Below are 144,179 nucleotides of genomic sequence, written 5' to 3' on the forward strand. Positions count from 1 at the left end.
ATCGGGCTGAAGTCTTGATCCAAGCGGGCGCTGAAGAAGTCCATCATCGTGATGAAGTCTCCTATGAAGCGGCATCTTCAATCTTCTTTCTTCCGGAGTCATCATCTTCCAGCCGACGCGGATCCATCCTCTTCTACCGAGGCCTGATCGGAACAGCCAATAGAATGCGAGCTCAATCTGATTGGCTGATTGGATCAGCCAATCGGATTGAACTTGAATCTGATTGGCTGATTCCATCAGCCAATCAGAATTTTCCTACCTTAATTCCGATTGGCTGATAGAATCCTATCAGCCAATCGGAATTCGACGGACGCCATCTTGGATGACGTCATTTAAAGGAACCGTCATTCGGCGAGTAGGCGTCAGTAGAAGAGGATGGATCCGATCGGTGATACCCGGCTGGGTGAATACAAGGTAGGGAGATCTTCAGGGGCTTAGTGTTAGGTTTTTTAAGAGGGGTTTGGGTGGGTTAGAGTAGGGGTATGTGGGTGGTGGGTTGTAATGTTGGGGGGAGTATTGTATGGTTTTTTTACAGGCAAAAGAACTGATTTCTTTGGGGCATGCCCCGCAAAAAGCCCTTTTAAGGGCTGGTAAGGTAATAGAGCTGTTAACTTTTTATTTTAGAATAGGGTAGGGCATTTTTTTATTTTGGGGGGCTTTGTTATTTTTTTAGGGGCTTAGAGTAGGTGTAATTAGTTTAAAATTCTTGTAATCTTTTTTTTTTGTAATTTAGTGTTTGTTTTTTTTGTAATTTAGTTTAGTTGATTTAATTGTAGGTAATTGTAGTTAATTTATTTAATTTATTTATTGATAGTGTAGTGTTAGGTTTAATTGTAACTTAGGTTAGGATTTATTTTACATGTAATTTTGTAATTATTTTAACTAGGTAGCTATTAAATAGTTATTAACTATTTAATAGCTATTGTACCTAGTTAAAATAAATACAAAGTTGCCTGTAAAATAAATATAAATCCTAAAATAGCTACAATATAATTATTCATTATATTGTAGCTATATTAGGGTTTATTGTACAGGTAAGTATTTAGCTTTAAATAGGATTAATTTATTTAATAAGAAATAATTTATTTCGTTAGATTAAAAAACTCTAAATCTGGCCGTAAGTTTGTTAAGTGGGTAGAATGCTGGCTTAAAGATAAACGACAAAGGGTTTAAATTAATGTAGTACATTCAAATGAGGTGTCAGTTACTAGTGCTGTTCCTCAAGGGTCAGTTCTTGGGCCTGTTTTGTTTAACATGTTTATAAGTGATATTGGAAGTGGGCTAAAGGGGAAGGTTTGCTTGTTTGATGATGATACAAAATTTTGTAACAGAGTTGATGTTCCAGGAGGGGTTGTTGATTAAATGAACAGTGATATTAAAAAACTAGAGGGCTGGTCAAATAAATGAGATCTGGAATTTAATATTAGCAAGAGCAAAATTTTGTATATAGGATCCAAAACCCAAAGGCCAATTATTGTCTCAATGGTACATTATTGACTGCAACTAAAGAAGAAAGGGACTTGGGAATTATTATTTCAGATGATTTAAAATTTGGTACAAAGTGCAGTAGTGCAGCCAATAAGGCCAGTCAAATACTTGGTTGCATTGGGAGAGGTATTAGTAGCAGAAATAGCAAGGTTCTTATGCCACTTTACAGAACATTAGTTAGGCCAAATCTGGAATAATGTGTACAGTTCTGGAGACCATATCTTCAACTGAAAGCATTTTCTACAACAAATAAATGCCAAAACAATCTAAAGTTAGAGGGTAGCAGATTCAGGAGAAATTTGAGGGAGCATTTTTTTACAGAAAGGGTGGTGGATTCATGGAATAAACTTCCATTTGAGGTGGTAAACACAAAGACTGTAAAGGAATTAAAAAAATGCCTGGGACATGCATAAGGCTATCCTTAGAAAAAAGTAATGTAATATGGGTACACTTGATGGGCCTTTTTAGTTCTTATCTACCGTCAAATGTTATGTTTCTCTGTTTCTATCACACAGTCTTTGGTTCTACTTTTGTACAAACCTGGGGCCACCCCCCACCAATTGATTGGGTTGGATTTAAGGCTTTTTCTTAATTGTGTTAGTGCAAGGTAGTTTGTTAATTGTTTTATGCTCTTGCTTTGCTTTTATCTTGTGAGTAGCCATCATACGGATAGGGACTACAATAAATTGTACATTTTTTCTGCACTTACATACGCTTTTGCGCTTTTCAGTTCTTTGATTTTTTCATCCATTCATTGCTATTAAATAACAGGTTTGTTCTTTAGATCATATTATGAATAAGTAAAAAAAATCATATTATGCAAATCACTTTCTTATGATCGCCCAGGCTCTGAAATGGATCAAAACATTACATCTTACAAAAGCTTAATTTCAATTTCTTTATACAGATCTACTTTAAAATCAAATAACTGGAAAAGTTAAATTTCATATTACTGATCAAAAGTAATATATATGAATATTAACTTTTAATAATACAATTTGTTTACATTTTCACGAGAGGTTGCAATGTTTGCAATCTAGATTTGAAATACTCCTTGTTCGTCTTCTCAAACAAAGGCCACATTCCAAAAACATATTAATTATTACACAAAAAATTGTAAAGCATATTTTTTTTATCAAAGTTAATTTATTCAATAAATAGCGCCTCGAATTGTGTCAGAAAAGTAGGATACTAGGTGGTTTAGTTGGACATTATTGTTTAACAATTAGCCAGAAATCAGGAATATTTGCTTGTAGTAGGCGTGCATTTCAGTAAGTATGGACTATAAGTGTATATTCAGGTATAGTGTCGACATTAGGTCTGATTGTTTGCCAATCTTCTAAATTGGCAAATGCTTCCCAAATGACTTCAGCATTTGAACAGTTTACTCTCTGCTCAATAGCTAGCTATGCTGTTCCTTTCTCACATTGTCAGACTGAATGACTTACCTGAAAATATGATGATATTTGATAGAGATTCCCAATTTGTCTCTCAGTTTTGAATTCATCACATTATTCCTAGCATACTATATACAGACCAATTGCTAAACCAGGTGAGAACCTTACCAGGACCTTTCTGCTGGTCATATCATGCTAATGGGTACCAGGAATCTGAAACAGTGGGCACTCCTAATAATGTCTAGTCACTAGGGGAAATTTGCAAATCACAAACAGCGGGAACCCTCAGGAAAATCAACTGTAATATGAGTTGGCTTTGGCCTCCTTAATGAGGATACACCCTATCTTTCATGTCATTTGCCTCTGGTCATTGATGAAAACATGATGAAGTGTCTCATATACGGGTCTTAAAGTGTCTCAAAGTGTTGTGGCCAGGTTCTGTTCTATCTGGTAGATTAGTCGGGTTATCAATGCTCTTGGGTATCAGCACAGGATCTTCATGGTCTCTGCCTATCATCGTGCTCACCCTGATAAGCATTGTTTGCTCACTTTCAGGCTGCTGCTATGTAATTTTTTGGCACCATGTTGTTTATTGTATTTATTTGTTGCTGCATCTCATACATATGATGTTGCTTTTTCCAACCATTTTTACTAATTCACGCATACTGCTGCCATCTTTGTCTATTCGTTATACTGTGTTTGTGTATGCATTTGGATCCTGACCTGACTGGCGCTTTTACAGTAATTAAATTTATTATGCTGAATAGCATTCAAATTCTTAAATAATCACGCAGGAGAAACTAACCTGTATTTCCTGCTATTTCTGGTTAAAAGGAGATGGCTCTCAGAACACACTGTGTCACTGCAGAATATGTGAAAACAGGGTATCTGTTCCTAGGGGTTGGTGCCCACCTAGTTTCTATTAGCCTAATTTTCTTTTCACAGGACTGTCCAGCCCTAAAATAACAGACAGATTACCCCTGAGAAGGGGTTAAATGAAAAAAAATATGAAAATTAATCATTTTATTTTAGTCCTTATCTCAAACCATCACATTCATTTTTTACTTTATGCATTTCCATAATTAATTTTGTTGATGGGGCAAGGAGTGTCTGGTACCACTGCTGCTGAAGAGGTTGCTTTTCTCAAACATATTTACATATAATACGCTCCAGTGCCAACTCTAACTCATCCATCATGTCAAGATACACTTAATAAATCCTGCTGTCAACCTTAAGTGAATAATTATCCTGGATAATTTTCCCATTTATCTCTACCTTGTTACATTGTTCTTCTCTACCCACTCCTAGAAACGTTATATTTTAGAAAGTGGCTTGCTATAGAATGCTAGACCAGAAATTCTGCTGCCTACACCTACTCTGATATTATACCTTCCAAGAACTGCTTAGACAACTTGAGATTTATTTTTCTTCCTCAATCTAACATCTTACAAGTCTCATGATATAGAACTACATGAAAATGAATAGGTGTCATACAGATTGCTTGGAAAAACCTCTCTCAAAAGGATTTCGTAGTCTGGGGAAGTTGATTGCCAGATATCCATGGTTGTTTATAGCTATACCGATTGTGCTATCTGTTGCGTTTGGAATGGGGTTTCGCTATCTGGAACAAAGGCAGAGCAATGACTTAGAATATCAGTTTACACCAACTGGTGGTCCTGCCAAAGAAGAGAGGGACTTTATTAGACTGCATTTTCCAATGAATGGCTTTGGCCATTTCTCCACAGAGAGGTTGTATACAGATGGCAACTTTGCATCTCTCATTATTGTAAACTCATTACAAAATATCTTGACATGGGAAGCTCTTGAGGAGCTACAGAAACTGGATACAGCTGTGAAAAGCTTAAAATCAGAGTCAAACATCAGCTTTCAACATGTGTGTGCCCAAGTCAATGTTTCCACTTGTTTCCCAGCCAATCCCTTGTTGGATGTATTGTTGAGGAACACATATCACGTCAAATTAAGTTATCCTATGTTCCAGAACAGAACCTTTTTGGGAATGTACCTTGGAGGTGTAAAACTAGGCCCATCAGACACTGTGACAGAAGCAAAAGCCATCAAGCTAATATATTATCTAAGAGAGGACACAGCACAGAGCAAAAATAAAAGCCTACAGTGGCTCAAACACTTTATCAAAACTATCCCACAACAAATAGATGAATTACAGCTGAAGTGTGTGCAGGTAAACTGAAGCATAACACTCTTAGACTTAGGAAGATATATTTTCTCTGTAGGTTATAAATAAAATCAGTAATCCGTTAACTTTATTTAACTTTATTTAAGAATTAAATATTTTTGCCAAATATGTAACTAAATTCTTAACATGAACAAAATAGTATTCGTGACTAAATATGAAGTAATGAATTTGCTGAAAATGTATTTGTATTTGCTTTTAGCAGTTTTATCACATTTAATCTTCTTTAATTGATATAATATTTTTGTTCAAATAACAACCTTGGGGAAAACAATATATACAATAGAACTCCCTTTTAGGTTTACAGCTTTTAATTATGTTATCCATAATATCTCTAAGGAAAATGAAATGAGATGGCCAACGGCAAAGTGGTTATTGCACAATAGCAGTCTATTCATTTCTAGGATAATGCACAGCATGTTAGAAAGTGGGACAGAAAAATATAGTTCACTTGGGTTGTAAATGCTTTGAATAGTCACTGTAAGAAACTGAAATACATTGTTGTTGGAAATAGTTGAAGATTGTTGAACATCCACATAAAATACAAACTGATTTGACATTGTGGGGTAAACTAATAGTGGTTCTATCCATCCTGCATTTTGTGGAACTGACATCAGTTAAGATCATGGCAGTGTGGCAAAGAGTAGAATTGGTGCAATCAGAGTGTTTAATCAGTCAGCTAAGGGGCATACTTTGAGTGTTCTGTGGACATGGCAAGGTGGTTCAGGGCAACTTGGCTTGATCTTTGGTCATAGTTGGGCATTTTCAGTCAGGCTATTAGTTTGTCCCTGGATTTACTTTGTCAGGGGATTCTATAGTACAAAATCTACACATATATATATAATTATTATTATTATTTATAAAGCATCTACAGATTTTGCAGCGCTGTCCATGGGTAGAAAGATAAAAACTACAGTACAATACAATATAAGACACTGAACAAAATTAAACAAACGAATATAGGGGGAATTGAGGGCCATGTTCCCATGGGAACTTACAATCTAGATGGGTAGGTGAGAAACAGGAGGTGGGGACTGCAAAGGTGAGAATGATGTTAGTGTGAAGTTAGAAGAGGGCAACTATTAGGCAAGTGGAATTCATTTGTTATTGATTTGGTGATAGGCTTTGTTATTATTTATTTGGTGAATGGTCTTTAGGGAGCGTTTAAAGGAGGAGAGGTTAGGGGAATGTCTGACAGCTCGAGGAAGTGTGTTCCAGAGGGTATTACATCTTCTCCAAGCGGCATCTTCTCCAAGCGGCATCTTCGATCTTCTTCCATCCGGTGCGGAGCGGGTCCATCTTGAAGCAGATGGACCGATCAGCCAATAGAATGCGAGCTCAATCTGATTGGCTGATTGGATCAGCCAATAGGATTGAACTTGATTCTGATTGGCTGATTCCATCAGCCAATCAGAAAATTCCTACCTTAATTCCGATTGGCTGATAGAATCCTATCAGCCAATCGGAATTCGAGGGACGCCATCTTGGATGACGTCCCTTAAAGGAACCGTCATTAGTCGGGAGACAACGGAAGAAGAGGATGGATCCGCGTCGCCTGCTTCAAGATGGACCCGCTCCGCACCGGATGGAAGAAGATCGAAGATGCCGCTTGGAGAAGATGTTTGCCGGTCCGGATGTCCTCTTCTTGCCGGATAGGAGGAAGACTTTGGAGCCTCTTCTGGACCTCTTCAGCCACCGGATGATGGATCGCCAACCCCCGCTTGGGTTGGATGAAGATGTTGGAGCCAGGACGGATCGGTGATACCTGGATGGTGAAGACAAGGTAGGAAGATCTTCAGGGGCTTAGTGTTAGGTTTCTTTAAGGGGGGTTTGGGTTAGATTAGGGGTATGTGGGTGGTGGGTTGTAATGTTGGGGGGGGTATTGTATGTTTTTTTTTACAGGCAAAAGAGCTGAAATTCTTGGGGCATGCCCCGCAAAGGGCCCTGTTCAGGGCTGGTAAGGTAAAAGAGCTTGTAACTTTTTTAATTTAGAATAGGGTAGGGAATTTTTTATTTTGGGGGGCTTTGTTATTTTATTAGGGGGCTTAGAGTAGGTGTAATTAGTTTAAAATTGTTGTAATATTTTTCTTATGTTTGTAAATATTTTTTTATTTTTTGTAACTTAGTTCTTTTTTATTTTTTGTACTTTAGCTAGTTTATTTAATTGTATTTATTTGTAGGAATTGTGTTTAATTAATTTATTGATAGTGTAGTGTTAGGTAAATTGTAGGTAATTGTAGGTAGTTTATTTAATTAATTTATTGATAGGGTAGTGTTAGGTTTAATTATATCTTAGGTTAGGATTTATTTTACAGGTAAATTTGTTATTATTTTAACTAGGTAACTATTAAATAGTTCTTAACTATTTAATAGCTATTGTACCTGGTTAAAATAATTACAAAGTTGCCTGTAAAATAAATATTAATCCTAAAATAGCTATAATATAATTATAATTTATATTGTAGCTATATTAGGATTTATTTTACAGGTAAGTATTTAGCTTTAAATAGGAATAAGTTATTTAATAAGAGTTAATTTATTTCGTTAGATGTAAATTATATTTAAGTTAGGGGGGTGTTAGTGTTAGGGTTAGACTTAGCTTTAGGGGTTAATCCATTTATTATAGTAGCGATGAGCTCCGGTTGTCAGATTAGGGGTTAATAATTGAAGGTAGGTGTCGGCGATGTTAGGGAGGGCAGATTAGGGGTTAATACTATTTATGATAGGGTTAGTGAGGCGGATTAGGGGTTAATAACTTTATTATAGTAGCGGTGCGGTCCGCTCGGCAGATTAGGGGTTAATAAGTGTAGGCAGGTGGAGGCGACGTTGTGGGGGGCAGATTAGGGGTTAATAAATATAATATAGGGGTCGGCGATGTTAGGGCAGCAGATTAGGGGTACATAGGTATAACGTAGGTTGCGGCGGTTTACGGAGCGGCAGATTAGGGGTTAAAAAAAATATGCAGGGGTCAGCGATAGCGGGGGCGGCAGAATAGGGGTTAATAAGTGTAAGGTTAGGGGTGTTTAGACTCGGGGTACATGTTAGGGTGTTAGGTGCAGACGTAGGAAGTGTTTCCCCATAGGAAACAATGGGGCTGCGTTAGGAGCTGAACGCTGCTTTTTTGCAGGTGTTAGGTTTTTTTTCAGCTCAAACAGTCCCATTGTTTCCTATGGGAGAATCGTGCACGAGCACGTTTTTGAGGCTGGCCGCGTCCGTAAGCAACTCTGGTATCGAGAGTTGCATTTGCGGTAAAAATGCTCTACGCTCCTTTTTTGGAGCCTAACGCAGCATTTGTTTGAACTCTCGATACCAGAGTTAAATTTATGGTGCGGCCAGAAAAAAACCCGCGGAGCGTTAACAGCCCTTCTACCGCCAAACTCCAAATCTAGGCCTATGACTGCTCATTACAGAAGAGCTTGGTATATCTAGAGTACTATGATATATGTGTTTATCCTAAACTGCTAAGGTGCCATTACATGTAATCTGCTTCATTAGATCATTATCATTATACATTTATGAAATTGGGGCATAAATAGGTTAGAGAGACCAATATTGGCCAATATATTGCCCATATTTCTATAATGTCCCCACCAGCCACATTCATAAAAATACTGACTGTCCTGGCCAGGTGGCAACCATATTCCTGGTTCTCAGGGTTTGTCAATGTTAATGGGACAATATTTACAGTATTCAGATAGAGCATACAATTTTAAACAACTTCCCAATTTATTTCTATTATCAAATGTGTATCATTCTCTTTGTATCCATTTTTGAAGAAGAAGCCAGAGTTAGCTGAAAAAATCCAGTGAGCTAATGACAAGAGGCATATTTTTGCAGCCACCAATCAGCATTTAGTGCCCGTACATTGCTGCTACTGAGCCTACCTTGGTATGCTTATAAAAAAAATATTCCAAGAGAATTAGGCAAATTAGATAATACTAGAAAGATGTTAAAAATTGCATGCTCTGTCTCAATCATGAAAGTTTCATTTTGACTTTACTGTATCCTTTAAGCTTTATATAAATTATTGTTTATTAATAGGCTAAAAAGTATTTAATTAAACAAATGTATAAATATTAATTTGTTATTTTGTAGGTTTATTACTCCACATCTATTTCTCTGCAAAATGAGTTTGAAGAAAACACAAGGACAGTTATTCCCTACTTCACCATCAGCTTCTTTGTGACTGTGATATTTTCTATTGTGTCCTGCATGAGGTAAGATCAGTTTATACTTAATCATATCAATAAGCTGATTTGTATCTATGTTTAGTGCTTCTTGGTTGCATTAAATGTGATATTTTTAACCTTACGTGGATATTCTTGAAAAAAAGCACCAAAAGTATATAATGATCTCGTCAGATTTAAAATTTTAAAATTGCTATTTTCAATCATTTTCTCTTGAAAACTGCCTTTGTGTGCCACACGGAATTGCTATAGATATATAGGAACAGATATGTATTTTACATGAACAGTATCATATATTTATAGAAATAAATATTTAATAATCAAAAACACATTATTTTCTATGGGAAGAACATAGGAATGTAAAATAGGTGTTTTGTGCACCGTGTTTCCTGATCTTAACGCGGTCGGGTTAGCGCACGACAAATTAGAATTCTTAAAGGGATACTAAATCCACTTTTTTTTTCTTTCATGATTCAGATAGAGCATGCAATTTTAAGCAACTTTCTAAATTACTCCTATTATCAATTTTTCTTTGTTCTCTTGCTATCTTTATTTAAAAAGCAGGAATTTAAAGCTTAGGAGCCGTCTCATTTTAGGTTAAAAATTCTTAAAATTGCATGCTAACATACTGTAAAATATATAGATATATTCTATTGATTATTTAGAATATTTTACATGTGTTTAATTAATCTAAATAGATTGTATTGTTGTTTTTTAATATTTTAAATATAATATTTCAAGCTATAACATTAGTTATTTGGATTGATCTTTTTGTACGTTTTATAATGTAAACAATAATTAACATGTTTAAAATGTACCTCTTATGTTCCGAAACGATCATGATATTTGTTAAGCAATATGAATGTGATTTAAATATGGACAGAATGGATATACTGACCATGTCTGCTCAATGGATTTTTAAAATTATTACTGTAAAAAAATGTTTGTTTTTTAAACATTGATTGAGAAGAAAGTGGTACAACTGTCATTATAAATCAAGAAGAACATTGTAGTAACATATTTTCTAGAGTAAGAAAGTGGCCAAGATTTATCTCAACATTATAACGGGATTTGAACAATTCACACACTGTAAATAGTGAAAACACAAAGTTATAAGGTTTGTTCCAATGAAGAATATAGCAGCTACAATCTCGCCAAAATGTTATATTTTCACTGTACAGAAAGGGTTTTTTCTTTGCTGAATTAAAGCGTAAACAAATCTTTATTTTATTTTAGTTTTTCATTAAAAATCTCTTTAAAAAAATCTACTATGACAAGCCTTTTAGTTAAAAAAAAATACGAAAACAAATTAACAATCTTGTAATATTTCTATTACTGTTACTATAATATAGAAAAAAAAAAACACCAACCAAAGATCTCTAACACCAACAAACAAGAAGGAACTCTAAAGTGTAATATCTTGCTCACAAAGATTACAAAAAGATATGTTTAAAACACAAAAGTACTGTAACTTAATATCAGAGAAATGTAAGTATAAAATAAACAAAAATATAAGAACACAATTGCTAAAGTTTTCTCTAGATTTTGTGGTCATGATTTCTGTTTTCTCATGTTTCCTGCAAATCTTATTTGCTGTTGTCAATATCACGTATATAACTATTACATACGTTTACATCCTTCAGGAACACCCACCCAATAGACTATACAAGAGAGATGGAGAGAGGCTTAATGAATTTAGACCATACATTTATATGTTCACACACAATGGCTTTGTTGGCTATTTTCAGAATGTATTATCCATGTGCAAAATAAATTCCATTATAAAAAGTCTTAAAATTACTATTTCATCAAGTGCTTTAAGTTATCAAACTAAATAAGTAAAAAATGATGCCAAAAATCTGTTGAAACGTATCAAGAAATTGGATTGTGATCACCGAGTACAGGACTGTACTGTTATATATAGGACCTATTTTCTGCAAGCTCATATGTGTTTGTGGGTCCATTACACCTATGGAAAATTAATTATTGTAATCGGCTCAAATTTGAGAGGTGCTTCTTGGTGGCCAAGAAAGGTTTGACAGTAAATTGTGATCAACCTCATATAAATCCCTTTTTTCCATATAAAATGACTGATCACAATTGCATAATTAGAAAGTACATAAAAAAAGACAATGCAATAGTGCTTACTCTGAATTTTAAATGAGCAGTAGATTTTTTTTTTTAAAGAAATTGCAATATTTTTCTTTAACTGCCTGCCTCCTATATCATATGACAACCATCAGCGATACAGGCTTCTAATCAGCATGCCTCCATTTCCCTATACTGTCCATTGTAATTGTTCAATAAAGTTGTGTGGTGACGTCATCGCGCGGGATGTGACTGCGCAAAATGTGAAGCCCCGGCGATGCCTGTCACTATACAGGTCCAATTGACAGGGTGGGAGTCAATGGGAGCCCCCAGATTGCCCTCAAGGTGGGTGAGTGCTAGCAACAGCTCTGATCCATCATCAGCATCTGACTGGGACAATTTGGGACGGCTCAGAGCCATCGTTAGCACTCAAAGGGTTAAAGCAGATGCCAATCCTATGAGACCTGAAAAATGTTAAAAGGACATTGTGCAAAATAAATGTCATCCTTAAAATAAATGTAGACAAATGTATCTTCAGTAATGAAAAGAAACATTTATCTGATTGATAAATTACTATCACATTATTTAGAAACTGATAATAAAACTTATTATATATAAAAATGTTTTCTTTGCTTTTTTTTCAGATTGGATAATGTGCGAAACAAAGTTTGGGTAGCGCTGTTTGGAGTAATTTCACCGGGATTAGCTATTATAACCAGTTTTGGCTTACTATTATTTTGTGGGGTTCCATTTTCCGTAATGTCTGTAAATGCACCATTTCTTATTTTAGGTAAGTAACTGTGTTTTTACATATTCCGAATAAAATTGTATGGCTTTTGGGTAATAGGAGAGCTTCAATTATGTTGATAACTTCAGAAAGAAAAGGGAAAACAGACGGTACAAAATTGTAGGGGGGACCTCAATAATATTAGCCTTCAGATGGAATATTATTCACATGAATTAGACGTGATACAAGCTTTATCGTGTAACAGCTTGTAGTATGATTTATTGGTTCACACAACCACAATAGAATCTTCTACAAATATTCTTTTAACCTCAAAATAGAAGTAATCACAATAGTGCCACAATGTGAACAGCGTGACCCTTCATAGGAAAATTATTCATGTGGGATAGAACTTTCAGAATCTTTACCGTATAAGCAATTTCAGTATGATTCAAAGGTTCATACTTAACCCCACCATAGATGATAAAAATTAATCTTAAATAATAATAATTCTTAAAAATGAACTAAAAGAACTACAGGTAAAATGGACTAAAATTCGACCAGTTTCTAATAGTTAAATACAATTACACCTAGATTACAAGTTGTGCGCTAAACCGGGTGCGTAAAGAACGCAAAAAAAATAGCATTATCGCACTTTCCATAGCGCTGCCTTTACAAGTTACTGAAAAACCTCCTTGTGCTTGCGTTATGGTGCGATTATCTCCATACCGCACAAAAGCCAAGGGCTAAGTTTACATCAATGGAAAGAGACAGTGTTAGAAAAAAACTAACACCTGTGATCGCGGAATGGCGATCGCTGTAACGCAATCCCCATTGATGTCTATGGGGAAAAGAAATGTACGTTTAAAACCTTACATAAACCCCTAGTCTAAACACCCTTAATCCGCCGCCCCTGACATCGCCGACACTAAATAAAATGATTAACCCCTAAAACGCTGCCCCCAACATCGTGAACACTAAATAAAATGAATAACCCCTAAACCGCTGGCCCCCCAGATCGATACTAATAAACTAAACCTATTAATCTTTGATACCTGCCGGCCCCCCACATCAGTACTAATAAACTTAACCTATTAACCTCTAAACAGTCACCCCCCTACATCGGTACTAATAAACTAAACCTATTTACCCCTAAACCGCCGGCCTGCCACATTGGTACTAATAAACTAAACCAACTGCCAGCCCCCCACATCGGTACTAATAAACTAAACCTATTAACCCCTAAACCGCCGGCCCCCCACATCGCTGACACTAAATAAAATTTAAACAGCCAAGAGGATTTCAGTAGCTCTCATCCTATTGGCTGATTTGAAAATGTCCCCCAATAGGAATGCAAGGTACCCCATAAGCAAACGGGTACCTTGCAATCAAGCTTCAGTGTACGGTGGTGATTGTATGAAGAGGATCCTCCACGCTGGATGTTTGCGTCGCTGGCAAAGATGCTCCACGCCTCCACAGCTCCGTGCCACCGGGATAAAGATGAAAACTACTCGCTGCCTGAATGAAGATGGATGTCCGGACTTCAGGACCCGTGAGTAAATTTCCTGGGGTTAGTGTTAGGTTTTTGGGTGAGTTTTTTTAAGATTAGAATGATGCAGAGGGATGGCAGTAAAAGAGCTGAATGCCCTTTTAAGGGCAATGCCCATACAAATGCCCCTTTAGGGGCAATGGGTAGCTTCATTTTTTTTTTTAGACTTCAGTGTTTTTATTTTGGAGGTTGATTGGGTGGTGGGTTTTACTGTTGGGGGGACTTTGTAATTTTTTTGTAGGTAAAAGAGCTGTTTAACTTAGGGCAATGCCCTAAAAAACATAATTTATGTAAGAACTTACCTGATAAATTCATTTCTTTCATATTAACAAGAGTCCATGAGCTAGTGACGTATGGGATATACATTCCTACCAGGAGGGGCAAAGTTTCCCAAACCTTAAAATGCCTATAAATACACCCCTCACCACACCCACAAATCAGTTTAACGAATAGCCAAGAAGTGGGGTGACAAGAAAAAAAGTGCGAAGCATATAAAATAAGGAATTGGAATAATTGTGCTTTATACAAAAAAATCATAACCACCACAAAAAAGGGTGGGCCTCATGGACTCTTGTTAATATGAAAGAAATGAATTTATCAGGTAAGTTCTTACATAAATTATGTTTTCTTTCATGTAATTAACAAGAGTCCATGAGCTAGTGACGTATGGGATAATGACTACCCAAGATGTGGATCTTTCCACACAAGAGTCACTAGAGAGGGAGGGATAAAATAAAGACAGCCAATTCCTGCTGAAAATAATCCACACCCAAAATAAAGTTTAACAAAAAACATAAGCAGAAGATTCAAACTGAAACCGCTGCCTGAAGAACTTTTCTACCAAAAACTGCTTCAGAAGAAGAAAATACATCAAAATGGTAGAATTTAGTAAAAGTATGCAAAGAGGACCAAGTTGCTGCTTTGCAGATCTGGTCAACCGAAGCTTCATTCCTAAACGCCCAGGAAGTAGAAACTGACCTAGTAGAATGAGCTGTAATTCTTTGAGGCGGAATTTTACCCGACTCAGCATAGGCAAGATGAATTAAAGATTTCAACCAAGATGCCAAAGAAATGGCAGAAGCTTTCTGGCCTTTCCTAGAACCGGAAAAGATAACAAATAGACTAGAAGTCTTACGGAAAGATTTCGTAGCTTCAACATAATATTTCAAAGCTCTAACAACATCCAAAGAATGCAATGATTTCTCCTTAGAATTCTTAGGATTAGGACAAAATGAAGGAACCACAATTTCTCTACTAATGTTGTTGGAATTCACAACCTTAGGTAAAAATTCAAAAGAAGTTCGCAACACCGCCTTATCCTGATGAAAAATCAGAAAAGGAGACTCACACGAAAGAGCAGATAATTCAGAAACTCTTCTAGCAGAAGAGATGGCCAAAAGGAACAAAACTTTCCAAGAAAGTAATTTAATGTCCAATGAATGCATAGGTTCAAACGGAGGAGCTTGAAGAGCACCCAGAACCAAATTCAAACTCCATGGAGGAGAAATTGACTTAATGACAGGTTTTATACGAACCAAAGCTTGTACAAAACAATGAATATCAGGAAGAATAGCAATCTTTCTGTGAAAAAGAACAGAAAGAGCGGAGATTTGTCCTTTCAAAGAACTCGCGGACAAACCCTTATCTAAACCATCCTGAAGAAACTGTAAAATTCTCGGTATTCTAAAAGAATGCCAAGAAAAATGATGAGAAAGACACCAAGAAATATAAGTCTTCCAGACTCTATAATATATCTCTCGAGATACAGATTTACGAGCCTGTAACATAGTATTAATCACGGAGTCAGAGAAACCTCTATGACCAAGAATCAAGCGTTCAATCTCCATACCTTTAAATTTAAGGATTTCAGATCCGGATGGAAAAAGGACCTTGTGACAGAAGGTCTGGTCTTAACGGAAGAGTCCATGGTTGGCAAGATGCCATCCGGACAAGATCCGCATACCAAAACCTGTGAGGCCATGCCGGAGCTATTAGCAGAACAAACGAGCATTCCCTTAGAATCTTGGAGATTACTCTTGGAAGAAGAACTAGAGGCGGAAAGATATAGGCAGGATGATACTTCCAAGGAAGTGATAATGCATCCACTGCCTCCGCCTGAGGATCCCGGGATCTGGACAGATACCTGGGAAGTTTCTTGTTTAGATGAGAGGCCATCAGATCTATCTCTGGGAGCCCCCACATTTGAACAATCTGAAGAAATACCTCTGGGTGAAGAGACCATTCGCCCGGATGCAACGTTTGGCGACTGAGATAATCCGCTTCCCAATTGTCTACACCTGGGATATGAACCGCAGAGATTAGACAGGAGCTGGATTCCGCCCAAACCAGAATTCGAGATACTTCTTTCATAGCCAGAGGACTGTGAGTCCCTCCTTGATGATTGATGTATGCCACAGTTGTGACATTGTCTGTCTGAAAACAAATGAACGATTCTCTCTTCAGAAGAGGCCAAAACTGAAGAGCTCTGAAAATTGCACGGAGTTCCAAGATATTGATCGGTAATCTCACCTCCTGAGATTCCCAAACTCCTTGTGCTGTCAGAGATCCCCACACAGCTCCCCAACCTGTGAGACTTGCATCTGTTGAAATTACAGTCCAGGTCGGAAGAACAAAAGAAGCCCCCTGAATTAAACGATGGTGATCTGTCCACCACGTTAGAGAGTGCCGAACAATCGGTTTTAAAGATATTAATTGATATATCTTCGTGTAATCCCTGCACCATTGGTTCAGCATACAGAGCTGAAGAGGTCGCATGTGAAAACGAGCAAAGGGGATCGCGTCCGATGCAGCAGTCATAAGACCTAGAATTTCCATGCATAAGGCTACCGAAGGGAATGATTGAGACTGAAGGTTTCGACAGGCTGTAATCAATTTTAGACGTCTCTTGTCTGTTAAAGACAAAGTCATGGACACTGAATCTATCTGGAAACCCAAAAAGGTTACCCTTGTTTGAGGAATCAAAGAACTTTTTGGTAAATTGATCCTCCAACCATGATCTTGAAGAAACAACACAAGTCGATTCGTATGAGACTCTGCTAAATGTAAAGACGGAGCAAGTACCAAGATATCGTCCAAATAAGGAAATACCACAATACCCTGTTCTCTGATTACAGACAGAAGGGCACCGAGAATCTTTGTGAAAATTCTTGGAGCTGTAGCAAGGCCAAACGGTAGAGCCACAAATTGGTAATGCTTGTCTAGAAAAGAGAATCTCAGGAACTGATAATGATCTGGATGAATCGGAATATGCAGATATGCATCCTGTAAATCTATTGTGGACATATAATTCCCTTGCTGAACAAAAGGCAATATAGTCCTTACAGTTACCATCTTGAACGTTGGTATCCTCACATAACGATTCAATAATTTTAGATCCAGAACTGGTCTGAAGGAATTCTCCTTCTTTGGTACAATGAAGAGATTTGAATAAAACCCCATCCCCTGTTCCGGAACTGGAACTGGCATAATTACTCCAGCCAACTCTAGATCTGAAACACAATTCAGAAATGCTTGAGCTTTCACTGGATTTACTGGGACATGGGAAAGAAAAAATCTCTTTGCAGGAGGTCTCATCTTGAAACCAATTCTGTACCCTTCTGAAACAATGTTCTGAATCCAAAGATTGTGAACAGAATTGATCCAAATTTCTTTGAAAAAACGTAACCTGCCCCCTACCAGCTGAACTGGAATGAGGGCCGTACCTTCATGTGAACTTAGAAGCAGGCTTTGCCTTTCTAGCAGGCTTGGATTTATTCCAGACTGGAGATGGTTTCCAAACTGAAACTGCTCCTGAGGACGAAGGATCAGGCTTTTGTTCTTTGTTGAAACGAAAGGAACGAAAACGATTGTTAGCCCTGTTTTTACCTTTAGACTTTTTATCCTGTGGTAAAAAAGTTCCTTTCCCACCAGTAACAGTTGAAATAATAGAATCCAACTGAGAACCAAATAATTTGTTTCCCTGGAAAGAAATGGAAAGTAGAGTTGATTTAGAAGCCATATCAGCATTCCAAGTCTTAAGCCATAAAGCTCTTCTGGCTAAGATAGCCAGAGACATAAATCTAACATCAACTCTAATAATATCAAAAATGGCATCACAGATGAAATTATTAGCATGCTGGAGAAGAATAATAATATCATGAGAATCACGATTTGTTACTTGTTGCGCTAGAGTTTCCAACCAAAAAGTTGAAGCTGCAGCAACATCAGCCAATGATATAGCAGGTCTAAGAAGATTACCTGAACAAAGATAAGCTTTTCTTAGAAAAAGATTCAATTTTTCTATCTAAAGGATCCTTAAACGAGGTACCATCTGACGTAGGAATGGTAGTACGTTTAGCAAGGGTAGAAATAGCCCCATCAACTTTAGGGATTTTGTCCCAAAATTCTAACCTGTCAGTCGGAACAGGATATAATTGCTTAAAACGTTTAGAAGGAGTAAATGAATTACCCAATTTATCCCATTCCTTAGCAATTACTGCAGAAATAGCATTAGGAACAGGAAAGACTTCTGGAATAACCGCAGGAGCTTTAAAAACCTTATCCAAACGTATAGAATTAGTATCAAGAGGACTAGAATCCTCTATTTCTAACGCAATTAGTACTTCTTTAAGTAAAGAGCGAATAAATTCCATCTTAAATAAATATGAAGATTTATCAGCATCAATCTCTGAGACAGAATCCTCTGAACCAGAAGAGTCCAAAGAATCAGAATGATGGTGTTCATTTAAAAATTCATCTGTAGAGAGAGAAGATTTAAAAGACTTTTTACGTTTACTAGAAGGAGAAATAACAGACAAAGCCTTCTTTATGGATTCAGAAACAAAATCTCTTATGTTATCAGGAACATTCTGCACCTTAGATGTTGAGGGAACTGCAACAGGCAATGGTACATCACTAAAGGAAATATTATCTGCTTTAACAAGTTTGTCATGACAATTATTACAAACAACAGCTGGAGGAATAGCTACCAAAAATTTACAGCAGATACACTTAGCTTTGGTAGATCCAGCAGGCAGAGGTTTTCCTGTAGTATCTTCTGGCTCAGATGCAACGTGAGACATCTTGCAATATGTAAGAGAAAAAACAACATATAAAGCAAAATAGATCAAATTCCTTATAAGACAGTTTCAGGAATGGGAAAAAAATGCCAAACATCAAGCTTCTAGCAACCAGAAGCAAATGAAAAATGAGACTGAAATAATGTGGAGACAAAAGCGACGCCCATATTTTTTGGCGCCAAATAAGACGCCCACATTATTTGGCGCCTAAATGCTTTTGGCGCCAAAAATGACGCCACATCCGGAACGCCGAAATTTTTGGCGCAAAATAACGTCAAAAATGACGCAACTTCCGGCAACACGTATGACGCCGGAAACGGAAAAGAATTTTTTGCGCCAAAAAAGTCCGCGCCAAGAATGACGCAATAAAATGAAGCATTTTCAGCCCCCGCGAGCCTAACAGCCCACAGAGAAAAAAGTCAAATTTTTGAGGTAAGAAAAAATATGATAATTTAAAGCATAATCCCAAATATGAAACTGACTGTCTGGAAATAAGGAAAGTTGAACATTCTGAGTCAAGGCAAATAAATGTTTGAATACATATATTTAGAACTTTATAAATAAAGTGCCCAACCATAGCTTAGAGTGTCACAGAAAATAAGACTTACTTACCCCAGGACACTCATCTACATGTTTGTAGAAAGCCAAACCAGTACTGAAACGAGAATCAGTAGAGGAAATGGTAAATATAAGAGTATATCGTCGATCTGAAAAGGGAGGTAAGAGATGAATCTCTACGACCGATAACAGAGAACCTTATGAAATAGACCCCGTAGAAGGAGATCACTGCATTCAATAGGCAATACTCTCCTCACATCCCTCTGACATTCACTGCACGCTGAGAGGAAAACCGGGCTCCAACTTGCTGCGGAGCGCATATCAACGTAGAATCTAGCACAAACTTACTTCACCACCTCCCTTGGAGGCAAAGTTTGTAAAACTGATTTGTGGGTGTGGTGAGGGGTGTATTTATAGGCATTTTAAGGTTTGGGAAACTTTGCCCCTCCTGGTAGGAATGTATATCCCATACGTCACTAGCTCATGGACTCTTGTTAATTACATGAAAGAAATGCCATTTTAAGGGCTATTTGTAGCTTTTTGTTAGTTTAGGGGGTGTTTTAGGTGTATTTTTTATTATTTTGGATAATTTTGTTTATTATTTTTTTAAATCTTTTTTTTTTCGCAATGTTAGTGTTTATTTTTATTTTTTTTATTTGTAGTGTTAGAATTTTATAATATTGTAATGTTAGGGTTTTTTTTATTTTTAATCCTAGTGTTAAGATTTTATAATTTTGTAATGTTAGGTTTTTTATTTTTCGTTTCTTTCATTTATCTAAAATAGTAATGTTAGTTTAAACTTAGTTCTTTTTAATTCACAGATAAGTTTTAATTTTTTTAACCCCTTCGCGCCCGAGGATGTGCCAGGAACGTTCTACAAAAATATATCTTAACGACTAAGGACGTTCCTGGCACGTCCTGTGGGATTTCAAGCGGTGGAAGCGATCGTGATCACTTCCAGCCACTTTCAAGGTATTGCAGTGATGCCTCGATATTGAAGCATCACTGCAATACCTTTTTTTTGCACACCGATGCAGAGAGGGCCACTCTGTGATGGTGCCGATCGTTGGTGCGTGGGAGCAGCTGCAGGGAGGTAGGTGGGCATCCCATCGCTGGCTAACTTCCGGCCAGCAGTGCCGGATCAGTCCCCAGTGCGTGTGGCAGCGTGCACGGGGGGGGCGTGTGCATGTGTGCGCCCGCGTGCCCGCAATCTGCACTTATGTGCATTAAAGTCTTGGTGGGAGCGGGTGTTGGGAGAGGGAGGGGGAAATTATGTTTTAAAAAAGGGATCTGGGAAGGGGTGGAGGGTAGCTACACAACAGAAAAATAAATATTTATATAAGTAATAGCACATTATTTTGAAAAGTGGGTACTGGCAGACAGCTGCCAGTACCGAAAATGGCACTAAATAGTGAGAGGGGGGAGGGTTAGAGAGCTGTTTAGGTGGGCTCAGGGAGGTTGGGTGGTAAGGGGGAATCCTACACTGCAGAAAATATATAATTTGAAGAAAGAAAAAAAAAGACGCAAACTTTTTTGTTTTATACTGGCAGACTATCTGCCAGTACTTAAGATGGCGGAGACTATTGTGGGGTGAGGGAGGGAAGAGAGCTGTTTGGGAGGGATCAGGGGGTGGGATGTGTCAGGTGGGAAGATGATCTCTACACTAAAACTAAAATTAACCCTTCAAGCTTCCTACAAGCTACCTAATTAACCCTGTCACTGCTTGGCATAATACAAGTGTGGTGCGCAGCGGCATTTAGCGGCCTTCTAATTACCAAAAAGCAAAGCTAAAGCTATATATGTCTGCTATTTCTGAACAAAGGGGATCCCAGAAAAGCATTTACAACCACTTGTGCCATAATTGACAAGCAGTTTGTAAATAATTTCAGTGAGAAACCTAAAGTTTGTGAAAAAGTTAGTAAAAAAGTGAACGATTTTTTTTATTTGATCGCTTTTGGTGGTGAAATGGTGGCATGAAATATACCAAAATGGGCCTATATCAATACTTTGGGGTGTCTACTAATATATATATATATATATATAGGTGTCTACTAATATATATATATATATATATATATATATATATATATATATATATATATATATATATACACATACACAAATGTGAAGGGTTATTCAGGGATTCCTGATATCAGTTTTAAAATGTAACTTATGCTAATGTTGAAAGAAAATGGTTTGGAAATAGCAAAGTGCTATTTGTACTTTTTGCCCTATAACTTGCAAAGAACATGTAAACATTAGGTATTTCTAAACTCAGGACAAAATGTAGAAACTATTTAGCATGGTTGTTTTTTGGTGGTTATTGATGTGTAACAGATTTTGGGGGGTCAAATTAGAAAAAGTGTGTTTTTTTCATCATATTTTATAAAAATATTTATAGTAAATTATATGATATGATAAAAATAATGGTATTTTTAGAAAGTCCATTTAATGGCGAGAAAAACGGTATCTAATATGTGTGGGTACAGTAAATGATTAAGAGTAAAAATACAGCTAAACACACAAAAAACACAGCAGAAATGTAAAAATAGCCCTGGTCCCAAACGGTCAGAAAATGGAAAAGTGGTCTGGTCACGAAGGGGTTAAAGATAGTCATTTTGTAAGTTTCATTTAAAATTAGGGGGGTGTTAGGTTTAGGGGTTAATAGTTTAATTTAGTGAGTTGTGATGTGGGGGTCCGGCGGTTTAGGGGTTAATAATTTTAGTATAGTGTTGGCGATGTGGGGGGCTGGCAGTTTAGGAGTTAATAGGTTTATTTAGTGTTAGCGATGTGGGGGGGGTCGGTGGTTTAGGGGTTACTAGATTTATTTAGTGTTGGCAATGTGGGTGGGAGGCGGTTTAAGGGTTAATAAGTTTAATATAGTATTTGCCATGCAGGAGGGTGGCGGTTTAGGGGTTAATATGTAGTCTATGGGTGTTAGTGTAATTTGTAATATTTTAGTTATGGTACTGGTCTCAGATCCCGGAATGGATCGCAGCGGTATAAGCTATAACGCTAGCGTTATAGCCTGCCTGAACAACTTGTAATACAGCGCTATGGAAAATCCTGCACTCAAATGTCATTTTTTGAGTGTGGAATGGATCGTTGTGTTACAGGCTTAAACACATTCAGAATAGCTATACCACCGTGACTTGTAATACAGGAGACATGCCATTCCACAGCAATAGCCAATTTTTCAGCGGTATAGCCATACTGCACCATAACGCAAAACTTGTAATCTAGCTGTTAGTTATTACCCCTGCAAATACACCATAGAGTTGTGTTTAGCTTGAGAACTAGGTACATTGCATATATAGACATATTATAAGTCCAAAGTCCTTAATGTATGAAATAAACCCATATCCAACGTGTGGTTTTTTTTTTTATAAAAAATGGCTTTTTAAAGAATCTTGCCAGCCCCTTTTCAGAATTTTTGGCGGCTGTATACAAATAAATGAGAATAATAAATTATACTAATCATAATCTTTATCCATATTAGATATGTTTCGCTTGATAAATAATAGCTTTTTCAGGGATATTGAAGATCTTTGAAAAAAGTAAATAAAAGAGCCATTATTATTATAACTGCAGGAACTGGGGTTGATTATGTTTTCATTATCATTAAGTTATTTTTATTATTTTTTTGGCAACAAAATAAAGATCTTCTTTGTCCTTCTTATATGTTTATATGTATGGAAAAAATGTATTTTTAATCTAAAAAAGTATCTGCTTTTCTTCTTACAGAAGTTGGCAACAACAAAAAATGAAGCATTTGATTTTTATTTTAAAAAAAAATGATGTATTTTTCTTCCCGCAGGAGCTGGTGTTGATGATGTTTTCATTATCATTTCTTGTTGGCAACAAACCAAAGTGAAAAGTCCAGTAGAAGAACGAATGGCTGACACGTACCAAGAGGCAGCCGTGTCTATAACAATTACTACTCTTACAGATGTTTTAGCTTTTTACTTAGGAATAATGACCCATTTCCCATCCGTGCAATCCTTTTGTACCTACACGGGTACTGCTCTTGTGTTTTGCTACATTTACTGCATTACTTTCTTTGGTGCCGTATTGGCCCTAAATGGGAAACATGAAAATGAAAATAGACATTGGCTGATCTGCATGAAAGTAAAAGACACAGAAGAAGAAGATAACAGCATGGTCTATAATAAGTGTTGTGTTGGAGGATCATTTGACACATTACAAGGGACGGAAAAGGAACATCCTATGTCAGTTTTCTCTTACAGGTTTTATGGTCCATTTCTGACCAATTCTTGGACAAAGTTACTTGTGTTTGTTATATATATTGTGTACTTGGCCACCAGTATCTATGGCTGCATTCACATACAAGAGGGTAAAGCGTTCCATAATTTAGCCAATTATAATTCTCCCTTATATCAGTTCTATGTTATAGAATCATTATATTTTTCAAAATATGGTCCTAGAATTATGGTTGTAGTCACCAATGAAGTTAAATATTGGGATTGGACTACCCATGAAGAAATCAAGATCTGCATGAAAAAGTTAGAAAATAACTATTATGTTGAAAAAAAATATTCGGATTCTTGGCTGACAAAATATGGCATACTTTCAAAAACACTAAATCTTAATATAACAAGTCAAGATCATTTCTTGAGAAATTTAAACATTTTATACAACAATTATTCAGACTACAAACATGATATTGATAGAGATGAAAATAAAATATTTTCTTCTCGTTTCTTTATTCAGACAGTTAATATAGCTACTGTCAATGATGAGAAAAATATGTTGAAGCAGTTACGGGAAATTGCTGCTAACTGCAATATTCCCTTAATGGTGTATCACCCAGTGTTTATTTATTTAGATCAATATGAGGTTATAATTCAAAATACAATTCAGAATGTTATCGTCGCTGCTGCAGTTATGTTAGTAATCTCATTACTATTCATTCCAGATCCACTGTGTTCTTTGTGGGTGACTTTTGCAATTGCTTCCATCATTGTAGGTGTCACAGGTTTTATGGCTTATTGGAAAGTTAATTTGGATTCAATATCAATGATCAACCTTGTTATTTGCATTGGGTTCTCGGTTGACTTTTCTGCTCATATAGCATATGCTTGTGTTTCCAACAAGAAAAGTAATGGGAATGAGATGGTGATAGATGCTTTACATTCTCTTGGGTATCCAATTGTACAGGGAGCCTTATCAACAATATTGGGTATTGTGGTTCTTTATCCTGCATCATCTTATATATTTAAAACATTTTTTCAGATCATGATCCTAGTCATTACATTTGGAGCTGTCCATGGTCTGGTATTTGTTCCTGTGTTCTTAACCATGTTTCGGACATGGGAGCTGCCATGCAAAAATAAGATAAATTCACCAAAAATGAAAAATGGAAAAACAAATACACTGAGTGAGACAGTGTTAGCTAAGGAAAATCCAATATGCCACAAAAATCAGAGAAGTGTAAGAGATGAAATAGCTCTGCCGGGATATGTTGATCCAGTACTGCATGTCATAAACACAGATATTACATGTAGCATTTGCTATAGCAGGCACTGGCAAAAAAGTACTGCCCACCAAACAAATGATAAAGTCAAGCAGAAGGATAACCACAAATACATTGATTACCAGAGGAGAATTGTAAAGATTAACTTTGAAGGTAAAATTGATTCAGGTTGTTCTTAATGATGTTATTTTTAACCTAGAAATATACAAACATTTCCAGCTATAAAAGTTTCAATAAAATATAAATTAAATAAATTAAATAATAAATACTTTTGTGTTGTAATTTAAAGGCAAGAATTCTGTTACAATGTATTGAATATTGAAGAGTCATATTACATTAAATAATTCTGATTAAACTACTTGATATTTTAAATAATGTAAATAGAAACCACTAATATATATATATATATATATATATATATATATATATATATATATATATATCCGGAAAAGAGCACTCTCACCTTAGTCTTCAACTGCCAGGGTGCCAGTGGTTCAATATATAGGGAATAGAAGGCACTCTATGGTCTTCTTAGCAAAGGTTGTTTATTCAATCAAGCGTGACGTTTTGAGGACACACTCACTCCCCTTCCTCAGACAAGCAAACAAAAATCACAAGTGAGAGGAATTGCGCCAAAGCCATAGTCATGGCATTCCTCAGATATATATATATGAGAGAGATTTGGAAAAAGTGTGAATTTATTAGAGTTTAATGTGTTTGTATATCACTGTTTACAAAAACTAAGAAATTATTAATCATTTAATAGATGTGGAAATATTTGACAAAAAACACAATAAACAATGGCATTTAGGCAATCCCCACTATAATAAAATTGTTAGTGTATATATGCTCAAGAGATATTGAGCTATGTATAGATCTACTGGAGCGGGGTGGTGCTTTGCACTAGTCAATTTGCAAAACAAAGTGTGGAGCAAGGGAGTTCCACTGAAAGGGTGCAATCCCTGCACTCTATGCCCAGACTAAATGGCGAGATGATCCAGTTAAATTAAAATATAACTTTTATTCACTTTACTAAAAATAATGTACATAAACAAAACACATACAAAGTTAAAAATCGCAATGTGAGATGTACTCCTGATTAAGAGTGGTGTGGGGACTATAATTCTGACTGTAATACTGCCTTATATATCTGATATCTTAGTAGTCACCACAGATCATAGGAATACTAAAAAATTAGGTGCTCTGACAAAATGCAGAAGGACATTTGGCAGAAGGACATTTGTCAGACGGACATTTGGCTGACAGACAGAAAGCTAAAGAATGTTCCGATTTCGGCCGAGGGCAGATACGTTCCAGAGTGCTCTGTTCTAATCAGAGCCTCGGGCGCCGCAACTGCCTCTGGGAACCTTACCATGGGTCACAGGCCGCACGTTTTGTAATTCTCTGTCTGGGAAATTATCTATCTATCTATTTATCTATCAAATCTATCTATCTATCGTATCTATCAAATGTATCTATTGCATCTATTGATCTATCTATCTAATCTATGTATCTATCTATCTATCTATCAAATCTATCTATCTCGTGCCGGACTGTTATCTGACAGCCACTTGTGTTTCGGCCAAATGTCCATCAGCCAAGTGTCCGTCGGCCAAGTGTCCGTCGGCCAAGTGTCCGTCGGCTAAAAGTCCGGCCACGAAAAATTATTACCCTAAGAGATTTTTGTAACGTTGAGTGATCTGTACACACTGGGGTCTATTATTTATACAATGCACAATGTGCTAGTATATTATGGTATAAGGAAATAGTAGCGCTCCAATACATATTGTACATCTAGATACATTATATACTTTTGTGTTCATAAGTGGCTCGTCATATTTGCTAGTAATACTGGGATATGTAAATATAATTAGCCTCATTTGAGGTTATTTTTGTGTTGTGCTTGTGCACGTTTGATTATCCAGTCGAAAACACTCAGTTTCTGATGAAAGTTGTTACATTTGTATTGCTCAATGAAGCAGGTATAAGCTCTATAGTAGAAGGATGTTTGTATCAAAATGTAACCAGGACGTCTTGTTCTAGCTACTGATTTGTACTAATATTTGTATAGAGATTAGAAACAGACAAGTAATTTTGTGATACAAGAGCGGTAGCAATAAACTCACCATTCCATGGCAGTCTGTTGCTAAATAATATATCCTAACTCTATTTGTTTCTAATCTCTACAGTTAGATATACAAGTATTAGTACAAATCAGCAGCTAGAACAAGACGTCCTGGTTACATTTTGATACAAACAAAATGGCAGCATCTCACTGTACAATTTTATTATTATCAGTTATTTGTAAAGCGCCAACAAATTCTGCATCGCTATGTTAATTAGATGTAGATCAACATTTCTGAATGACGACAAAAAAAGAAAACTAGTGAGGGTGCTTCAACAGCGTATTAAATAACATAAAATAGTAACACAATCAATGGAAAATGGTATACTCACACACATGAAGCACCACCGGGTACTATTAACATGGAACAACTGTCTGTTGCCTTGCTCACTGGCTATCTAGTAAAATATTAGCTCATGAATGGTCTTTCTATGTAAACATATCAAACAGTAGAACCTAAAAACACTCAACTTCCTATCAAGGAACAAAGGGAACTATTTACTTTCTAAACTATACTGTAAAAACTGAAACGTGTTTCTCAGAAAAAAATCAACTGGCTGTCTCAACAGATCTAACACATTACATATATGGCACTGGGAGCTGTGGAACATGTGGGGATTCAGTCCATGACTAAGTGGACCCCAAGTAAGCACTCTGTATGTAGATTTCTTTGCAACCCCAAGTGTGTGTACATTATATTAGCATGGGGGGCATGCAGATAAATTGAAAGCGCTAAAGCTTAGGGACATATTTATCAAGCTCCGTATGGAGCTTGAAGCCCCGCCAGAAAAACAAGTTATGAAGCAGCGGTCTAAAGACTGCTGCTCCATAACCTGTCTGTCTGCTCTGAGGCGGCGGACAGACATCCCCGGATATAAACCCGATCGAACACAATCGGGTTGGTTGACACTCCCTGCTAGCGGCCAATTGGCCGCAAATTTGCAGGAGGCAGTATTGCACCAGCAGTTCACAAATACTACTGGTGCAATGATCAATACAGAGAGAGTATGCTGTCGGCATTTATCGATGTGCAGCGGACATGATCAGCAATATCAGCTCATGTCCGCTCGCACCTTCTTAAAAAGGCCCCTTAGAGTTTTACAGGGGTGTAGATATGATGATTTTGAACAAAAAAAAATATTTTAAAATTTTTGTCACAAATTATCACAACAATTTATGCATATTGTCATGCCAACCACATTGTTCTGCTGCAAATCCTGGCATACAGTTTAATAATGGCATGTATGTAATTACAAATTAGCCATCTCAGAGGCAGGACAACAGGCTCAATACCCAACAAGCACCTCACGATAATTAAAATGTTAAAACACACATTACACATCTATAAAAACATACTATCAACAGGTGATTCCTCACCATATGGTGACAACATAAAAAAGCATTTATCAGCTTCACATATCAAGCTCCCCTAAAGAGCAACAGTGGATACTCAGTGATCACTCTCCAGTTAACACTGCTCCCTGAAAATCTGCCCCTTTAATTCAATTTCTGTCAGCTCATTGGTGGGGTGACCAGTGACGTGCAGTGAGGTCAGAGGCTGGTGAGGCACTAGATATGATACGACTGAGAAACACATGTACAGAGGGCCGCAAGTACCCCCAACAGGGCAGGTTTAAATGATAGCTGAACCAGTACACAGGTGACATAATCAGGTGATGGGTGAGAGCAAGTTAGTAACCACTGAGTTACTGATCAGCTGATTACTTCACCTGTGCACTGATTCAGCTATAATGAAAACCTGGCCTGTTGGGGGTACTTGAGGACCATTGTTGAGAAACACTGCACTAAAGCACCAGCTCATCGGAAATGTATTGATTACCTGGAGAATAAAGCACACATACTCTGCTCACTGACACCCACACACACACACTCTGCTCACATACACACTCACACAATTCTGTGGCACAGTGCCAGTTACTAAGCAATTAGAACGATACACAATCTTTTCTCTACTCACTACTGTATTGTAAAAATAGAAATAATTTACCATACAAATTTTATATAAAGGACAAGTTATCAATACTGCCAACACAGCTGCTGCTGCAATATGGTGTTCAAGAAACGCACATGCATATCCCACTTAGGTATGCTCTTCAACAAAGGAAACCAAAGGATACCAAAATAATTAATACATAATAAAAGTAAAATAGAAAGTTTATTTATTTTTTGTGTGCAATTTCTATCTGAATGATGGAAATGTAATTATGACTTCCATGTTCCTTTCAAAAACTAATTTGATTTGCTGACATGGGGCCAATAACAGTTGATGCTAATTCTTAAAATATAAATAACTAGAAATGTCTATTAAAATAGCATGCTCTACATCAATAAAAGTTTAATTTCAAATGTCTCCCTTTGACTATGTGTTTAACCAGTTACTTTACAGTGGCATTATTTCTAAAAACATTTAACTGCAATAATTACATATATTTTTTAAATGACTCAGTATCTCCTTTTTATTAATATAAACTTGTATAAAAGCAGCACATATTAAAAACACAATGCAACAGCTTTCAATTGATTTGTGAATTACAAGTTAACAGCAGTCTTTAAATAAATGGAGACATAGAGAAAAATAAAAATAGATACTGCATCCTCTGGCTGAACAGACATAACATATATGGAGTTTGTACCAAATTAAATAAAATAACCATGAAAAAGGGAGGCTTAGCAATATTCAATGTCAAAAACTTTAATTTAAATAATGTGGACACTGCACACTTAACTTCCAACTCTGGGTTTTAAATTATGGATTTAAATTTGAATTGACCCTTTGACTTCCTGTCAGTATTGGGTTATGCTCACTTACTGTCCCCTCCTGTTAATGATCTGTATCTGAACACAATTTGTGAATCACAAGAGATGTAGAATATTACTTTACTGTTCTGCTTGGTGTCATCTGTTCTTAGGTTACGTCAGCTTCCAGTTGTGTCACATGACCCTGCTCACTGCATCCTCCTTCTGATTAATCTATATACCCTTCACTTGCTAGGAGGCATCAAGAGTGGTGCCTCCTATTGGTCCCAATTTTTGCTGCTAATATATTGACAGAACACAGGTGGCGCTGCAGCACAGCTTTTCCATTGACCCATGTACTGCAATGGAGTGAAGCATTCCTGTACCTGCCTCTTCATAGCATTACATGGGGGAAAATATTTTTTTTGGACTTTTTTTTTTTGTTTTAATTAAAATTTAATTAAGCTTTGGCCACATATGGCAGGGTAGGCACTGCCTCCCCTGCCTCTTATGAGTGCACGTCCCTGGGGGTGACTAGTCACAGAATTATAATCTGTCCCTTGCTAATTTTACTGAGTTTCACGATTGTTTTAGACCTTTGTCTATGGAGAATTATTATGAAATTCCTGAGACCAGTATCTCCAGCACCTTAGTTTATATTATTTATATTATATGTATGCATACTTTAAGTGTTTGTTTCATAAGGTGTATTTTACTTATCTAACTAAATTAATTTTCTCTAAATTGTTGCTGCTTATTTACTCAGTAGATATAAATATAAATAGATTGGACTTTTTTTCTCGACTCATTTCTTAAATATTGCACTTACTATTTATTGTATAATATTTCAATATTTAAACCACTTTAGTTTTATAATATTGGAGATTGTGTTCATATTTAGATTACTGAATAACTTTTCTCTAAGTCATTATAAGGGGGTTATGACACATTGCATTGGGAATCATTTGAAGGAATGTAAATCATAGAGAAATAAACACAAATTGACTAGGAGAGAGTTACAACAAAATCTAAATTACAATAGCTGTGATGATGTCTTAAATATTTAAATAATTTTCCCATGAGTGTTCCAGACAATTTTGATGCACTGCTACAGCTAAGAATTTTCTTAGTATCAGTGATCTTATTTAATTAGTAAAGGTAAAAACAAAACTAAAGGGTGAAGATAGACAAATGCTTGGGCTTGTGTTACATAATTAAAAAGGAAAAAAGCCACACTCATGCTTAGATATTTTAGCTTTGCTGACTTCAGTGTAAAGTGTAAATCTCTGGAAATTAACACATCCTGAGCAGTGCACAAGTTTAATAATAATTACATCCTTACTTCCTCTTAGTTCTTCCTTTAAGGTTGTTTGAAGACCTCTTATTTGCAAAAGAGACTGCCCTATGGGATGTTCTGCTGTCTGTTTAATCATAGGTAATGCAGGGAAAAGCTATTCCTATGTGTATATAAGCTTATACACATACAGTATATAAGGCTAATTGCTTATGAGAAGGTTCAGGATAAACCATCAAATCAAAGGGATATGGAACAGTGCACCTTTAGTAAAACCAAATATATTAAATAATAGTAAACTTAAAGCTTATGTTAACAGTGAACGCCCTACTTATTTTCTTGTAAGTGAGCATTTAGAAATTCTCACTGTAGCTACTACCATCAGGGAGATGAGAGAGCTGACATGATGATAACTTAAGTTGCATTCTGCCTCTGCTGAGCATGGGCAAAACTGACTTTCTCTTTCGATTGCAATCACTAAAACAGATCAAGTTACTCTAGAAGATTTAAGACAACAAATAGATAAGCCTTCAATTAGAGATCCCAGCCATCTTGCAGGGCTGTGACAGGAAGTAATGGACACTGCACAAATTAAGTTAAAAAAAGAAAAGAAATATACTGTAAAATCCTTTTAAATTTATTATTAATACATATTGCAATGATTTCTATTAAGTATAAACCCACTGCTTAGTTCATTTTTTACAACAATGATACAGTTGTTTTATATACCTTTAATATTTCCCTTGTGGATTTTTTATCAAATGATTTTAAGAGACTTTAAAGATTAAGGAGCTTTTTCCTCCTTCTTCCAGGTCTGTTTTTTCATCAATTACCCAGAAAATTATTTGGTGAAGATGCATGGCATCTTTTCCTTAGTTAAAGATGACAAGATGAAAATATCCTCTAAAATGAAAACGTTGTATACAGGCAGTCCCCGGGTTACAGACATCCTACTTAAGTACAACTCATACTTACAAACAGAGAAAATAGAGCTTTATTGCCAATCCTTCTTTACAGGATAAACCAAAATACTCAAAATCCAATTGTCACAAGGACAGAAAGTGATGTGAAATTTTCTGAACAGGGGCACAGATAGCAAAACAAACTTTTCCCTATGCTTTCCAAAACTAAAAAAATGTTTGGCTAGAGTTTCACCTAAATAAAGTGCCTGTTCCAACTTACATACAAATTCAACTTAAGAACAAACCTACAGAACCTATCTTGTTCGTAACCTGGGGACTACCTGTACTATCCTTAAAGACTAAGCCACCTGTAATGGATGCTGCCTCTTACTTCAATAATATAATGCATTTTTACCCTTTCTATAGAGTAGGTCAATTTAGATATATTAGGCAAGAGGTGTTCAACCTTTTCAAATGAGGGGATACAATAATTATGACCTTCGTAGTGTTACCCTCTGATATTTTCTTTTAACAATACTCCACTTCTTTAATTCTCTGTTTTATTACTTACAATCTATTGGGGAAAATGTATATTCCTTTGATATGCAGCCTGCTCATACTTTTACTTTTTTGTTTGTTTTTATAAAAAAAAACATGAGTCATAGTGCCTTCATAGTATTAATTTCTATTGTTGCTACCGAGCCCTAAGAAGAAGGCTAACACTCCTAAGCCAAAGATCACATCAGCCAACCACATCACACATCTTTCTGGAATCAAGAGTCAGGTCCAGCACGTGTTCCTCTAAGTGTCTGGAGTAAGTAACATGATAAATTAATAAATATTAGTATGACCAATCCAATATGAACATTATGAGATCATCTTTGACAAAGCTGAGGCAAAATAAGTCAAATGACTCTGAGGGGTCAGAGGACTTGCTACTGAAATGGTCTGTTCTTATATTTTTGATACTTATATTAAACTAAAAGATGTAATCCTTCTTTGGCTGCAATTTGTGAGTTGGACTGTATAAGTGCTAACCGATCATAATATAATATCAAAGTGCTCTTAGTGTTCAATACACATATAATGCTAGATTACAAGTTGAGCGCAAAATATCGCTTCCAGAAAGCTAGCCAATTGTAATGGTTGGCTGGTTATTTATCACGCGCCCGTGAACAGGCAAATTTGCCCGTTTGTTGGTGCGTGATAAATTAGCACTCCACTTGTAATCTATAGTCCATAATGTTTACATTGGATTGGTCATACTAATACTTCGTACAGTGGTTTGTTGCATGGTGATTGTAACTCAGTAGGTCTTTTCTCAAGTGTAAAAAAGAAGCACTTTATAGATGTTTGGTAAACAATATGATAAATCAACTTCCAAATCACTGTTCCGTGTTAACAAAACTCATTTTGTCTGAAATAATGAAAAATAATGGAAGTTTTTCTAGTAGTAAAACTAAAAACTATGAGCAAAATTTAAAAGGAATTATGAAAGGAAGGCTGGAATTATAATAGCTAATTGCTAGCTTTGATAGGAGCCTCCATCGTTTTCTGAAAGCTTTCTTTGCAATAGGAAGATTGCTATTTTATACTAGGTACTGGGAAAGATACCTGCAAATGGTTTACTATAGCAATACAGAACTTTTGCAAGCCCAGCAGTTTCTCTAGCATTATGGTACTCCATAGTGTATTGTGATTTGTTCACTTAAAGCTGTACATTTTTGGAAGACAAATTTTAAACAAAATTGTATTCATTTGTGTTTTCTGCCATCAGATTGTTCTGTTTTTGTAACCGAATAAAGAAAAGAGTAGTAGTGCTATGTAAATATTTATTTCCCATAGGTGAGAGCATACTTTAAAATTAAATTTGACATATGTTTTTTGATATTTATTGAATCTTGGAAGCCAAAAAATGTACCTGCCTCAATTCATGGGTAATATTGATTATGTTAAAGTTAAAATAAAGCTTTGTCATCATGTCATTTAAGGAAATATCTCATTCTGATTTGAGCATCTATAAGTTGTTGAATCTGGGTGGGACAAGGTTTTTGGTTTGACAATGAAATTGGTTCAAAATAATAAAAAACATAATTTATGTAAGAACTTACCTGATAAATTCATTTCTTTCATATTAGCCAGAGTCAATGAGCTAGTGACGTATGGGGATATACATTCCTACCAGGAGGGGCAAAGTTTCCCAAACCTCAAAATGCCTATAAATACACCCCTCACCACACCCACAAATCAGTTTAACGCATAGCCAAGAAGTGGGGTGATAAGAAAAAAGTACGAAAGCATAAAAAATAAGGAATTGGAATAATTGTGCTTTATACAAAAAAAATCATAACCACCACAAAAAGGGTGGGCCTCATGGACTCTTGCTAATATGAAAGAAATGAATTTATCAGGTAAGTTCTTACATAAATTATGTTTTCTTTCATGTAATTAGCAAGAGTCCATGAATTAGTGACGTATGGGATAATGACTACCCAAGATGTGGATCTTCCACGCAAGAGTCACTAGAGAGGGAGGGATAAAATAAAGACAGCCAATTCCGCTGAAAATAATCCACACCCAAAACAAAGTTTAAATCTTATAATGAAAAAAACTGAAATCATAAGCAGAAGAATCAAACTGAAACAGCTGCCTGAAGTACTTTTCTACCAAAAACTGCTTCAGAAGAAGAAAACACATCAAAATGGTAGAATTTAGTAAAAGTATGCAAAGAAGACCAAGTTGCTGCTTTGCAAATCTGATCAACCGAAGCTTCATTCCTAAATGCCCAGGAAGTAGAAACTGACCTAGTAGAATGAGCTGTAATCCTTTGAGGCGGAGTTTTACCCGACTCGACATAAGCATGATGAATTAAAGATTTCAACCAAGATGCCAAAGAAATGGCAGAAGCCTTCTGACCTTTCCTAGAACCGGAAAAGATAACAAATAGACTAGAAGTCTTTCAGAAATTCTTAGTAGCTTCAACATAATATTTCAAAGCTCTAACTACATCCAAAGAATGCAATGATTTCTCCTTAGAATTCTTAGGATTAGGACATAATGAAGGAACCACAATTTCTCTACTAATGTTGTTAGAATTCACAACCTTAGGTAAAAATTTAAAAGAAGTTTGCAACACCGCCTTATCCTGATGAAAAATCAGAAAAGGAGACTCACAAGAAAGAGCAGATAATTCAGAGACTCTTCTGGCAGAAGAGATGGCCAAAAGGAACAAAACTTTCCAAGAAAGTAATTTAATGTCCAAAGAATGCATAGGTTCAAACGGAGGAGCTTGAAGAGCCCCCAGAACCAAATTCAAACTCCAAGGAGGAGAAATTGACTTAATGACAGGTTTTATACGAACCAAAGCTTGTACAAAACAATGAATATCAGGAAGATTAGCAATCTTTCTGTGAAAAAGAACAGAAATAGCAGAGATTTGTCCTTTCAAGGAACTTGCAGACAAACCTTTATCCAAACCATCCTGAAGAAACTGTAAAATTCTCGGAATTCTAAAAGAATGCCAGGAAAAATGATGAGAAAGACACCAAGAAATATAAGTCTTCCAGACTCTATAATATATCTCCCTAGATACGGATTTACGAGCCTGTAACATAATATTAATCACAGAGTCAGAGAAACCTCTTTGACTAAGAATCAAGCGTTCAATCTCCATACCTTTAAATTTAAGGATTTGAGATCCTGATGGAAAAAAGGACCTTGTGACAGAAGGTCTGGTCTTAACGGAAGAGTCCACGGTTGGCAAGAGGCCATCCGGACAAGATCCGCATACCAAAACCTGTGAGGCCATGCTGGAGCCACCAGCAGAACAAACGAGCATTCCTTCAGAATCTTGGAGATTACTCTTGGAAGAAGAACTAGAGGCGGAAATATATAGGCAGGATGATACTTCCAAGGAAGTGACAACGCATCCACTGCTTCCGCTTGAGGATCCCTGGATCTGGACAGGTACCTGGGAAGTTTCTTATTTAGATGAGAAGCCATCAGATCTATTTCTGGAAGACCCCACATTTGAACAATCTGAAGAAATACCTCTGGGTGAAGAGACCATTTGCCCGGATGTAACGTTTGGCGACTGAGATAATCCGCTTCCCAATTGTCTATACCTGGGATATGAACTGCAGAAACTAGACAGGAGCTGGATTCCGCCCATACCAGAATTCGAGATACTTCTTTCATGGCCAGAGGACTGTGAGTCCCTCCTTGATGATTGATGTATGCCACAGTTGTGACATTGTCTGTCTGAAAACAAATGAACGATTCTCTCTTTAGAAGAGGCCAAGACTGAAGAGCTCTGAAAATTGCATGGTGTTCCAAAATATTGATCGTTAATCTCACCTCCTGAGATTCCCAAACCCCTTGTGCTGTCAGAGACCCCTAAACAGCTCCCCAACCTGTCAGACTTGCATCTGTTGAAATTACAGTCCAGGTCGGAAGAACAAAAGAAGCCCCCTGAACTAAACAATGGTGATCTGTCCACCACGTCAGAGAGTGTCGTACAATCGGTTTTAAAGATATTAATTGAGATATCTTTGTGTAATCCCTGCACCACTGGTTCAGCATACAGAGCTGAAGAGGTCGCATGTGAAAATGAGCAAAGGGGATCGCATCCGATGCAGCAGTCATAAGACCTAGAATTTCCATGCATAAGGCTACCGAAGGGAATGATTGTGATTGAAGGTTTCGACAAGCTGAGATCAATTTTAGACGTCTCTTGTCTGTCAGTGACAGAGTCATGGACACTGAATCTATCTGGAAACCTAAAAAGGTAACCCTTGTTTGAGGAATCAATTAACTTTTCTGTAAATTGATCCTCCAACCATGATCTTGAAGAAACAACACAAGTCGATTCGTATGAGATTCTGCTAAATGTGAATTCTGAGCAAGTACCAAGATATCGTCCAAATAAGGAAATACCACAATACCCTGTTCTCTGATTACAGACAGAAGGGCACCGAGAACCTTTGTAAAAATCCTTGGAGCTGTTGCTAGGCCAAACGGCAGAGCCACAAACTGGTAATGCTTGTCTAGGAAAGAGAATCTCAGAAACTTATAGTGATCTGGATGAATCGGAATATGCAGATATGCATCCTGTAAATCTATTGTGGACATATAATGCCCTTGCTGAACAAAAGGCAGAATAGTCCTTATAGTTACCATTTTGAATGTTGGTATCCTTACATAACGATTCAATATTTTTAGATCCAGAACTGGTCTGAAGGAATTCTCCTTCTTTGGTACAATGAAGAGATTTGAATAAAACCCCAGTCCCTGTTCCAGAACTGGAACTGGCATAATTACTCCAGCCAACTCTAGTTCTGAAACACATTTCAGAAATGCTTGAGCCTTTGCTGGATTTACTGGGACACGGGAAAGAAAAAAACATAATTTATGTAAGAACTTACCTGATAAATTAATTTCTTTCATATTAGCAAGAGTCCATGTGCTAGTGACGTATGGGATATACATTCCTACCAGGAGGGGCAAAGTTTCCCAAACCTCAAAATGCCTATAAATACACTCCTCACCACACCCACAAATCAGTTTAAGCCAAGAAGTGGGGTGATAAGAAAAAAGTGCGAAGCATAAATATAAGGAATTGGAATAATTGTGCTTTATATATAAAAAAATCATAACCACCACAAAAAAAGGGTGGGCCTCATGGACTCTTGCTAATATGAAAGAAATGAATTTATCAGGTAAGTTCTTACATAAATTATGTTTTCTTTCATGTAATTAGCAAGAGTCCATGAGCTAGTAACGTATGGGATAATGACTACCCAAGATGTGGATCTTCCACGCAAGAGTCACTAGAGAGGGAGGGATAAAATAAAGACAGCCAATTCCGCTAAAAAAAATCCACACCCAAAAATAAAGTTTAAATCTTATAAAGAAAAAAACTGAAAATATAAGCATTAGATTCAAACTGAAAAAGCTGCCTGAAGTACTTTTTTACCAAAGACAGCTTCAGAAGAAGAAAACACATCAAAATGGTAGAATTTAGTAAAAGTATGCAAAGAAGACCAAGTTGCTGCTTTGCAAATCTGATCGACCGAAGCTTCATTCCTAAACGCCCAGGAAGTAGAAACTGACCTAGTAGAATGAGCTGTAATCCTTTGAGGCAGAGTTTTACCCGACTCGACATAAGCATGATGAATTAAAGATTTCAACCAAGATGCCAAAGAAATGGCAGAGGCCTTCAGACCTTTCCTAGAACCGGAAAAGATAACAAATAGACTAGAAGTCTTTCGGAAATTCTTAGGAGCTTCAACATAATATTTCAAAGCTCTAACTACATCCAAAGAATGCAATGATTTCTCCTTAGAATTCTTAGGATTAGGACATAATGAAGGAACCACAATTTCTCTACTAATGTTGTTGGAATTCACAACCTTAGGTAAAAATTTAAAAGAAGTTCGCAACACCGCCTTATCCTGGTGAAAAATCAGAAAAGGAGACTCACAAGAAAGAGCAGATAATTCAGAAACTCTTCTGGCAGAAGAGATGGCAAAAAGGAACAAAACTTTCCAAGAAAGTTATTTAATGTCCAATGAATGCATAGGTTCAAACGGAGGAGCTTGAAGAGCCCTCAGAACCAAATTCAAACTCCAAGGAGGAGAAATTGACTTAATGACAGGTTTTATACGAACCAAAGCTTGTACAAAACAATGAATATCAGGAAGATTAGCAATCTTTCTGTGAAAAAGAACAGAAAGAGCAGAGATTTGTCCTTTCAAGGAACTTGCAGACAAACCTTTATCCAAACCATCCTGAAGAAACTGTAAAATTCTCGGAATTCTAAAAGAATGCCAGGAAAAATGATGAGAAAGACACCAAGAAATATAAGTCTTCCAGACTCTATAATATATCTCCCTAGATACAGATTTACGAGCCTGTAACATAGTATTAATCACAGAGTCAGAGAAACCTCTTTGACTAAGGATCAAGCGTTCAATCTCCATACCTTTAAATTTAAGGATTTCAGATCCTGATGGAAAAAAGGACCTTGCGACAGAAGGTCTGGTCTTAATGGAAGAGTCCACGGTTGGCAAGAGGCCATCCGGACAAGATCCGCATACCAAAAACTGTGAGGCCATGCTGGAGCTACCAGCAGAACAAACGAGCATTCCTTCAGAATTTTGGAGATTACTCTTGGAAGAAGAACTAGAGGTGGAAAGATATAGACAGGATGATACTTCCAAGGAAGTGACAATGCATCCACTGCTACCGCTTGAGGATCCCTGGATCTGGACAGATACCTGGGAAGTTTCTTGTTTAGATGAGAGGCCATCAAATCTATTTCTGGAAGTCCCCACATTTGAATAATCTGAAGAAAATACCTCTGGGTGAAGAGACCATTCGCCCGGATGTAACGTTTGGCGACTGAGATAATCCGCTTCCCAATTGTCTATACCTGGGATAAGAACCGCAGAAACTAGACAGGAGCTGGATTCCGCCCATACCAGAATTCGAGATACTTCTTTCATAGCCAGAGGACTGTGAGTCCCTCCTTGATGATTGATGTATGCCACAGTTGTGATATTGTCTGTCTGAAAACAAATGAACGATTCTCTCTTTAGAAAAGGCCAAGACTGAAGAGCTCTGAAAATTGCACGGAGTTCCAAAATATTGATCGGTAATCTCACCTCCTGAGATTCACAAACCCCTTGTGCTGTCAGAGACCCCCACACAGCTCCCCAACCTGTAAGACTTGCATCTGTTGAAATTACAGTCCAGGTCGGAAGAACAAAAGAAGCCCCCTGAACTAAACGATGGTGATCTGTCCACCACGTCAGAGAGTGTCGTACAATTGGTTTAAAAGATATTAATTGAGATATCTTTGTGTAATCCCTGCACCACTGGTTCAGCATACAGAGCTGAAGAGGTCGCATGTGAAAACGAGCAAAGGGGATCGCGTCCGATGCCGCAGTCATAAGACCTAGAATTTCCATGCATAAGACTACCGAAGGGAAAGATTGTGACTGAAGGTTTCGACAAGCTGATATCAATTTTAGACGTCTCTTGTCTGTCAAAGATAGAGTCATGGACACTGAATCTATCTGAAAACCTAAAAAGGTTACCTGAGTCTGAGGAATCAATGAACTTTTTGGTAAATTGATCCTCCAACCATGATGTTGAAGAAACAACACAAGTCGATTCGTATGAGATTCTGCTAAATGTGAAGACTGAGCAAGTACCAAGATATCGTCCAAATAAGGAATACCACAATACCCTGTTGTCTGATTACAGACAGAAGGGCACCAAGAACCTTCGTAAAAATTCTTGGAGCTGTAGCTAGGCCAAACGGCAGAGCCACAAACTGGTAATGCTTGTCTAGGAAAGAGAATCTCAGAAACTGATAGTGATCTGGATGAATCGGAATATGCAGATATGCAACCTGTAAATCTATTGTAGACATATAATGCCCTTGCTGAACAAAAGGCAGGATAGTCCTTACAGTTACCATTTTGAATGTTGGTATCCTTACATAACGATTCAATATTTTTAGATCCATAACTGGTCTGAAGGAATTTTCCTTCTTTGGTACAATGAAGAGATTTGAATAAAACCCCAGTCCCTGTTCCAGAGCTGGAACTGGCATAATTACTCCAGTCAACTCTAGATCTGAAACACATTTCAGAAATGCTTGAGCCTTCGCTGGGTTTACTGGGACACGGAAAGAAAAAATCTCTTTGCAGGAGGCCTTATCTTGAAGTCAATTCTGTACCCTTCTGAAACAATGTTCTGAATCCAAAGATTGTGAACGGAATTGATCCAAATTTCTTTGAAAAAACGTAATCTGCCCCCTACCAGCTGAGCTGGAATGAGGGCCGCACCTTCATGTGGACTTAGGAGCTGGCTTTGATTTTCTAAAAGGCTTGGATTTATTCCAGACTGGAGATGGTTTCCAAACTGATACTGCTCCAGAGGATGAAGGATCAGGTTTTTTGTTCCTTGTTGTGACGAAAGGAACGAAAACGATTATTACCCTGGAAAGAAAGGGAAAGCAAAGTTGACTTAGAAGACATATCAGCATTCCAAGTTTTAAGCCATAAAGCTCTTCTAGCTAAAATAGCTAGAGACATATACCTGACATCAACTCTAATGATATCAAAGATGGCATCACAAATAAAATTATTAGCATGTTGAAGAAGATTAACAATGCTATGAGAATTATGATCTGTTACTTGTTGCGCTAAAGCTTCTAACCAAAAGATGAAGCTGCAGCAACATCCGCTAAAGATATAGCAGGTCTAAGAAGATTACCTGAACACAAGTAAGCTTTTCTTAGAAAGGATTCAATTTTCCTATCTAAAGGATCCTTAAAGGAAATACCATCTGCCGTAGGAATAGTAGTACACTTAACAAGAGTAGAGACAGCCCCATCAACTTTAGGGATTTTGTCCCAAAACTCTAATCTGTCAGATGGCACAGGATATAATTGCTTAAAACATTTAGAAGGAGTAAATGAATTTACCAAATTATTCCATTCCCTGGAAATTACTTCAGAAATAGCACTAGGGACAGGAAAAAACTTCTGGAATAACTACAGGAGATTTAAAAACCTTATCTAAACGTTTAGATTTAGTATCAAGAGGACCAGAATCCTCAATTTCTAATGCAATTAGGACTTCTTTAAGTAAAGAATGAATAAATTCCATTTTAAATAAATATGAAGATTTATCAGCATCAACCTCTGAGACAGAATCCTCTGAACCAGAAGAACCATTATCAGAATCAGAATGATGATGTTCATTTAAAAATTCATCTGAAAAATGAGAAGTTTTAAAAGACTTTTTACGTTTACAAGAAGGAGGAATAACAGACATAGCCTTCTTAATGGATTTAGAAACAAAATCTCTTATATTATCAGGAACACTCTGAGTATTAGATGTTGACAGAACAGCAACAGGTAATGTAACAGTACTAAAGGAAATATTATCTGCATTAACAAGTTTGACATGACAAAACAGTACAAACAACAGCTGGAGGAACAGATACCATAAGTTTACAGTAGATTCACTTAGCTTTGGTAGCTCCAGCCCCAGGCAGCGATTTTCCAGAAGTATCTTCTGACTCAGTTTCAACGTGGGACATCTTGCAATATGTAATAGAAAAAACAACATATAAAGCAAAATTGATCAAATTCCTTAAATGACAGTTTCAGGAATGGGAAAAAAATGCCAGTGAACAAGCTTCTAGCAACCAGAAGCAATAAAAAATGAGACTGAAATAATGTGGAGACAATAGAGACGCCCATATTTTTTTTAGCGCCAAAAATGACGCCCACATTATTTGGCGCCTAAATGCTTTTGGCGCCAAAAATGACGCCACATCCGGAACGCCGACACTTTTGGCGCAAAAGAACGTAAAAAATTACGCAACTTCCGGCGACACGTATGACGCCGGAAACAGAAAAAAAAAATTTGCGCCAAAAAAGTCAGCGCTAAGAATGAGACAATAAAATGAAGCATTTTCAGCCCCCGCGAGCCTAACAGCCCACAGGGAAAAAGTCAAATTTTTAAGGTAAGAAAAAAATGATTTATTCATATGCATTATCCCAAATATGAAACTGACTGTCTGAAATAAGGAATGTTGAACATCCTGAGTCAAGGCAAATAAATGTTTGAACACATATATTTAGAACTTTATAAAAAAGTGCCCAACCATAGCTTAGAGTGTCACAGAAAATAAGACTTACTTACCCCAGGACACTCATTTACATGTTGTAGAAAGCCAAACCAGTACTGAAACGAAAATCAGCAGAGGTAATGGTATATAAATAAGAGTATATCGTCGATCTGAAAAGGGAGGTAAGAGATGAATCTCTACGACCGATAACAGAGAACCTATGAAATAGACCCCGTAGAAGGAGATCATTGAATTCAAATAGGCAATACTCTCCTCACATCCCTCTGACATTCACTGCACGCTGAGAGGAAAACCGGGCTCCAACCTGCTGCGGAGCGCATATCAACGTAGAATCTAGCACAAACTTACTTCACCACCTCCATAGGAGGCAAAGTTTGTAAAACTGATTTGTGGGTGTGGTGAGGGGTGTATTTATAGGCATTTTGAGGTTTGGGAAACTTTGCCCCTCCTGGTAGGAATGTATATCCCATACGTCACTAGCTCATGGACTCTTGCTAATTACATGAAAGAAATCTCTTTGCAGGAGGCCTTATCTTGAAGCCAATTCTGTACCCTTCTGAAACAATGTTTTGAATCCAAAGATTGTGAATTGAATTGATCCAAATTTGTTTGAAAAAACGTAATCTGCCCCCTACCAGCTGAGCTGGAATGAGGGCCGCACCTTTATGTGGACTTGGGAGCTGGTTTTGGTTTTCTAAAAGGCTTGGACTTATTCCAGACTGGAGATGGTTTCCAAACTGATACCGCTCCTGAGGGCGAAAGATCAGGCTTTAGTTCCTTATTGTGACGAAAGGAACGAAAACGATTATTAGACCTAAATTTACCTTTAGATTTTTTATCCTGTGGTAAAAAAGTTCCTTTCCCTCCAGTAACAGTTGAGATAATAGAATCCAACTGAGAACCAAATAATTTATTACCCTGGAAAGAAAGGGAAAGCAAAGTTGACTTAGAAGATATATCAGCATTCCAAGTTTTAAGCCATAAAGTTCTTCTAGCTAAAATAGCTAGAGACATATACCTGACATCAACTCTAATGATATCAAAGATGGCATCACAAATAAAGTTATTAGCATGTTGAAGAAGATTAACAATGCTATGAGAGTTATGATCTGTTACTTGTTGCGCTAAAGCTTCTAACCAAAAAGTTGAAGCTGCAGCAACATCCGCTAAAGATATAGCAGGTCTAAGAAGATTACCTGAACATAAGTAAGCTTTTCTTAGAAAGGATTCAATCTTCCTATCTAAAGGATCCTTAAAGGAAGTACTATCTGCCGTAGGAATAGTAGTACGTTTAGCAAGAGTAGAGACAGCCCCATCAACCTTAGGGATTTTGTCCCAAAATTCTAATCTGTCAGATGGCACAGGATATAATTGCTTAAAACGTTTAGAAGGAGTAAATGAATTACCCAAATTATTCAATTCCCTGGAGATAACTTCAGAAATAGCATCAGGGACAGGAAAAACTTCTGGAATAAGTACAGGAGATTTAAAAACCTTATTTAAACGTTTAGATTTAGTATCAAGAGGACCAGAATCCTCTATTTCTAAAGCAATTAAAACCTCTTTAAGTAAAGAACGAATAAATTCCATTTTGAATAAATATGAAGATTTATCAGCATCAACCTCTGAGACAGAATCCTCTGAACCAGAGGAACCACTATCAGAATCAGAATGATGATGTTCATTTAAAAATTCATCTGAAAAATTAGAAGTTTTAAAAGACCTTTTGCGTTTACTAGAAGGGGGAATAACAGACATAGCCTTCTTAATAGATTTAGAAACAAAATCTCTTATGTTAACAGGAACACTCTGAGTATTAGATGTTGATGGAACCACAACAGGTAATGTAACATTACTAAAGGAAATATTATCTGCATTAACAAGTTTGTCATGACATTCATTACAAACAACAGCTGGAGGAACAGATACCATAAGTTTACAACAGATACACTTAACTTTGGTAGTTCCAGCACCAGGCAGCGTTTTTCCAGAAGTATCTTCTAACTCAGTGTCAATCTGGGACATCTTGCAATATGTAATAGAAAAAACAACATATAAAGCAAAATTGATCAAATTCCTTAAATGACAGTTTCAGGAATGGGAAAAAATGCCAGTGAACAAGCTTATAGCAACCAGAAGCAAAACATGATGAGACTTAAATAATGTGGAAACAAAAGTGACGCCCATATTTTTTTAGCGCCAAATGACGCCACATCCGGAACGACAACACTTTTGGCGCAAAAAAACGTCAAAAAATGACGCAACTTCCGGCGACACGTATGACGCCGGAAACAGAAAAAACTTTTTGCGCAAAAAAAGTCCGCACCAAGAATGACGCAATAAAATGAAGCATATTTAGCCCCCGCGAGCCCACAGGAAAAAAGTCAAATTTTAAGGTAAGAAAAAAATTGATTTATTGAAATGCATTATCCCAAATATGAAACTGACTGTCTGAAATAAGGAACGTTGAACATCCTGAGTTAAGGCAAATAAATGTTTGAATACATATATTTAGAACTTTATACAAAAGTGCCCAACCATAGCTTAGAGTGTCACAGAAAATAAGACTTACTTACCCCAGGACACTCATCTACATGTAGTAGAAAGCCAAACCAGTACTGAAACGAGAATCAGTAGAGGTAATGGTATATAAGAGTATATCGTCGATCTGAAAAGGGAGGTAAGAGATGAATCTCTACGACCGATAACAGAGAACCTATGAAATAGACCCCGTAGAAGGAGATCATTGAATTCAAATAGGCAATACTCTCCTCACATCCCTCTGACATTCACTGCAGGCTGAGAGGAAAACCGGGCTCCAACCTGCTGCAGAGCGCATATCAATGTAGAATCTAGCACAAACTTACTTCACCACCTCCATAGGAGGCAAAGTTTGTAAAACTGATTTGTGGGTGTGGTGAGGGGTGTATGTATAGGCATTTTGAGGTTTGGGAAACTTTGCCCCTCCTGGTAGGAATGTATATCCCCATACGTCACTAGCTCATGGACTCTTGCTAATTACATGAAAGAAATTATTGTTAATAAGGTATAATACCTTTGTCTAGCTATATTAATTAATTTAAAGAAAAATGTTAGTGCAACAACAAAACACTCTAATTTCAAGTTGTCTAAATACATTATTTTAATAGTCATTAGAAATTAGTAATGAAGTTTTTTTTATTATTATTTTGTTTGAGTAATTGCTATCATAGGTGTTAACAGAATAAAAACATTCAAACATAATGATATTAATATATAATTATAATGTTAATAACCAACCATTTTTCTTTACTCTAAAACAAGTATCTAGCAAGATAAGCAGATAAGAAATTGTCCTTTTTACAACAGTCATGTGATATCTATAGGCTTCTGTTATTCCTCATGTGAAAGAATAGTCTGTTTTTGTTTTTTTTTTTTGTTTTTTTTTTTACATTACACCTTGTGTTTATTTTTTAAGGTATTACTGAATGTGCTCTTATGGTGATGTACCCTATGAGCAGAATTGTATGAATAAGGTTTTGTTTTTGTTCCTCCCCCTGTAACAGGAAGTTGCTAAATAAAGTTGCTTGCACTGAGACAGACAGAGTGTGCATGTGTGTTTTTCCTACACTATCATTTAAAGCAATTTTTATCCCCAATTATCCAACACTCACTCAAATTGCAACAATAATGGATTAAGAAATTGCAATTTTGGATTATGTGCTGTCTAGAAGAGATTATACTATTTAAAGGTACTGTAAACACCTTGAGATTTTAATATAAAAAGTTTAAGTGTGCGTAGTAAAACAACTTTGTAGAATAAATTCATTATTTTAAGGGATAGTAAACACCAAAATTGTTATTGTTTAAAAATATAGATAATCCCTTTATTTACCATTCCCCAGTTTTGCATAACCAACACTTTAATAGAAATATACTTTTTACCTCTGTGATTACCATGTATCTAAGCTTCTGCTGACTGCCTCCTTTTATCATATCTTTTGACAGAGTTCCATTACAGGCAATTAGTGCTGCCTCTTAAATAACTTTACGTGCATGAGCTCAGTGTTATCTATATGAAACACATGAACTAACGCCCTCTAGCTGTGAAAAACTGTGAAATGCAAAGGCAGCCTTTAAGGGCTTAGAAATTAGCATATGAGCCTACCTAGGTTTAGCTTTCAACTAAGAATAACAAAAGAACAAAGCAAATTTGATGATAAAAGTAAATTTGAAAGTTGTTTAAAATTACATGCTCTATCTGAATCATGAAAGGTTCATTTGGACTTTACTATCCATTTAATTTGCCCTTTTTTCATGTAATTTAGTTCTGAAAACTGTGGCTTTCTAATTCTCAGAACTGAAAAAGCAATCTTCCTACTAACCCTGTTACATATCTTTATTATCTAATTGGTTTTAACAGATAACAACTGTAAAACAATGTATTTTGTATTAACAATATGATCTGGTTAGCCTTGTCAGCTGCAGGCGTAAACACAGATTGGCTCCTCCAAATAACACAAGTGGTGGGTGGAGTTTGGGTATTGAAAGACAACTGAAGCGTAAAAAGACAATTTATTTAACATGTTTAGCTGTGGCTGACATGATATTCTTCAGAAGGTCAACAGAAGTGTCTTGTAATTACAAGGGGTTACCTTTTCCTTAATGTAAGTGGAGCCATGGGCTTATGAACTGATTTTTGGCTAACATAGAGATACAGTTCCAGAGCAATTTAACATGTATTACTCAATATATATTCTCTTTTTTATATTATGGGAAGACATAATCTTCTAAGTTTCTCAAGGCTGAGTTAAGAGTTTATTTAATGCCTTTCTCCAGGATCAGACTCTGGACATGTGTTCAAGTCTGTGGGGGGGGGGGGCTTTGTGGAAAACCATGAGCCCTATTCATATTTATTTATCCATTACAGTTTAATGCACCCAAATACTTTTTATCATAAACATCAAATTATTATGATTAAGGACAAAAATATTTGCAATAGTGAAAATAGGTTATTTAGATAAAATTCAGACAATTCAGGAAGAGGTAACACATCTATGAAACTGAATAAATACTCATTTTAGTTTTATATGATTACAATACTGTTGCAGGAATATTATCAAGATAGAAAGCATTAAGAACAAAACCACTATCTCAAATGAAAAAACTCATCTTATTAAATTAAAACTAATAGCATCTATATTTAAATCGCCTGTAGTTACAAATGTTCACAGATTAATGATCAATGGCAACCAATCAAAAGAAATATATATATATATATATATATATATATATATATATATATATATATATATATATATATAAATTAAAAGAGAGAAAAAGCTAATTGCCTAATGTGACAATTTCAAATTCAAGTACATCTTTATAGTAAATAAAAATCCATAAGACATTCAACACCTCAGTATTTTTGCTTTGCTCTTCCGTTGTCCATCACAGACTGGCCAGATAAACCTCCAACGTATCAAATGTCAGCCATAACGTGTAATCGGTGATGCAGCAGTGTTTCATTAGGTTAAATTAACTAATTAAAAACCTACAGTCTAACTTATACGCCCCTTATTTTCACCTGATGAAACAGTGGTGCCTAACTGAGAAACATGTTGTGAGAAATACTATTTTTATTAAAATACTATTTTTTCATCATACCACTGTTTTCCAATCATTATTCTGGTGTAGCTGGGTCCAAAAGAAGTTTGAATGACTAATAAGCTGCAAATCCAGAGGTGGGTTATCTGGCCGGTCTGTGACGGATAACTGAACTGCAAAGCAACAATACAGAGATGTTAAATCTGCTCAACGGCTCTTAAAGGTTCAGCCTGCTGGTGTCTACACATTTATAGTTCTGTAGTGATATATGTGAAGAAGAATACTTTAAATTACCATGACTAGTGGATTTAACATAATCATTTAGAGGCTGATGATAAAAGCTTCTCCTGCTTGGAGAGAAATTGCAGTGCAGAACTTACTGCATGCTAAAAGAAAAAGGGCGGAACCCTCCAGTACTGCGAGATCTCTCACAAGATTCTTGACAGGCAAATTTTGCTATACTTGTCTATGGGGTGTTCTCTGCATTTCTATATGTGAAGGAGAGACAAGCCCAGTGCAAAATAGCACTGCCTGATATGAGAGTTTTATTACACTTTTGATCATTTTTTGAAAGTTTTTGCGTTACTTTAACAAATTAGGATCATACTTTGTATATTTCTGTCTTTCTTACAAATTACATTGTACTTTTAATTTTCTCTTTTGGAAAATAAAACACTGCTTTAGAGCGAGGGGCATGGGAGTTCCCAGGGTTTGTTGGAAGCTCTTTCACAATTCTTGCGAAATGCTGTAAGCATTTTAAACAAGCTGGTCTCACTGAATTATCTCTCCAGCTGCATGCAGGTGAAGTTTGCTCAAAACTCACAATACACTTATTTAACTGACAGAAAAGTAATATAGCCTAAACTAGTGTCAAAAATAAGTTACATTGTAGTGAAAATATTTCAGCTTAATTTGTATTTGCTGCAAACTGATATTTTATATCAACCACAGATGTTCTCCAGTTAGCTGCTCTCTCTCCTGTGAAATTCTATATCACAGAGAGTTTCTATGGAAGGCATCTCTCATCTCTCTAGGAGTTTCATGATCCACCCTTTTTTCTTATAGAATTTAGTGAGTTCAGCCCTGTGAAGTCTACACTTTAATTCCTCTCCAAACTAGAATATTTGTTTATCAGGCTCATAGAAAGTAAAAAAGCTGCCAGTTTTTGTTTTATTTTAAATCAAATAAATACAAACTGCAATGTATTTTTTTAAAAGATAAGCATACATATACAAAGTATGAGCCTTATTTGTTAAAGTTACACTTAAACTGTCAAAGCATAATCAGAATTTGTAAAATTCCAATCCCATATTTACTGTTTTATACAAAATAAAATACAAAATAGAAAGTGCAAAGTTTAAATGTAATATAACTTAATCTGAAGTGTAAAGTAATATAATACAAAGAACAAAGTTGAAATTCAGCCGAACGAAAAGTTGAAATTCATGCAGTGCCATATTGCACAGGGCTTGTCTTTCCTTCAGATACAGAAATGCAGGGAATGCCCCTTGAAGAATTTCACTAGGAAATTCATCGTCATTTTATATCATCCCGTCTGAACAGAGGTTTAAATGAGAAGCAATTATTAATAGGAGTTTACATTAAGATCTTGTACAATACTACTGCAAAACAATCGCCTAGATTACGAGTTTTGTCGGTAAAGACCTGCTGGGCTAACGAGCCTTTATTTTCCAGCGCTCCCTTAAGTCAACGCTGGTATTACAAGTTTTCTGAATGGCTGCGTTAGCCTCAGAAAAGTGATCTTTGAGCCAAATTTAGCTCCACTTCAACCCTCAATACCAGCGTTGCAATTATTAACCCCTAATCTCCCGCCCCCAACGTCGCCGCTAATATAATAAAGTTATTAACACCTAAACCTAAGTCTAACCCTAACTCTAACACCCCCCTAAGTTAAATATAATTAAAATAAAACGAAATAAATTTACTTTAATTAAATAAATTATTCCTATTTAAAAGTAAATACTTACCTATAAAATAAACCATAAGATAGCTACAATATAACTAATAATTACATTGTAGCTATTTTATGATTTATATTTATTTTACAGGCAACTTTGATAGGTACAATAGCTCATGATAGGTACAATAGCTATTAAATAGTTAATAACTATTTAATAGCTATATGAACACGAAGGAAGATTGATATAAAGGGTATCAAAATTCCCAAAGCATGCACTTGCAGCACTCTGGGCCCTAACTAAGGAACAGAATTCCCCAACAGGATTTTAAAATATAACCTTTATTAATTATAAAATTTAAAAAAAACAAATTTGTTTGGTTGATACACACACGATTAAAATACACTCCAGTACCAAGATCAGTGTAGTGGGTTGTCTGTTAGATCACATAATATTATAATTAGGCCTATATGAATTAACCGTTACAAGTGATCTAAATTATAACCGATAAGGTTTGCTAGGTGGTGTTACCATAGAATTATAACCTACAGTGAAGAGCTAATGTTTCAGGAACAGAGTATTAATATATATATTTAATTCAACATACAGTATTAATTCATTGTCTGTATATAGTCTCCTATTCTTAACAAGGATTTCTTCCAGTTTAAGAAAAATAGGACACGTTTTATTATAATCAGCTTTAATGATTTTTATTACAGCGTAAATGGTAATTAATATACTTCTAGTAATTCACATTCAGTATTATTCCGTGTTATCCACAACATCAACCAGATAAAATCCATAGGGTCCGTGTGTCATAGTAGTTTGCTCAAATTTGATCCCAACTATAGTGGTTATGTTGATTTAATTGAGGCTGAATAGAATTAGTGAGTATAGCTAATAATAAAATTAAACAATCTATCAGCTTCAATATATCCCTGTGTCATGTCTATACGCACTAAGTGCTCAATAACCACTGGTGATGAGTGAATGGACACCCAAATATATTAACTGAAATGGCTTCTCGGTAGAAATATCAATTATGTATCTAGTTTTTTGGATAAATTAATATCAATATACTGTCAGTAAATCACTATTGTATAACTGGGAACTATTGTGATTGTTATCAATAACTGCTGTTCTCTAATTTAATGCTACAATATTACTGTTGTTCAAAACAGAACAGAAAAGCTTGTATCAAGTCGCAGTATAATGTGCAGGTATAGTAAGAGCTGCATTCATATACAAATACCAGCTAGTCTTGTAAATCTAACAACACAATAATAAGTATTAGCTTGATACTTTAAACTGATGAAAATATAGTGCTAGCAACACTGCAATAATCGAGTACAGTAGTTAGAATAGCTGTCACTATTTATACATATCGTTATGTACAAAATCGTGTAGTTAGTTTAAGCAATTAAGCTGAATCTGGCACTACCACAACTGAATGATTCTAAATTATATCCATTTCATGATAAAATAATCTGAAGTTATTAGTTATTTCAGTCGCTATGTTTACTCTATAGTCAGAGCTGTTAACGTGAATGTCACGTTTGTTGCTGATATTAATGCAGTCTGTTTTGAAATTGAAAAGTGATCAGGAAAGTAAAACGTCTTTTAGTTTGGTCCAACCTACATTCATACAGATAGCTTTAACAGCTAGACTGCGTCTGTCACAGCCCTGATTGTGCCTGTAATTAGTATTGCTGAATTAGCAACAAAGTGACTGTATAGGTGTAGCCAGTGCTCTTGTTCTAAAGTGGTCAAATAATGTGGATTTATAGCATTCAGTTTGATCCGAGCCACATTCTTTCGAAAGGGGTTTTTACAAATAGTTTTTATAACTAGACTAAGTCTGGCACAACTCAGACCATACATATAGTTAGTTATACTATGTAATAAGCAATATAAGCACAGCTTGTGCTGCAATTATGAGGTGGTTTGACAGACATTCATCGGTCATTCGGTTTTGTCATGCACACATTCATTCAGAAACTTTGTTAGCAATTAGATTAAGTCTGGCACAACCCAGGATGTGTATATAATTAATTGTACTCAGTTAGCAACGTGGTAGTGACATAGTTGCAGATAATTACAACTGATCAGATTGTTGTAGCAATTCAGGCAGTTACTGTTCATCTAATGTGACCAGATGAATCGAGTGATAAGCTCTAATATTAGGGTAACCCTAGCAGCACATAGATTCAAGGTACTGGGCTGTTAAAAGTAGAGTGTTATTTAGATTCAAGCTAATACTTATTATTGTGTTGTTAGATTTACAAGACTAGCTGGTATTTGTATATGAATGCAGCTCTTACTATACCTGCACATTATACTGCGACTTGATACAAGCCTTTCTGTTCTGTTTTGAACAACAGTAATATCGTAGCATTAAATTAGAGAACAGCAGTTATTGATAACAATCACACTAGTTCCCAATTATACAATAGTGATTTACTGACAGTATATTGATATTAATTTATCCAAAAAACTAGATACATAATTGATATTTGGGTGTCCATTCACTCATCACCAGTGGTTATTGAGCACTTAGTGCGTATAGACATGACACAGGGATATATTGAAGCTGATAGATTGTTTAATTTTAATTTTATTATTAGCTACACTCACTAATTCTGTTCAGCCTCAATTAAATCAACATAAACACTATAGTTGGGATCAAATTTGAGCAAACTACTATGACACACGGACCCTATGGATTTTATCTGGTTGATGTTGTGGACAACACAGAATAATTCTGCATGTGAATTACTAGAAGTATATTAATTACCATTTACGCTGTAATAAAAATCATTAAAGCTGATTATAATAAAACATGTCCTATTTTTCTTAAACTGGAAGAAATTTCCTACTCAGCATAATAAATCCTTATTAAGAATAGGAGACTATATACAGACAATGAATTAATACTGTATGTTGAATTAAATATATATATATTAATACGCTGTTCCTATTTGGATATTTAAACACCCACATAGCAGTGGGTTACTGAGATATATATACATATTGAATACTCAACTATTATAGTTGAATATATTTGAGCTGATATCAGGTTAACTGTATCACCCAGGAAAGAGTTGAAACATTAGCTCTTCACTGTAGGTTATAATTCTATGGTAACACCACCTAGCAAACCTTATCGGTTATAATTTAGATCACTAGTAACAGTTAATTCATATAGGCCTAATTATTATATTATGTGATCTAACAGACAACCTACTACACTGATCTTGGTACTGGAGTGTATTTTAATCGTGTGTATCAACCAAACAGATTTGTTTTTTTTAAATTTTATAATTAATAAAGGTTATATTTTAAAATCCTGTTGGGGAATTCTGTTCCTTAGTTAGGGCCCAGAGTGCTGCAAGTGCATGCTTTGGGAATTTTGATACCCTTTATATCAATCTTCCTTCGTGTTCATATTCATATTTATGCACAAGCACCATTTCCTCTAGGAAAGTTGATAAGTCTACACTTCCTAACACATATACTATAAGAGGAAAAGCCTAAGTAGTGCCACTGTTCATTTGGTGTGTTTGTAACTATTTAATAGCTACCTAGTTAAAATAATTACAAAATTACCTTTAAAATAAATCCTAACCTAAATTACAAATACACCTAACACTACACTATCAATAAATGAATTAAATAAATTAAATACAATTTTCTAAACTAAAATACAATTAAATAAACTAAACTATATTACAAAAAATAAAAACACTAAATTACAAAAAATAAAAAAATATTACAAGAATTTTAATCTAATTGCACCTAATCTAAGCCCCCTAATAAAATAAAAATGCCCCCCAAAATAGTAAAATTCCCTACCCTATACAGGGAGTGCAGAATTATTAGGCAAATTAGTATTTTGACCACATCATCCTCTTTATGCATGTTGTCTTACTCCAAGCTGTATAGGCTTGAAAGCCTACTACCAATAAAGCATATTAGGTGATGTGCATCTCTGTAATGAGAAGGGATGTGGTCTAATGACATCAACACCCTATATCAGGTGTGCATAATTATTAGGCAACTTCCTTTCCTTTGGCAAAATGGGTCAAAAGAAGGACTTGACAGGCTCATAAAAGTAAAAAATAGTGAGATATCTTGCAGAGGGATGCAGCACTCTTAAAATTGCAAAGATTCTGAAGCGTGATCATCGAACAATCAAGCGTTTCATTCAAAATAGTCAACAGGGTCGCAAGAAGTGTGTGGAAAAACCAAGGCGCAAAATAACTGCCCATGAACTGAGAAAAGTCAAGCGTGCAGCTGCCAAGATGCCACTTGCCACCAGTTTGACCATATTTCAGAGCTGCAACATCACTGGAGTGCCCAAAAGCACAAGGTGTGCAATACTCAGAGACATGGCCAAGGTAAGAAAGGCTGAAAGACGACCACCACTGAACAAGACACACAAGCTGAAACGTCAAGACTGGGCCAAGAAATATCTCAAGACTGATTTTTCTAAGGTTTTATGGACTGATGAAATGAGAGTGAGTCTTGATGGGCCAGATGGATGGGCCCGTGGCTGGATTGGTAAAGGGCAGAGAGCTCCAGTCCGACTCAGATGCCAGCAAGGTGGAGGTGGAGTACTGGTTTGGGCTGGTATCATCAAAGATGAGCTTGGGGGCCTTTTCAGGTTGAGGATGGAGTCAAGCTCAACTCCCAGTCCTACTGCCAGTTTCTGGAAGACACCTTCTTCAAGCAGTGGTACAGGAAGAAGTCTGCATCCTTCAAGAAAAACATGATTTTCATGCAGGACAATGCTCCATCACACGCGTCCAAGTACTCCACAGCGTGGCTGGCAAGAAAGGGTATAAAAGAAGAAAATCTAATGACATGGCCTCCTTGTTCACCTGATCTGAACCCCATTGAGAACCTGTGGTCCATCATCAAATGTGAGATTTACAAGGAGGGAAAACAGTACACCTCTCTGAACAGTGTCTGGGAGGCTGTGGTTGCTGCTGCACGCAATGTTGATGGTGAACAGATCAAAACACTGACAGAATCCATGGATGGCAGGCTTTTGAGTGTCCTTGCAAAGAAAAGTGGCTATATTGGTCACTGATTTGTTTTTGTTTTGTTTTTGAATGTCAGAAATGTATATTTGTGAATGTTGAGATGTTATATTGGTTTCACTGGTAAAAATAAATAATTGAAATGGGTATATATTTGTTTTTTGTTAAGTTGCCTAATAATTATGCACAGTAATAGTCACCTGCACACACAGATATCCCCCTAAAATAGCTAAAACTAAAAACAAACTAAAAACTACTTCCAAAAATATTCAGCTTTGATATTAATGAGTTTTTTGGGTTCATTGAGAACATGGTTGTTGTTCAATAATAAAATTAATCCTCAAAAATACAACTCGCCTAATAATTCTGCACTCCCTGTACTAAATTACAAAAGTAATCAGCTCTTTTACCAGCCCTTAAAAGGGCTTTTTGCGGGGCATTGCCCCAAAGTAATCAGCTCTTTTACCTGTAAAATAAAATACAAGACCCCCCCAACATTACATCCACCACCCAAACACCCCTACTCTAAAACCCACCTGATCCCCTCTTAAAAAAACCTAACACTACCCCATTGAAGATCACCCTACCTTGAGTCGTGTTCACCCAGCCAGGCACCGATGGGCCAAAAGAGGACATCCGGAGCGGCAGAAGTCTTTATCCGATTGGGGCAGAAGTGGTCCTCCATCCAGCAGAAGTCTTCATCCAAGCGGCATCTTCGATCTTCATCCATCCGGCGCGGAGCGGGTCCATCTTCAAGACATCCGACGCGGAGCATCCTCTTCTTCCCGACGACTAACGACTAATGAAGGTTCCTTTAAATGACGTCATCCAAGATGGCATCCCTTGAATTCCGATTGGCTGATAGGATTCTATCAGCCAATCGGAATTAAAGGGACATGAAACACAATTTTTTTCTTTCGTGATTTAGAAAGAGCATGTCATTTTAAACAACTTTCTAATTTACTTCTATTATCTAATTAGCTTCATTCTGTTGATATCACTTGCTGAAAAGCATATCTAGATATGCTCAGTAGCTGCTAATTGGTTTCTGCACATAAAGGCCTTGTGTGATTGGCTCACACATGTGCATTGCTATTTCTTCAACAAAGGATATCTAAAGAATTGAGCAAATTAGATAATAGAAGTAAATTGGAAAGTTGTTTAAAATTGCATGCCCTATCTGAATCATGAAAGTTTAATTTTGACTAGACTGTCCCTTTAAGGTAGGACAAATCCGATTGGCTGATGTAATCAGCCAATCGGATTGAGGTTCAATCCGATTGGCTTATTGGATCAGCCAATAGAATGCAAGGTCAATTCTATTGGTTGATCCAATAAACCAATTGGATTGAACTTCAATCTGATTGGCTGATTACATCAGCCAATCTGATTTTTCCGATTAGAGAATTACAGAGAATGCAAATAATTAGCATTTTGTCATTAAATGCTCTTTCATATAGCTTTCACATAGCTTTCCCAGTGCTAATCAACATACCCCATCAATAACATATACAGTTACTCAGTACTTGTAACAAACTCAAATGGAATGTTCTTCATATTCAACATGCTACTAAATATATAAATTTAATCTCAGATAGAGTAACATATCAGTACAAATAAATATTTCTGAGCTCACAATATTCTCCGTTTTAGGCATATAACATAAATATCAAAAGCACACAAAGAGCGTACCGGGAGGAGCACTGATATATACACATTACTGTTAATGAAGGAGACAAGACAATTAGCCTTTATTCCAAATCTGATTTTCTACTCCATTTGTTACATATCTTGAATGATAATAAATAAGTAAATATACTAAATGATTAATTAGGTGTACCTTTAAGCTTCAGTTGACGTTATTTGATTTAGAGTAATGCCTGTATAAGTCCTGAATTAATTATCACGCTGCCACCAAAAAAATATGTTAGACCAACATTAACAAAGTAAATAAAATAATGTGCCAATAATTAACTTGTAGATCCAAGACAAATAGATGACTGGGTGGTTAAACCTTTGGTTTAAAGGGACATGAAAATAGACAATTTTAAACTTTCTAATTTACTTCTATTATCAAATTTTCTTTGTTATTTTGGAATCTTTTGCTGAATTGCAGAGAAGTATGATCAGGTACTTGCACGTGTCTGGAGCACTATATAGCAGTGGTTTTACAAGAGCACTAGATGGCAGCACTACTTCCTGCCACGTAATGCTCCAGACACCTACCTAGGTATTTATTTTACAGAAAAAGAATAACATGGAAACAAAGCAAATTTGATAATAGAAGTAAATTGGAAATTTTTATAAAATTGAATGCTCTGTCCGAATCAAAAAGAAAATGTTTGGGTTTCATATTCCTTTAAATAGGAGAACCTCTGCATGCGTTTTTCAACATGCCATTTATGCTCAAATAATGAATAATGAAAATGTTGTTTTTTCCATAAACAAATAAAGTCTGAAATAATACAAAACTTCTTTATAATGAACTAGTCCTAAAGCCTGTGTACACGGGCCATTTTTTGCAGTACAGCGGTTCCACCCCTTGCTCTCTCTCTATCCCCCCTCTCTTTTGCTCTCTCTGCCCCCTCTCTTTTGCGCTCTCTCCCCTCTCTTTTGTTCTCTTCCTCTCTCTTTTGCTCTCTCTCTCCCCCTCTCTATATTTTGCTCTCTCTCTCCCCTCTCTTTTCTTCCCTCTTTTTTGCACTCTCCGCCCTCTCCTTTGCTGTCTCTCTCCCTTCCCCTCTCTTTTGCTCCATCTCCCCCTTTCTTTTGCTCTCTTTATGCCCCCTCTTTTGCTCTCTCCCCCCTCTCCTTTTGCTCTCTCTCTATCCCCCCTCTTTTGCCATCTCTCTCCCCCCTTTCTCTTGTTCTCTCCCTCTCTTTTGCTGTATCTCTATCCCCCCTCTTTTAGTCTCTCTATCCCCCCTCTTTTGCTCTCTCTCCCCCTCTCTCTCTCCCCCTCTCTTTTGATCACTCTCTCCCCCCTCATTTTTGCTCTCTTTATCCCCCTCTTTTGCTCTCTCTCCCCTCTCTTTTGTTCTCTTTCTCTCTTTTTTGCTCTATCTCTCCCCCTCTCTATAATTTGCTCTCTCTCTCTCCCCCTCTCCTTTGCTGTCTCTCTCCCTTCCCCTCTCTTTTGCTCTATCTCCCCCTCTCTTTTGCTCTCTTTATCCCCCATCTTTTGCTCTCTCCCCCCTCTGTTTTGCTCTCTCTCTATCCCCCCTCTTTTGCCATCTCTCTCCCCCCTTTCTCTTGTTATCTCCGCCCTCTCTTTTGCCGTCTCTCTCCCTCTCTTTTGATGTCTCTCTATCCCCCCTCTTTTGCTCACTCTCTCCCCCCTCATTTTTGCTCTCTCTATCCCCCCTCTTTTGCTCTCTTTATCCCTCTCTTTTGCTCTCTGTCTCCCCCCTCTCTTTTGCTGTCTCTCACCCCTATTTTTGCTCTCTCTCCCCCTTTCTTTTGCTTTCTCTCTCCCCCTCTCTTTTGCTCTCTCTCCCCTCCTCTCTTTTCCCCCTCCTTTCTTTTCCCCCTCCTTTCTTTTCCCCCCTCTATTTTGCGCTCTCTCTCTCTTCCCTCTTTTGCGCTCTCCCCCTTTCTTTTGCGCTCTCTCCCCCCTTTCTCCTCCTCTCTTTTGTTCTCTCTATCTCCCCTATTTTGCTCTCTCTTTCTCCCCCTTTCTTTTGCACTCCCTCCCCCTCTCTTTTGCTGTCTCTCTCCCTCTCTCTCTATCCCACTCCTCTTTTGCTCTCTCTCTTCATACCCCCTCTTTTGAGTTTTTCTCTCCCGTCGACATGGCCCCGCCCAGCCCCACCCATGTTTATTTTGTGTAACCCAGGGGGTGTTAGGTTAGGAGTCTTGCAAGTTAGCTGTTACGTAGTTAAGTAGTGTAGGGCTAGTCTGCGTTGGGGGGTTGTGGAAGTTTAGGGGTTAATATGTTAGGGGGTGTTTGCAATGGGGGGTTATGGAGGTATAGGGGTTAATAATTATCCCAAATTTCAACACATATGGGCAAATATGTTATTTATGATGACTCATACAAATACAGAGAAACCAATCTCCCTGTTTCAATGCATGCTATCTAATTGATAAATCCAATAGGTTTCCTTTTGTTTTAGGACTTTTTTCTATATCTATATTATAACTGTGTTGGTTATGCAAAACTGTGGAATGGGTTATAAAGGGATTATCTATCTTTTTAAACAACAAAAATGTTAGTGTTGGCTGACCCTTTAACTTATGTTATATCACTCATGAGAAAACACTGTGGTTTAACTAAATTTGTTTCTTACGTTTAAAGGAAATGGTGTCAATACAGTATGTTAGGGATGGCTGAGGCCTAGATTTTTAAACACCTGCACTAGTTTAAGGTTTAATTACAACAGTGATTATTTGACTTTGACTATATGTTAGGAGGTGTTTGCAATGGGGTGTTATGGAGGTATAGGGGTTAATAGTTATGCCACATTTCAACACATATGGGCAAATATGTTATTTATGATGACTCATACAAATACAGAGAAACCAATCTCCCTGTTTGAATGCATGCTATCTAATTAATAAATCCAATAGGTTTCCTTTTGTTTTAGGACTTTTTTTTCTATATCCCCTCCTCCTCTTAGTTAACCTACATGGTCTATAATCTGCCACCTTAGGACTCGCGTCCATTGAGCCGCTAAAAAAGGAGCCGTAAGCTACCGAAGTGTCTGACGGCTCCATTTTAGTACCAGCTTTCCATTACATTCGCTCTTTTCAACTCAACGTAAGTTTGTGCTGCCAAACCGTGTTGTATTCGATGAAAAGCGCGCCATAACAACTGCATTGACATGGTAACCCGACCTTACCTGCGCTCTTCACCTGTGATCGCCTCTAGAGAGAAAGTCACGGGAGCTAGTTGTGCTGGTAGGAGTTGGATAGTTTTGTGGATAGTTATTGGAGATACTGCATTCACCTATCTCTGCTGCTTTTGCAGTCTTGTCATTTTTCCTAAAGCTCTCATAGGTCATTCAAAGACTTACATATGAAATTTGCAAACATCAATTTACAATACCATTGTTGCCAATGTGTTATGTGTAAATCCTTTTTAAAGTATGAGAAACCCCATTTATACCTTAAAGGGACAGTCAGGATCAAAAAAACTTTCATGATTCAGATAGGGCATGCCATTTTAAACAACTTTCCAGTTTACTTTTATCACCTATTTAGCTTTGTTCTCTTGGTATTCTTAGTTGAAAGCTAAACCTAGGAGGTTCATATGCTAATTTCTTAGACCTTGAAGGCTGCCTCTAATCTGAATATATTTTCACAGTTTTTCACCACTAGAGGGTGTTAGTTCAAGTGTTTCATATAGATAACATATAGCACATGCACGTGAAGTTACCTAGGAGTGAGGACCGATTGGCTAAAATGCAAGTCTGTCAAAATAACTGAAATAAGGGAGCAGTTTTCAGAGGCATAGATACAAGGTAATTACAGAGGTAAAATGTGTATTATTATAACTGTGTTGGTTATGCAAAACTGTGGAATGGGTAATATAGGGATTATCTATCTTTTTAAACAACAAAAATTTTGGTGTTGGCTGTCCCTTTAACTTATGTTATATTACTCATGAGAAAACACTGTAATTTGTTTAAGTTTAAAGGAAATGGTGTCAATCCAGTATGTTAGGGATGGCTGAGGCCTAGATTTTTAAACACCTGCACTAGTTTAAGGTCTAAGTACAACAGTGATTATTTGACTTTTTACACTAGTAAGTGCACCAGCACTGCTTTGATTGACCCTTTCATATGGCTCTATTAATATTTTTGTCATACAAGGGCAGGAAACACATTCCTATTGCATAAATAAAAGGGATAGGAAAGACAAAACTAACCTTGCAGATAGAGCATGTAATTTTACACTTGTAAAATCACTAATTTTGGGGGCGGAGCTAGCCGCAGAGCCGAGCGGCCGCATTTACACTGAGCTCCGTGAACAGTTTCAGCAAATTTCCACCTAATTAGCTGCAGATTGAGTATACCTGCCGTTGTTTATTGCAGCAGTGATCCTCAGCCCCTGGAGACTTAAAAGAGAGCCTCTGGGTTGATCGAGACTGAGCCTGGAGGTGCCGTTTACAGCAGACATAGGAAGCGGTGACTGAGGCCTACTGAAGTACATCAAGATACAGCATGCAGCAGCCAAGTCTACAGCTTTAAGACCTGCTCGCATCTAAGTCCGGAGGGTCGGGGCTCCGCCGAAAGAGGTGCAGATCACATCTCGAACATAGAAGTCAGCTGGAGGTAAGGGCAGTAACCTGCATTACATGTGAGCCAGCAGTGACGCCGAGAGGTTAGGTTGCGGCCTTCTCCTCCCACCCCACGATCCACATTGCATAAGGCGAGATAGGGGGAAATAAAACAAAAAACAAAAACATAAAGGCCAGACTCCCTACACCTGTGGATGTGAGGACTGAGGGGACCAGGTTTGAGAGCAGGCAAGAGAAACCTGCGTGGCGCCAAAGTCGGCCATTTTTTCTCCACAGTATAGAGCATAGTGACGGCCTGACATAACCAGCTCTATCACAATAGACTACCAACCCCACAATAGAAAAAAGCCCTTATGCGCACTCCACACTCTTTGATGCAGGGATACCAGCTGGGCCCACACATCCAGGGACATTGGGGGTAGCTGACATTCACAAACCCTACCCTCAGAAGCCACGCATCCAGCAGGACCAATAATACCTACATAGGCTCAGGAGGAGCACTAGTTTTCAAGGGCTGCAATCTCACCCTGACTGACACTTAAACTGGGACACGGTCTAGGCTCCTGGATATAGCACCTCTCCCTTATATGGGAACAGAGCCCTTGCATCATTCTTCACCCAGATTCTGTCCAAACCATATTTGAATACCCGCCAGAGGGATCTATACCACCTAGCTGGGCAGGTACCATAAACTGCAGCTGTACCATTCCCTAGTGCTCTTTGGTCCTCCACATACAACCCATCTGGGACCCTAGCACTCACTGCCTCCTTACAACAATAGTACTGCCTCCTAGTAACCTAAGCTTCATTATATCTTGCAAGCGAGAGCTCCTGAGCTCCATTATTTGGATCAATCCAACAATACTCTATATCTACAGTCTCTTGGGCCTACCCTGATACAAAGCAAAGACACTAACTTACCAACTTTATAGGGAAGCCCAACACCCTCCTGTGCTGACACGCTGCCTGAAGTGTGTGAGTCACCTCTGACACTGGGGGGACTTTGTTTTACTCCTCTTTTATTTTTGTATCCAAGCATATTCCCACGCTAAAAGCTTACTGTGTGCTTCTTTATTCTTTGTGATTAGTTTAGATGATCCTACTGTCTACATATTATGTGTCAAACTGCCAAACGATAACCCAAGTTAACGCAACAGCCTAAAAAAACAGTAGCAGACCACTTCAAAGAGCAACCCCCTTCAAGGGGCCAGTCGACCAGGGATCCTAATCTGGCATTGGATCTAAGCTACTCAGAAAGCAGTATTGACTCCCAATCACCCACAACTGACACCTTGTCCTCTAAAGAGGTCAAAGGCTCTACAGCTGAGCTACGCAGAGATATAGCTGCCCTGGGGGAGCGCACCAAGACTCTAGAGCGCAAACATGAGGACTTAGCTGTGGATCACGCAAACCTCTTATCGTACTCCCAGATCCTATCTGTTCAAATATCAGAGCTGGTATATGCGGTGGAAGAGCGCTAGTAATAGCTCCTTAAAAAGGAGCCAATAAGCTTAAATGGGGGATTTAATAGGGTTGAACAAATGTTTATTGAACAATAGTTAGGAAAATATTAAAAATAAATGAAAAGGCCTAATGTATAAAATAAAATGATATATATGAACACATAAGGAGAATACAAAGATCAGCTCTTGAGAAAGGTACTGTTTAGGTCCGAAACGCATAGAAAGACATACGCTGATATAACGGCTCAGGTTCATCTTTACTGGTAAGCATATTACTTTCTATTCATGAGATTAGTAGCAATATTGCACTATTTGTTTTATTTATTATAGGAGATCGTCATGTAGAGTTTAGAAGACCCACTATTACATATTTGAGGATCAACACTAAACAAAGGTTTTTGAGGATAATCACACCCAGGATAACCACACAATTTTTAGGATAATCACATTAAGACTTCATTCATTTTTTTCTACTCCGAGTTTGGATATCTACACATATTTTTCACATTTTTTATATTTTTTAGGACCATATTTTTTTAACTTAGTAAAAAACATTTTTTTTTTATTTCTAGGTGTACACCTATTTTGTGATTTTTGTTTTTTTGTTTTCATTATCACTTGGATTACAACTTGGATTTCACAATTTAGACACATTTTTCTTTGGACTTTTGTTATGAACTTTACATTTTGACTTTTAATCACTTTCTATAACTTTTACTTGCATTTTCATTTTCAGGACATTATATACATCCAGATACAACACATTGGTCTCATAAGGAGCTTGTGCTACCTCTATCTCCTCAAGGGATCATTATAGGTTAACCTTCTTATACAGATAATATATCCTAAAAAAGGGTATATAGCTTCAGCTTGGATACATTTGGTACAATTTATTTAGAAAATTGTTTAATATATTGTATCTCCATTCTGTCTTTGTATTCTCCTTATGTTCATATATATAAATTTATTTTATACATTAGGCCTTTTCATTTATTTTTAATATTTTCTTAACTATTGTTCAATAAACATTTGTTCAACCCTATTAAATCCCCCATTTAAGCTTATTGGTTCTTTTTTAATATATATATATATATATATATAATTTTTTGGGATCTGGTTGAGAGATCTTGCTCTTGGGAAGAGCTTGTGGGGTCACATTTGGCGCTGTAGATATCTTTTTGTTTACCAAATATCAAACCTGGAACTAAAGCTAGCCGATATGGAGGACAGATCCAGGCATAATAACTTGAGGTTTCGAGGGGTCTCGGAAGACATAAGCCCTTCGGAGTTGGAATCCTATATAATGGAACTATGTAAATGCCTCTTGCCTTCCTTAGATCCTCCTGGTCTTATTTTGGACAGGGTCCATCGAGTTGCGAGGCCACAGACTGTATCCCAGGACAAGCCCAGAGACGTACTTGCTAGAATACACTTTACTCATAAGGAGCATATACTCCGGGAACTGGCCAATAAGCAACAACTCCCATCTAAATTTAAACAAGTGGCTCTATTCCCGGACATCTCTAGCTACACTCTCCAAAGACGGCGGACATTCAAATCCATTACTCAGACCCTGAGAGCAGAGAACATTCGATATCGCTGGGGCTATCCAAACAAGTTAATTGTGACAAGAAATGGCGATACCCACACCATCATTGCCTCACAAGAAGGATTTTGACTTCTCAAGGAATGGGAGATCACCCCCTCTACAGAACCACCAGCTAGAGAACTTTTAACTTCCAAACTTCATCCTGCTGCTCCTGAATGGTGCCCCCTACCACAGAGGACTCCTACCTGATGTTGAGAACTCACCTAACACACAGTTTTGTATTGTAAAATGTAACAGTATTACTAGTTAAACGTTTAATTATGTTTTGACGACTACCCTGCTCTTTGGCCACGGGCGTCTCCGGCATCTGACCTGATAGGGTGTGATTTTCTTAGGTTGGATGACCTATTTATCACTGTTGGTCCTCCCTTGTTGGTCCGTGCTAGGAGATGCCTGAGACCAGATTCATAGCGAAGCCCTATCTCTAAAGGGCCCTTATTGTTGAAATAATTGCTGTTATTGTTTAGTCCCAGTTGACCTAATATAACCTGCAACTGTCATATTTTAACACTATTAATGTATCAGTACTATAAGCTAAATGTCGCTAATACTATTTTATGACTACCTATCTCTATGACCACATGCGTCTCCGACCTGGGACTTCCTGAGTTGTTAATTACTTAAGTTCGGTGACCTAATTATTATGGTTACTCCTCCCTATTTGGTTCATATTCGGGGACGCATGGGGGCTACCCCATATTGAGGCTTTAGAGTTTAAGGAGACTTAATGTTGGCTACCCCATATTGACGCTTTAGAGTTAAAGGAGACTTAATGTTGGAAAAGTGGTCATTAATGCCAAGTCTCCACTGACATGCTCTAATCCGTACCTAATAAATTCACATCAGGGAGATTTGTATTTATCACACTATTCTTTAGCTACATCCCAACTTTTGGTATAATATCATACCTCGTAATGTACCTTAAATTGAAGCCACACTACTATTTAACCCCAAACTACTGAACTGTCTTACAGTACACCTAGGACACGAGTTTATATTTACTAAGTCGTCTGTAATTACAGTTTCTCATATTTACTTCTGTTGAATGATTATTAGGCTTTATGTATACACACACCTTTGGATTTGATGCGGTGGAGCTCCAACTTGCCTAGGTCTCAATCCCTAACCACTATGATTCTATTGCCCTTTTTTTTTTTGATCCATATACAGGGAAGCCCAAAACTTACTCTGCTAAAGAGCCAGAATCTCTGAGGGACCCTAACACTGGCATAACAATCTAACATGTCCAGTCTCAGCTGATCCAGACAACCATAGGACTTAGTGTAACAATTTCAGTCCCTGAGCTTTCTTGCTTTTACCTGACTTTGCAGTCAGGCTCTACAGATGAGATATTATAGTTATTTCAAGGCCATCTCCTGATAGGGGCCCCTTCCATTGTAATGTATCTGGTGGGAAGGGGAAGTAAGGTGTAGGATCTTAGGGGTGAGGGGGATATGGAGTACTTACCCCACCTGGATATGCCCTGTATTCGGAGGTTTATAAACAAATTGCAGTCTAAGCTCATCGCAGAGGGCAAACTGAGAAGGAAATTAACAGTTTGTTCATTATTTATAGTAATACAGTTATGATAACAGTAAAGAACAAAACTTAAACTCTGGTACTATATAGTAGTAATGTAGGTATAATAAACAAACAATTGCCTATAGTCGAATTAAGATAATGTTAACTATGTAACAGAATAGGAGGCTTAGGTCGCCACCAGTGGAAGAGGTTTACCTATCAAGAGGGTTAATCTCTTCGGTCCCTGTAACAGGGGACAATACAAACAGTATTAGGGGGGAGGGTATTACAATTAAGTAACTGTGTAAGAGTCTCAACACTTTAGGGGGGGAAGTGTACTGTGAGGTTATATTTTTGGTTCGTATGTATAGGTTAGAGGTGAGGTGTATCAGCGTAGGTAATGACTACTCCACATGAAATGGAATAAGGGTCTGGAGCGAAATTAGTTGTGTCTCAGCGATTCTAGTAGTGATCACAGCCACCCTCTGATCACATTTGCTACCCTAAACACTAAAGGCCTCAACTCGCCTACTAAGCGGAGTCTGCTAACTCCATGAAGTCCTTCAAGGCTCGGGTTATGTTCTTACGGGAAACTCATGGGCTTGCCTCATGCCAGGACCCATACAGATCCTCTGAGTATCCTCTAATATATTTTTCATCTTATTTAGAGAAGTCAAGGGGTGTGGCAATAATTGTCCATAAATCTATAAACTTTGAGCTTATTTACAAAGAGACAGATGACCAGGGTAGATTCTTAATACTCATATGTAAACTAAATGGGTCACTATACACCTTGGTTAACATATATGTCCCTACCAGTCTCAGCCTTGATTCCTTAGGGACATTTTATCTAAAGTGGAACCGATCAAAGCAGGTACTATGATCCTGGGAGGAGATTGTAATATGATATGGAATCCCACAGTGTACAAAAAAGTCCAGACGGGCAAAGAAATTGACGCCTACACTATAAACACTGCTACCAAATTTCGACAACATATAACACAATATAATTTATACGACATGTCGGGCCTTGCATCAAAATGATAAAGACTACACTTTCTTCTCCAAACCACACATCTCATATTCCCGACTGGATTATTTATTCACAGACTCCTGGACCCTTAACAAAATAGTCCCATCACACATAAGGATCTGTTCTTGGTCTGATCATGATATTCTACTATTCACCCTTTCCACTGCTATGACCAAGACATCCAGACCAAGCTGGAAGTTTCCGAGACAGCTCCTGCAGAGTCAGGAATTCAGAGCATCCCTTCAAACATCTATTTCAGAGTTTATAATGATAAATGAAACCCCTCAGATGCCACATCAAACGATATGGACCTCTCTTAAGGCTTACATCAGAGGTGTTTGTATTTAGGAGCAAGCTGCTACTCGGACCCTGAAGGGAGCCCTGTTGGGCCTCCTAACCGCCTCTTTGAGAGCTAAAGAGCTGATGAACAAAGCCTCACCTTCTCCACAGTTACCCGAAGAAATCAAAAGATTACGATCTCAACTAGCTGATAGAGAGCTAGAAAGAGTTTGAGATGCATACTCCCGTTTCAAACAAATAATGTACTATCAGGGAAACAAAGCTTCTACCTTAATGGCCCGTAAGTTACGTAACTGCTGCAGCCAGGATCCTGACCATGAAGTGGGGCAGAGGGGTAATTAACTCACCTAAAGAAATAGGAGAAGCATTTGCTGAGTACTATTCTGAACTCTATAACCTCAAGCCCTCTATGGATAAAACTGAATCCGCAGTCCAATCTATAAAATCTTTCTTAAATAAACTTAATCTCCCATCTCTTTCCGCATCGGCTAAGGAGGGAATCAATGCTCCGTTTGCCCTGGCGGAACTCTTGTCGGACATGAAACACACACAGAACAATAAGGCTCCGGGTCCAGATGGGTTCCCTGCAGCTTTCTATAAAATCTTTCGTTCAGATATCAGTAACACCCTTTTGAAGGTTTTTACTGAAGCGCGCAAAACAGGCTCCCTGAGAAAAGAGTTTCTACAAGCAATTATCCTACCTATACCAAAGCCTAACAAAGACCCCTCTCAATGCAGCAGCTATAGACCAATCTCGCTGATCAACGCTGATGCCAAACTATACGCCATGCTCTGGGCAAATCGTCTCAGACTTCTACTTCCAAGTCTTATACACCCAGACCAGGTGGGTTTCATGTTTGGCAGGGAAGGGCCTGACAATACCCGGAGAGTACTGAATATTCTCCCGTAGGCCTCCAAACTGAGGTGACCTATGCTGGCCCTGTCTTTAGACGCAGAAAAAGTGTTCGACAGGGTCAGGTGGAATTACCTGTGGCAGGTTCTGACGCAGTTTGGTTTCCCATGTGAAGTAGTTGCGGAAATCCAGGCGCTATATACGGGACCCTCGGCTGTAGTTTGGGGAAGGGATTATCGATTACAAATGGCACTAGGCAGGGGTGCCCTCTGTCACCCCTGATCTTTGTCTTGGCCATCGAACCATTAGCTCAGGCTATTCGCAATTCTCAGCTCATCCAGGGAGTGCCGCTAGGGGGAAGGGGAGAGAAGATAGCTCTCTTCGCCGATGATGTCACTCTCTTTTTGACTAACCCATTAGGTTCATTACCTGCGCTATTTGACATCATTAGAGACTTCGGAAGATATAGCTACTATAAAATTAACCTTCTTAAAACAGAAGCATTGCCTATCCATATTCCGGCCTTCGAGATGGAAATTCTACGCACAGCATACTCCTTTCAATGGTCACCGGACACTATTAGACATCTGGGCTTACAACTAGGACCTGACCTCAAACTGGTGGTTGATAGAAATTATAATACTGTTCTCCAATAAGTATCTTGTGGTTGGGGCGTGTTGCATCCCTAAAAATGACTATCCTCCCCAAGGTCCCTAACGCAATACTTTTTAAGCTTCAATCTCTCTTCCAGGGATATGTATGGTGCTCCTACAGACCTCGAATAGCATTGAAAATACTACAAAAACTATTTGGACAAGGCGGTGTTGTCATGCCCAGTATACAAGGCTATTACGAGGCCTCCCGACTGAGACACATTTTTGCGTGGGCAGATAAAGGCGAACCACAGAGATGGAAAGATGCTGAACCATCTAACCTCCCTATGGTACTGAGATTAGAGGATCTTCCTTGGACTCCAACATACCGCCTGGATGAACTGCAGATCACCAATGCAATTATTCGGGATAACTTAAAAGCCTGGCAATCCCTTAGACATCTCTCTGAAATTGCACCACATCCTTCCCCATTACAGTCTATTCCTGGCTTACTAGCTACATTGTCAGACATGCATATTGCCCAATGGAAAAAATGGGAAACACTTATCCCACCAGATATATTGACTCCATAATACGGGAACCTCCGGCTTGGGCTCTGTTTGAATACACTAGATTGTACAATTTTTATTTATCATGGGGTTTCCACAGATGTGACTTTCGACCTCTGACCGCTTGGGAAAAACTGTGGAAAATAAAGACAAAGATCTCCAAAACCCTATCATATCATTATGCCATGATACAATCCTCCACCAATTCCAACAGGATTTGGCAACTCAGGGCCTGGGAATTTGATTTGACTATGACCATCACTGACAAGGACTTAAATCGGGCAATAACACTGACGAAAAAAACCTCACATTGTGCAAACACTATTGAATCATATATGAAAGTACTTCTACGTTGGTACTACACACCTTTTAGGTTATCAAAGATGTTCCACATACTATCCACAATTGTGGTGAGAGACGTACTGATTTCCACATCTGGTGGAGCTGCCCTGCACTAGGTCCTTGTTGGAGTAAATTATTCCACATATGTGAGGAAATTGGACTGGCTCTACCACAAAGACCTGAGGTAGCCCTTCTCCACATATTCCCAACCAAAGTATCCACTATACAATCTAAACTGGTCATTTTCATCTTTGCTGCTATGAAACTCACTATAGCAAGAGCATGGAAACAATCATTGCCCCCCGACATATCAGACGTAATAACAACAATTCAATTTTTCGCTACAATGGAGAGAAGTTTTTATGCCAGCCTAAACAAAGAGGATCTGTATTGGGCTATCTGGGAACCTTGGTTCCATTACCATGAAGATTCAAGAGAAATCCTCACTATACCACCCAAAACTTCACTTTCTACTAATTGATCAGCTAATCTAGATCCCAGATGACTACCCCTTGCCCTACCTACCTTTACACACACACTCTATCCCCCCCTCCTTCCCAGATCTGATCCCCCCCCCCCTCCATCACCCCTTGGCCCACCTGGATATGTTACCTGGAGTATGAATGGTTTAGGTACTCACTACTAGATCACAGAGATTGATTTTTATTAATTATCACAGTATGTGTTCTTACACAGATCTATATATGCTACCTGTGAGAAGCTAACCTGAGAACTTAGTTTACTAATACGATATATGAGAATTAGCGACTATCATGGTAAACTACCAAAGACCCTATAGAACATGTTAGATGATGTATCTTTGCACTTTGAATAGTTTAACTTGAAACAACTTGAGGGGCACCGATTTTCCTTATCTGTTAACATCAATTGTAGTAGGCTATTGCGAAATTGCCTATGTATATTTTCCTATTTTGCAAAATTTTGTCAATTCACTTTATTTTCTTTTAATAAAATCTATTTTGGAAAAAAAAATCTCTTATTTCAAATATGCTTTGACCTCTTAGTATCCATTGTTGAACATGGATATGTAAATATCCTACCCTAATGGGAGATAGCTGGTGATTGCTGCCTACATACATTTGACTGATGATTGACTATCTAGATGTGTTCAGCTAACTGACAGTAGTGCAATGATGTTCCTTTAGCAAAGGTTAACAAGAGAATGAAGCAAATTTGATAATAAAATTTTAAAGTTTTTTAAATTTGTCGGTTCTATACGAATCATGAAATACATATTTAGGGTTTCTTTGCCTTTTTAGCAGGCCCAAAAACATGGTTCTCTAGTTAGGTGACAAATGCAACTTTGAAAGTGAGTATATAAATTCACCTTATGGAAATGCAGCAATATTACCACATAGCTGTCACTTAAAACAATTATTTTAATTAACTTTTGAAAGAAAATTTAATTTTGAGCAAAAACTACCATGAACATTGTGTAGTGGATAAGGAGAGAGGGAGTGAGAAAGGGAGGGGAGTGGATATTGAATTGAAATGTAATTTGGTGATTGTTGGCCAAACTGCCCCTGCACAAACAAAATTTATGCTTACCTGATAAATGTATTTCTCTTGTGGTGTATCCAGTCCACTGATTATCCATTACTTGTGGGATAGTCTCCTTCCCAACAGGAAGCTGCAAGAGGATCACCCACAGCAGAGCTGTCTATATAGCTCCTCCCCTAACTGCCACCTCCAGTCATTCGACCGAAGACAAGCAAGAGAAAGGAGAAACTATAGGGTACAGTGGTGACTGTAGTTTAAAAATAAAAAACACCTGCCTTAAAATGACAGGGCAGGCCATGGACTGGATACACCACAAGAGAAATAAATTTATCAGGTAAGCATAAATTTTGTTTTCTCTTGTAAGGTGTATCCAGTCCACGGATCATCCATTACTTGTGGGATACCAATACCAAAGCTATAGGACACGGATGAAGGGAGGGACAAGGCAGGCGCTTAAACGGAAGGCACCACTGCCTGTAAGACCTTTCTCCCAAAAATAGCCTCCGAAGAAGCAAAAGTATCAAATTTATAGAATTTAGAAAAAGTATGAAGCGAAGACCAAGTCGCCGCCTTACAAATCTGTTCAACAGAAGCCTCATTCTTAAAAGCCCACGTAGAAGCTACCGCTCTAGTAGAATGAGCTGTAATTCTTTCAGGAGGCTGCTGGCCAGCAGTCTCATAAGATAAGCGGATTATACTTCTTAGCCAAAAAGATAGAGAAGTTACCGAAGCCTTTTGGCCTCTCCTCTGTCAAGAGTAGACAACAAACAATGCAGATGTTTGACGAAAATCTTTAGTAGCTTGTAAATAAAACTTTACAGGGAGTGCAGAATTATTAGGCAAGTTGTATTTTTGAGGATTAATTTTATTATTGAACAACAACCATGTTCTCAATGAACCCAAAAAACTCATTAATATCAAAGCTGAATATTTTTGGAAGAAGTTTTTAGTTTGTTTTAAGTTTTAGCTATTTTAGGGGGATATCTGTATGTGCAGGTGACTATTACTGTGCATAATTATTAGGCAACTTAACAAAAAACAAATATATACCCATTTCAATTATTTATTTTTACCAGTGAAACCAATATAACATCTCAACATTCACAAATATACATTTCTGACATTCAAAAACAAAACAAAAACAAATCAGTGACCAATATAGCCACCTTTCTTTGCAAGGACACTCAAAAGCCTGCCATCCATGGATTCTGTCAGTGTTTTGATCTGTTCACCATCAACATTGCGTGCAGCAGCAACCACAGCCTCCCAGACACTGTTCAGAGAGGTGTACTGTTTTCCCTCCTTGTAAATCTCACATTTGATGATGGACCACAGGTTCTCAATGGGGTTCAGATCAGGTGAACAAGGAGGCCATGTCATTAGATTTTCTTCTTTTATACCCTTTCTTGCCAGCCACGCTGTGGAGTACTTGGACGCGTGTGATGGAGCATTGTCCTGCATGAAAATCATGTTTTTCTTGAAGGATGCAGACTTCTTCCTGTACCACTGCTTGAAGAAGGTGTCTTCCAGAAACTTACAGTAGGACTGGGAGTTGAGCTTGACTCCATCCTCAACCCGAAAAGGCCCCACAAGCTCATCTTTGATGATACCAGGCCAAACCAGTACTCCACCTCCACCTTGCTGGCGTCTGAGTCGGACTGGAGCTCTCTGCCCTTTACCAATCCAGCCACGGGCCCATCCATCTGGCCCATCAAGACTCACTCTCATTTCATCAGTCCATAAAACCTTAGAAAAATCAGTCTTGAGATATTTCTTGGACCAGTCTTGACGTTTCAGCTTGTGTGTCTTGTTCAGTGGTGGTCGTCTTTCAGCCTTTCTTACCTTGGCCATGTCTCTGAGTATGGCACACCTTGTGCTTTTGGGCACTCCAGTGATGTTGCAGCTCTGAAATATGGCCAAACTGGTGGCAAGTGGCATCTTGGCAAATGCACGCTTGACTTTTCTCAGTTCATGGGCAGTTATTTTGCGCCTTGGCTTTTCCACACGCTTCTTGCGACCCTGTTGACTATTTTGAATGAAACGCTTGATTGTTCGATGATCACGCTTCAGAAGCTTTGCAATTTTAAGAGTGATGCATCCCTCTGCAAGATATCTCACTATTTTTGACTTTTCTGAGCCTGTCAAGTCCTTCTTTTGACCCATTTTGCCAAAGGAAAGGAAGTTGCCTAATAATTATGCACACCTGATATAGGGTGTTGATGTCATTAGACCACACCCCTTCTCATTACAGAGATGCACATCACCTAATATGCTTAATTGGTAGTAGGCTTTCGAGCCTATACAGCTTGGAGTAAGATAACATGCATAAAGAGGATGATGTGGTCAAAATACTCATTTGCCTAATAATTCTGCACTCCCTGTAAAGCGCGAACCACGTCAAGATTGTGTAATAGACGTTCCTTCTTTGAAGAAGGATTAGGACATAGTGACGGAACAACAATCTCCTGATTGATATTTTTATTAGATACCACCTTAGGCAGAACACCAGGTTTGGTACGTAACACTACCTTATCTGCATGGAAAATTAGATAAGGGGAATCACATTGTAAAGCAGATAACTCCGAAACTCTTCGAGCAGAGGAGATAGCTACTAAAAACAGAACTTTCCAAGATAAGAGCTTAATATCTATGGAATGCAAAGGTTCAAACGGAACCCCTTGAAGAACTTTAAGAACTAAATTTAAACTCCATGGCGGAGCAACAGGTTTAAACACAGGCTTGATTCTAACCAGAGCCTTGCCAAACGCCTGAACATCTGGAACCTCAGCCAGACGTTTGTGCAAAAGAATAGACAGAGCAGAAATCTGTCCCTTTAAGGAACTAGCTGACAAACCCTTCTCCAATCCTTCTTGGAGAAAGGATAATATCCTAGGAATCCTGACTTTACTCCATGAGTAACCCTTGGATTCACACCAATGAAGATATTTACACCATATCTTATGATAGATTTTCCTGGTGACAGGCTTTCATGCCTGTATTAAGGTATCAATAACCGACTCGGAGAAACCACCCTTTGATAAAATCAAGCGTTCAATCTCCAAGCAGTCAGACGCAGAGAAATTAGATTTGGATGGTTGAAAGGACCCTGAAGTAGAAGGTCCTGTCTCAGCGGCAGAGTCCATGGTGGAAAGGATGACATGTCCACCAGATCTGCATACCAAGTCCTGCGTGGCCACGCAGGTGCTATCAAAATCACCAAAGCTCTCTCCTGCTTGAACTTGGCAATCAGACGAGGGATCAGAGGAAACAGTGGAAACACATAAGCCAGGTTGAAGTACCAAGGCGCTGCTAGAGCATCTATCAGTGCTGCCTTGGGATCCCTGGACCTGGATCCGTAACAAGGAAGCTTGGCGTTCTGACGAGACGCCATGAGATCCAGTTCTGGTTTGCCCCAAAGTTGAATCAACTGTGCAAATACCTCCGGATGGAGCTCCCACTCCCCCGGATGAAAAGTCTGTCGACTTAGAAAATCCGCCTCCCAGTTCTCTACTCCTGGGATATGGATAGCTGATAGATGGCAAAAGTGAATCTCTGTCCATAGAATTATCTTTGAAACCTCCAACATTGCTAGGGAACTCCTTGTTCCCCCTTGATGGTTGATGTAAGCTACAGTCGTGATGTTGTCCGACTGAAATCTGATGAACCTGACCACAGCTAGCTGAGGCCAAGCCTGAAGAGCATTGAATATCGCTCTTAGTTCCAGAATGTTTATCGTAAGGAGTGCCTTCAGGGAGTTCCAGGCTGGCATCTGTTGTTACTATTGTCCAATCTGGCCTGCGGAAGGTCATACCTTTGGACAGATGGACCCGAGATAGCCACCAGAGAAGAGAATCCCTGGTCTCTTGATCCAGATTTAGTAGAGGGGACAAATCTGTGTAATCCCCATTCCACTGACTGAGCATGCAGAGTTGCAGTGGTCTGAGATGTAGGCGGGCAAACGGCACTATGTCCATTGCCACTACCATTAAGCTGATTACTTCCATACACTGAGCCACTGAAGGGCGAGAAGTAGAATAAAGAACACGGCAGGAATTTAGAAGTTTGGACAACCTGGCCTCTGTCAGGTAAATCTTCATTTCTACAGAATCTATCAGAGTTCCCAGGAAAGAAACTCTTGTGAGAGAGGATAGAGAACTCTTTTCTTCGTTCACTTTCCACCCATGAGACCTCAGGAATGCCAGAACAATGTCCATATGGGACTTGGCAATTTGAAAATTGCCTGTATCAGAATGTCGTCTAGGTAAGGGGCTACTGCTATACCCTGCGGCCTTAGGACCACCAGAAGTGACCCCAGAACCTTCGTAAAGATTCTTGGTGCCGTAGCTAACCCAAAGGGAAGAGCTACAAACTAGTAATGCCTGTCTAGGAAGGCGAACCTGAGAAACAGATGATGATCTCTGTGTATCGGAATGTGAAGATAAGCATCCTTTAAGTCCACGGTAGTCATATATTGACCCTCCTGGATCATAGGTAGGATGGTTCGAATAGTCTCCATTTTGAAGGATGGGACCCTGAGAAATTTGTTTAGGATCTTGAGATCTAAGATTGGTCTGAAGGTTCCCTCTTTCTTGGGAACCACAAACAGATTTGAATAGAAGCCTTGCCCCTGTTCCTCCCTTGGAACTGGGTGGATCACTCCCATAACTAGGAGGTCTTGAACACAATGTAAGAATGCCTCTCTCTTTATCTCGTTTGCAGATAATTGTGAGAGGTGAAATCTTCCTTTTGGGGAAGAAGCTTTGAAGTCCAGAAGATACCCCTGGGACACAATTTCCAACGCCCAGGGATCCTGGACATCTCTTGCCCAAGCCTGGGCGAAGAGAGAAAGTCTGCCCCCTACTAGATCCGTTACCGGATCGGGGGCTGATCTTTCATGCTGTCTTAGGGGCAGCAGCAGGCTTTTTGGCCTGCCTTCCTTTGTTCCAAGCCTGGTTAGGTCTCCAGACCGGCTTGGACTGGGCAAAATTTCCCTCTTGTTTTGTATTAGAGGAAGTTGATGCTGCGCCAGTCTTGAAGTTTCGAAAGGCATGAAAATTAGTCTGTTTGGTCCTTAATTTGTTGGACCTATCCTGAGGAAGGGGGTGACCTTTTCCTCCAGTAATATCAGAAATGACCTCCTTCAGTACGGGCCCAAATAGGGTCTGCCCCTTGAAGGGAATGTTGAGAAGCTTAGACTTTGAAGTAACGTCAGCTGCCCAGGATTTAAGCCATAACGCCCTACGCGCTTGAATAGCAAAACCTGAGTTCTTAGTCGTTAGTTTGGTTAAATGAACAACGGCGTCAGAAACAAATGGATTGGCTAGCTTAAGAGCTTTAAGCTTGTCAAGTATATCATCCAATGGGGTTTCTACCTGTAGAGCCTCTTCCAGAGACTCAAACCAGAAGGCCGCAGCAGCAGTGACAGGGGCAATGCATGCAAGAGGCTGGAGAATAAAACCCTGTTGAATAAAAATTTTCTTAAGGTAACCCTCTAACTTTTTATCCATTGGATCTAGGAAAGCACAACTGTCCTCGACGGGGATAGTTGCATGCTTAGCTAGGGTAGAGACTGTTCCCTCCACCTTAGGGATCGTTTGCCATAAGTCCCGTGTAGCGGCATCTATGGGAAACATCTTTTTAAAAACAGGAGGTGGAGAGAACGATACACCTGGTCTATCCCATTCCTTAGTAATAATTTCTGAAAACCTCTTAGGTATTGGAAAAACATCAGTGTAAACAGGCACTGCATAGTATTTATCCAATCTACACAATTTCTCTGGGACCATAATGGTGTCACAGTCATTCAGAGCAGCTAAAACCTCCCTGAGCAACACGCGGAGGTGTTCAAGCTTAAATTTAAATGTAGACATATCAGAATCAGGTTGAATTATCTTTCCTGAGTCAGAAAAATCACCCACAGATAGAAGCTCTCCTTCCTCAGCTTCTGCATATTGTGAGGGGATATCAGACATAGCTACTAAAGCGTCAGAGTGCTCTGTATTTTTCCTAGCCCCAGAGTTGTCTCGCTTTCCTTGTAACCCTGGTAGTTTGGACAATACCGCTGTAAGGGTATGATCCATAACTGCCGCCATGTCTTGTAAGGTAAACGCTATGGGCACGCTAGATGTACTTGCTGCCTCTTGAGCGGGCGTCCCTTGAGCGGGAGTCATAGGTTCTGACACGTGGGGAGAGTTAGTCGGCATAACTTCCCCCTTTGTCAGTTTCCTCTGGTGATAAATCCTTTAAAGCCAAAATATGATCTTTATAACTTATAGTAAGATCAGTGCATTTGGTAAACATTCTAAGAGGGGGTTCCACAATGGCTTCTAAACATAATGAACAAGGAGTTTCCTCTATGTCAGACATGTTTAACAGACTAGTAATGAGACCAGCAATCTTTGAAAACACTTTAATTAATGTAAAAAAGCAGAATATAAAAAACTGTACTGTGAGAAAAAAACAAACACAAAAACTGCAAAACAGTGAAAAAACAGTAAAACGACTTTTGTAGGCACAAAAACCCTTTAGAGAGGTCCAATATGTCAGGGGACTCCTTCAGGGAAGCTGGATGTCTCAGAGTTGAAAAGTTACTGCACAATTAGAGCGCGAAAATAGGCCCCCCCCCCACCATGCACTGAAAGTCAGAGGGCGTAAAAAACTACTCCAAGGAGTCAAATAGCAGCCATGTGGAAAAACTAGGCCCCAAATAAAGATTTATCACCCTTAGTAAAAAACGTTCCTTATAATACATGTAAACGTTTCACATACTAAGTTATTAGAGCAATTAACATGAAAATTACCCTTTACTGCAAGCATGATGCCAGTCGTTATTAAATCACTGCAATCAGGCTTACCTCAAATATATCAGGCACTCTCAGCATTTTCTAGACTTATTATCTCTCTAGAAAAAAATATACTGAACATACCTCAAGGCAGTTGATTCTGCAGGCCGTTCTCCCAGCTGAAGTTTTTCCCATACTCTTCAGTTATGTGTGAGAACAGCAGTGGATCTTAGTTACAACCTGCTAAGATCATCAAAAACCTCAGGCAAAACACTTCTTCTAATTTCTGCCTGAGGTAAAAAACAGTACAACTCCGGTACCATTTAAAAATAACAAACTTTTGATTGAAGATAAACTGCACTAAGTCACCACATCTCTCTATGCTACCTCCCTTGTCGAGAGCTGCAAGAGAATGACTGGAGGTGGCAGTTAGGGGAGGAGCTATATAGACAGCTCTGCTGTGGGTGATCCTCTTGCAGCTTCCTGTTGGGAAGGAGAATATCCCACAAGTAATGGATGATCCGTGGACTGGATACACCTTACAAGAGAAATCCCCTCATTAGAAGATGTGACTCATAATACATTTCTTTCAGAGCCAAGACTTAAACCCCATTGAATATCTGTGGCATGACTTGAAGACTGCAGTCCACAAACGGTTACCATCAAATGTAACGGAACTTAAAGGGACACTAAACCCAAAATGTTAATTTCATGATTGAGGTAGAGAATATAATTTTAAACAACATCCCAATTTACTTCTATTATCTAATTTGCTTCATTCTTTAGATATACTTTGTTGAAGAAATAGCAATGCACATGGGTGATCCAATCACACAAGGCATCTATGTGCAGTCCCAATCAGAAGCTACTGAGCCTATCTAGATATGTTTTTCAGCAAAGGATATCAAGAGAATGATGCAAATTAGATAAGAGAAGTAAATTAGAAAGTTATATAAAATTACATGCTCTTTCTAAAATGTCTCTTGAGATCAGTGCTCTGTTTCTGATAGTCAATTACATCTGAGAAAATACTCTTAGTTCGTAGAAATTGGCTTTTGACTATGCCCTTGAACACATGCTTAGGATGTGCACTATTGGCATGGAGAAGGTCATTCCCTGATATCTTTTTGCGGTATAAGTTGGTATTAACCTGTTTTAAATCTTTATTTTCTGTCAAGGTTATATCAAGAAAACAAATACTTGACTTGTTCCATTCATATGTAAATTTGACTCCTGTGTCTTGTTCATTCAGGTATGTAACAAATTCATCAGCCTTGTCTTTATCAGATTCCCATATGAAGAGGAGATCGTCAATGAAGCGATGAAAAAACATAATATGTCCTTTAAAGGGATTCGTATCAGAGTAAATATGGGAACGCTCAAGCCAACCCATAAAAATGTTTGCATACGATGGGGCAAATTTTGCCCCATCGCAGTTCCCTTTAGCTGCAAATAATATGTACCCTCAAAAAGAAAATAATTATGTTGAAGCAAAAAACAGAATTTATGCTTACCTGATAAATTTCTTTCTCTTGTGATGTATCGAGTCCACGGATTCATCCATACTTATGGGATATTCTCCTTCCCAACAGGAAGTGGCAGAGAGAGCACCCACAGCAGAGCTGTCCATATAGCTCCTCTCCCTTAGCTCCACCCCCCAGTCATTCGACCGAAGGCTAGGAAGAAAAAGGAGAAACTATAGGGTGCAGTGGTGACTGAAGTTTTTTAAATAAAAATATACTACCTGTCTTAAATAGACAGGGCGGGCCGTGGACTCGATACATCACAAGAGAAAGAAATTTATCAGGTAAGCATAAATTCTGTTTTCTGTTGTAAGATGTATCGAGTCCACGGATTCATCCATACTTATGGGATACCAATACCAAAGCTTTAGGACACGGATGAAGGGAGGGACAAGACGGATGAAATGGAAGGCACCACTGCTTGTAGAACCTTTCTCCCAAAAATAGCCTCCGAAGAAGCAAAAGTATCAAATTTGGAAAATTTGGAAAAAGTATGAAGCGAAGACCAAGTCGCCGCCTTACAAATCTGTTCAACAGAAGCCTCATTTTTTAAAGCCCATGTGGAAGCCACTGCTCTAGTAGAATGAGCAGTAATTCTTTCAGGAGGCTGCTGGCCAGCAGTCTCATAAGCCAAACGGATGAAGCTTTTAAGCCAAAAGGAAAGAGAGGTAGCCGTAGCCTTTTGACCTCTCCGTTTACCAGAATAAACAACAAACAATGAAGATGTTTGACGGAAATCTTTAGTTGCTTGTAAGTAGAACTTTAAAGCACGAACCACATCAAGATTGTGCAACAGACGTTCCTTCTTTGATGAAGGATTAGGACACAGAGAAGGAACAACAATCTCCTGATTGATATTCCTATTAGAAACAACCTTAGAAAGAAACCCAGGTTTCGTATGCAAAACCACCTTATCTGCATGGAAAACTAGGTAAGGTGAGTCACACTGTAAAGCAGATAACTCAGAAACTCTTCGAGCCGAAGAGATAGCTACTAAAAACAAAACTTTCCAAGATAGAAACTTAATATCTATGGAATGCATAGGTTCAAAAGGAACCCCTTGAAGAACATTAAGAACCAAATTTAGGCCCCATGGTGGAGCAACAGGTTTAAATACAGGCTTGATCCTGACCAAGGCCTGACTAAACGCTTGAACGTCTGGGACATCTGCCAAACGTTTGTGTAAAAGATAGACAAAGCAGATATTTGTCCTTTTAAGGAACTAACTGATAATCCCTTTTCCAATCCTTCTTGGAGAAAGGACAAAATTCTAGGAATCCTAATCTTACTCCATGAGTAACCCTTGGATTCACACCAACAAAGATATCTGCGCCAAATCTTATGATAGATTTTCCTGGTGACAGGCTTTCTAGCCTGAATCAGGGTATCAATGACCGACTCAGAGAAACCACGCTTTGATAGAATCAGGCGTTCAATCTCCAAGCAGTCAGACGCAGAGAAGTTAGATTTCTAGATAAGGCGCCACTGCTATACCCCGCGGTCTTAGAACCGCCAAAAGGGACCCTAGCACCTTTGTGAAAATTCTGGGAGCCATGGCCAACCTGAAAGGAAGGTCCACAAACTGGTAATGCCTGTCCAGAAAGGCGAATCTGAGGAACTGATGATGATCTCTGTGAATAGGGATGTGTAGATATGCATCCTTTAAATCCACGGTAGTCATATATTGACCCTCCTGGATCAGAGGAATAATAGTCCGAATAGTCTCCATCTTGAAAAATGGTACTCTGAGGAATTTGTTTAGAATTTTGAGATCCAAGATCGGTCTGAAAGTTCCCTCTTTTTTGGGAACCACAAACAGGTTGGAGTAAAAACCTAGCCCTTGTTCCGCTCTTGGAACTGGGCGGATCACTCCCATGGTATGTAGGTCTTCTACACAGCGTAAGAACGCCTCTCTCTTTTTCTGGTTTGCAGACAATTGAGAAATGTGAAATCTCCCCCTTGGGGGGGAGTCTTTGAAGTCCAGAAGATATCCTTGGGACACAATTTCTAAAGCCCAGGAATCGTGAACATCTCTTGCCCAAGCCTGAGTGAAGAGAGAGAGTCTGCCCCTACTAGATACGGTCCCGGATCAGGGGCTACCCCTTCATGCTGTCTTAGAGGCAGCAGCAGGCTTCTTGGCCTGTTAACCTTGGTTCCAAGCCTGGTTAGGTCTCCAGAATGACTTGAATTGGACAGAATTCCCCTCTTGCTTTGCTGCAGGGGAAGCTGAAGCAGGACCTTTGAAGTTTCGAAAGGAACGAAAATGATTTTGTTTGGTCCTCATCTTATTTGTTTTATCCTGAGGGAGGGCATGGCCTTTCCCTCCAGTGATGTCTGAAATAATTTCTTTCAGTGTAGGCCCGAATAGGGTCTTTCCTTTGAATGGGATGTTCAACAACTTAGATTTTGATGACACATCAGCAGACCAGGACTTAAGCCATAACGCCCTGCGTGCTAAAATGGCAAAACCTGAATTCTTTGCCGCTAATTTAGCCATTTGGAAAGCGGCATCTGTAATGAAAGAATTAGCCAACTTAAAGGCCTTAATTCTATCCATAATATCCTCTAATGGAGAGCCTCTTCTAGAGCCTTAAACCAGAAAACAGCTGCAGTAGTTACAGAAACAATGCATGCAATAGTTTGGAGAAGAAAACCTTGATGAACAAACATTTTCTTTAGGAGACCCTCTAATTTTTTATCCATAGGATCTTTGAAAGCACAACTGTCTTGGATAGGTATAGTTGTACGCTTAGCAAGAGTAGAAATAGCTCCCTCCACCTTAGGAACAGTCTGCCACGAGTCCTGTATGGTGTCAGATATGGGAAACATTTTCTTAAAAACAGGAGGGGGAGCGAACGGAATACCTGGTCTATCCCACTCCTTAGTAACAATAGTCACAATCCTCTTAGGGACTGGAAAAACATCAGTGTAAACAGGAACCTCTAAGTATCTGTCCATTTTACACAATTTCTCTGGGACCACTATAGGGTCACAATCGTCTAGAGTAGCTAATACCTCCTTGAACAATAAGCGGAGGTGTTCAAGCTTAAATTTAAAGGCCGTCCTATCAGAATCTGAGGGAGTGTCTTTCCTGAATCAGAAATCTCTCCCTAAGATAACAAATCCCTTACTCCTTACCCCTACTTCAGAACATTGTGAGGGTATATTGGATACGGCTACTAAAGCGTCAGACGGCTCAGCATTTGTTCTTAACCCAGAGCTGTCAAGCTTTCCTTGTAAACCAGGCAGTTTAGAGAAAACCTCTGTGAGGGTTTTTTTTTTCATAACTATGGCCATGTCTTGTAAAGTAAATGAATTTGACGCATTAGAGGTACTTGGCGTCACTTGTGCGGGCGTTACTGGTTGTGACACTTGGGGAGAGCTAGATGCTAAACCCTCATTTCCTTCTAACTGAGAATCATCTATTGCAATATTTTTAAGTGCTAAAATATGCTCTTTATAATTTATAGACATATTAGGCTTGAGAAAATAAAAACTAACATTTTTGTTGCCACACTCCCTTTGCCCTTCCTAGCAGTTAAGCAGGCAGAGAGAATGACTGGGGGGTGGAGCTAAGGGAGGAGCTATATGGACAGCTCTGCTGTGGGTGCTCTCTCTGCCACTTCCTGTTGGGAAGGAGAATATCCCATAAGTATGGATGCTTCTCTGACATCTCCAGATCATTGTCGAATTCAAGAAATTATTCAATAGCCTGCAACCCTTTGTGATGTGGTATGCTGGAATATAGGGAAACCACATCTATGGTTAACCATCTATGTCCTTCCTGCCACTAAAAACCTTTGAAAAGACTCAGAATATGTGTAGTATCTCTTATATAACTATACAGTTTTAACATTATCTTTTGAAGAATGGAATCCAGCCATTCTGAAAGAGGGCCAAATAAGGACCCAATTCCAGAAACAATTGGCCTTCCCTTCACACAATCTAAACTCTTATGAACCTTCGGTAGGTGATGGAATATGGGGATCACAGGATTATCTACTAAAATAAACTTGGCTGTGTCTCTATCTATGATCCCCAAACATACTACATCATTCAGCAATGATCTCAATTGAGTATAGAATAAGCTGCCTGGATTCCTACTCAATGCTTTGTAAGTATAAGTGTCAGTTAATTGGTGGTGGGCCTCATTAATGTAGTCACAATGATTCAGGACTACTATACTCCCACCTTTATCAGATTGACGAATAACAATAGTTTTATTGTTAGTTAATGACATAACTGCCTGGTTCTCTTTCTTGGTTAAATTTGGTTCTAAGTTGGTGGTCCTATAGTGTAAATTAGTGAGATCCTCCACTACCCTTTTATGATAAGTCTCCAATGAGTTGCCCCTACTCTTAATAGGGTAAAAATCAGATAGTGGCTTAAATTTAGGAAACTGTCTCCTATCTTCCATCTCTGTAAAGTAAAGAGACTCCCTTCCTAATTCTTCTAATGTTACTACATCACAGACTTCCTGAAAGGGCTGTTCACCTGTAAACTCATAAGAACTATTTAACGCCTGATCTCCCTGTGGGTTCAAATCACCATTTTCAAAATGTTTGTTTAAAGTCAGTTTCCTGATAAATTTATTAACATCTAAGATGGTGTTAAATAGATTGAAATTCCGAGTTGGACTAAAACCCAATCCATAACTTAGTACTGTCTCTTCGATAGGGGTTAATGTGTATGAAGAAAGATTTATAACATTGTTTGCTTTCCCTGGTTCTCTGCCCTGTTCTCTCTCAGAGCATACCTGTGATTTACCTTTACTCTTGGGGCTATACCTCCCACCTCTGTTTGTTTCAGGACAGGCCGAAAAACCTGGGAAGAACTCAGTGTTATGGGTAGTATCTTTGTATGAAGCTATATGTACCTGTTGAATGGGTTGGGAAACATGAAATAGTAACCTCCTGGGTCTTGAGTTTAGGTCTGGCTCCCAATTCCTTCTCCCTAGTTTGATGCTGATAATTAGCTGGATTAGATTGTGTTGCTATCTTCATTGGTAATACTGTATAAGGAATAGCTGGTTGAATCTGAGGTTCAATTTCAACTTCTGATGCTGAAGTTTCACCTCCAGATGTAGAATACACCTGGGAGGAAAGCTCCTCATCGGTGACTTGTGGATCAGTAAATTAGACTTTTTTATGTTTATAGCCCCTGGTACGTGTTTGTCTCCTATGGACCATTGCAACGCGTTTCTCAGACTGCTGTCTGTTTCATCAGGCTTCCTGATGAAACAGACAGCATTCTGAGAAACGCGTTGCTTGTTCTTTTAATATCTAGTGTCATGAGACACTGAGATTTTTATTTTATTAATAAAATTTGGTTTTATGTAAACCTCTTTGTGAGAGTCTGAGCTCTGTCAGTCCGGCAAGACGTTGGAGAAACCAGTTTCCTTGCAGTGTCAGTGAGCTGGGACACTGTGAGATCCCAGTCTGTTTGATTCATCCAATGTTAATAATGAGTAAAAAGGAGTAACGTCCTGATTCTCTTCCATGTTGGCAATAATGAAATGCCCAAAAAAGAAATATAAAAGTATGTACGTGAATATAGGAAGGTCTTATTAGAATGACCAAGATGAAACTCCCAATGTAACAGACACTCCAAACAAGATAACAGGATACGAGGATAACTTGTAGTTAAATAAAAAAACAAAAAGTTCCTGGAATCATGTGGGTGTTGTTAAATGTCATGTAATCCCACTGCACAGATGATACCTATTAGTTGATACTGATAAATAAACACTCACCCTGAAATTGAGACCAAGTGAAATGCTGATGTGCTTCTATCAATCAAAAAGCCGTATTCTCTGATGCGAGTCGCTCAATATGAGATGCCGCTCATTGCTCCATGCTGGCATTTGTTTCGAAGTTCTCCGGATCCCCTCTGACAGCGGTGCATGTATGACCACGCCCCCACCAGTCTGAGGCCCAATCAACGGTTGAGTCGATGACGTCCAACTTGTCGGGAGCTAATCCAAATCCAAATGTGGCAGGCTTGGTCTCAAAAAGGGGGTGTAGTCTCAGTGTATCGTTAACCTGGGTAAAGGTAAAGGCAGTGACCGGGTGTATCAAATCTTGGATACAAAGCTGGTTAGGATCCGGTATTTGAAAGGAACTACCCGTAGTCCCTAATAGAAATGGATACCATAAAAAGAAAAGAATCCAGAATCCAATCCAAAAATAGGGTAAAACAAACTTTGTTCTTCCATGGAGTTAAAATCAGAACTAATGGGGGGGCGGAGCCAGCCTGGACTGCAAGCGGTTGCATATACTTGAAGCTCCGGCAATGACTTGTTATAATCATTAATTACAGACCACTTCTATTAAAGTTTAAAGGTATGGTCACATATCCTATCTTCTTGGGGGTCACGCTGCTGATCTTTGGAACACGGAGTGGTCTGTTCAACACACTGATCTTTCAGCTGCGGCTCCGTGGAGAACAGTGATCGCAGGCATGGTGGCCATCTTTACAAACTGCGCAACAGAGATGGAATCTACCATCACAAGCCACCGCAAGTATTAACACCTTACACTTATGGGTGACAATTGAGAGGCTGTTTTATTAAAGACATACCTAACTTTGATTTTTAAAGCCAAATTGGAAGAAGGGATCTACTTTATCCTAATATTCTTACTGGATCCCCCACGAGCTTAGTACAACCTGTCTTACTACAGTCATAGGGTTATATGGCTAACTCTGCAGGAGAAACTACTACTACTACAAGCAAGGTAAGCCATTGAATACCCCACATGGAGATCCCTTTAAGTTTCCTGGAGGAGCTGCGTGACTTGCTTACTGTTCACCATGCTGCCCTAGAAGATGAGCTTGACACAGCATTTGGTAACAGAGGCACTGACCCGTTCTTGGGACTCATCCGACCTGTGATATACAAGATTGAAGGGGGGAGTGATGGCGCTTTGGGGCCCCAGCATCTCCACCCCACCTTTGGCTTATCAGCAGGAATTAGAGAGTCTACAGTCGCGGACGCAAAACACCAACCTGATTCAGTGCCGATGACAAGCGCAGCGACTACCCTGCAAAACCACACAAATTTGCCACAGGTCCATACTGCCGCATCTAAAGTGCTCCGATTAGAGGGGCCGCAGAAAAAGAAGAGAATGGACCGCAGGCTACAAGTGCTCCTAATACAAGAACTGGATCGTATCTGTAAAATCCCTATGTGGCATACTCCATACCTTCCTCCAGCAGCGGTGGAGCTGTATGTGTTCCTTTGTAACGCAGCCGAGTTCCTGTCGGCTCTTCTGTGGCTGCACTCGAATCTTCATGCCTCTTGGGATCCGGGAGGCCTTCTTCTCCTCTGTGCCTGGGAGACAGGCTGGCGGCCAGCTCCTTGAGATTTGTTGGAGAACATGCTACCTATCCTGGAACTAGAATTGGGGGACACGATTTGAAATTGATTCCTGCGGATGTATTATCCAGCCCCTTATACTTAATCTTTGGGACAGGTATCAACTAACTGTAAAAAGATAGCTCACACTGCTCATATTGCCTCTTTGTCTGATAACAGGATTTGGGGGTTTTTTTGTTTTGTTTTTTTTATGTTGCCACGGAGGGGCCCACATCTTATGGACTTACAATATCTATAATTAGTTGATATTACAGCTGTATAAGCACTATATTAATCCTTTCCAAAGTTATTCTTTTTTATTGTTTTTCACTGTTAATGTTCCATAGTTTATGCATGATATTCAGGTATGTATCTTTAGCCTGTCACTGTTTGGCCATCTAACATTTTTGCTACGCTTCTAACTCTGCATTTGGGACTGGCTGAGCATGTGTATATAGGACTGGCTGAGCATGTGTATATAGCCTTTCAGCTCTTATTATGTGCCTTACCTTGATGCCCCTTTGATAGAGTGACTGATATGAGGTCACTATTATGGAATTATGCAATTTGTTAATCCACAACCGCCCCAATTCAGCTTGTCTCTAACCATCACAGCAACTTTTTATTATCTGTATTATTCACTGCTAAGTTCAATTCTTAATGGAAGCCTTGCAGTGATAGTTTCACTTGTAATATTTCAATTTTAATGTTGTAATCTTTTTCAAGCAGCGACCAATACCTAGACTTAAGATATGCTAACATTAAGTTTTACGCAGGCTGGACCTGCTTCAGTGTTGCTGTTGTCTATGCACTAGGGATCCTAATGCACGCAATATTCTTACTTTGCCATACCACACATACCATATTTGAGTGATGGGAACATTCTTATATTGTAGCCTAAGATGTGCAGACATATAACGGTAGGTTTGTTATCAATATTATACGAGTAAATTAGCCCCCTTTATAGTATATATTAATGTAGCACAGGACCTTTCACCCAGTTTCTTCTCTGATATTTAATATTAAAATGAGGTCCATAGACCTATATTGTATATTGTGTCCTGCTAGGTGTTTGCCTTCTGTTACTTGCCCCAGCTGGAGATTTAGCATTGCGAGTGAGACTTGTTGTTAACCACGTTGCTAGAGGTGCTTACCCTTTACTACAACACAATACTTGCTCTTGCAGAATTGGTCCCTTCTAATTGCCTCCATTTGAAGTCCTATAAGAACAGACTGCTCTACAATACCATCATTGATATATCTTATACCTTTCTTTTTTTTTTTATCAAGTTAAGTTACAATTAAGCATTAAGTTCTCCTACATTGATACGTCTACCACTACATCTGGGTTAACTATCCCCAGTTACGCGCTATATAGCCATTTCAATATATGTCACTTTCTGTTTCATTCATTATCTATTGTATTGTTTTACCAATGTAATGGGTTCTGCTCTATCATAATGACAGTATGCTTATAGCTGTTTGAACCGAGTTATGGTATTATAATTTTTTTATCTAATTTTTAGAGAACTTTATAATTGTGTTTTACTGTTTATTTTGTGGTTGACTTTGGTTTGGGTACTAAATGCTACACTTTACTATTATATCCTAGCTAACTGGCTCAACTAACCACCTCCCCCCCCCCCCTTCACATCTTAATATACCTCCTAGTTTAGGAGGGTTAATTGCGCAGCTTTTCTTGCCTATGCCGCTCCATAAATATTGTTTATCTATACTTAAGAACAACCCCTGTCTCTTCAATGTTTCTATACACCAGACCCAAGAGGGTCTTAACATGATCTATTTTGGGTTGAAAACTTTAGTCTACTATGTCATTAAAAACATAATTTATGTAAGAACTTACCTGATAAATTCATTTCTTTCATATTAGCAAGAGTCCATGAGCTAGTGACGTATGGGATATACATTCCTACCAGGAGGGGCAAAGTTTCCCAAACCTTAAAATGCCTATAAATACACCCCTCACCAAACCCACAAATCAGTTTAACGAATAGCCAAGAAGTGGGGTGATAAGAAAAAAGTGCGAAAGCATATAAAATAAGGAATTGGAATAATTGTGCTTTATACAAAAAAATCATAACCACCACAAAAAGGGTGGGCCTCATGGACTCTTGCTATTATGAAAGAAATGAATTTATCAGGTAAGTTCTTACATAAATTATGTTTTCTTTCATGTAATTAGCAAGAGTCCATGAGCTAGTGACGTATGGGATAATGACTACCCAAGATGTGGATCTTTCCACGCAAGAGTCACTAGAGAGGGAGGGATAAAATAAAGACAGCCAATTCCTGCTGAAAATAATCCACACCCAAAATAAAGTTTAATAAAAACATAAGCAGAAGATTCAAACTGAAACCACTGCCTGAAGTACTTTTCTACCAAAAACTGCTTCAGAAGAAGAAAACACATCAAAATGGTAGAATTTAGTAAAAGAATGCAAAGAGGACCAAGTTGCTGCTTTGCAAATCTGATCAACCGAAGCTTCATTCCTAAACGCCCAGGAAGTAGAAACTGACCTAGTAGAATGAGCTGTAATCCTTTGAGGCGGAGTTTTACCCGACTCGACATAAGCATGATGAATTAAAGATTTCAACCACGATGCCAAAGAAATGGCAGAAGCTTTCTGACCTTTTCTAGAACCGGAAAAGATGACAAATAGACTAGAAGTCTTTCGGAAAGACTTAGTAGCTTCAACATAATATTACAAAGCTCTAACAACATCCAAAGAATGCAATGATTTCTCCTTAGAATTCTTAGGATTAGGAGATAATGAAGGAAGCACAATTTCTCTACTAATGTTGTTGGAATTCACAACCTTAGGTAAAAATTGAAAAGAAGTTCGCAACACCGCCTTATCCTGATGAAAAATCAGAAAAGGAGATTCACAAGAAAGAGCAGATAATTCAGAGACTCTTCTGGCAGAAGAGATCGCCAAAAGGAACAAAACTTTCCAAGAAAGTAATTTAATGTCCAATGAATGCATGGGTTCAAAGGAGGAGCTTGAAGAGCCCCCAGAACCAAATTCAAACTCCAAGGAGGAGAAATTGACTTAATAACAGGTTTTATACGAACCAAAGCTTGTACAAAACAATGGATATCAGGAAGACTAGCAATCTTTCTGTGAAAAAGAACAGAAAGAGCAGAGATTTGTCCTTTCAAGGAACTTGCGGACAAACCCTTATCTAAACCGTCCTGAAGAAACTGTAAAATTCTCGGTATTCTAAAAGAATGCCAAGAAAAATGATGAGAAAGACACCAAGAAATATAAGTCTTCCAGACTCTATAATGTATCTCTCTAGATACAGATTTACGAGCCTGTAACATAGTATTAATCACAGAGTCAGAGAAACCTCTTTGACCTAGAATCAAGCGTTCAATCTCCATACCTTTAAATTTAAGGATTTGAGATCCTGATGGAAAAAAAGGACCTTGTGACAGAAGGTCTGGTCTTAACGGAAGAGTCCACGGTTGGCAAGAGGCCATCCGGACAAGATCTGCATACCAAAACCTGTGAGGCCATACCGGGGCTACCAGCAGAACAAACGAGCATTCCTTCAGAATCTTGGAGATTACTCTTGGAAGAAGAACTAGAGGCGGAAAGATATAGGCAGGAAGATACTTCCAAGGAAGTGATAATGCATCCACTGCCTCCGCCTGAGGATCCCGGGATCTGGACAGATACCTGGGAAGTTTCTTGTTTAGATGAGACGTCATCAGATTTATTTCTGGAAGTTCCCACATTTGAACAATCTGAAGAAATACCTCTGGGTGAAGAGACCATTCGCCCGGATGTAACGTTTGGCGGCTGAGATAATCCGCTTCCCAATTGTCTATACCTGGGATATGAACCGCAGAAATTAGACAGGAGCTGGATTCCGCCCAAACCAGAATTCGAGACACTTCTTTCATAGCCAGAGGACTGTGAGTCCCTCCTTGATGATTGATGTATGCCACAGTTGCGACATTGTCTGTCTGAAAACAAATGAACGATTCTCTCTTCAGAAGAGGCCAAGACTGAAGAGCTCTGAAAATTGCACGGAGTTCCAAAATATTGATCGGTAATCTCACCTCCTGAGATTCCCAAACTCCTTGTGCCGTCAGAGATCCCCATACAGCTCCCCAATCTGTAAGACTTGCATCTGTTGAAATTACAGTCCAGGTCGGAAGAACAAAAGAAGCCCCCTGAATTAAACGATGGTGATCTGTCCACCACGTCAGAGAGTGTCGTACAATCGGTTTTAAAGATATTGATTGAGATATCTTTGTGTAATCCCAGCACTATTGGTTCAGCATACAGAGCTGGAAAGGTCGCATGTGAAAATGAGCAAAGGAGATCGCGTCCAATGCAGCAGACATAAGACCTAAAATTTCCATGCATAAGGCAACCAAAGGGAATGATTGTGACTGAAGGTTTTGACAAGCTGATATCAATGTTTCTTGTCCGAAAAAGACAGAGTCATGGACACCGAATCTATATGGAAACCTAAAGAGGTTACCCTTGTCTGAGGAATCAATGAACTTTTTGGTAAATTGATCCTTCAACCATGATCTTGAAGAAAAAACACAAGTCGAATCGAATGAGATTCTGCTAAATGTGAAGACTGAGCAAGTACCAAGATATCGTCCAAATAAGGAAATACCAATACCCTGTTCTCTGAATACAGACAGAAGGGCACCGAGAACCTTTGTAAAAATTATTGGAGCTGATGCTAGGCCAAACGGTAGAGCCACAAACTGGTAATGCTTGTCTAGAAAAGAGAATCTCAGAAACTGATAGTGATCTGGATGAATCGGAATATGCAGATATGCATCCTGTAAATCTAATGCAGACATATAATGCCCTTGCTGAACAAAAGGCAGGATAGTCCTTACAGTTACCATCTTGAATGTTGGTATCCTTACATAATGATTCAATATTGACAGATCCGGAACTGGTCTGAAGGATTTGACCTTCTTTGGTACAATAAAGAGATTAAATAAAACCCCAGCCCCATGTTCCAGAACTGGAACTGGCATAATAACTCCAGCCAACTCTAGATCTGAAACACATTTCAGAAATGCTTGAGCCTTTGCTGGGTTTACTGGGACACTGGAAAGAAAAAAATCTCTTTGCAGGAGGCCTTAACTTGAAGCCAATTCTGTACCCTTCTGAAACAATGTTCTGAAAAACAGAGATTGTGAACGGAATTGATCCAAATTTCTTTGAAAAAAACATAATCTGCCCTGTACCAGCTGAGCTGGAATGAGGGCCGCACCTTCATGTGGACCTAGGAGCTGGCTTGGGTTTCTATAAGGCTTGGATATATTCCAAACTGGAGAAGGTTACCAAACTGATACCGCTCCTGAGGATGAAGGATCAGGCTTTTGTTCCTTGTTGTGATGAAAGGAACGAAAACGATTATTAGACCTAAATTCACCTTTAGATTTTTTATCCTGTGGTAAAAAAAGTTCCCTTCCCTCCAGTAACAGTTGAGATAAAAGAATCCAACTGATAATCGAATAATTTATTACCCTGGAAAGAAAGGGATAGCAAAGATGACTTAGAAGACATATCAGCATTCCAAGTTTTAAGCCATAAAGCTCTTCTAGCTAAAAATAGCTAGAGACATATACCTGACATCAACTCTAATGATATCAAAGATGGCATCACAAATAAAATAATTAGCATGTTAAAGAAATGCAAATGATAATTATGATCTGTTATTTGTTGCGCTAAAGCTTCTAACCAAAAAAGTTGAAGCTGCAGTAACATCCGCTTAGGATACAGCAGGTCTAAGACGATTACCTGAACACAAGTAAGCTTTTCTTAGAAAGGATTCAATTTTCCTATCTAAAGGATCTTTAGCAGGAGTAGAGACAGCCCCATTAATCTTAGGGATTTTGTCCCAAAACTCTAATCTGTCAGATGGCACAGGATATAATTGCTTAAAACGTTTTTAGAAGGAGTAAATTAATTACCCAAAATATTCCATTCCCTGGAAATTACTTCAGAAATAGCACCAGGGACAGGAAACACTTCTGGAATAACTACAGGAGATTTAGAAACCTTATTTAAACGTTTAGATTTAGTATCAAGAGGACCAGAATCCTCAATTTCTAATGCAATTAATACTTCTTTAAGTAAAGAACAAATAATTCCATCTTGAACAAATACGAAGATTTATCAGCATCAACCTCTGAGACAGAAACCTCTGAACCAGAAGAACCATTATCAGTATCAGAATGATGATGTTCATTTTAAAAATTCATCTGAAAAAAGAGAAGTTTTAAAAGACTTTTATGTATACTAGAAGGAGAAATAACAGACATAGCCTTCTTAATGGATTTAGAAACAAAATCTCTTATGTTATCAGGAACACTCTGAGTATTAGATGTTGACGAAACAGCAACAGGTAATGTAATAGTACTAAAGGAAATTTTATCTGCATTAACAAGTTTGTCATGACATTCAATACAAACAACAGCTGGAGGAACAGATACCAAAAGTTTATATCAGATACACTTAGCTTTGGTAGCTCCAGCATCGGGCAGCGATTTTCCTGAAGTATCTTCTGACTCAGTTGCAACGTGGAACATCTTGCAATATGTAATAGAAAAAAACAACATATAAAGCAAAATAGATCAAATTCCTTAAATGACAGTTTCAGGAATGGGAAAAAATGCCAGAGAACAAGCTTCTAGCAACCAGAAGCAAATAAATAATTAGACTTAAATAATGTGAAGACAACAATGACGCCCATATTTTTTAGCGCCAAAAATGACGCCACATCCGGAACGCCGACACTTTTGGCGCAAAAGAACGTCAAAAAATGACGCAACTTCCTGCGACACGTATGACGCCGGAAACAGAAAAAAAATTTTGCGCCAAAAAAGTCTGCGCCAAGAATGACGCAATAAAATGAAGCATTTTCAGCCCCCGCGAGCCTAACAGCCCACAGGAAAAAAAGTCAAATTTTTTAAGGTAAGAAAAAATGATTGATTCAAATGCATTATCCCAGATATGAAACTGACTGTCTGAAAATAAGGAATGTTGAACATCCTGAGTCAAGGCAAATAAATGTTTGAATACATATATTTAGAACTTTATAAAAAAGTGCCCAACCATAGCTTAGAGTGTCACAGAAAATAAGACTTACTTACCCCAGGACACTCATCTACATATAGCAGATAGCCAAACCAGTACTGAAACGAGAATCAGCAGAGGTAATGGTATATATATATATATAAGAGTATATCGTCGATCTGAAAAGGGAGGTAAGAGATGAATCTCTACGACCGATAACAGAGAACCTATGAAATAGACCCCGTAGAAGGAGATCATTGCATTTAAATAGGCAATACTCTCCTCACATCCCTCTGACATTCACTGCACGCTGAGAGGAAAACCGGGCTCCAACCTGCTGCGGAGCGCATATCAACGTAGAATCTAGCACAAACTTACTTCACCACCTCCATAGGAGGCAAAGTTTGTAAAACTGATTTGTGGGTGTGGTGAGGGGTGTATTTATAGGCATTTTAAGGTTTGGGAAACTTTGCCCCTCCTGGTAGGAATGTATATCCCATACGTCACTAGCTCATGGACTCTTGCTAATTACATGAAAGAAAATAAAAATGAGGTTCGGGTCTGGAAATCCAAAAGGGGTTTTCATTGTTAGCAATAGCCTCCCATATGTTCTTTTTCACATGTATGGGGCCCAAGAGTGGCCTCTTGTATCAGTTAGGAGGCTTTCAGGAATAATAGGCATTTTATCTGCAAATTATATCTTTAAAATGTCCTTTTGAAATATACTATGTACTTATGGATTTGTACCATGTGAAACGTATATGTTGTTATTCTTATGCTTGTTTTTTTTTGTTCATATATGCCTGTACTGAACCTCAATAAAAATATTAAAAAAAAAAAAAAAAAATCAGAACTAATAAGACAGTAGGACTGGTCTTCCGCGTTTCGGCATTGAGCCGTAATCATAGACCTAACGTAATGTTAAGTCCAACCTCTTTAAAAAGCAACTGCTGTCGCCCTAGGTCAAGCAATTAAGTCCACGGCCCACCTTTTATTTTTTTATTTTTTTATAAATAATTTTTATTATTTTGAAAGATGAATGAACATAAGAGCATCAAAAGCATGTACATACATATCAATAGTACATAAATCAGGAATAACAGAATTAACCAGAGATAGTAATATATAAAATAGTCACATAAAATAAGGAACACAAGAGAGAGAATGCTGGATGTTTGAGTCTATATTCGGTGTCTGTTGGTCAACAATCTTATTCCCACCTCTCCATGGGAGAGTGCTAAAGTCCATTTGTTGTGGAAAAAAGACCCATATTATTAATAACCCGTATAAATCAGCAAACTCCGTAGTGTATAGAGGTTTCATCATCATAAATGTTCATACCAAAACTATAGCTTAAACATAGAATATGACAATCAGAAGTGTTAACCAGATTATATATAGAGAAAAATAGAAACTGTGTCAAGCTATCCAAAAAAAAAAAAAAAAAAAAGGGGGGGGGGAAGAGAAGGAGAAAAAAAAAAAAAAAAAAAAGGGAGGGAGGTATACACCGACAGGGGATATGAGCGGGGGAGATTGGAAGGGTTCAGATAAGGGAAAGGAAAGGGGGAATGGGCAGGAGGATATAAGTAGCATCGGATACAACCAACCCGAGGAACCTAATGTCCCCAAAGTGTCTGTAGGAGGAATTACTCTGGGCGAAGTGCCCAAATTTTGGACTGAAGGTCTGCTGACCCGTGGACATGGGAGACATAGGACTCCATTCTTTTAACAAAATCCAGTATATCCATCACCTGCTCCCAAGAAGGGACAATGCGTTGCAGCCACATACGAGCTACAGCTAATTTAACAGCTAGAAATAGGTAAATACAGAATAATTTCTGAGGTAGAGTCAATTTCCTAGGCAAGATGTGAAACAGGCATGAACTAGGGGACAAAGGTAAGTGAATATTCCCTGAAGAGCAGTATCGGATTGATTTTTGCCAAAGCGGCTGAATCTGACGGCAAGACCACCAGATATGATGAGGCGTTCCCAACTCCTCACAGCCCCTCCAACATTTGGGTGAATTGACTGCCGAGATTTTAAACAAACGGATAGGAGTCATATGCCATTGTAGCATAACCTTGAGAAATAACTCGTACAGAGTTATGCAGTGTATAGCTTTCTTGGTTAATTGGACTGCAATCCGCCATTGTTGTGGCTCGTTTGAAACCATCAGGGAAGATTCCCATCGCCGTATTGGAGGAGACTTATAGAAAACTGGAGGCTTCATGAGTGTGAGATACGAGATGGACAAAAGTTTACGGGGAGATGTCATAGAGTCCCAGCGAACTTCCCAAGCGGTTTTAGACCTCAATGGGCCCGCACCAAAGCCCCACGAGAGGAGAAGGCTACGTAGTCTCCAGAATTCAAAGTGCAGTCGAGGAGGCGGATTAAACTTCGGGAGAAAGTCCTGATAAGTTAGTAACTTATCCCCTGCATAGAAATCTGCTATTCTAGTCAAACCCAAAGCGAGCCATAAGTCGGGATGGGAGTCTGGCAATGACAATAGCAGTCCTCTCAGGGAATGCGATGGCGAGGGATGCGGCGCTACGGCCGAAAGGTTGCGAACCTTATCCCAAAACTGCAAATTCGATTTGACAATAGGATTAGCCAAAAGGGCTGGCGTCCTAGAGTGTCTGGGGATCCACACCAGATCCTGTAGGGTGAACCCAGCTGGGAGGGATGCTTGTTCAATCTCTGCCCATCGACTCTCCAATGGCAGCTTCCATTGGGTTACATGAGAGAGTCTGGCAGCCTCATGGTATTTTAGGATATTGGGGGCAGCCTCCCCACCAGCCAGAAGAGGTTGTTGTAGAATATTAGTAGCAAGTCTCGGAACCTTATTGCGCCAAATGAATTTGTTACATAGCTGTTGAAATTTGTAAATTGTAGATCTAGGAATCGGGATGGGTAGAGAGCGGAATAGGTAGGTAAGCTTTGGTAGGAGGCTCATTTTGAAGGCCGCGATACGACCCAGCCATGACAGTGACGGAACATTCCAAGTGTCGGTCGATTTTTCAATAGTTGACAATAAGGGATTAAAATTCAATTCTATCATCTTCGGAATACTATGCGAGAGATAAACCCCGAGATGTTTGATGTGTGTCGTAGACCACACGAACTTATAAGTGCGTTTCAGCTCATTAAGAGTCCCGTCCGAAATGTTAATAGCGTACGCCTCAGTCTTGAGGACATTTAGCTTGTAGTAACTGACTAAGGAGAATTTATTCAGTAGGGAAAATAGGTGGGGAAGAGAAGCAATAGGATCCGACACAAGCACTGTTAGGTCATCTGCAAACAAAGCAGCCTTCTGCTCCGTTCGATGGATACATACCCCTTGGATTAAGGGGCAGGACCGGATGGCCTCAGCTAAGGGTTCCATCATAAGGGCAAAAATAAGTGGGGACATTGGACATCCTTGTCTCGTGCCGTTCGTTATTAAAAAAGGTCTGGAGCAAAACCCCAGACCCCTGACTACTGCCGACGGGGTAGAGTAAAGTGCCGCGATTGCCGTGATGAAGGGCTCCGGGAGACCAAAGCGCCGCAGCACAGCAAACATATATTTCCAGTTCACCCTGTCGAAGGCCTTCTCAGCGTCCAACGACAGGGTGACACAGGGCAATTGGGAACCATGAGCCTCAAGGTAGACATTCAGGAGACGTCTTGTATTATCTGGGCCTTGCCGGTGTAAGACAAAGCCCACCTGATCTGGTCTGACCAGCACTGGTAGTAAGGAATTGAGGCGCGAAGCTAAAATCTTAGCATACAACTTAACGTCCAGGTTCAACAGTGAAATCGGCCTATAGCTGCCACAAAGGGTCAAGTCCTTTCCCTGTTTCGGGAGAGTAATGATAGTGGCCTGTAAAAATTCGGCCGAGAAGGTACCCCGCTCGCTTGCTAGCGTAAAAAAACGCCCTAGAATGGGAAGTAGTTGGGTTTGAAACTTTTTATAAAATAGATCAGAGAAGCCGTCTGGTCCTGGTGATTTAAAGGCCTTAAGAGATTTGATAGCTGTTTTAATCTCTATTAGTGAAATGGGATTCTGCAAAGAGTCAATGCAGTCTTGGGGAGCCGAAGGGAGGTTCAGCGAGGCTAGAAACGTCCCAACATTCTCAGATGTTGGAGGGCAAACTGAGCCGTCCTGTTTTAGATTATAGAGGGCGGCATAGTAATCCGCAAAAGCATTGCCAATATCTGTGGGTTTTATAACACACCGTCCATCTACCTTCAGCATGGGGATACGTGCTGCCGCCGTTTTCTGGCGTAACCTATTGGCCAATAATCTATCAGCTTTATTGCCTTTGTGGTAGTATATTTCTTTAAGCCGTAGAAGTCTCACGGCTGTCCTCTCAGACTCCAACTGTACTATACGGGCCTTAAGATCCACTAGTTGCTTGGACAGCGTATCTGTGGGGTTCATTTTATGTTCCCCAGAAATCTTTCGGAGGCTCATAGTAAGCTGTGCAAGGGTTTCTCCTTTGCGTTTTTTTCTCGGCTGCTGCTATTTTTATAAACGACCCTCGAATATATGCTTTCAGTGCAGCCCATAAGGTGAAGTCGTCAACTTCACCGTTATCATTTAAAGCTAGAAACTCGGTAATGTCTTCAGCAATGGAAGCCTCCGTTCCAGGATTGGAGAACAAGTGGGGATGCAAGCGCCATGTTGACGCTCGTTGAAGTTCCATGGAGGATCGTAAATTAATATAAACAGGGTCGTGGTCAGACCATGAGCATTGAGGAATCCAAGTACGAGTCACACCATCCAGAAGACCCGGGTCACAAAAGAAAAAATCTAACCGCGAATACGAGCGATGTACTGGAGAGAAATAAGTATAATCCCGAGCAGTCGAATTAAGGGCACGCCAGATGTCAAATAGGTTGAAGCGGTAGATTAAATGCCGAAATTGGTGCGATAGTTCAGCCATTGGCTTAGGGAATTTACGGGGGGTGTCCGATCGTCTATCCAGATTGGGGTCCCATATAAGATTGAAATCCCCGGCGAGAAGCAAAAGGCCCTGACGCAGAGTCTCCAATTTCTGGAGGAATTTGCGTAGAAACCGGATGTGTTGCTTATTAGGTCCATAGTAGGAGGCTAGCGTATACAGCGTACCGTCCAGTTTACAGACTAGAATCAAGTATCGTCCCTGAGGGTCAGAATCAACAAAAACTTGCTCATGAGAGACATCTTTATGTATGAGGATAGCCGTTCCTCTTGATTTCTGAGAGAAACTGGCAGTTTCAACTATCGGATACAATTTAGACTGGATGGGTGTCTTTGTACCTTTTACCCAATGGGTCTCTTGGAGGAAAACCAGGTGGGCCCGAGACTTGGCTAAAGACCTAAGGCAGAGACTGCGCTTAGTCGGAGAGTTGAGTCCTCTCACATTGTGAGTGACACAACAGTATGGCATAGTTACAAATGTGCGTCCTCTCGCTATGGACTAGGGTTGGGTGGATTATCAGGAAAAAGAGGAGGTAGGGTGCACTAGACAGTGATGGGTAGTTAGGGAAGGGACAAATAGGGCGGAAGACAAAGGAGGGAAGGGGGGAGAAAAAAAAAAAAAAGGGGGAAAAGGAGTGCTTAGGATAAATACAACTCAACACAGTCTCATAAATAAAAGAAAATAATACTGGTACAAACAATATCCAAGATAGAACGTACAAACAGTCAAATAGGAGTACAAGGTGCGGTATATAAACAAGGTAAACCGCGTATGCAGTCTCTAGAATACGTTTCCAGAGTACTTTAAGTGGGGGGAGTGGTAGCCAGTGTCAGCTGGCAATTTAGTTATTAAATCCACATCATTGAGAGAGCTTGACAGGAGAAAGAAAGAATAAAGTGTGAATGGAGGAGAGGAGGGAGGGATAAGTACACACACAGGCTCCGGATCCAGGGGGGAAAGATTGACAAAGTGGGTAGAAAATAAGAGGGGAGAGTCAAGATGGGATAAAAGGAAGAGAGAGAAAAAAAAAAAAAAAAAGGAAGAAAAGAGGGGGAGACTGGGAAGAAATAACATCAATTTCGGACCAGATCTATTAATGCAATAGTAGTGATTGTTAAACATCGACATAACAGTGAAAATCTAAATCGAAAGGGCAAACCAGCCCCCTGTTCAGCACCCCACCTCCACACCCCGAAAATCACAGGTAGTTCATCAACCCATCTAGCAGGAGATGGGCCTGATAGTATGCTAATGGTGGAGGAAGCATGCAGCACAGGGTGGCCCAGGTATTACAAAATATATCAGCCAAGATGCGGCTCCACATAACCATATAACATATAAAAGGTAGTACAATGTAAGAAAATATCAACAGTATTGATAAATTAGGCCATCAGTTGGCAGAGTGTATCTACCCCGCCAACCGAGTAAACTTTTATAGTACCCAACAATACAATAACAGCTGTGATAAGAACAACATATAATCTGTACACTGCAGTGAGTGTACGGCATCTTCAAGCACTGGCGATTAAATACTAAAGAACTATTATGCCAGTTGGAGAGCACGATACCTCCCGGTGTTGCGGGCGGTAAACAGTGCCCAAACCCATTGCAAGATAGATGGGGGGAGATGTCACGAAAGAGGCACCGTGAAGCACAAGTGGCATATACAACACAGCATACACCATCTGTAAATTAGGTTGATTAGAAAGTAAATGACATTTCTGAGAGAACAATGCATATGAAAGCGAGGTCTCCACAAAATGGTGCATTCAGTGGTGCATCTCCATTATGCGGCCATCTCACGTTCCAGATAAACAGAGCATACTAACAATAAGAGAGTATAGATATGTTCTTAAAAGCTCAGGTGTTTCCCGAGCCCCCATAGTAGATAGGAAAAGTTATCCCCAGTAGGAGATAAGACTTGGGGAGAAGAGAGAAGAAAAAGAGAAAGAAGAAGAGAGAAAAAAAAAAGGGGGAAAAAAGAACGAGAAGGTAGTGAGTAGAATAGAGAGTAGACACATATACACTTTAAAATAAAAGACTTTGCATATATCAAACCTAAGGAGGAAAAAAAAACATTTAGCAATGGAAAGTCACTTGTAAATTATATTGACAGGTGGTTAGTGAGCAGTGAGGAGGTGGAGATGTTCCACCACCCCTATACCTCATGTGCAGTCATCGTCATCTGCTCGGACCTGATTAGTTGAAGCTAAGTCTCTGGATGGTCTTTGGGGTAGAGGACCCCATTGTGGGACCATAGGGTTCAAAGAGCTTTGTAATGGAGTGTCAGGTGGAGATGAAGATGTGGCACTCCATTTTTGCAGAAGGTTTTGACTTTGTTCAAGAGTGGTAACAATATACTGCTGATTGTCCTTGAGAACAAAAAGTCTGGTCGGATGACCCCATCTATACTTTATGTTGTTGGTCCTAAGAAACTTGGTGAAACTTCCAAAAGACTTTCGCTGCTGAAGGGTGTGGTGAGAGAGATCGGCAAAGATGTTGATGTCCTGAAATTGCTCAGGTAAAGTAGGTTTGGACATAGAAGCTCTTACTAGCCGCTCTTTGTATGTATAGAAGTGTAGCCGAACAATGACATCTCTTGGTTTATCAGTTGCTAGACTTCTAGGGCGCAGAGCCCTGTGTGCCCTATCAATGAGTCCCTCATTTGGATTCGCCGGTGGTGCCAGAAGATTGAAAAATTCAGAAAGGTGGGTGACCAAGTCACTAGAGGATATGCTTTCAGGAATCCCCCTGAGGCGTAGATTATTCCGGCGGGATCGGTCTTCAGCATCCGCCACTTTGTTTTCTAGCATAATAAGCTGTTCCGCCAAACTCTGGGCATATGCTAGGACATTACCCTGTTCAACTATCATGTCTTCCTGCTTCCTCTCAATTGTGTCCACTCTTTCAGAAGTAGATGTCAGATCTCGCCGCATCTCAGCCAGCGAGGCAGTTATTTGGGACTGAAAAGAGGAGTGATGTGCCTCAAGCAAAGTTTGCAAAGATGATAGTATAAACGAAGGTGTCACAGTTGTTGGGGCTGCATCTTGGAGGGCCTGGAGGGTATTGGATACCAAATCTGATCCATGTGTTGAGGTGTTAGTGCTGTCTTGTGAATCTTCATTCGTAGATAGTAGCATAGGATTGAAGTGGTCCACCACAGTCCTTTTAGGGCCACCTACCGGCTTTGGTTTCCGTTTGTTGGATCCACCTTTTATTTTAAGACCGTTATTTTTAACTAAAACCTCAGGCACCTCTACACCTTTGTGTTATCTTTTTTTCCATTTTCCCTTCGGCTGAATGACTGGAGGTTATGGGTAAGGGAAGTGACATATATAGCAGCTTTGCTGTGGTGATCTTTGCCTCCTCCTGCTGGCCAGGAGTGATATTCCCACTAGTAATTGATGATTCCGTGGACTCACCATATCTTAGGCAAGAAATACTCCTCAACAAAAAAGAAAGAGAAGAAGCCGTAGCTTTCTGACACTTTCTCTTCCCAGAATAAACAACAAATAAGGAAGAAGACTGACGAAAATCCTTAGTTGCCTGTAAATAAAACTTTAAAGAACATCTAGGTTGTGCAACAAACATTCCTTATGAAAAGAAGGATCAGAACACAAGGAAGGAACAACAATCTCTTGATTAATATTCCCATCCGAAACCACGGCGGGAAAATGTAAGCAGGATGATAACACCAAGGAAGTGTCAGCACATCCACTGCTTACGCCTGAACATCCCTGGACCTGGACAGGTATCTGGGACAATCTGAGAAAACACATCTGGATGGAGAGACCACTCCCCTGGATGTAAAGTCTGGCGGCTGAGATAATCCGCCTCCCAATTGTCTACACCTGGGATATGCACCACAGAGATTAGACAGCAGCTGGTTTCCGCCCAAACAAGTATCCGAGATACTTCTTTCATAGCTTGGGGACTGTGAGTCCCACCCTGATGATTGACATATGCCACTGTTGTGATATTGTCTGTCTGAAAACAAATGAACGTTTCTCTCTTTAACAGAGGCCAAAACTGAAGAGGAGCTCTAAAAATTGCACAGAGTTCTAAAATATTTATTGGTAATCTCGCCTCTTGAGATTTCCAAACCCCTTGTGCTGTCAGAGATCCCCAAACAGCTCCCCAACCTGAAAGACTTGCATCTGTTGTGATCACAGTCCAGGTTGGCCGAACAAAAGAAGCCCCTTGAACTAAACGATGGTGATCTATCCACCATTTCAGAGAGTGTCGTACATTGGGATTTAAGGATATTAATTGTGATATCTTTGTATAATCCCTGCACGATTGATTCAGCATACAAAGCTGTAGAGGTTTCATGTGAAAACGAGCAAAGGGGATCGCGTCCGATGCTGCAGTCATGAGACCTAAAACTTCCATGCACATAGCCACTGAAGGGAATGACTGAGACTGAAGGTTCAGGCAGGCTGCAACCAATTTTAAATGTCTCTTGTCTGTTAGAGAGTCATGGACACTGAATCTATCTGGAAGCCTAAAAAGATGACCCTTGTCTGAGGAATCAAGAAACTTTTTGGTAAATTGATCCTCCAACCATGTTTCCGAAGAAACAACACTAGTTGATTCGTGTGAGATTTTGCAGTACGTAAAGACTGAGCTAGTACCAAGATATCGTCCAAATAAGGAAACACTGCAATACCCTGTTCTCTGATTACACAGAGTAGGGCACGCAGAACCTTTGAAAAGATTCTTGGAGCTGTTGCTAGGCCAAATGGAAGAGCAACAAATTGGTAATGCTTGTTTAGAAAAGAGAATCTCAGAAACTGATAATGTTCTGGATGAATCGGAATATGAAGGTATGCATCCTGCAAGTCTATTGTGGACATATAATGTCCTTGCTGAACAAAAGGCAGAATAGTCCTTATAGTCACCATCTTGAAAGTTGGTACTCTTACATAACGATTCAAAATTTTCAGATCCAGAACTGATCTGAATAAATTTTCCTTCTTTGGGACAATGAATAGATTTGAATAAAACCCCAAACCTTGTTCCTGAAGATGAACTGGCATGATTACCCCTGAAGACTCCAGGTCTGAAACACACTTCAGGAAAGCCTGAGCTTTTACTGGATTTGCTGGGATACGAGAGAGAAAAAATCTCACAGGAGGTCTTACTCTGAATCCTATTCGATACCCTTGAGAGACAATGCTCTGAATCCATTGATTTTGGACAGATTTTATTCAAATATCCTTGAAAAACCTTAATCTGCCCCCTACCAGCTGAGCTGGAATGAGGGCCGCACCTTCATGCGGACTTAGGGGCTGACTTTGGTTTCTTAAATGGCTTGGATTTATTCCAATTTGAGGAAGGCTTCCAATTGGAAGCAGATTCCTTGGGGGGAGGATTGAGTTTTTGTTCCTTATTCTGACGAAAGGAACGAAAACGGTTAGAAGCCTTAGATTTACCCTTAGGTTTTTATCCTGAGGCAGAAAAACTCCCTTTCCCCCAGTGACAGTTGAAATAATAGAATCCAACTGAGAACCAAATAAATTATTACCTTGGAAAGAAAGAGATAGTAATCTAGATTTAGATGTTATATCAGCATTCCAAGATTTAAGCCACAAAGCTCTTCTAGCGAATATAGCTAAAGACATGGATCTAACGTCAATTTTGATAATATCAAAAATGGCATCAGAAATAAAATGATTAGCATATTGCAGTAAGCGAATAATGCTAGATAAGTCAGAATCCAATTACTGTTGCGCTAAATTCTCCAACCAGAAAGTTGATGCAGCCGCAACATCAACCAAAGAAATTGCAGGTCTGAGAAGATCACCTGAATATAAATAGGCCTTCCTTAGATAAGATTCAAGCTTCCTATCTAAAGGATCCTTAAAGGAAGTACTATCTTCCATAGGAATAGTAGTACGTTTAGCAAGAGTAGAAATAGCCCCATCAACTTTGGGGATTTTTTCCCAAAACTCTATAGATTTTGCTGGTAAAGGATACAATTTTTTAAACCTTGAAGAAGGAATAAAAGAAGTACCTGGCTTATTCCATTCCTTAGAAATCATATCAGAAATATCCTCAGGAATAGGAAAACCCCTGGAGAAACCACAGGAGGTTTAAAAACAGCATTTAAACATTTATTAGGACGGGTTACCTCAATATCCAAAGTAATTAACACTTCTTTTAATAAAGAATGCATATACTCTATTTTAAATAAATAAGTAGATTTATCAGTGTCAATGTCTGAGGAAGGATCTTCTGTATCAGATAGATCCGCATCAGAAGAGGATAAATTATTATGTTGTTGGTCATTTGAAATTTTAAAAGACCTTTTACGTTTATTAGAAGGTGGAAATGCAGACAAAGCCTTCAGGATAGAATCAGAAACAAATTCTTTAAAATGTACAGGTATATCATGCACATTAGAAGTTGAAGGAACTGCAACTGGCAATGTACTATTACTGATGGATACACTATCTGCATGTAAAAGTTTATCATGACAACTATTACAAATGACATTCGGCGAAATATTTTCTACCATTTTACAACAAATGCACTTAGCTTTGGTAGAACCGATGTCAGGCAGCAATGTTCCAGCAGAAACTTCTGAGGCAGGATCAGATTGAGACATCTTGCAAAATGTAAGAGAAAAAACAACATATAAAGCAAAATTATCTATTTCCTTATATGACAGTTTTAGGAATGGGAAAAAATGCAAATAGCATAGCCCTCTGATAGAGAAAAAGGCAAGAGGCAAACATCAATGGGGTATTGAAATAATGAAAAAGTTTGGCGCCAAGTATGACGCAAAACGTAACAAACTATTTTGGCGCCAAAAATAACCGGAAATGACACACTCGTGTCACTAATGACGCAACCGTGTGAAAGGACTCGGCGTCAAGTATGATGCCGGAAATTACGAAGTTGCGTCATAGACGTATTTTTTCGCGAAAAAAATATTTTCGCGCCAAGAATGACGCAATAAAGTTTAGCATTTGACGCACCCGCGGGCCTAATACCACCCGCAATTTGCAAGAAGTAGTCAATTGAAAAATAGACTAAACCCCAGGTAAGAAATAAATTTCTTTAAAAAAATGTTTATATTCCCCAAATAGGAAACTGACAGTCTGCAGAAGGAAATTCATGAACCTGACTCATGGCAAATATAAGTACAATACATATATTTAGAACTTTATATAAATGCATAAAGTGCCAAACCATAGCTGAGGTGTCTTAAGTAATAAAAAACATACTTACCAAAAGACACCCATCCACATATAGCAGATAGCCAAACCAGTACTAAAACAGTTATCAGTAGAGGTAATGGTAAATTGAGAGTATATCGTCGATCTGAAAAGGGAGGTAGGAGATGAATCTCTACGACCGATAACAGAGAATCTATGAAATAGACCCCCGTTAGGGAAATCATCGTATTCAATAAATGATACTCCCTTCACGTCCCTCTGACATTCGCTGTACTCTGAGAGGAATCGGGCTTCAACAATGCTGAGAAGCGCATATCAACGTAGAAATCTTAGCACAAACTTACTTCACCACCTCCATAGGAGGCAAAGTTTGTAAAATTGAATTGTGGGTGTGGTGAGGGGTGTATTTATAGGCATTTTGAGGTTTGGGAAACTTTGCCCCTCCTGGTAGGATTGTATATCCCATATGTCACTAGCTCATGGACTCTTGCCAATGACATGAAAGAAATAGCAACCAAAAACAAAACTTTCCAGGAGAAACACTTAATATCCAAAGAATGCATAGGTTCAAAAGGAGCATATTGAAGAACCCTAAGAACCAAATTGAGACTCCACGGAGTAGCAAATTTAAACCTAGGCCTGACTCTAACCAGAACCTGGCAAAAAGACTTAACATCTGGCATATCTGCCAGACGTTTATGCAACAAAATAGATAAAGCAGAAATTTGACCCCTCAAGGTACTAGCAGATAAACCCTTCTCCAAATCCTCTTGAAGAAAAGACAAAATCCTAGGAATTTTAACTCTATTCCAAGAAAAACCTCTGGAATCACACCAATACAAATATATACGCCAAATCTTATAATAAATCTTTCTAGACACAGGTTGCGAACCTGAATCATAGCTTCAATAACTGATTCAGAAAAACCATGCTTAGATAATATCAAGCGTTCAATCTCCAAGCAGTCAGCTTCAGAGAAACGAGATTTGGATGAAGGAAGGGCCCCTGAAGTAGAAGGCCCTTCCGTAATGGAAGACTCCAAGGTGGAAGAGATGACATCTCCACCAGATCCGCATACCAGATTCTGTGAGGCCACGCCGGGACAATTAGAAACACCAATGCCCTCTCCTGTCTGATTCAAGCAATGACATGTGGAAAGAGAGCGAACGGAGGAAAAACATACGCTACTCTGCCCACTGAATAATCTTGGCTACCTCTGTCATGGCCAAGGAACACAGAGTCCCCCCCCCCCGATGATTGAGGTTAGCCACGGACGTTATGTTTTCCGACTGAAATTTGATAAACTGGAATGAAGCTAACTGAGGCCAGGCCAGAAGAGTATTGAAGATTGACCTCAGCTCTAGAATATTTATAGGAAGAACCCACTCCTCCCGAGTCCAAAGACCCTGAGCCTTTAATGAACCCCAGACAGCTCCCCATCCCAAGACTGGCATCCATGGTCACAATCAGCCAGGTAGGTCTGCAGAAGCAGGTTCCCAGAGAAGATCCTGGGATAACCACCACAGAAGAGAGTTTCTTATCTCCTGATCAAAAACAATACGTGGAGACAGATCCGAATAATCCTCTTTACATTGTCTGAGCATGCACAACAGCAGAGGCCTGAGATGGAACCAAGCAAACAGAATGATGTCTATAACTGACACCATCAGATCAATAACCTCCATACACTGAGCTACTGATGGCCAGGGAAAGACCTGAAGAATAAGACAAGGATTGAAGAGCTTTGATTTTCTGGTCTCTGTCAGAAAAAAACTTAATTTCTAGGGAATCTATTATTGTTCCCAAAAATACCACTCCTGTACCCGGAATCAAGGAACTTTTTCCTAAATTCACCTTCCAACCATGGGAGCGCAGAAAAGACAACAATATCTCTGTGAGGGAGCTTGCTTGTTGAAGGATGGCATCTGAACCAGAAAAATCGTCCAGATAAGGTGCCACTGCAACACCCTGTAACCAAAGAACCGCCAAAAATGCTCCCAAAACCTTCGAAAAAATCCTGGGAGCTGTAGCAAGACCAAATGGAAAGGCCACAAACTGAAAATGTTTGTCTAGAAACGCAAATCTTAAAAACTTGTGATAATCCTTGTGGATAGGAAAATGCAGATATACATCCTTTAAATCCACTGTGGTCATGAACTGACCCTCCTGAACTAAAGGAAGAATAGAACGAACAGTCTCCATCTTGAAAGACGGAACTCTGAGAAACTTGTTTACACTCTTGAAATCTAGAATAGGACGGAATGTTCCCTCTCTTTTGGGAACTACAAACAGATTGGAATAAAAACCCAGACCCGGCTCCTGAAAAGGAACAGGACCTATTACTCCCATATCGGAAAGATCATGGCCACAACACAAGAACGCCTCTCTCTTTATCTGGTTTACAGATAACCTGGAGAGAAGAAACCTGCCCCTGGGATAAGTCCTGAACTCTAGCTTGTAACTCTGGGATACAATGTTCACCACCCAGGGAACATCCCGAACCCAAGCCTGAGTGAAAAAGAGAATCTGCACCCCAGAAGATCTGCTCCTGGATCGGAGGCAGTCCCTTTATGCTGACTTTGAGTCAGTAACAGTCTTTATAAATTGCTTTCCCTTATTCTAGGAATGATTGGACTTCCAGGAAGACTTAGAATGCTCCTGCTTGGAAGAGGAAGGGGAAGGTTTAGCTGAGAAGTTCTGAAAGGAACGAAAATTACTTTGATGCTTTTGTATATGTCTTTTATCCTGAGGAAGAAAATGGCCCTTACCTCCCGTAATATCAGAAATAATCTCAGCCAGACCTGGTCCAAACAAGGTCTTACCCTTGTAAGGAAAAGACAAAAGCTTAGTTTAGAAGAAACTTCCGCAGACTAGGAATTTAACCATAAAACTCTGTGAGCTAAAACAGCAAAGCTAGAGATCTTTGCCAATTTGATAACTTGAAGAGAAGCATCAGAAATAAAGGAATTGGCCAATTTAAGAGTCTTAATCCTATCCTGAATCTCCTCAAGAGGAGTGTCTGACCGAATGGAATCAAACAATGCATCAAACCAATAAGCTGCTGCGCTAGTGACAGTAGCAATACACACCGCAGTCTGCCATTGCAACCCCTGATGAACATATATCCTCTTAAGAAAAGCTTCTTATCCATAGGATCCTGAAAAGAACAACTATCCTCAATGGGAATAGTAGTTCTCTTAGCCAAAGTAGAAATAGCACCCTCAACCTTAGGCACTGTCTACCAAGACACTTTAAGCAATAGAAAACAATTTTATTTTTTAAAAGAAAGGGAAAAAGGAATCCCAGGCTTCTCCCACTCCCGTGCAACAATCTCTGAAGCACGATCAGGGACAGGGAATAGCTCCGCTGCGGAAGGAACATCAAAATATATAATAAGCTTGCTAGATTTCTTAGGAGTCATTACAACCATAGAATCAGAATAATCCAAAGTAAACAAAACCTCCTAAAGTAACAAACGGAGGTGCTCTAATTTGAACCTGAATGACACAAATTCAGCATCAGAAGAAGGAAATATACTGTTAGAGATCTTACTCTCAAACAATAAAAAAAGAATCCTCTTCCTCAGACTTCTGAGAAGAGACATTAGAAAAAAAACAACCCCTTAAACAAGGTCTCCAACTTTTTAAATTTCCTCTTACGCTTCCCCTGCAACATAGGGAAAGCAGATAACGCTTCAGAAACTGCAGAAGATATATGAGAAGCCATATCCTGCAAAGAAAACTCCAGCTGGAGCATGAGAGGAAGGACAGGGTATAACATGTGGGCAGACAAGGGTAGGGATGCCTGAGAACAAGGCTGCACTTGAACAGCATCTTCCCTAGAAAAAAAACGGCTCAGATTCAAAAAGTTTATCTTTGTAATGCAATGTTTTCTCAATACATGAGGAACAGAAAGAAATAGGAGGTTCCACATTAGCCCCCAACAGAGTACAAATAACATTTTGCAGGGCCACGTAGTCCATTAAAACACAAAAAATTAATTTCAAATAATAAATTTATACAAAAGAAAAAAAGAAGCCTAAAAAAACATTACTATCCCTTTAAAAAAATAACGTTAACACAGACATTTATAGCAACAAACTTAAACTTTATAAAAGGGCACCTCTACACCTCAGCCAGATTGCTGAAGTGCCTACCTGAACCTGCTGATCAAACGGAGAAAAAATAGGAACACTCCGGACTGAAACCATTCTGCATCAAAGGAACAGACACTTGTACACAGCAAAGAACTGCACTAAAATAAAACAAACACTTCCCGGTTTGAAAAAGTGCGCCAAAACTACCTCCTCAGCAGGCTCCGTCCACCAAAAGATCACAACACACCCGGACCTCATAACCTTACCCAGGGAAAAAAATGTTGCAAAAAAACATTAAACTGAAAATCGAATACAAAGTAATAAAAAAAATCATGAGCCAGAACCTTGTCAATGCCCTGTAATATAACCCCTCATCAGAAAAACTGAATTAACCGTTTAAGTGCCAATATAAGAATATAATATAATATAATATAATATAACACTTACCATAAAAGTAACTGCCCTGCAGCAGGCAGCTCACAAAGTATAAGAGGCACCCTCCTTCTATGGACCTGTGAAATATGAAAAGACTGTGCAAACTTAAACAGGCTTTCTGACAAGGGCAGCAATAAATCAATTGGGAGGCACAGAGGGGATTAAACCCCCCAATAGTGATGTCCCGAACTGTTCGCCCGCGAACGGTTCACGGCGAATATAGCTTGTTCGCGTTCGCGTTTGTGGGCGAACACATGGCTATGTTCGATCCGCCCCTATGTGTCATCATTGTAGAAACTTTGACCCTTTATGTCACAGCCGCCTGACACATCATCAACATCAGACACTCCCTCACAGACCCTCACAGCTACTCGGAATCTGCCATTTTAGACTCATAACGACCTTGCTTTCTTAATGAGAGGACGTGTTGTGTTTTTGCTCCTGACATTAATAGGAAAAACATAGCTAGGCTAGTGTATTTACAGTCCAGAAGGACTCCACTCATCTCTGCTGCAGTAGTAGCATTTGCTTGGCTTTCAGGCTGTGTGTTTAAAGGGACAGTTTACTCAAAAATGTTCTCCCCTTTAATTTGTTCCCAATGATCCACTTTACCTGCTGGAGTGTATTAAATTGTTTACAAGTAGCTCCTTTACCCTTATATTGGCATTTGAAATTGTTAATTTAGCATGTGGTATCCCCACCTATTCCGAAAGTTTGTGGCCGCGCGTACCAGCTATAGATAAGCTTTGTAAACACAGCCAGCAGAAGAAATTACACTCCCAGTGTGATAAAGCAGAGATAAGGTAATAAAATGTTGATTTTCCATTGTTCTCTCAAAGTATTGGTGATTGTTTTAAGGACAGATATAAGATAAAGAAGCAGGTATATGTGCACAATGTGATACAGTAATGAGATCCGATTATACCTACAAGCTCAACCCATTTTATTAGGCTGTGGCTTCAAAATACAAAATCAGAGCTTTAATATACAGAAATAAACCTTAAAAAGCTAATTTTCATACATTTTTTACTCTGCAGTTGATAAAAAAAAGCAATTGTAAACACATTAAGGGAAAAACTATTTTACAGTATACTGTCCCTTTAAGGCTCACAGCATATGCTGTGACTACTGCCACCACTGATATCTCCCTAACAACATTAGTTTAAATTTAACTAACCAAAAAATGTAATTATTTTTCTAGTGTAATTTTTTTTCATTTTCTATCAGGCCAGTGTCACACAGCATATACTCTGGTTCATTGCTCTGTGCCAGCCAGCAGCCACCAGTGTTAATATCCGTTTATAACATTATTTTAAATTTAAAAAAAATATATATATATATTTTGCTAGTGTAATCTAATTACATTTACTATCAGGCCTGTGTCTGTCAGGCTCACTCAGCATTAATATACCTCATTTTTTTTCAGTCTTTTGGTTAATTGGTCTGTGCCAGGCAGCCACCCAGCACTCATATCTATTCTTCTTCACCTTAATTTTAATATAAAAAAAAAAAGTTTAAATTTGCTAGTGTAACCTAATATAATTTTCTATCCGGCCTGTGTGTTTTGCTGACATACAGAGCCTACTGTGTTTACTTGCTGCCCTCCCTAGTCTATGAGCCACGACTCATATGTGTTTAACCTTTTTTTAATTCCCCCCCCAAAAAAATAATTTCAATCATTTTTCTAGTGTAATCTAATAGTATTTTCTATCAGGCGTGTGTGTATCTGACTTACAGAGCCTACTGTTTTTAATAGCTGCCCTTCCAAGGCTATTAGCCACGACTCATATGTATGTGCTTAACCTTTTTCTTAAAATTCCCCAAAAAAAGTATTTAAATCATTATGCTAGTGTAATCTAATTTTATTTTCTATCAGGCCTGTTTCTAACTGTCTATCTGACTTACACAGCATACTGTTGTTAATTGCTGCCCTACGTAGCAGCCAGCCAGTGCGACCACTCATAGAGTCATATGTGCATTGCACTTCTTAACATAATTTTAATATTAAAATCTAAAATTTTAAAATATTTTGCTAGTGTAATCTAACTTAATTTTCTATTAGGCCTGTGTTTTTGTCACTTACACAGCATACTGTGTTAAATTGCTGCCCTACCTACCATCCACGACTCATATCTGCCAGCCTGTGTGCCAGGCCCAACTAGCCAATTAGTGGCAGGGCCTTAGGAAGACTGAGCCAAGGTTGGATTGTAGTATTTGGTTAGGCTAATCATGATGGCCATGTAGACCACCACCACTGAGAGTCCTGGAAGTAACAGGGATGAGATGAAATAGCTAAGAATAGTAGAACTTGAAACAACAGAGTTAGCCATGGGTGTTAGTGCAAAACCGCTTGGCTTTTTTTTGGCTATGGGTGTGGCTATTCATGCAGGCCATATAGAGCTGCCACCATTCGGTGTCGTATCAGCTATTAAACTAATAAGAACAGCACTACCAAAATACAGCCAATGAAGGGCCTTAGGAAGACTGAGCCAAGGTTGGATTGTAGTATTTGGTTAGGCTAATCATGATGGCCATGTAGACCACCACCGAGAGTCCTGGAAGTAACAGGGATGATGAGATGAAAGTGCTAAGAATAGTACTACTTGAAACAACAGAGTTAGCCATGGGTGTTAATCCAAGACCGCTTGGATTTATTTTTGTTTTGGGTGCGGCTAATCATGCAGGCCATATAGAGCTGCCACCATTCGATGTTGTATCAGCTATAAAAATAATAAGAACTGTACTATCAAACTACAGACAATGAAGGGCCTATGAAGACTGAGCAAAGGTTGGATTGTAGTATTTTGTTTGGCTAATCATGATGGCCATGTAGACCACCCGTAACAGGGATGAAAGTGCTAAGAATAGTACTAATTGAAACAACCGAGTTAGCCATGGGTGTTAGTCTAAGACCACTCGGCTTTTTTTGGGGTTTGGGTGCAGCTAATCATGAAGGCCAGATAGACCTGCCGCCATTTGGTGTTGTAACAGGTATTAAACTGCAAAGAACAGTACTACTTAACACAACCTACTTACAATGGGTCCCAGAGCATATGCTTGGTTATTATATTTTGTAAGGGTAATCATGCAGGCCATATAGACCTCCACCGTTAGGGTGAGTATGAGTAACAGCTATTAAAATGCGAAGGACATTACTAATTAACACAACATAGTTACCATGGGTCGCAGACCAAGAGCAGATGTCTTATTATTATATTTTGTATGGGTAATCATCCAGGCCGTATAGACCTCACCAAATAGGGGGAGTTACAGAGATTAAAGTGCTAAGAATGGTAGTACTTAAAAAACAACCTAGTTAAAATAGGTACCAGACAGCATGTCTTATTATTATATTTTTTCAGGGTAAACAGGCAGGCCATATAGAACACCCCCGATAGGGGGGGGGGGGAACAGGGATTAAAGTGCTAAGAAAAGTACTAATTAACACAAGCTAGTTGGGTCCAAGAACGCATGTTTAATTATTAGACTTTATTAGGGTAATTATATATCTAACAAATCTATCTATTTCTCTTCTATCGATTCTATCTAACTATCAATCTATGTATATCTATCTATCCTATCTATCAATCTATCTTCTGTCCGGGATGTTTTGAGACAGCCACTTTGGGAATGATAGTTGATTTAGGCCCATTATGGCTTAAAAGCAGACTCTGCATAAACTATGTAATTTTCCATGGGAGTTTTGCCAGGGATCCCCCTCCAGCATGTGACAGTCCAGGTGTTAGTACCCTTGAAACAACTTTTCCATCACTATTGTGGCCAGAAAGAGTCCTTGTAGGTTTTAAAGTTCGCCTGCCTATTGAATTCAATGGTGGTTCGCGCACAATACCGGAAGTTCGAGTCCGCCGTTCGCGAACCAAAAATTTTAGGTTCACAACATCACTACCCCCCAAGTTCCCAAATGCTTAAAAGCCACCAATTCTCTACTGAAGAAACTGAAATGGACTACGGCTAAACCCTTAGCAAAGATCAGAACATCTTGTCCTGCTTTGAAAATAAACTCTTGATTGTAGAATCTTACATACACCTAACTTTAACACCTCCTTGCAACTACTACAGGCAAAGAGAATGACTGGGGATTGTGGGTAAGGGGAGTGGTATTTAACAGTTTTTGCTGTGGTGCTCTTTGCCACCTCCTGCTGGTCAGGAGAGATATTCCCACTAGTAATTCATGATTCTGTGGACTCACCATATCTTAGGAAAAATGTCTTGTTGTCCTCCTAGAGATCATGCTCACCGGACCGCCAATAGACAACTAGGGGACTCGTTACACAAAAAGGTGCACGACCACCAAACAAATGTACACATAGGTAGCACTCAAGATCCCTTATTGTAAACTAGAATTAATGAGCCTCAAGTGGCAGATGTTCAAGGGAAATTTTTTTAAAACATAACTTTTATTAGGGCATTTAAAATAATGGAAGAGACAATACAAATAAAACCACAGGAAATGATTATAACCTGAATCAGGGTTAAATAGCAGGGGTAATTGCAACGCAATATACCAATAGCATATCATAGTACTAGGTCTCCACTTGTAAAATTGAAGATTGCATAACAACTCTCATCTAAGTAACATAGTTGTGTGGGAGCAGACTTGGCCTTTTACACCACAAGCTTTTTACCTTCTGATATATATATATATATACAGGGAGTGCAGAATTATTAGGCAAGTTGTATTTTTGAGGATTAATTTTATTATTGAACAACAACCATGTTCTCAATGAACCCAAAAAACTCATTAATATCAAAGCTGAATAGTTTTGGAAGTAGTTTTTAGTTTGTTTTTAGTTATAGCTATTTTAGGGGGATATCTGTGTGTGCAGGTGACTATTACTGTGCATAATTATTAGGCAACTTAACAAAAAACAAATATATACCCATTTCAATTATTTATTTTTACCAGTGAAACCAATATAACATCTCAACATTCACAAATATACATTTCTGACATTCAAAAACAAAACAAAAACAAATCAGTGACCAATATAGCCACCTTTCTTTGCAAGGACACTCAAAAGCCTGCCATCCATGGATTCTGTCAGTGTTTTGATCTGTTCACCATCAACATTGCGTGCAGCAGCAACCACAGCCTCCCAGACACTGTTCAGAGAGGTGTACTGTTTTCCCTCCTTGTAAATCTCACATTTGATGATGGACCACAGGTTCTCAATGGGGTTCAGATCAGGTGAACAAGGAGGCCATGTCATTAGATTTTCTTCTTTTATACCCTTTCTTGCCAGCCACGCTGTGGAGTACTTGGACGCGTGTGATGGAGCATTGCACTGCATGAAAATCATGTTTTTCTTGAAGGATGCAGACTTCTTCCTGTACCACTGCTTGAAGAAGGTGTCTTCCAGAAACTGGCAGTAGGACTGGGAGTTGAGCTTGACTCCATCCTCAACCCGAAAAGGCCCCACAAGCTCATCTTTGATGATACCAGCCCAAACCAGTACTCCACCTCCACCTTGCTGGCGTCTGAGTCGGACTGGAGCTCTCTGCCCTTTACCAATCCAGCCACGGGCCCATCCATCTGGCCCATCAAGACTCACTCTCATTTCATCAGTCCATAAAACCTTAGAAAAAACAGTCTTGAGATATTTCTTGGCCCAGTCTTGACGTTTCAGCTTATGTGTCTTGTTCAGTGGTGGTCATCTTTCAGCCTTTCTTACCTTGGCCATGTCTCTGAGTATGGCACACCTTGTGCTTTTGGGCACTCCAGTGATGTTGCAGCTCTGAAATATGGCCAAACTGGTGGCAAGTGGCATCTTGGCAGCTGCACGCTTGACTTTTCTCAGTTCATATATATACACACACAGTCAAAAATATTGGCAACCCTGCATTTCTGTGAGATACTGCACCACTTCGCCCAGAAAATTGTTGCAATTACAAATGTTTAGGCATTCTCATGTCTATTTCTTTTGTTTGTATGCTATGACACAAAAAAAGTGGGGAGAAAAAAGCCAAATCTGACACATTACATGCAAAACTCATAAAATGGACTGGACAAAATTATTGGCACCTTCTTAAAATTGTAAGAAATTATTGCATTCCAAGTTTGTGATACTCCTGTAATTTGTAAATAAACTCAATTAACAGGTGCTAACAATATAGAAATCACACCCGCAACTAGTTAAAATGGTGAAAAATGTAATCAACCTTTCTGCTGTGTGTCTCTGAGTGCCACACTGAGCACGGGGAAGAGAAAGAGCAGCAAAGAATTGTCTGAGGATTTGAGAGCAAAAATTGTGGAAAACCATGGACAATCTCAAGGTTACAAATACATCTCCAGAGTTCTTAATGTTCCTGTGTCCATTGTGTGCTACATTGTCAAGACGTTTACAGCCCATGGCACTATAGCTAATCTCCCTTCAGGCACAGGGTACAAATGTATCAGCTTGCACTATACGTCATCATCTGAATGAAAAGGGACGCTATGGTAGGAGACCCAGGCGGACCCCACTGCTGACAGAAACATTAAAAAGCCAGATTGTAGTTTGCTAAAACTTACCTGAGGAAGCCAAAATCCTATTGGGAGAATGTGCTGTGGACAGACAAAACAAAATTACAGCTTTTTGGTAAAGCCCATCATTCTACTGTTTTCAGAAAAAGAAATGAGGCTTTTAAAGAATGTAAATTTATGCTTACCTGATAAATTAATTTCTTCTACAATATGACGAGTCCACGGATTTCATCCTTACTTGTGGGATTTATCCTCCTGCTAACAGGAAGTGGCAAAGTGCACCACAGCAGAGCTGTATATATAGCTCCTCCCTTCCCCTCCACCTCCAGTCATTCGACCAAAGTTAGGAAGAGAAAGGAAAAGCCAAAGGTGCAGAGGTGACTGAAGTTTACAAAAAATGCATATATCTAAATCTGTCTTAAAAATGACAGGGTGCGCCGTGGACTTGTCATATCATAGAAGAAATTAATTTATCAGGTAAGCATAAATTTACTTTTCTTCTACAAGATATGACGAGTCCACGGATTTCATCCTTACTTGTGGGATACAATACCAAAGCTACAGGACACAGATGAAAGGGAGGGACAAGACAGAGGCCTAAATGGAAGGCACCACTGCATGAAGAACCTTTCTCCCAAAACCAGCCTCAGAAGAAGCAAAAGTATCAAATTTGGAAAATTTTGAAAAAGTGTGAAGAGACGACCAAGTTGCAGCCTTGCAAATCTGTTCAACAGAAGCATAATTTTTAAATGCCCATGAGGAAGCCACAGCCCTAGTAGAATGATCCGTATTTCTTTCAGGAGGCTGCTGTCCAGCAGTCTCATATGTCTGACAGATGATACTCTTCAGCCAAAAAGAAAGAGAGGTAGCCGTAGCTTTCTGACCCCTACACTTTCCAGAAAAAACAATGAAGATGATTGACGGAAATCCTTAGTCAACTGCAAGTAAAACTTTAGGGCACGGACCACGTCCAGGTTATGCACCATACGCTCCTTCTTAGAAGAAGGGTTAGGACACAATGAAGGAACAATTTCCTGATTAACTTTCTTATTAGAAACAACCTTAGGAAGGAACCCAGGTTTGGTACGTAAAACCATCTTATCAGAATGGAAGATAAGATAAGGCAAATCACATTGTAAAGCTGAAAGCTCAGAAACTCTATGAGCAGAAGAAATAGCAACCAAAAACAAAACTTTCCAAGATAACAGCTTAATAGCTATGGAATGCATGGGTTCAAACGGAACCCCTTGAAGAACAATAAGAACTAAATTCAAACTCCAGGGTGGAGCAATTGGTCTAAACACAGGCTTAATTCTGGTTAAAGCCTGACAAAAAGACTGAACACCTGGAACATCTGCCAAACGTTTGTGTAGCAAAATTGACAAAGCAGAAATCTGTCCCTTTAAGGAACTTGCTGATAACCCTTTCTCCAATCCTTCTTGGAGAAAAGACAGAATTCTGGGAATCCTAACCTTACTCCATGAGTAGCCCTTGGATTCACACCAAAAAAGATATTTACGCCATATCTTGTGATAGATCTTTCTAGTGACAGGCTTACATACCTGAATCAAAGTATCAATGACCACATCAGAGAATCCCCGCTTAGATAAAATCAAGCGTTCAATCTCCAAGCAGTCAGCTGCAGAGAAATTAGATTTGGATGTTGGAAAGGACCTTGAATGAGAAGGTCCTGTCTCACTGGAAGTTTCCACCGAGGCAGAGAGGACATGTCCACTAGATCTGCATACCAAGTCCTGCGTGGCCACGCAGACGCGATTAGAATTACTGAAGCTCTCTCCTGTTTGATCTGAGCAATCACCCGGGGAAGGAGAGGAAACGGTGGAAACACATAAGCTAGGTTGAAAGGCCAAGGCATCTATTACTTGGGCCTGAGGATCCCTCAACCTGGATCCGTATCTTGGGAGCTTGGCATTCTGTCGAGATGCCATCAGATCCAATTCCGGTCTGCCTCATCGGAGAATCCGAGAGGCAAATACCTCCGGATGGAGTTCCCACTCCCCTGGATGAAAAACCTGTCTGCTTAAAAAGTCAGCTTCCCAGTTGTCCACTCCTGGGATGTAGATCGCTGACAGATAACAAGAGTGGGTCTCCGCCCATTGAATTATCTTGGATACTTCTGTCATCACTAAGGAACGCCTCGTTCCTCCCTGATGATTGATGTAAGCCACAGTCGTGATGTTGTACGACTGGAATCTGATGAATTTGGCCGAAGCCAACTGAGGCCACGCCTGAAGCGCATTGAATATTGCTCTCAATTCCAGAATATTGATTGGAAGTCAAGACTCCACCTGAGTCCATACACCCTGAGCCTTCAGGGAATTCCAGACTGCACCCCAGAATAGTAGACTGGTATCCGTTGTCACTATCACCCACGAGGGTCTGCGGAAACACGTCCCTTGGGACAGATGATCGGGCAACAACCACCAAAGAAGAGAGTTTCTGGTCTCTTGATCCAGATTTATTGGAGGAGATAAATTTGTATAGTCCCCATTCCACTGTCCGAGCATGCACAGTTGCAGTGGTCTGAGATGAAACCAAGCAAACGGAATGATGTCCATTGCCGCCACCATCAATCCAATTACCTCCATACACTGAGCCACAGATGGCCGAGGATTGGACTGAAGGGCTCGACAAGTATTTAAACTTTTTGACTTTCTGACCTCCGTCAGAAAAATCTTCATTGCTATAGAATCTATCAGAGTTCCCAAGAAGGGAACCTTTGTCTGTGGAATTAGTGAACTCTTTTCTAGATTCACCTTCCAACCGTGAGTTCTCAGAAAGGACAACACTGTGCCCGTATGAGACTTTGTTAGATGATAAGTCGACGCCTGAATCAAGATATTGTCCAGATAAGGCACCACTGCTATGCCCCGCGGCCTGAGAACCGACAGAAGGGACCCTAGAACCTTTGTGAAGATCCTGGGTGCTGTGGCCAACCCGAAGGGAAGAGCCATGAACTGAAAATGTTTGTCCAGGAAGGCAAACCTTAGGTACTGATGATGATCCTTGTGAATAGGAATATGAAGGTATGCATCCTTCGAGTCCACAGTAGTCATATATTGACCCTCCTGGATCATTGGTAAAATTGTTCGGATAGTCTCCATCTTGAACGATGGTACTCCGAGAAACTTGTTTAGACTCTTGAGATCTAAAATGGGTCTGAAAGTTCCCTCTTTTTTGGGAACCACAAAAAGATTTGAGTAAAACCCCTGCCCCTGTTCCAGTCTTGGAACGGGACAAATTACTCCCATAGTAGAGAGGTCTTTTACACAACATAAGAACGCCTCTCTTTTTATCTGGTCTACAGACAATCGTGAAAGAAGAAATCTCCCTCTTGGGAGAAAATTTTCGAATTCCAGTTGATACCCGTGGGTCACGATTTCCAGTGCCCAGGGATCCTGAACATATCTTGCCCAAGCCTGGGCTAAGAGAGAAAGTCTGCCCCCTACTAGATCCGGTCCCGGATCGGGGGCCGTCCCTTCATGCTGCCTTGGCTTCTTGGGTTGTTTACCCTTGTTCCAAGCCTGGTTGGGTCTCCAGACGGACTTGGCCTGAGCAAAATTCCCTTCCTGCTTTGTGGAGGAAGAGGAAGAAGAAGAAGAAGAAGAAGAAGAGGATACTCCTTTAAAATTCCGAAAGAAATGAAAATTATTTTGTTTACCCCTCATCTTAACAGACTTATCCTGAGGTAGAGCGTGACCTTTACCCCCAGTTATGTCAGAGATGATTTCCTTCAACTCAGGCCTGAATAGGGTCTTACCCTTGAAAGGAATAGCCAAGAGCTTTGACTTAGATGACACATCAACAGACCACGATTTTAAACATAACGCTCTACGTGCTAAAATGGCAAATCCTGAATTTTTAGCCACCAACTTAGCAATTTGAAAGACAGCATCTGTGATAAAAGAATTAGCTAGTTTGAGAGCCTTAATTCTTTCTAAAATATCCTCTAAGGGGGTCTCAATTTTAATTCTTCTAAGGCATCAAACCAGAAAGACGCTGCAGTAGTAACTGGAACAATGCAGGCTGTCGGTTGTAAAAGAGAACCCTGATGAATAAATAACTTCTTTAGAAGACCCTCTAACTTTTTATCCATAGGGTCTTTGAAAGCACAGCTGTCCTCAATAGGAATAGTTGTACGCTTAGCCAGGGTAGAAATAGCTCCCTCCACCTTAGGGATAGTCTGCCAAGAGTCCCGAATGGTGTCTGATATGGGATACATTTTCTTAAAATTAGGAGGGGGTGAAAACGGTATACCCGGTCTGTCCCACTCCTTCTTGATAATCTCAGAGATTCTTTTAGGAACCGGAAAAACAAAATTTATGCTTACCTGATAAATGTATTTCTCTTGTGGTGTATCCAGTCCACGGATCATCCATTACTTGTGGGATATTCTCCTTCCAAACAGGAAGCTGCAAGAGGATCATCCACAGCAGAGCTGTCTATATAGCTCCTCCCCTAACTGCCAACCCCCAGTCATTCGACCGAAGACAAGCAAGAGAAAGGAGAAACTATAGGGTGCAGTGGTGACTGTAGTTTAAAAATAAAAAACACCTGCCTTAAAATGACAGGGCGGGCCGTGGACTGGATACACCACAAGAGAAAACATAATTTATGTAAGAACTTACCTGATAAATTCATTTCTTTCATATTAACAAGAGTCCATGAGCTAGTGACGTATGGGATATACATTCCTACCAGGAGGGGCAAAGTTTCCCAAACCTTAAAATGCCTATAAATACACCCCTCACCACACCCACAAATCAGTTTAACGAATAGCCAAGAAGTGGGGTGATAAGAAAAAGTGCGAAGCATATAAAATAAGGAATTGGAATAATTGTGCTTTATACAAAAAAATCATAACCACCACAAAAAAGGGTGGGCCTCATGGACTCTTGTTAATATGAAAGAAATGAATTTATCAGGTAAGTTCTTACATAAATTATGTTTTCTTTCATGTAATTAACAAGAGTCCATGAGCTAGTGACGTATGGGATAATGACTACCCAAGATGTGGATCTTTCCACACAAGAGTCACTAGAGAGGGAGGGATAAAATAAAGACAGCCAATTCCTGCTGAAAATAATCCACACCCAAAATAAAGTTTAACAAAAAACATAAGCAGAAGATTCAAACTGAAACCGCTGCCTGAAGAACTTTTCTACCAAAAACTGCTTCAGAAGAAGAAAATACATCAAAATGGTAGAATTTAGTAAAAGTATGCAAAGAAGACCAAGTTGCTGCTTTGCAGATCTGGTCAACCGAAGCTTCATTCCTAAACGCCCAGGAAGTAGATACTGACCTAGTAGAATGAGCTGTAATTCTTTGAGGCGGAGTTTTACCCGACTCAACATAGGCAAGATGAATTAAAGATTTCAACCAAGATGCCAAAGAAATGGCAGAAGCTTTCTGGCCTTTCCTAGAACCGGAAAAGATAACAAATAGACTAGAAGTCTTACGGAAAGATTTCGTAGCTTCAACATAATATTTCAAAGCTCTAACAACATCCAAAGAATGCAATGATTTCTCCTTAGAATTCTTAGGATTAGGACATAATGAAGGAACCACAATTTCTCTACTAATGTTGTTGGAATTCACAACTTTAGGTAAAAATTCAAAAGAAGTTCGCAACACCGCCTTATCCTGATGAAAAATCAGAAAAGGAGACTCACACGAAAGAGCAGATAATTCAGAAACTCTTCTAGCAGAAGAGATGGCCAAAAGGAACAAAACTTTCCAAGAAAGTAATTTAATGTCCAATGAATGCATAGGTTCAAACGGAGGAGCTTGAAGAGCTCCCAGAACCAAATTCAAACTCCAAGGAGGAGAAATTGACTTAATGACAGGTTTTATACGTACCAAAGCTTGTACAAAACAATGAATATCAGGAAGAATAGCAATCTTTCTGTGAAAAAGAACAGAAAGAGCAGAGATTTGTCCTTTCAAAGAACTTGCGGACAAACCCTTATCCAAACCATCCTGAAGAAATTGTAAAATTCTCGGTATTCTAAAAGAATGCCAAGAAAAATGATGAGAAAGACACCATGAAATATAAGTCTTCCAGACTCTATAATATATCTCTCGAGATACAGATTTACGAGCCTGTAACATAGTATTAATCACGGAGTCAGAGAAACCTCTATGACCAAGAATCAAGCGTTCAATCTCCATACCTTTAAATTTAAGGATTTCAGATCCGGATGGAAAAAAGGACCTTGCGACAGAAGGTCTGGTCTTAACGGAAGAGTCCATGGCTGGCAAGATGCCATCCGGACAAGATCCGCATACCAAAACCTGTGAGGCCATGCCGGAGCTATTAGCAGAACAAAACGAGCATTCCCTCAGAATCTTGGAGATTACTCTTGGAAGAAGAACTAGAGGCGGAAAGATATAGGCAGGATGATACTTCCAAGGAAGTGATAATGCATCCACTGCCTCCGCCTGAGGATCCCGGGATCTGGACAGATACCTGGGAAGTTTCTTGTTTAGATGAGAGGCCATCAGATCTATCTCTGGGAGCCCCCACAATTGAACAATCTGAAGAAATACCTCTGGGTGAAGAGACCATTCGCCCGGATGCAACGTTTGGCGACTGAGATAATCCGCTTCCCAATTGTCTACACCTGGGATATGAACCGCAGAGATTAGACAGGAGCTGGATTCCGCCCAAACCAAAATTCGAGATACTTCTTTCATAGCCAGAGGACTGTGAGTCCCTCCTTGATGATTGATGTATGCCACAGTTGTGACATTGTCTGTCTGAAAACAAATGAACGATTCTCTCTTCAGAAGAGGCCAAAACTGAAGAGCTCTGAAAATTGCACGGAGTTCCAAAATATTGATCGGTAATCTCACCTCCTGAGATTCCCAAACTCCTTGTGCCGTCAGAGATCCCCACACAGCTCCCCAACCTGTGAGACTTGCATCTGTTGAAATTACAGTCCAGGTCGGAAGAACAAAAGAAGCCCCCTGAATTAAACGATGGTGATTTGTCCACCACGTTAGAGAGTGTCGAACAATCGGTTTTAAAGATATTAATTGAGATATCTTCGTGTAATCCCTGCACCATTGGTTCAGCATACAGAGCTGAAGAGGTCGCATGTGAAAACGAGCAAAGGGGATCGCGTCCGATGCAGCAGTCATAAGACCTAGAATTTCCATGCATAAGGCTACCGAAGGGAATGATTGTGACTGAAGGTTTCGACAAGCTGTAATCAATTTTAGACGTCTCTTGTCTGTTAAAGACAGAGTCATGGACACTGAATCTATCTGGAAACCCAGAAAGGTTACCCTTGTTTGAGGAATCAAAGAACTTTTTGGTAAATTGATCCTCCAACCATGATCTTGAAGAAACAACACAAGTCGATTCGTATGAGACTCTGCTAAATGTAAAGACGGAGCAAGTACCAAGATATCGTCCAAATAAGGAAATACCACAATACCCTGTTCTCTGATTACAGACAGAAGGGCACCGAGAATCTTTGTGAAAATTCTTGGAGCTGTAGCAAGGCCAAACGGTAGAGCCACAAATTGGTAATGCTTGTCTAGAAAAGAGAATCTCAGGAACTGATAATGATCTGGATGAATCAGAATATGCAGATATGCATCCTGTAAATCTATTGTGGACATATAATTCCCTTGCTGAACAAAAGGCAATATAGTCCTTACAGTTACCATCTTGAACGTTGGTATCCTTACATAACGATTCAATAATTTTAGATCCAGAACTGGTCTGAAGGAATTCTCCTTCTTTGGTACAATGAAGAGATTTGAATAAAACCCCATCCCCTGTTCCGGAACTGGAACTGGCATAATTACTCCAGCCAACTCTAGATCTGAAACACAATTCAGAAATGCTTGAGCTTTCACTGGATTTACTGGGACATGGGAAAGAAAAAATCTCTTTGCAGGAGGTCTCATCTTGAAACCAATTCTGTACCCTTCTGAAACAATGTTCTGAATCCAAAGATTGTGAACAGATTTGATCCAAATTTCTTTGAAAAAACGTAACCTGCCCCCTACCAGCTGAACTGGAATGAGGGCCGTACCTTCATGTGAACTTAGAAGCAGGCTTTGCCTTTCTAGCAGGCTTGGATTTATTCCAGACTGGAGATGGTTTCCAAACTGAAACTGCTCCTGAGGACGAAGGATCAGGCTTTTGTTCTTTGTTGAAACGAAAGGAACGAAAACGATTGTTAGCCCTGTTTTTACCTTTAGATTTTTTATCCTGTGGTAAAAAAGTTCCTTTCCCACCAGTAACAGTTGAAATAATAGAATCCAACTGAGAACCAAATAATTTGTTTCCCTGGAAAGAAATGGAAAGTAGAGTTGATTTAGAAGCCATATCAGCATTTCAAGTCTTAAGCCATAAAGCTCTTCTGGCTAAGATAGCCAGAGACATAAATCTAACATCAACTCTAATAATATCAAAAATGGCATCACAGATGAAATTATTAGCATGCTGGAGAAGAATAATAATATCATGAGAATCACGATTTGTTACTTGTTGCGCTAGAGTTTCCAACCAAAAAGTTGAAGCTGCAGCAACATCAGCCAATGATATAGCAGGTCTAAGAAGATTACCTGAACATAGATAAGCTTTTCTTAGAAAAGATTCAATTTTTCTATCTAAAGGATCCTTAAACGAGGTACCATCTGACGTAGGAATGGTAGTACGTTTAGCAAGGGTAGAAATAGCCCCATCAACTTTAGGGATTTTGTCCCAAAATTCTAACCTGTCAGGCGGAACAGGATATAATTGCTTAAAACGTTTAGAAGGAGTAAATGAATTACCCAATTTATCCCATTCCTTAGCAATTACTGCAGAAATAGCATTAGGAACAGGAAAGACTTCTGGAATAACCGCAGGAGCTTTAAAAACCTTATCCAAACGTATAGAATTAGTATCAAGAGGACTAGAATCCTCTATTTCTAAAGCAATTAGTACTTCTTTAAGTAAAGAGCGAATAAATTCCATCTTAAATAAATATGAAGATTTATCAGCATCAATCTCTGAGACAGAATCCTCTGAACTAGAAGAGTCCAAAGAATCAGAATGATGGTGTTCATTTAAAAATTCATCTGTAGAGAGAGAAGATTTAAAAGACTTTTTACGTTTACTAGAAGGAGAAATAACAGACAAAGCCTTCTTTATGGATTCAGAAACAAAATCTCTTATGTTATCAGGAACATTCTGCACCTTAGATGTTGAGGGAACTGCAACAGGCAATGGTACATCACTAAAGGAAATATTATCTGCTTTAACAAGTTTGTCATGACAATTAATACAAACAACAGCTGGAGAAATAGCTACCAAAAGTTTACAGCAGATACACTTAGCTTTGGTAGATCCAGCAGGCAGTGGTTTTCCTGTAGTATCTTCTGGCTCAGATGCAACGTGAGACATCTTGCAATATGTAAGAGAAAAAACAACATATAAAGCAAAATAGATCAAATTCCTTATAAGACAGTTTCAGGAATGGGAAAAAAATGCCAAACATCAAGCTTCTAGCAACCAGAAGCAAATGAAAATGAGACTGAAATAATGTGGAGACAAAAGCGACGCCCATATTTTTTGGCGCCAAATAAGACGCCCACATTATTTGGCGCCTAAATGCTTTTGGCGCCAAAAATGACGCCACATCCGGAACGCCGACATTTTTGGCGCAAAATAACGTCAAAAAATGACGCAACTTCCGGCGACACGTATGACGCCGGAAACGGAAATGAATTTTTGCGCCAAAAAAATCCGCGCCAAAAATGACGCAATAAAATGAAGCATTTTCAGCCCCCGCGAGCCTAACAGCCCACAGGGAAAAAAGTCAAATTTTTGAGGTAAGACAAAATATGATAATTTAAAGCATAATCCCAAATATGAAACTGACTGTCTGGAAATAAGGAAAGTTGAACATTCTGAGTCAAGGCAAATAAATGTTTGAATACATATATTTAGAACTTTATAAATAAAGTGCCCAACCATAGCTTAGAGTGTCACAGAAAATAAGACTTACTTACCCCAGGACACTCATCTACATGTTTGTAGAAAGCCAAACCAGTACTGAAACGAGAATCAGTAGAGGAAATGGTAAATATAAGAGTATATCGTCGATCTGAAAAGGGAGGTAAGAGATGAATCTCTACGACCGATAACAGAGAACCTTATGAAATAGACCCCGTAGAAGGAGATCACTGCATTCAATAGGCAATACTCTCCTCACATCCCTCTGACATTCACTGCACGCTGAGAGGAAAACCGGGCTCCAACTTGCTGCGGAGCGCATATCAACGTAGAATCTAGCACAAACTTACTTCACCACCTCCCTTGGAGGCAAAGTTTGTAAAAACTGATTTGTGGGTGTGGTGAGGGGTGTATTTATAGGCATTTTAAGGTTTGGGAAACTTTGCCCCTCCTGGTAGGAATGTATATCCCATACGTCACTAGCTCATGGACTCTTGTTAATTACATGAAAGAAATAAATTTATCAGGTAAGCATAAATTTTGTTTTCTCTTGTAAGGTGTATCCAGTCCACGGATCATCCATTACTTGTGGGATACCAATACCAAAGCTATAGGACACGGATGAAGGGAGGGACAAGGCAGGCACTTAAACGGAAGGCACCACTGCCTGTAAGACCTTTCTCCCAAAAATAGCCTCCGAAGAAGCAAAAGTATCAAATTTGTAGAATTTAGAAAAAGTATGAAGCGAAGACCAAGTCGCCGCCATACAAATCTGTTCAACAGAAGCCTCATTCTTAAAAGCCCATGTGGAAGCTAGCGCTCTAGTAGAATGAGCTGTAATTCTTTCAGGAGGCTGCTGGCCAGCAGTCTCATAAGCTAAGCGGATTATACTTCTTAGCCAAAAAGATAGAGAAGTTGCCGAAGCCTTTTGGCCTCTCCTCTGTCCAGAGTAGACAACAAACAATGCAGATTTTGACAAAAATCTTTAGTAGCTTGTAAATAAAACTTCAAAGCACGAACCACGTCAAGATTGTGTAATAGACGTTCCTTCTTTGAAGAAGGATTAGGACACAGTGACGGAACAACAATCTCCTGATTGATATTTTTATTAGATACCACCTTAGGCAGAAAACCAGGTTTGGTACGTAACACTACCTTATCTGCATGGAAAATTAGATAAGGGGAATCACATTGTAAAGCAGATAACTCCGAAACTCTTCGAGCCGAGGAGATAGCTACTAAAAACAGAACTTTCCAAGATAAGAGTTTAATATCTATGGAATGCAAAGGTTCAAACGGAACCCCTTGAAGAACTTTAAGAACTAAATTTAAACTCCATGGCGGAGCAACAGGTTTAAACACAGGCTTGATTCTAACCAGAGCCTGACAAAACGCCTGAACATCTGGAACCTCAGCCAGACGTTTGTGCAAAAGAATAGACAGAGCAGAAATCTGTCCCTTTAAGGAACTAGCTGATAAACCCTTCTCCAATCCTTCTTGGAGAAAAAATAATATCCTAGGAATCCTGACTTTACTCCATGAGTAACCCTTGGATTCACACCAATGAAGATATTTACACCATATCTTATGATAGATTTTCCTGGTGACAGGCTTTCGCGCCTGTATTAAGGTATTAATGACTGACTCGGAGAAACCACGCTTTGATAAAATCAAGCGTTCAATCTCCAAGCAGTCAGACGCAGAGAAATTAGATTTGGATGGTTGAAAGGACCCTGAAGTAGAAGGTCCTGTCTCAGCGGCAGAGTCCATGGTGGAAAGGATGACATGTCCACCAGATCTGCATACCAAGTCCTGCGAGGCCACGCAGGTGCTATCAAAATCACCGAAGCTCTCTCTTGTTTGATCTTGGCAATCAGACGAGGGAGCAGAGGAAACGGTGGAAACGCATAAGCCAGGTTGAAGGACCAAGGCACTGCTAGAGCATATATCAGTGCTGCCTTGGGATCCCTGGACCTGGAACCGTAACAAGGAAGCTTGGCATTCTGACGAGACGCCATGAGATCCAGTTCTGGTTTGCCCCAAAGTTGAAACTGTGCAAATACCTCCGGATGGAGCTCCCACTCCCCTGGATGAAAAGTCTGTCGACTTAGAAAATCCGCCTCCCAGTTCTCTACTCCTGGGATATGGATAGCTGATAGATGGCAAGAGTGAATCTCTGCCCATCGAATTATCTTTGAAACCTCCAACATTGCTAGGGAACTCCTTGTTCCCCCTTGATGGTTGATGTAAGCTACAGTCGTGATGTTATCCGACTGAAATCTGATGAACCTGACTGCAGCAAGCTGAGGCCAAGCCTGAAGAGCATTGAATATCGCTCTTAGTTCCAGAATGTTTATCGGAAGGAGTGCCTCCTCCTGAGTCCACGATCCCTGAGCCTTCAGGGAGTTCCAGACTGCACCCCAGCCCAGAAGGCTGGCATCTGTTGTTACTATTGTCCAATCTGGCCTGCGGAAGGTCATACCTTTGGACAGATGGACCCGAGATAGCCACCAGAGAAGAGAATCCCTGGTCTCTTGATCCAGATTTAGTAGAGGGGACAAATCCGTGTAATCCCCATTCCACTGACTGAGCATGCAGAGTTGCAGCGGTCTGAGATGTAGGCGATGTCCAATGCCGCTACCATTAATCCGATTACTTCCATACACTGAGCCACTGAAGGGTGAGAAGTAGTATAAAGAACACGGCAGGAATTTAGAAGTTTTGACAACCTGGCCTCTGTCAGGTAAATCTTCATTTCTACAGAATCTATCAGAGTTCCCAGGAAGTAAACTCTTGTGAGAGGGGATAGAGAACTCTTTTCTTCATTCACTTTCCACCCATGAGACCTCAGGAATGCCAGAACAATGTCCGTATGGGATTTGGCAATTTGAAATTCGACGCCTGTATCAGAATGTCGTCTAGTTAAGGGGCTACTGCTATACCCCGCGGCCTTAGGACTGCCAGAAGTGACCCCAGAACCTTCGTAAAGATTCTTGGAACTGGGTGGATCACTCCCATAACTAGGAGGTCTTGAACACAATGTAAGAATGCCTCTCTCTTTATCTGGTTTGCAGATAATTGTGAGAGGTGAAATCTTCCTTTTAGGGAAGAAGCTTTGAAGTCCAGAAGATACCCCTGGGACACAATTTCCAACGCCCAGGGATCCTGGACATCTCTTGCCCAAGCCTGGGCGAAGAGAGAAAGTCTGCCCCCTACTAGATCCGTTACCGGATCGGGGGCTGATCTTTCATGCTGTCTTAGAGGCAGCAGCAGGCTTTTTTGGCCTGCCTTCCTTTGTTCCAAGCCTGGTTAGGTCTCCAGACCGGCTTGGACTGGGCAAAATTTCCCTCTTGTTTTGTATTAGAGGAAGTTGATGCTGAGCCAGTCTTGAAGTTTCGAAAGGCACGAAAATTAGTCTGTTTGGTCCTTAATTTGTTGGACCTATCCTGAGGAAGGGCGTGACCCTTTTCCTCCAGTAATATCATAAATGATCTCCTTCAGTCCGGGCCCGAATAGGGTCTGCCCCTTGAAGGGAATGTTGAGAAGCTTAGACTTTGAAGTAACGTCAGCTGACCAGGATTTAAGCCATAACGCCCTACGCGCTTGAATAGCAAAACCTGAGTTCTTAGCCGTTAGTTTGGTTAAATGAACAACGGCGTCAGAAACAAATGAATTGGCTAGCTTAAGAGCTTTAAGCTTGTCAAGTATATCATCCAATGGGGTTTCTACCTGTAGAGCCTCTTCCAGAGACTCAAACCAGAAGGCCGCAGCAGCAGTGACAGGGGCAATTCATGCAAGAGGCTGGAGAATAAAACCCTGTTGAATAAACATTTTCTTAAGGTAACCCTCTAACTTTTTATCCATTGGATCTAGGAAAGCACAACTGTCGTCGACTGGGATAGTTGTACGCTTAGCTAAGGTAGAGACTGCTCCCTCCACCTTAGGGACCGTTTGCCATAAGTCCCGTGTAGCGGCATCTATGGGAAACATCTTTTTAAAAACAGGAGGGGGAGAGAACAGTACACCTGGTCTATCCCATTCCTTAGTAATAATTTCTGAAAACCTCTTAGGTATTGGAAAAACATCAGTGTAAACAGGCACTGCATAGTATTTATCCAATCTACACAATTTCTCTGGGACCATAATGGAGTCACAGTCATTCAGAGCAGCTAAAACCTCCCTGAGCAACACGCGGAGGTGTTCAAGCTTAAATTTAAATGTAGACATATCAGAATCAGGTTGAATTATCTTTCCTGAGTCAGAAAAATCACCCACAGATAGAAGCTCTCCTTCCTCAGCTTCTGCATATTGTGAGGGAATATCAGACATAGCTACTAAAGCGTCAGAGTGCTCTGTATTTTTCCTAGCCCCAGAGCTGTCTCGCTTTCCTTGTAACCCTGGTAGTTTGGACAATACCGCTGTAAGGGTATTATCCATAACTGCCGCCATGTCTTGTAAGGTAAACGCTATGGGCGCTCTAGATGTACTTGGCGCCTCTTGAGCGGGCGTCCCTTGAGCGGGAGTCATAGGTTCTGACACGTGGGGAGAGTTAGTCGGCATAACTTTCCCCTTGTCAGTTTCCTCTGGTGATAAATCTTTTAAAGCCAGAATATGATCTTTATAAGTTATAGTAAGATCAGTGCATTTGGTACACATTCTAAGAGGGGGTTCCACAATGGCTTCTAAACATAATGAACAAGGAGTTTCCTCTATGTCCGACATGTTTAACAGACTAGTAATGAGACCAGCAAGCTTTGAAAACACTTTAATTAATGTAAAAAAGCAGAATATAAAAAACGGTACTGTGCCTTTAAGAGAAAAAAACAAACACAAAAACTGCAAAACAGTGAAAAAAGCAGTTAACTCTATGAAATTTTAACAGTGTATGTACTAGGGTAAAATAGCATTGCACCCACTTGCAAATGGATGATTAACCCCTCAGGCTCAAAAACAAATCCAAAAAACGGTACCCTTATAACAGTCACAGGCAAACTGCCACAGCTCTACTGTGGCTCCTACCTTCCCATAAAACGACTTTTGTAGGCACAAAAACCGTTTAGAGAGGTCCAATATGTCAGGGGACTCCTTCAAGGAAGCTGGATGTCTCAGAGTTGAAAAGTTACTGCACAATTAGAGCGCGAAAATAGGCCCCTCCCACCATGCACTGAAAGTCAGAGGGCCTAAAAAACTACTCCTACTAGTCAAATAACAGCCATGTGGAAAAACTAGGCCCCAAATAAAGATTTATCACCCTCAGTAAAAAACATTCCTTATAATACATGTAAACGTTTCACATACTAAGTTATTAGAGCAATTAACATGAAAATTACCCTTTACTGCAAGCATGATGCCAGTCGTTATTAAATCACTGCAATCAGGCTTACCTCAAATATATCAGGCACTGTCAGCATTTTCTAGACTTCTTATTATCTCTCTAGAAAAAAATATACTGAACATACCTCAAGGCAGTTGATTCTGCAGGCCGTTCTCCCAGCTGAAGTTTTTCCCATACTCTTCAGTTATGTGTGAGAACAGCAATGGATCTTAGTTACAACCTGCTAAGATCATCAAAAACCTCAGGCAAAACACTTCTTCTAATTTCTGCCTGAGGTAAAAAACATTACAACTCCGGTAGCATTTAAAAATAACAAACTTTTGATTGAAGATAAACTACACTAAGTCACCACATCTTTCTATGCAACCTCCCTTGTCGAGAGCTGCAAGAGAATGACTGGGGGTTGGCAGTTAGGGGAGGAGCTATATAGACAGCTCTGCTGTGGGTGATCCTCTTGCAGCTTCCTGTTGGGACGGAGAATATCCCACAAGTAATGGATGATCCGTGGACTGGATACACCTTACAAGAGAAAACATCAGTGTAAGCGGGTACTTCTAGATATTTGTCCATTTTACACAATTTCTCTGGTGGCACCATAATAGGGTCACAGTCCTTAATCCATTTCTCCCTGAGGAAAATAGTACTCACCGGTACAATTTTAAAATAAAAAAATTCTTGATTGAAGAATCTAAAACTAACACCTCACTTTACCTCTTTCTATTACTAACACAGGCAAAGAGAATGACTGGAGGTGGAGGGAAGGGAGGAGCTATATATACAACTCTGCTGTGGTGCTCTTTGCCACTTCCTGTTAGCAGGAGGATAAATCCCACAAGTAAGGATGAAATCCGTGGACTCGTCATATCTTGTAGAAGAAAAGAATACCAGTCCCTACAGTCAAAACATGGTGGAGGGTTACTGATGTTTTGGGATTGCTTTGCTGCTTCAGGCAATGGATGTCTTTACTGTGTGCATGGCATTATGAAATCTGAAGACTACCAAAGAATTATGTGGTGCAATGTAGGGCCCAGTGTCAGAAAGTTGTGTCTCCGTCAGAGGTCATGGGTCTTACAGCAGGACAATGACCAAAAGCCCACATCAAAAAGCACAAAGAAATGGTTTAAGACAAAGTGCTGGAGAGTACTGAACTGGCCAGCAGTGAGTCCAGATCACAATCCTATAGAGCACCTGTGGAGAGATCTCAAAACAGCAGTTGGGAAAAGGAACCCTTCCAATCTGAGAGACCTGAAGCAGCTGGAGAAAGAAGAGTGGTCCAAAATTCCAGTAGAGAGGTGTAAGAAACATAATTCATGCTTACATGATAATTTAATTTCTTTCTTGTCACGGTGAGTCCACGGATCCTCTTAATTACTGTTGGGAATATCTCTCCTGACCATCAGGAGGCGGCAAAGAGCACCACAGCAAAAAAATGTTAAATACCACTCCCCTTACTCACAATCCCCAGTCATTCGACCAAAAGGAAAGGAGAAAGGAAGTAATATAAGGTGCAGAGGTGCCTGATGTTTATAGAAGAATAAAATGTCTGAAATACAGGGCGGGCCGTGGACTCACCGTGTCAAGAAAGAAATTAATTTATCAGGTAAGCATAAATTATGTTTTTTTTTCTAATGACACGGTGAGTCCACGGATCATCTTAATTACTGTTGGGAACCAATACCCAAGCTAGAGGACATGGATGATGAGGAAGGGCTCTCTGGGTGTTGGTAAGGGAGAGTGGCTCTCTAGGTGTGGGTAAGGGAGAGTGGCTCTCTGGGTGTGTGTGGGTAAGGGAGAGTGGCTCTCTGGGTGTGTGTGGGTGAGGGAGAGTGGCTCTCTGGGTGTGTGTGGGTGAAGGATAGTGGCTCTCTGGGGGTGAGGGAGAGTGGCTCTCTGGGTGTGTGTGGGTGAAGGATAGTGGCTCTCTGGGGGTGAGGGAGAGTGGCTCTCTGGGTGTGTGGCTGTAAGGAAGAGTGGCTCTCTGGGTGTGTGTGGGTGGGTGTGGGTGGGTGTGAGGGAGAGTGGCTCTCTGGGTGTGTGTGTGAGGGAGAGTGGCTCTGTGTGTGTGTGAGGGAGAGTGGCCCTCTGGGTGTGTGTAGGTGTGGGTGCAAGGGAGAGTGGCTCTCTGGGTGTGTGTGGGTGTGAGGGAGAGGGGCTGTTTCTGTGTGTGTTTGAGGGTGTGAGGGAAAGGGGCTCTCTGGGTGTGTGTGTGTTTGAGGGTGTGAGGGAGAGTGTATATGTGAGTGTGAGGGAGAGTGAGTGACTGTGTATATATCTATGTGCGAGTTTGCGTATGTGTTTTATGTTTTCAAGTGCGCACACATTTTCGTCACTTGCCCAAAATTTGCACAGGTAATTTTTTTTGCGCCCAGTGTGCAAAAAAATTAGAGGGAACATTGGTGGGTAGTAATAATTATATACATACGGCTAGATTTGGAGTTTTGTCGGTAATGACCCGAAAAACTAACGCCGGCTTTTTTCTGGCCGCACCATAAAAATAACTCTGGTATTGAGAGTCCACATAAAGGCTGCGTTAGGCTCCAAAAAAGGAGCGTAGAGCATTTTTAACGCAGCTTCAACTCTCGATACCAGAGTTGCTTACGGACGCGGCCAGCCTCAAAAACGTGCTCGTGCACGATTCTCCCATAGGAAACAATGGGGCTGTTTGAGCTGAAAAAAAAACCTAACACCTGCAAAAAAGCCGCGTTCAGCTCCTAACACAGCCCCATTGTTTGCTATGCGGTAACACTTCCTACGTCTGCACCTAACACTCTAACATGTACCCCGAGTCTAAACACCCCTAACCTTACACTTATTAACCCCTAATCTGCCGCCCCTGCTATCGCCGACCCCTGCATATTATTATTAACCCCTAATCTGCCGCTCCGTAAACCGCCGCTACTTACATTATCCCTATGTACCCCTAATCTGCTGCCCTAACATCGCCGACCCCTATATTATATTTATTAACCCCTAATCTGCCCCCCACAACGTCGCCTCCACCTGCCTAAACTTATTAACCCCTAATCTGCCGACCGGACCTGAGCGCTACTATAATAAAGTTATTAACCCCTAATCCGCCTCACTAACCCTATAATAAATAGTATTAACCCCTAATCTGCCCTCCCTAACATCGCCGACACCTAACTTCAATTATTAAACCCTAATCTGCCGACAGGAGCTCACCGCTATTCTAATAAATGTATTAACCCCTAAAGCTAAGTCTAACCCTAACACTAACAACCCCCTAAATTAAAAATATTTTTAATCTAACGAAATTAATTAACTCTTATTAAATAAATTATTCCTAATTAAAGCTAAATACTTACCTGTAAAATAAATCCTAATATAGCTACAATATAAATTATAATTATATTATAGCTATTTTAGGATTAATATTTATTTTACAGGTAACTTTGTATTTATTTTAACCAGGTACAATAGCTAAAATAGTTAAAATAATTACAAATTTACCTGTAAAAGAAATCCTAACCTAAGTTACAATTAAACCTAACACTATACTATCAATAAATTAATTAAATAAACTACCTACAATTACCTACAATTAACCTAACACTACACTATCAATAAATTAATTAAATACAATTCCTACAAATAAATACAATTAAATAAACTTGCTAAAGTACAAAAAATAAAAAAGAACTAAGTTACAAAAAATAAAAAAATATTTACAAACATAAGAAAAATATTACAACAATTTTAAACTAATTACACCTACTCTAAGCCCCCTAATAAAATAACAAAGCCTCCCAAAATAAAAAAAATGCCCTACCCTATTCTAAATAACTAAAGTTCAAAGCTCTTTTACCTTACCAGCCCTGAACAGGGCCCTTTGCGGGGCATGCCCCAAGAAGTTCAGCTCTTTTGCCTGTAAAAAAAAACATACAATACCCAAGCCCCCCAACATTACAACCCACCACCCACATACCCCTAAACTAACCCAAACCCCCCTTAAATAAACCTAACACTAAGCCCCTGAAGATCTTCCTACCTTATCTTCACCATACCAGGTTCACCGATCCGTCCTGAAGAGCTCCACCGATGTCCTGATCCAAGCCCAAGCGGGGGGCTGAAGAGGTCCATGATCCGGATGAAGTCTTCATCCAAGCGGGAGCTGAAGAGGTCCATGATCCGGATGAAGTCTTCTATCAACGGCATCTTCAATCTTCTTTCTTCCGGATCCATCTTGCAGACCTCCGACGCGGAACATCCTGCTGGCCCGACAGACTAACGACGAATGACGGTTCCTTTAAGGGACGTCATCCAAGATGGCGTCCCTCGAATTCCGATTGGCTGATAGGATTCTATCAGCCAATCGGAATTAAGGTAGGAAAATTCTGATTGGCTGATGGAATCAGCTAATCAGATTCAAGTTCAATCCGATTGGCTGATTCAATCAGCCAATCAGATTGAGCTCGCAATCTATTGGCTGTTCCGATCAGCCAATAGAATGCAAGCTCAATCTGATTGGCTGATTGGATCAGCCAATCGGATTGAACTTGATTCTGATTGGCTGATTCCATCAGCCAATCAGAATATTCCTACCTTAATTCCGATTGGCTGATAGAATCCTATCAGCCAATTGGAATTCGTGGGACGCCATCTTGGATGACGTCCCTTAAAGGAACCGTCATTCGTCGTTAGTCCGTCGGGCCAGCAGGATGTTCCGCGTCGGAGGTCTGCAAGATGGATCCGGAAGAAAGAAGATTGAAGATGCCGTTGATAGAAGACTTCATCCGGATCATGGACCTCTTCAGCTCCCGCTTGGATGAAGACTTCATCCGGATCATGGACCTCTTCAGCCCCCCGCTTGGGCTTGGATCAGGACATCGGTGGAGCTCTTCAGGACGGATCGGTGAACCTGGTATGGTGAAGATAAGGTAGGAAGATCTTCAGGGGCTTAGTGTTAGGTTTATTTAAGGGGGGTTTGGGTTAGATTAGGGGTATGTGGGTGGTGGGTTGTAATGTTGGGGGGCTTGGGTATTGTATGTTTTTTTTTTACAGGCAAAAGAGCTGAACTTCTTGGGGCATGCCCCGCAAAGGGCCCTGTTCAGGGCTGGTAAGGTAAAAGAGCTTTGAACTTTAGTTATTTAGAATAAGGTAGGGCATTTTTTTATTTTGGGGGGCTTTGTTATTTATTAGGGGGCTTAGAGTAGGTGTAATTAGTTTAAAATTGTTGTAATATTTTTCTTATGTTTGTAAATATTTTTTTATTTTTTGTAACTTAGTTCTTTTTTATTTTTTGTACTTTAGCAAGTTTATTTAATTGTATTTATTTGTAGGAATTGTATTTAATTAATTTATTGATAGTGTAGTGTTAGGTTAATTGTAGGTAATTGTAGGTAGTTTATTCAATTAATTTATTGATAGTATAGTGTTAGGTTTAATTGTAACTTAGGTTAGGATTTCTTTTACAGGTAAATTTGTAATTATTTTAACTATTTTAGCTATTGTACCTGGTTAAAATAAATACAAAATTACCTGTAAAATAAATATTAATCTTAAAATAGCTATAATATAATTATAATTTATATTGTAGCTATATTAGGATTTATTTTACAGGTAAGTATTTAGCTTTAATTAGGAATAATTTATTTAATAAGAGTTAATTAATTTCGTTAGATTTAAATTATATTTAACTTAGGGGGGTGTTAGTGTTAGGGTTAGACTTAGCTTTAGGGGTTAATACATTTATTAGAATAGCGGTGAGCTCCGGTCGGCAGATTAGGGGTTAATAATTGAAGTTAGGTGTCGGCGATGTTAGGGAGGGCAGATTAGGGGTTAATACTATTTATTATAGGGTTAGTGAGGCGGATTAGGGGTTAATAACTTTATTATAGTAGCGCTCAGGTCCGGTCGGCAGATTAGGGGTTAATAAGTGTAGGTAGGTGGAGGCGACGTTGTGGGGGGCAGGTTAGGGGTTAATAAATATAATACAGGGGTCGGCGGTGTTAGGGGCAGCAGATTAGGGGTACATAAGGATAACGTAGGTGGCGGTCGGCAGATTAGGGGTTAAAAAAAATTATTCGAGTGTCGGCGATGTGGGGGGACCTCGGTTTAGGGGTACATAGGTAGTTTATGGGTGTTAGTGTACTTTAGAGCACAGTAGTTAAGAGCTTTATAAACCGGCGTTAGCCAGAAAGCTCTTAACTACTGACTTTTTTCCTGCGGCTGGAGTTTTGTCGTTAGATGTCTAACGCTCACTTCAGAAACGACTCTAAATACCGGAGTTAGAAAAATCCCATGGAAAAGATAGGATACGCAATTGACGTAAGGGGATCTGCGGTATGGAAAAGTCGCGGCTGAAAAGTGAGCGTTAGACCCTATTTTGAGTGACTCCAAATACCGGCGGTAGCCTAAAACCAGCGTTAGGAGCCTCTAACGCTGGTTTTCACGGCTAACGCCAAACTCCAAATCTAGGCCATAGAAAATTAATAAAAAATAAAATTAAATAAAACAATCTGAAAATAGGGAAATTGCAAATAAAACATCTTATTCCTATAGTAGCACAAGGTTAGCAGTCAGTAGATGTACATAGAATAAAGGAGTCAAAAAGGTATATCAATATAAGTCGTCATTGCATTTGCGATAGTACTGAACTACTAGGCTATGTTTATAGTATTTAATCTGAAAGGTCCCCGAGGAACTATCGTATACTGACCATGTGTTATTAAGATGTAGAGTTATTTAAATATGCAATAAAAATCTAAGGGAAAAGAAAACAAGATTTATGCTTACCTGATAAATCTATTTCTTTCCGGATATGGTGAGTCCACAGCTTCATCAATTACTGTTGGAAATACCACTCCTGGCCCGCAGGAGGAGGCAAAGAGCACACAGCCAAGCTGTTAAGTATCACTCCCCTACCCACAACCCCCAGTCATTCGACCAAAGGTAAATGGAGAAAAAGGAGTAACACAAGGTTTAGAGGTGCCTGAGGTTAGTCAAAAATAACAGTCTTAAAATAAAGGGCAGGGCCGTGGACTCACCATATCCGGAAAGAAAAGGAAATTTATGCTTACCTGATAAATGTATTTCTTTTACGATATGACGAGTCCACGGATTTCATCTTTACTTATGGGATTACTCCTCCTGGTCAGCAGGAGGCAAAGAGCACCACAGCAGAGCTGTATATATAGCTCCTCCCTTCCCTCCCACTCCAGTCATTCGACCGAAGTTAGGAAGAGAAAGGAAAAGCCAAGGTGCAGAGGTGACTGAAGTTTAACAAAAATAAAGACCTGTCTTAGAAATTGACAGGGTGGGCCGTGGACTCGTCATATCGTAAAATAAATAAATTTATCAGGTAAGCATAAATTTCCTTTTCTTTTACAAGATATGACGAGTCCACGAATTTCATCCTTACTTATGGGGTACAATAACAAAGCAATAGGACACGGATGAAAGGGAGAGACAAGACAGGAACCTAAACGGAAGGCACCACTGCTTGAAGAACCTTTCTCCCAAAAACAGCCTCGGACGAGGCAAAAGTATAAAATTTTTAAAATTTGGAAAAAAAGTGTGATGAGACTACCAAGTTGCAGCCTTGCAAATCTGTTCAACAGAAGCATCGTTTTTAAATGCCCATGAGGAAGCCACAGCCCTAGTGGAATGAGCCATAATTCTTTCAGGAGGCTGCTGTCCAGCAGTCTCATATGCCAGACGGATGATACTCTTCAGCCAAAAAGAAAGAGGTAGCCGTAGCTTTCTGGCCCCTACGTCTTCCAGAAAAAAACAACGAATAAGGAAGAAGATTGACGAAAATCTTTAGTCGCCTGCAAGTAAAACATCAGGGCACGAACCACGTCCAAGTTATGTAACAGTCGCTCTTTCTTAGAAGAAGAGTTAGGACACAATGAAGGAACAACAATTTCCTGATTAATATTCTTATTAGAAACAACCTTAGGAAGGAAACCAGGTTTGGTACATAAGACCACCTTATCAGAATGGAAAATAAGAGAAGGAGTATCACATTGTAAAGCAGAAAGCTCAGAAACTCTGTGAGCAGAAGAAATAGCAACCAAAAATAAAACTTTCCAAGATAGCAACTTAATATCTATGGAATGCATAGGTTCAAACGGAACCCCTTGAAGAACATTAAGAACTAAATTCAAACTCCAAGGAGGAGCAATTGGTCTAAACACAGGCATGATTCTAGTCAGAGCCTGACAAAAAGATTGAACATCTGACAGACGTTTGTGTTGCAAAATAGACAAAGCAGAAATCTGTCCCTTTAAGGAACTTGCTGACAACCCTTTCTCCAATCCTTCTTGGAGAAAAGATAAAATCCTGGGAATCCAAACCCTACTCCATGAGTAGCCCTTGGATTCGCACCAATAAAGATATTCACGCCATATCTTATGGTAAATCTTTCTAGTAACAGGCTTACGTGCCTGAATCAAGGTATCAATGACCGAATCAGAAAACCCTCGCTTAGATAAAATCAAGCGTTCAATCTCCAAGCAGTCAGCTGCAGAGAAACTAGATTCGGATGATGGAAGGGTCCCTGAATGAGAAGGTCCTGACTCAATGGAAGCTTCCACGGTGACAGAGAGGACATGTCCACCAGATCGGCATACCAATTCCTGCGAGGCCACGCAGGAGCGATGAGAATCACTGAAGCCCTCTCCGGTTTGATCTGAGCGATCACTCTGGGGAGGAGAGCAAACGGTGGAAACACATAAGCTAGGTTGAACGACCCAGGCACTGCCAAGGCATCTATCAGTTCGGCCTGAGGATCCCTGGACCTGGATCTGTATCTCGGGAGCTTGGCATTCCGACAAGATGCCATAAGATCCAGCTCCGGTCTGCCCAATCTGAGAATCAGGTTGGCAAAGACCTCCGGATGGAGTTCCCACTCCCCCGGATGAAACGACTGTCTGCTCAAAAAATCCGCTTCCCAGTTGTCCACTCCTGGGATGTAGATTGATAACAGATAACAAGAGTGAGCCTCCGCCCACCAAATTATTTTGGATACTTCTGTCATCGCTAAGGAAAACCTTGTTCCTTCCCTGATGATTGATGTAAGCCACAGTTGTGATGTTGTTCGACTGAAAACGGATGAATTTGGCTGAAGCCAACTGAGGCCAAGCCTGAAGCGCATTGAATATCGCTCTCAATTCCAGAATATTGATTGGAAGTAGAGACTCAGACTGAGTCCACACACCCTGAGCCTTCAGGGAATTCCAGACTGCATCCCAACCTAGTAGACTGGTGTCCGTTGTCACTATCACCCATGAGGGTTTGCGGAAGCACGTCCCTTGGGACAGATGATCTGGCGACAACCACCAAAGAAGAGAGTCTCTTGTCTCCTGATCCAGATCAATCTGAGGAGACAAATTTGCATAATCTCCATTCCACTGCCTGAGCATGCTCAGTTGTAGCGGTCTGAGATGAAAACGAGCAAACGGAATGTCCATTGCCGCCACCATCAATGCAATTACCTCCATGCACTGAGCCACTGATGGCCGAGGATTGGACTGAAGGGCTCGGCATGTATTCAGAATCTTTAACTTTCTGACCTCTATCAAGAAAATTTTCATGGATATAGAATCTATTAGAGTTCCCAGGAAAGGAACCCTTGTATGCGGAATTAGTGAACTCTTTTCTAGATTCACCTTCCACCCGTGAGTCCTTAGAAAGGACAGAACCATGTCTGTATGAGTTCTTGTCAGTTGATAAGACGATGCCTGGATCAGAATATCGTCCAGATAAGGCGCCACTGCAATGCCCCGCGGTCTGAGAACCGCCAGCAGAGACCCTAGAACCTTTGTGAAGATCCTGGGTGCAGTGGCCAGCCCGAAAGGAAGAGCCACGAACTTAAAATGTTTGTCCAGGAAGGCAAATTGGTGATGATCTCTGTGGATAGGAATATGCAGATATGCATCCTTTAAGTCCACGGTAGTCATATATTGACCCTCCTAGATCAATGGAAGAATTGTCCGAATGGTCTCCATCTTGAAGGATGGAACTCTGAGAAACTTGTTTAGACTTTTGAGGTCTAAAATGGGTCAGAACGTTCCCTCTTTTTTGGAAACCACAAAACGATTTGAGTAAAACCCCTGTCCCTGCTCCTGTATTGGAATGAGACAGATTACTCCCATAGTGGAGAGGTCTCTTACACAACGTAAGAACGCCTCTCTTTTTATCTGGTCTACAGACAATCGTGAAAGAAGAAACCTTCCCCTTGGGAAAAAGTTTTTGAACTCCAGCTGATACCCTTGAGACACGATTTCCAGTGTCCAGGGATCCTGAAGTCTCTTATTCAAGCCTGGACAAAGAGAGAAAGTCTGCCCCCTACTAGATCCGGTCCCGGATCGGGGGCCGCCCCTTCATGCTGTTTTAGGAGCAGCAGCGTGCTTCTTGGGTTGTTTACCCTTGATCCAAGCCTGGTTGGGTCTCCAGGTGGACTTGGTTTGTGTAAAATTCCCTTCCTGATTAGCGGAAGCAAAAGGGACTCCCTTGAAATTTTGAAAGGAACGAAAATTACTCAGTTTACCCCTTTGTTTAGCTGTTTTATACTGAGGTAGTAGATGACACTTACCTCCCGTAATGTCAGAAATGATTTCTTTCAAGTCAGGCCCAAACAGGGTCTTTCCTTTGAAAGGAATAGCCAAAAGCTTTGATTTAGAGGACACATCTAAAGCTCTTTATGCTAAAATGGCAAATCCTGCATTCTTAGCCGCCAGCTTGGCGATCTGAAAGGCGGCATCCTCAAGAAAAGAATTAGCCAGCTTAAGGGCCTTAATTCTATCCAGTATTTCCTCTAAAGGAGTCTCAGTCTTAAGAGATTCTTCTAAGGCGGCAAACCAAAAGGCAGCCGCAGTTGTAACTGGTACAATACAAGCCGTCGGTTGTAATAGAAAACCCTGATGAATAAATAACCTTTTTTAGAAGACCCTACAACTTTTTATCCATAGGATCTTTGAAAGCACAACTGTCCTCAATAGGAATAGTTGTACGCTTAGCCAGGGTAGATATAGCTCCCTCCACCTTAGGGACCGTCTGCCAAGAATCCCGAACAGTGTCAGCTATAGGATACATTTTCTTAAAATTAGGAGAAGGTGAGAACGGGATACCCGGTCTTTCCCATTCCCGCGTAACAATTTCCGAAATTCTCTTAGGAACCGGAAACACATCAGAATAAGAAGGAACCTCTAAATATTTGTCCATCTTACACAATTTCTCTGGTGGTACCACAATAGAGTCACAGTCATCCAGAGTCGCTAAAACCTCCCGAAGTAACAGGCGGAGGTGTTCAAGCTTAAATCTGAAGGACATGACGTCCGAGTCTGTCTGAGGTAACACACTCCCTGAGTTGGAAAGCTCCCCCTCAGATCCAGGTTCCCTACCCCCCAAATCAGATCCCTGGGAGGGCACATCGGAGATAGCCATCAAAGTCTCAGAATTTGCAGGAACCAAAGTGGTGTCTGTCCTGCTGCGTTTGCCCTGTAACACTGGCAACTTGGATAAAACTTCTGTAAGGGTGGATGACATAACTGCAGCCATATCCTGCAGAGTAAATGAAGTGGACGCAGTTGAAGAACATGGCGTCGCTTGAGTGGGTGTTAAGGGCTGTGACGCTTGGGGAGAAAGAATTGGCATACCATGAGTCTCATCAGTCTGAGAAACATCCTGCGCTATATCTCTATTAAGAAAAATTTGTTCTTTACATTGCAGTGCCCTCTCAGTGCATGAGGGACAAAAAGTAAGTGGGGGTTCCACAATGGCATTTAAACACATGGAACAAGTACTGGCTTCAAGGTCATCCATAGTAAAAAAACAGAAACTGTAGACAGTTACATCAAACACTTTGTATGCACAATCTATTTATTTAGCATAAAAACA

At 39.5% G+C, this 144,179-nt stretch overlaps 1 protein-coding gene across 1 annotated transcript; it reads left to right on the forward strand.

Annotated features, from left to right (window-relative positions):
- The first annotated feature begins 4,362 nt into the window (after positions 1-4,362).
- Positions 4,363-62,793, forward strand: LOC128661438 (patched domain-containing protein 3-like). Its single transcript, XM_053715693.1, has 5 exons — positions 4,363-5,085; positions 9,193-9,314; positions 12,017-12,162; positions 23,099-24,928; positions 62,618-62,793. The coding sequence occupies exons 1-5, from the start codon at positions 4,363-4,365 to the stop codon at positions 62,791-62,793; spliced, it is 2,997 nt and encodes a 998-aa protein (XP_053571668.1).
- The last annotated feature ends 81,386 nt before the right edge of the window (positions 62,794-144,179 follow it).

Source organism: Bombina bombina, chromosome 5, assembly GCF_027579735.1.
Source record: "Bombina bombina isolate aBomBom1 chromosome 5, aBomBom1.pri, whole genome shotgun sequence".
Lineage (NCBI taxonomy): Eukaryota > Metazoa > Chordata > Amphibia > Anura > Bombinatoridae > Bombina > Bombina bombina.

Coding starts and splice junctions, on each gene's coding strand:
- LOC128661438 (XM_053715693.1), top strand. CDS start 4,363: ATGAATAGGTGTCATACAGATTGCTTGGAAAAACCTCTCTCAAAAGGA. Junction 5,086..9,192: donor TACAGCTGAAGTGTGTGCAG/GTAAACTGAAGC, acceptor GTTATTTTGTAG/GTTTATTACTCCACATCTAT. Junction 9,315..12,016: donor TCTATTGTGTCCTGCATGAG/GTAAGATCAGTT, acceptor CTTTTTTTTCAG/ATTGGATAATGTGCGAAACA.